This window comes from Cucumis sativus, chromosome 3 (assembly GCF_000004075.3).
Source record: "Cucumis sativus cultivar 9930 chromosome 3, Cucumber_9930_V3, whole genome shotgun sequence".
Taxonomy (NCBI): Eukaryota; Viridiplantae; Streptophyta; class Magnoliopsida; order Cucurbitales; family Cucurbitaceae; genus Cucumis; species Cucumis sativus.
The window spans coordinates 6,173,107-6,283,286 of NC_026657.2; the positions used below are offsets into that span (position 1 = coordinate 6,173,107).

At 31.5% G+C, this 110,180-nt stretch overlaps 6 protein-coding genes across 11 annotated transcripts in view; 1 reads left to right on the forward strand and 5 right to left on the reverse strand.

Moving 5' to 3' along the window:
• The window catches only part of LOC101214528 (receptor-like cytosolic serine/threonine-protein kinase RBK1), a 4,915-nt gene extending 2,682 nt beyond the window's left edge, over window positions 1-2,233 (reverse strand). The window contains exons 1-3 of the mRNA XM_004133701.3: window positions 1,936-2,233; window positions 1,794-1,844; window positions 1,211-1,699 (exon numbers count right to left, since the gene is read on the reverse strand). Coding sequence (XP_004133749.1) covers window positions 1,211-1,699; window positions 1,794-1,844; window positions 1,936-1,948 — 553 coding nt within the window. The 5' untranslated portion in view covers window positions 1,949-2,233. The remainder of the gene's footprint in view (window positions 1-1,210; window positions 1,700-1,793; window positions 1,845-1,935) is intronic.
• Window positions 2,234-19,320: 17,087 nt separating this feature from the next.
• On the reverse strand, window positions 19,321-25,337 carry LOC101218190 (probable 1-deoxy-D-xylulose-5-phosphate synthase 2, chloroplastic). Of its 2 annotated transcripts, none has more exons than XM_031881975.1 (11): window positions 25,073-25,337; window positions 22,753-22,844; window positions 22,413-22,574; window positions 22,152-22,316; window positions 21,923-22,073; window positions 21,530-21,801; window positions 21,058-21,331; window positions 20,663-20,970; window positions 20,233-20,514; window positions 19,843-20,130; window positions 19,321-19,734 (listed from the first exon to the last, which is right to left on the reverse strand). In XM_031881975.1, exons 2-11 carry the CDS (start codon window positions 22,840-22,842, stop codon window positions 19,561-19,563), a joined length of 2,166 nt encoding a protein of 721 aa, XP_031737835.1. In that variant the 5' UTR covers window positions 22,843-22,844; window positions 25,073-25,337; the 3' UTR covers window positions 19,321-19,560. The 2 variants fall into 2 exon arrangements, with proteins under 2 accessions (XP_031737835.1, XP_031737834.1); XM_031881974.1 differs by having other exon boundaries at window positions 22,753-22,875.
• A 25,621-nt stretch (window positions 25,338-50,958) lies between these two features.
• On the reverse strand, window positions 50,959-61,507 carry LOC101214771 (probable glycosyltransferase At5g03795). Its single transcript, XM_004133702.3, has 6 exons — window positions 61,152-61,507; window positions 60,770-61,066; window positions 60,269-60,555; window positions 57,034-57,266; window positions 51,493-51,650; window positions 50,959-51,330 (listed from the first exon to the last, which is right to left on the reverse strand). Exons 1-6 carry the CDS (start codon window positions 61,311-61,313, stop codon window positions 51,229-51,231), a joined length of 1,239 nt encoding a protein of 412 aa, XP_004133750.1. The 5' UTR covers window positions 61,314-61,507; the 3' UTR covers window positions 50,959-51,228.
• A 2,345-nt stretch (window positions 61,508-63,852) lies between these two features.
• On the forward strand, window positions 63,853-69,178 carry LOC101215010 (cytochrome c1-2, heme protein, mitochondrial). 3 transcript variants are annotated; one of them, XM_011652301.2, is made up of 8 exons: window positions 63,853-64,045; window positions 65,115-65,185; window positions 65,462-65,676; window positions 66,973-67,252; window positions 67,454-67,525; window positions 68,263-68,379; window positions 68,522-68,587; window positions 68,678-69,178. In XM_011652301.2, the coding sequence occupies exons 2-8, from the start codon at window positions 65,129-65,131 to the stop codon at window positions 68,792-68,794; spliced, it is 924 nt and encodes a 307-aa protein (XP_011650603.1). In that variant the 5' UTR covers window positions 63,853-64,045; window positions 65,115-65,128; the 3' UTR covers window positions 68,795-69,178. The 3 variants fall into 3 exon arrangements, with proteins under 3 accessions (XP_011650603.1, XP_011650604.1, XP_031738735.1); XM_011652302.2 differs by lacking the exon at window positions 63,853-64,045 and adding an exon at window positions 64,427-64,581; XM_031882875.1 differs by lacking the exon at window positions 63,853-64,045 and adding an exon at window positions 64,594-64,720.
• Window positions 69,179-76,460: 7,282 nt separating this feature from the next.
• LOC101218431 (dof zinc finger protein DOF5.7) lies at window positions 76,461-77,234 on the reverse strand. The gene has a single exon (XM_004134221.3). It carries the CDS (start codon window positions 77,232-77,234, stop codon window positions 76,461-76,463), a length of 774 nt encoding a protein of 257 aa, XP_004134269.1.
• Window positions 77,235-88,154: 10,920 nt separating this feature from the next.
• LOC101215252 (probable rhamnogalacturonate lyase B) lies at window positions 88,155-97,064 on the reverse strand. Of its 3 annotated transcripts, none has more exons than XM_004133704.3 (17): window positions 96,916-97,064; window positions 96,638-96,768; window positions 95,500-95,575; window positions 95,274-95,395; window positions 95,128-95,178; window positions 94,880-94,999; window positions 94,677-94,796; window positions 94,440-94,575; window positions 91,140-91,310; window positions 90,882-91,037; window positions 90,696-90,802; window positions 90,527-90,617; window positions 89,727-89,868; window positions 89,490-89,646; window positions 89,283-89,399; window positions 89,069-89,195; window positions 88,155-88,636 (listed from the first exon to the last, which is right to left on the reverse strand). In XM_004133704.3, the coding sequence occupies exons 2-17, from the start codon at window positions 96,751-96,753 to the stop codon at window positions 88,397-88,399; spliced, it is 2,049 nt and encodes a 682-aa protein (XP_004133752.2). In that variant the 5' UTR covers window positions 96,754-96,768; window positions 96,916-97,064; the 3' UTR covers window positions 88,155-88,396. The 3 variants fall into 3 exon arrangements, with proteins under 3 accessions (XP_004133752.2, XP_031737633.1, XP_031737632.1); XM_031881773.1 differs by having other exon boundaries at window positions 95,500-95,606; XM_031881772.1 differs by lacking the exon at window positions 94,677-94,796.
• Between the last annotated feature and the right edge of the window lie 13,116 nt (window positions 97,065-110,180).

Below are 110,180 nucleotides of genomic sequence, written 5' to 3' on the forward strand. Positions count from 1 at the left end.
CTTTTCAGAAAAATTAGAACAACCCTACAGACAATAAGCCATGACTGGCGGGACGGAAAAATAAAAAGAAAACAATATTGACTCAATTTTGGAGAGCAATATTGAATTATAAAAGCTGATTAAGTAGAGTTTGTTTGTTTTGGAGGAAAAGTTAATTAGAAAAGGAATAAATAATAATAAATAAAAAAAAACGAAAATAAAGGAGCCCATTTAGTCCATAAGATAACCAGCCATTTGTACAGTTTGTAGGTTACAATGGAGACAAAAGGGCTAAACGGAATAACTTTCCAATGAACCAAACACGACGCTGATCTTATTAGAGATTTCTTAGAGTAAGCCAAATGACACGTGTAGATAACTTATTAGTGGAAATAAAGTGGAAAAGATTGAGAAAAAACACTCAGTCTAAGAATTCCTCAAAAATTAAGGATTACTAATCTTATTTAAAATAAAAATTAGGGCAAACACACAATTTTAAAAATAAAGCAAATATTCATCAATTAACTTATAACATTTTTAAAATGTCAATTCTACTTTTCAGTAGCTATCATTGATAGAAATTATCACTAATAATGTTATCAATAGTAACAATTGATAACACATTTTTCAAATTGAAAGTTATCGCTGATAACAATTTAACTATTATTGATAGTTGCAATCAACAATAACTTTTAATTTGAGAAACCGAAAAAAAAATACATGTAATGATGACAAATAGAAAGTTATCATTAATAGTAGCTATCGATGATAACAATTAATAACAACTACATGTGGTAACAACTAATAACTTTAAAGGTGAGAAAATCAAAATGATATGTGCAAAATAGTCATTTTTCAATTTGAAACCTATCATCAACGGTGATAGCAATATTCAGTCAAATTTTAATTTGAGAAATTTGAGGAGAAACATTGAAAAAAAAGATTTATTTATTTATTCATTTTGTTTTTATTTTTGGAATAGAAGTAAGGGTACAAGATGTTGAAATGATAGTAAAATAAAAAAGAAAAAGAAAAGAAAAGTCGTTATCAATTTGAGGAATAAGTCCAAACAAACTTGAAAATATTGTTAAAGAAAAGGTATTAGTGAAAAGATGAAAAAGGTTAAAAGGCTATAAGTATACTATAACTATATTTATTTCCAAATATATATATTAAAACAAAATATAAAATTTGAAAAAGTAAAAGTAGATTGAAATTAGGAAATGGATACCTGGGCTGAAATTGTTGGTTGCAGCGGAGAGCTCGGCGAAGCCATAGTTCCTCCACGAAGGTTTACAAAAGGGAATATCATCGCCGGTTATACCCTCATCGGCGCTCCTAATCCGAGCCAATTTCCTCTTAAAATTCTTCCTAGAAATCTCATAGCTCGCAGCCAGTAATGGAATGGTGGAGAATCTCCAAACCGATTTCTTCTTTATGCACCCAATCATCGCTTTCCATGGAATTCCACCCACCTCTTGGAGAAGAGCCCCCGGTAATAGCGCCTTCTCCGCCACTGTCAGAGTGCCTTCTCCGTCTTCTCCTCCGCCGTCCCCGCTGCTGCTTTCGCTCTGGTCCGAATCCGTCCCCACAATCGGAATCTCAAACACACCCCTCGGCGAGTTTTCATCGCACACAAATTCCTCCTCGCCCTTCACTTTCATTCCTTCTTCTCCTTCCTCTGTTTCTTCCATTTCCTTTTTTCTTTTCCCAATCTCCCCTGGGTTTTCACAAATCCAATCAATTTTTTTTTATTTGGGCAAGTTTTTTTTAAAAAGAAAGAATACAAATGAAAAACAGAGAAGAGAAATTACCAATTTCCATTTCAGGCTGCAGAATTTGATCTGTTTGATCTTCAATCTCAACTGAAATGGGAATATGAAGAAATCAAAAATTATATATAAGAAAAGAAAAAAGAGAGAAGAAGGAGAATGAAAAGAAGAATGCGCATTTTACCTTGAACGGTCATGGAATGGGATTTGGGGAAGAAGAAAGAGGGATGAATGGAAGGTGGTGGTTTTAATTTATGTCTTGTAATATTAAATGAAAAAGAATGGTGTGAAATGGAGAAGGAACCTCCGTTACATGATCTGGGGGATCAGAAAGGGAAGCTCCTCCAGGATAGAAATCAGAGAAAGAAGAGAGAGGAAAATGAAAGAGGGAAGAAGGGTTGGGTATATCTTTAGGAGGTGGTTATTCTTTGAAGAGCAGAGGAAGCCAACGAAAACCAACTTGGAATTGGAATCAAACACAATGCCTCTTATTTATACTCACACTTCCCCTTTCTCTACTTTAATCTCCTTTCCATATCAACCCTCAATTCTAATTTAACATTTCTTTTCTTTTCCTTTTTCTTTCTTTCTTTAATTTAGTTAAACCTCCTTTTTTTTACCTTTTAAACCATCTTTTACTTATCTCTCATTCACATTCATTTAATCCTAATCAATTCTACTTCAAATACTATTTCGTATTTTGCAATATCTATACATTTCAAAAATCTAAATATAACCTAAGAAACCATAATAAGTTAATGAATTATGAAATTAACACGGTTAGTCATGAATGTAGTAACTATTGGGTCAAACTCCTTATGCCATTTGCTAATAACATTTTTAAAAAATAATTACATGGTATTTGAAATTAGAAAAAAAGAATAGTTTTAGTAAAGATATGATTTTTTTTTTGTTGGGTATAGAAATTAGTGATGTGATGTAACAGAAGATATGATTATATAAAAAAAAAGATGAATGGAGTAAAGTAAATGTAGGAATGATGTGTAGAATATATGTAAGAGAAGAGGCAACGAAAAGGAGTATTATAGATTCCCCGGAAGCCGCAAAGGCGGAAAGATAGAAGACTGTATTGAAAGGATGGAATCCTGTTGTGTGTCTCTTCAAGATATCTCATCCCTTAATTCTTCCTCATGGATTATGCCGAAACTATCGCTCCATCTGTAATAATTTATATCTGCGGGGGCAAATTTGGTATTTCACCCAAAAAGACTTGTTTTCCACGTGGATGGCTTCCTTGTCCGTACGGATCCCTAGCAAACGGAATCCATATATTCCTTTTATTTTTATTTATTATCTTTTTAAATTCATACAATTATAATTTGGTAAAAGTATCTTTCAAAAACTATAAAGTATAATTGGGAAAAGTATATAAATGAGGCCTTTCCATTCACTTAAAAAAAAATAATTGAAGAACCTAAATTTTTTAAAATTGTTTAAAAATAATTCAACATTTTAGTTTATTTTTTTAAATAACTTGTTTTCTAAATTAAACATTATTAAATAATGTAATTTAACCACACAATCAACCATTTGAAATTTGTGAAATTTTTAATACTTTAATCAAATTTAATTACTGTGGATACGACCTAAAGTGAAAAAATAAGAATAAAAGAAATGGGTAATACTTTAGTGCATTAAGTATCGTTCATGTTCATGTTCATCTTTGTGTATATTGAAATAGTTCAGAAAAAGAAAAAGAATTTATCGAATAAACAAATTATACATTGAATAATTAGCGAGATGTAAAAAAAATTAGGTGATACTCGAAATGCATTAAATATTATAAATCATAAATATAAATTTGTTTGCTAAAATTAAAATGTGTTTATAAATATGTATAGTTGTTTAAGAAGTAAAACGTTTAAACCTATCTATCAATAGATGGTTGAAATAAATAAATGCAAATTTTTTATATTTAGCTAAATTCGTTTGGTAACTCTTTTGTTTTTTCTTAATTATATTTTAAAAACCAGGTATTCACTTTTTTGTTTATGTAATACGAAACAAAATTGAAAATAATAAGATAGAAGTTTTGAAAAAAAAATACATTTGTTTTTTCTTTTTTAAATATAAGACACAATTAGTTATTAAACTTATTTGGTTTTTTTATATATAATAAACAAAAAATTAAAAACAAAAACAAAAATTTTAAATGGTTACTAAATATAAGCTTAGTTATATATTTGGGTTCCATCATTACATGTGCTTAAATCAGAATATGATAAGGTTTTGCACTTTTTAGATTTCCATGTGCTTCATTAGGTTAAACTTATAAGTTTAGTTCCTAACATTCTTCATGACCGTGTCATTTTGGTTACTCACTTTTGAAAAAAAGGTCTAATATTTATCTACACAAGTTTGTGTTTAAAATCTCCTAAAACTTTAAAAATTGTCTAAATAATTTTTTATAATTTTGAAAAATAGAAACTCATTTCCTCAACTTATTTGATTATATTAATTAAAATTTCAAACTAATAATAGTATGAATTTAAATTTAGCTAAATTTATACTATTTTTCACACTTTGCTCCACCAATATCGTTGGAATTATGACTTTAAGTTAATTAAACTCTTGATCTTTAATAGCTAATCAATTTAAATACATTTCATTAGGATTATTTTTTTTTGCAAATTTTCATGTAATGATTTTCAGATGTGTGCAAACTTTTTGAAAGGTTGATTTTATGAAATTGACTTCGGGTAAATATATGAACGATTTTCAAAGAAATTTCTGATTAAAAGTCTAATTTGATTTGTTCATGAACGTTTAGAGATTTAATTGATATAATTATGAGTTTATTATTAGTTTGTTTTTAAATTTAAATGGATGCCACCTCTCGTACATTTGATACTTTTCCTAAAATTTGATTTGCATTGGATAAGTCTAACATGAACTACAAGAATAGAGTTGGGATTAATAATCATCAGTTGGCATTAATGTATTTTTAGCTTCTAAAGGTTAATTTAAGGCTTAGGTAATTAATTTATAGGGGTTAACCAACTTGTCAATCATGTCCATGACTTTCTGTATCTGATATTTAGGCATTTCAAGGATTGGATGAGGTTACTTTTATGTGGTGGCAATAGACATTTACAAAATTTACATGTAAAATAAGAGAAATTTGAAGTTGAATGAAATATATTTCTTAAGTTTGAGACTTTTTGTTTTTGAATTGAGCAACATCCTATCCTATTAAGACGTGAGTCATTCAATCAAATCTTATTAAAGTTTGGTAGTGGAGTAACTCAATTCAAGAAGAGTTTCCAAATTTAATTTTGTTGTGATTCTAACCCTCTCTCTTAGTTGATATGAGTTTTATGTAACATGGGGTTCGCTTTTTAGATTTAGGGTTTGTTTTCTGCTTCAACGATAACATGGATTTTTGGGTGGAGGATTATATTGACTTATCAATTTAGTGTTAGAGCTAGATTCTATCTTGATGATTTCATCAATATCTAGGACGGAAGATTAATTCAAATCTTTGACTACTTTGATAGAGAGACTATACAAGTAAGCCCACATATAATTAAATTGACTAATTAATTTTAGTTCTTTTTTTTGAAAAGAAATTTGAACCTCTAAAACATTTTCAACTTCATTTGTGATTTAAAATGAAAAATATGAAAATATGGTTTAAGAAACACGAATTAATTGATAGTACATACTTACCTAGCTATGAAAGCTATGCTCAAATTAAAATTTAATTATATTAACCTCTTTGGGTACAAATTATCACTATAATTAATTTGTAATTTGAGAAAGAAATGACTCGTAAAATAAAGAAAATGTCTTTAATGGCAAAATAAGAGAAAAACATTTGTAGAATAAAGAATGTGTCAGAACGATGAAAAACATACATAGGTGAAGTTGAATTTTTTTAATCGCATTAAGTGTTAGAGATCCTTAGGTGGAATGATCAATTTCCAAGTATATAAAACATTCGCTAGGTACAATTCTAAGTTGGTTAATTAGAGTAATGGTTATCTAATTTGGATATCAAGCTAACCTAATCTATTGCTTCTTGCTTAAAACATACGATAGATTGTCACAAATAATAGATTTAAATGAAAGGAAAGTCATAGAATCATCATGTGTACGAAAAATTCAACAATGATTCATTGAACAACCGAATTAAAACCAAACGATATAAAATAGTTTAGACTCAATCTTCACAACTACAATGAAATAGGGAAGAATTCCTAGAGATCCAAGTAATTAGAGACGTTACCTTAGTTTTTCACCCCACATGTCGAATGATGAGGAAAAGTTAAAGGACATAAAACAACATGAAACACTTCATAATATAAAGAGAAACCGAGAAATGGGTGGTTGGAATCGTAGATAAATTGACATAGGTTGTGGAAATAAAATATATAAAAACGCTGTGCTTCTTTTAAAGCAGCCGATGCTACAAAATAAAGGCCAAAAATTAGAGAATCACTCTATGTTAATAATCAAATACATTTTTTTATTTGACAATTAATTGTATGTTAATAACAACAATAACTATTGAGATTTGGTTGTGTTCGTAACCTATCATTGTCCGTTAATAGTCAAATAAATTTAAAATAATTATTTTAATTAAAATTTTGATTGGCGTAAAATTTGGATCAGTAAGGGTATTTTTTTAAAAAAAAATTTATAAGCTTATAGGTATTTATGAAATTTTCAATAGTTTAGAGATATTTTTGAAACAAAACTTTAACGTTTCCATCCACAACTAACCGTAAGAGTTTTTTTTTTTAATCTTTTTGAAGTTTTTGAATATTTGATTTTATTTGGACACGAACTATAAAGTTAAGAACTCATTTCTAGATATTGATAGACTTTTATTACTATCTATCAATGTTATTGATAGACATGAACAAAAATCGTCCATCATTAATATGTTACATTTTTTTTATTATATGTTATAAATATTTTTGTTTATTTTGCTATATTTGAAAAAAAAAAAACTCTATGTTGGACAACATTTCTTTAAGAAACTTTGATTCAATTATATTTAAATTTAATAAGATGCAACTACGTTCCATCAACAAAATTTGTGCGCAGACGCACCAATATACGTTGGGAAAAAGGTACTTATGCAGCAAGAACTTCTTCTGACACGAATAAGACAACGTTTTTGTCAAAGCAAAAAAAAAAAAAAAAAAAAACGTCTGCATAACTTAAGCTAATGTTCTTTTTGAATTTTGGCGGATGTTTTTCTTTTGTCGATAAAAGTAAAAATGGTTGAGTTGTAATATGGAGCAAATAAATGTTTGTATAACTATCATAAAAAATATATAAAAATGAAAAGAAATTGAAACAATATTATAGTTAGGATAATTAAAATTAATTGAGAAGAGAACAATATATATGATATAATAGTAAATTATATAGAAGAAGTTTGGAGTGTGTTGGGTCATGTGTGGGTTTAGCGTTGGGTGAGTGAGTTAGTTATAAACACAAAACGTGGTTAAGTAGGTGAACTAAACCCGTTAGATTGACTTAGTTATAATAATAATCAACAATCCACCAACCCACTTCACTTCCAAAATCTCTCTCTTTCTTTTCATTTCTTCACTTCAATTAACTTTTTCAATCTCTTTCTTTTCTTCTCTCTCCAGTTTTGGTGTCCCATTTTCAAAGTGGGACACCAAAACTTTCTAACATAAAATAAACACATATAATACTACTGTTCTTTTTTCTCTCTAAAGAAATATAATTGTTGTTGTTGTTGTTATTATTTAAATGAAATAAAAAAAAAAAAAAATCATTCGTGATCATCTAACACAATGTGGTTTGGGTAGTTCCACCAGATAGAACCCAATGGGAAGTTGCCATTACATTTTGAGAGCATTAGGGGAGTTGGAAAGAAGAGGGAATTAAGGCCTTTGTTTGGATTTGGATTTATTAAATGTTGGAGAGTTTTCTTATTAATATATATTATCTAGAGATCTTCAACATACGAGAAGTTGATCAACCAAAGCACACTAAAGTGGAAACAGTTTAGTGTGTGATATAAGACTTTCTTTTTTCTTTTAGTTCTCAGTAGTAGTGGATAATTCAAAATTTTAATTAGAAGTTTTAATTGAGAGAATAAATAAATATAATTTATTTCGTACCTAACACATCAATAAATTTAATGGCATCAAAAACTTGTGTACAAAACATTCACAATTGACATCGTATTTACGAAAATTAATTAAAAATGTCTTTCGATAAAAATTTCAAATTTTGATAAATTAAAAATAGCAATATTTGTGTATTGGATGTACAATATAATTTTTTTTAAAAAAATAATAAACGATATTACACTTACAACATCAATTTTTTTAAAAATAGATATAATTTCTTTCGCACGCATCAATTAATTAATTGACACTCAAAGCTTGCATACAAAACGTTCAAAATTGACATCGTATTTCCGAAAACTAATAGAACATGTTTTTTGATTAAAAATTTAAATTTTGATAAATTAAAAATATGATACAAATTTTTATAAATGAAAAGAAAAAAGTAATAAATTTTGTTAGTATATTGAATTTAATGTACAAATTGAAATATAGACAAAATGAAAAAACAATTAATACAATTTGTCTGTGTATTGAATTTATGGAACAAATTTTAAAAATATATTTTATACCAATGAAAAAAATTAATACAATTTGTTTGTGCTTTAGATTTACAGTACAAATAAAAAAAAATACTTTATACAAATGAAAAAAATTAATACACTTTTATTGTGTGCATTGAGTTTACGGTACAAATAAAAAAACATTATATAAAAGGAAAAAAATAATTCAATTGTTTTTGTGTGTATTGGAGATACGGTACAAATTAAATAAAAATATTATTTTACACAAATAAAAGAAAATGTTATTTTTTGGGTTTACGGTACACACAAAAGAATAAGTTTTACAGAAATGAAAAAAAAATTAATACAATTTTTTTGTATTGTGTTTAGGGTGAAAAAAAAGAAGAATTTTATACCAATGAAAAAAAGAATTCCTCCATATTCCTCCCACTTAATCCTTTTTCGAAAGAAGGATTATAATAATCTCTTCTTTTATATTTAAATGAGATTTAAATATAAAAAATATAAATACAAATTTATACTCGAAAGCTCGAAAATGATAAAAGTAGTCAAAGTTGTATAAAGTCAAAATATTAACTTTTTTATTTTGAAAAATGAAACTTTGACCAAAAATATATTCAAATATGATTTGAAGTTTGAGAAAATGAATGTAGATTCTGGAAGTCGAAATTAGTCAAGACGGACAAAATCGTAAAAGGTTAAAATTACAAAATTAGTCAAAACGGACAAAATTACAAAAAGATAAAATCCTTTGACTAGAGTTAGTGTAAAATTCAACATTTTGTTGGATAATCCAAACTCCAGTATTATGAAGACATGAAGCCCACTAATAGTTAGTGGGTTATGTGTTGGTGGCACATGAAGCCCGTTAATAGTTAGTGGGCTATGTGTTGGTGGCGTATGAACTTGCATGCATATGCAATGTTGGATGAAAATTTGGGCTATTTTTTCGTTTGTAATTTTTACTAAAATAAGGGTATACTAGCCCAACCCAATTCCATAAAACTATTTCTAGTTTTTTCATCTCAACTTTCTTCATCCAACGAATCTTACAACCCGATTTTGAGTCTCGAGAACAGTAGGTCAGCCTTAGTGATAGTTCAAGCAACAATCAGAACTTCAAATGTAAGTTTGCTTAAAAAAACCCTAATTTCAAACTTATTTTCGCCTTAGGGTTCTTGTTATTCTTTTGCATTTAGAGTAGATTCTTGATATTTTTTTTTGTCATGCATTTTGAATCTCTATCATTTTTGTTATTTTCTACTGCGGGTCTATAAGTTTTTTTTTTTTCGTTTTTAAAATTGTTATATACAGTATAATATGTTGTCAGTTTGTTATATTTTAGAAAAAACCCGAATATAGTATTGATGCTTGGTATATACGAGAGATATACTCTCATTTAAAATTAAAATAACCTATATATATGGCCACCCCTAAACCACACACAAGGTATAAATTAATAATATAATTCAAGCACACACACATATATTGAATCCCTTAGCCAGATTTTTGCTTCTTTGGACATATTTTAATCCATAAACCTTCTTTTGCTGTGCCAAGAAGAGATAGTGCTACTGATCGAAACAATATCCATAGAAGACAACCCAGCTTCTTCCAACTGATGGTGTGAGGCAATCCTTGTTCAATGTATTTATCTGGAAGTACCATAGCCCTAAAAGTTTTAATAATATGTATGTAATTAAATCATAATAATGAACCCAAATGTTTAAACTAACGACATATATTGTTGCTAAATCAAGATTGATCCAAAAACTTATGCTAGCTAAAAGGTGGTTTGATCACATAGGATAATATCGTGAATTATCTTAATCATGCACATCAAATCATAGAATGTTATAAAAGTTCAATTGATGGAGGAAAGTAAATTGAATATGATACCATCTAAATATATTTAATTATATGGAAGTTCAAAATTGTTGTATATATCTTATAAACAAGAATTAGAAAAGACGAAAAGAATGAAAAAGAAGTGAAAAGGCACACTAAATTAAACAACTGGTTTGTTGAATTAGTAAATATTGGGAAAGGAGAGGTTGGTTGGTTGAAAAAAAAAAGGTTTGGGTTCATGAAAGACCCAGAAACCGCCATTAATATTGTTGATGGAAATTGTTTAGTAAGCAAAAAAACAAATAAAAGACAAGAGGAAAGGTAGGCAGAATAATGTTGGATATGGCGGCCATCATTGGAAATGTAGATTGTTGTTATTGATAATTTAATTTTGGCTTATGTGAACATCAAAGAATGATATATATGATTATTTTGACAAGTTCCAAGTTAGATAGATACATAAACATAATGGAGTGGCGATATTCTACTTCTCCTACATCATGCTTACCAAATTTGTAAAGAAAATAAAAGTAAAAATGGTCTTTTTACTTCCTTATTTGTTATTTTTATATTGACGGACGCATAAAATATGTACCATATCATCGTTAACCTCTTGAAGTATATAAGTTATTCAGAATTTCAAATGAGGGGTTTCTAATGTATATATTAGGTTTCCATGGAGAAGAGAGTCTACTATAATGACCACTTCCCTCTCTCTCTCTCTCTCTCGTTGAAGGCACTTCTCATATGACAACCAATGATCTTCATTTGAACTTCTAACTACAGACTTTAAACTGCATGTACTTCAACAATTGAGATTGAATTTAGGTCGACATTTGAGATTGCATTTTCTGAGCAATTGAGGTATAAATCTCAAACTTTCACACCCTAACTTTTTACTCTTGGAGATATGCTTTTGTACTTTCTTTTTACAGCCCATGACGCTTACTCAACAACTCACATATGCATACTTTTGGCTATATTGAAAAGAAGGAATTTGTCCTTTCTCTTGACAAAAGATACATAAGTTCAAAGATTTCTTATGGCAGAAGTGGGTCCTTACAAGTCCTTCTCAATAGCCATCATTCCAAATTCCCATGAATGGCTCAGGACCACTTTCAAAACGCTAATTGGGACACCAAGAACAAACCACTTTCTCTGGAAAAGGGATATCCATAATATTTTCTGTGGGTACAAAGACCACACAATAAGGAGTATATTGCACAAATATTTTGCGTTGATGACAGAGGAAGAAAATGTTGCATCCTTATTTCATGAGCTACTGATAAAAGTGGATGAGTTTCTTTCTTATACATCATTACTTTCAAAATTGAGATTAAGACAAACAAGTATTACCATTAACGGTAATCTAGTTATAGCCACCTATTTTTATCCTACACATATCCTTTTTAAAATACTAATATTAGTAATAATGATTAACTTTTTATTTATTTATGTATTTTTAAAAGGTAAAAAATGAGTAATAACATAATATCACATCTATTATTTAGTTTTAAATAAAATATTTAAAAAAAAAAACTAATTTCTACTCATTTTAGGAAAAAAATAAATTAATAATTTTTTTTGACTTATTTGTATAAAAAGAGAAAATCAATTTTAAACAAAAATCTATTAATATCTATTTAATTTATTAATTAACTTTTTCCAAAATCTCAAAATATCTCATTTAATTTAATTTATTTATTTTAAGAAAATAAAAATTTATTTTATTAACCTAATATCCAGTTTTGATTTTATTCTTATTCATGGTACACTCCTAGTCTATAATAGATTTGGCTAACAAAAATCTCTCCCTCAACGAAGTATCTCATCAATCAACAAATTAAGGTAGTAACTGGAGGAACTCCCCCTGAATCACGTCCTTCATCTAGACGTATATGAAAGTTCTTCTAAAATTAAACTTCATACTACAAAAGCTTAAACTTCGAATATTGAAATCTCAGTCTAAACGATAACCGATACAAGTATCAACAACAAATCAAATCATCAAGAGAGAACTTACACACTTTGGGTTCTATGAAACTAACTGTTGAATGGCGAAGCTGTTCCTGACAAAAACTATCTTCTTACACAACAACAATGTCTCTTCCAATCTTGCAGAATGAACACCACACGTAATAATGTCCATACACGGGCATAAAAACCCCAATGAAAAATCTTCAATAAATAAGAAAATAATCTTTTTCAAAATGGAACAAAATAAAATCCCAAATAATTTTTTTTCCATCAGAATATAATCTTCACAACCTTTCCTTCCAGGAACGCTTTTTGCCACGACAACCAAGGAGGCAAAATTGAACAAATAAAATATCGACGAGCCCACAAATATTTTAACAAACTCTTCCTTGGGATCAATTTACTTTAATTATTTGTTCAGACATGCAGACCAAAGAGTCAATAAACAACAGAAGCACAATGAAACAAGGAACTCAAAGGATTTCATATAAGGAGTGTGACAAATTCGTAACAACCCAGACAAATCCTCTTCCATCAAATACTCCCCTTTGCATGCTGACAAATAACTAAGAAGCAAGCAGTGAGGAACAAGCAAACAGTGAACGCACAACATGAAGCACAGATGTTAGCTTCTCGTCAACCAGTTATACCAGAGATAACTCCTTGAAGATTCTGAATAGTAACACTTAAAGACCAAAATTCTTTTGGCAGAAGCTGCACAATCCTTTTAGCAAACACATGCGACATAAGTTGTAGATGTCATAGGAACATACTTAGTAGTAGAAGAAACACCAGTAAACTTTCTAGTATGAGTGGATGGAACAACAATAGGTATTGTAAAATCCATGAGTGATATGGACTCAGAAACATGTGCATTTTGAGTAGTATTCTAAGGAATTCTAGAGTCAGGAAACTCATAGTCATGACAGAACTCTGATCAATGACAGTATCAATAGACAAAGTAGCCTTAGAAAAAGTTTTGATATTATCAGGAACAACAGTAGCATTATGAGAGGTAGGCATGCTAGCCAGAGATAGAGGACTCATCATCAGAGTATTTGAATGTACACCACCAAAGAGCTTATTATATAAATCATTAGCAACATAAGTCTTCTATGTTCTAGGCTTCTTGGAAGGCTTAAAATACTATTCTTAGAAATATAAGAGGAGGCATTTGCAACCTTACAACGCAATGGATCATATAGGACCACATTATCATCATTAGAGGATTCTGAGTCAATATTAACAGTTTCTCTAGAGCAGCAATTGAAGCATAATGCAAGTGTGAGCTTGAAGTTGCCTTACTGGATGAAGCAACAAACATGGAAGAAACACCAGTGTGATAATGAGCTTTTCTTGTGAAAACCATAGATGAAACAATAGTGACACAATAACGCAGAAAACTTAGAAGACGAAGCAAACAACACGATGATTGTAGAGACAAAGATTAGTGAAGATGAAGAGATGAACATAAATGCCAATTTAAATTCAAATATATCTCTTGAGCATCGGGCAATGTATAACAAGTCCAATAAGATAAGGTAGTATGAATGACTAGCCCACAACTAAAAATTAGTAATTGCATATTTTCGCTATACAGAATTATAGTGTCTTGGTGAATATCATATCCAGAGTACCTTTGCTTTATCCATAGAAGTTGAGTACGATAACTACTAGTAGCTATATATTCATCCTTGGCCGTAGATAGGGAAATATAATTTTGATTCGTACTAAACCAGACAATGAGACTATTACCCATAAAGAAACACGCATTAGAAGTACCTTTACGATCTTCAGCACACCCAGTCCAAATATTATCATAATATCCTACCAACATAGAGGGAATATCGAAAGAAAAACATAAGCAAAAAACAACAGTACCTGACACATATTTCAGAATGTGTTTAGTGCAATGTAAATTAGATGCCCGAGGATTAGCTTGATAGCAAGCACAAACATAAACAGTAAAAGCAATACTAGGACGACTGGCAGTCACAAACAGAAGACTCCCAATGATGCTTTGATATAAACTCTCATCAAATTTATCACCAGATTTGAAAGAAGAAACATTACACTGAGTATAATGGATAGTTATGTTGCAACAGACTCTGCATTACATAGATTTGAACTTGCTTAAGAGAAGATACAACTATCACACACAAACATACTTGCAGAAGATGCAGTAGGGGGCACACCTTCATCAAATTTTGACAAATTGTACATAAGATTCTTAATATCCTTATCCCAGTGATAACAGTTATCAAACAGATGAGTACCTGTCATAATAGTATGACTTTTTGAATCTTGAACTTCACATTTTGTGCTTTGAAAAACTAACAAAGAAACCTTGACCACACATTTAGCTCACATTGATAAGGTTAGCTGAAAGCTCTTCATTTAGTCTGACATCTCTGAGAATGGGAACACCGGAATGGTTGATATTTTCCTTACCAATCACGTTTCCTTTGACATCATCTCCAAAAGTAACTTGGCTTGTATTGCTTTCTTCCAAAATGGCGAACAACAGTGCATTTCCTTTCATGTGTCTAGAGTAGTCATTGTCAAAGAGCTTATTGATTGGCTCAAAGAAAACAACCTCAAGTTGCCTCCCTCTACATCCTTTGATGGTTACTATGCTATAAAGATGATATGAGAGTTTCTGGCACAACTTCTAGCACTAAGCCGTAGGGGCAATATGATCCTCAATGAAAATATTAATATGGAATTTAAGAGGGTTAGACTCTACCTGCAAAATAACCCAAATAAAAAGTTTAATTTCAAACTATATTCCTGACTTTGTTTCACACTCTGAAACCAAATTGCAACATGCCACAAAAAACTTGATTAAATCTTTGTGGAGCTCAATTATAGCATTAATTGGACTTTTATCAATGCTAAAGGCAACTCAGAAGGTAAAATTCTAATTTACGATGGCTTATGACATTCTATAAAAAATGTTATTGAGGGGAATTTCTTTGATCTTTGTCAATATTTTCTCTACTGGTGAATACAATTGAAAAAGAATTGAACTGCTTAGAGATTAGTGCTCTCTAATATAGATTGTGAGTATTTTTTTCCCCACATTAATAATAATGTAATATATTAAAAGGAAACACTTAAAAGATATCAAAATGCAAAAACAAAGGAACAAACATCTATCATGAGAAAACATGGTAGATTCAAAATAAAAAGTTTAAAAGAGCATTTTCACAATATGATATAGCAATTACATAGAATTTTATAAATATGATAAATTTTTTAATTTTTCATCTTAAATTTATTATTATTTCTAAACTACCGTTCAATAATTTATTTTTCTTCTTCTTTTTAACGCACTACTCATTATTTATTTATTTTCTCACTATTTAAGATCCTAATTATTTGTTTATTTTTATACTAGAAAAATCATATATTCTTTCTGTCTTAATCTTAATTTTAAAATATTAATAGTACAATAATTATAATATGAAATATAATATAGTGGTTATTGATCGGAGTAATTTAACTTCATTTGTGATTTTTTTTTTTTACTTTCTTCGATGTGTATTTTGAGTTGAATCTAATTCCAAATGATTTTGTTTTATATTTTTACATTATTTTTTTTGGTTTTACTTTGTCTCAGTTTTGTATATCAGTGTTGTAATATACTTATATTATATGTATTAGTTGGTTAATATACTTATTACGTGATTTCGTTTTTCAAATTTCATGCAGTTCAAATTTTATGAATTGTCCAAAATAGTAATAATAATGACGAAATTAATATTTAGTTTCAAGTATTTAAAAAATTAATAATTTCAAGATAATGTGCGATTAATTTTAAAAAATATTTTTGAAAAAAAGATTTAAAATGTGCGTATTTTGTTATGAAATTAATTCATAATGTTTAATAGTTTTTTATGGTAATTTAACATACATATAAAACATTATTAGTATAGGACAACACATTTTTGCATATAAACGTTTATAAATAGGTCAAACCAAACATGTAAGTGCTTACATTTTAAACTTATTTTATAAAAATAAAAAATTTACCACTAACCACCGATTCCCGGTGAACCTAATAAAAATTTATAAATCATGTTAATAAAATCCAAAATTAGCATCTCATTAAAGTTTTTATACAAATTGGAAAATTTCCTAAATCACAAAAATCAAACAGCAATTTTACTCTATCCAATGGATAAATCCACAATTATATCACCCAAAGAAATTGATTTATATATATAGTTGTCTTTGGTCATTTTTCTTTCCTTCCAAGCAAAATCAATCAAATTGATTCAGTGCTTTCCATTTTTTCATTTTTTGAAAAATCCTCTTCCTGCAATACATTAGAGAGGAAAGAAGAATTGTATATATTCTTAGACAAAATGTTGAATAATATTTGATTAATATTCTTACAATTCTCTGAAAACTTTTTGATGATTAAAATATAGCAAATATTGCGTTAAATGAAACAATTGTGACATTAAGTTTGCATTTTGTAGTTGGTATCAATCGTGTCATGGGAATCAGATACTTAGATACTTAAGTAGTAAATAGATACCGATTAGTATCATGAAAACAATCATTACAATAGTAATTATATAACAATCAATATCAAATAGCAATTACACGTGTCAAAAAATAGAAGCTAACTAGATGACAATCAAAAGAAAATAATCCAGCAATATAAAAATTACTATGACAAAGATGACATTAAAAATACATCATCTTATTCCGTTACTCTATCTTTCTCTTCATTTCGCCTTACAGACTCTTGTTGTGTAATTAGCTAATTCTTACAATTGTTATTTTTTAATTCTTTCAAATTGCCTAAATGAGTAGTCGATTCTAAAACTAACACCTGAAAGCAATTCCCTATGTTCGACCATGGATCACCTAGGTAAACGTACGGTTTCGCTTGCACTTGGACAAACAGTAGAAAAAATTATACTCAATGAGGGCTTAGGAATCATGCGATGAGGAGGTACATTGTGAGCATTATTTTACATGCTATGATCATGCCCCACGACCCATCGCCTAGATTGGAAACTTGTGATACAGAGAGTTAAGGTGAGCGCATTATGCGCAATGACCCAACTCTATGACGTATTGCTATCGTATTATACTCGAATGAAATGATTAAATCCAACTTACCACCAACCAGTAGGCTATCACTTTTCCCTCTTGCATTAAAACGCATCCCAAGCCTTGGTGAGATGTGTCACAAAAGATGTTACACTTCTCTCCGAGCCTTGAAGTCATATTCCTTCTCGAGCTAGGTAACGTGAGGATAGGTGGAGTAGTAAGTTAGCGTTTTAACTCTTGAAAACTTCTCTCGCACTCATGCAACCATTCAAACATTGTTGCTTTCTTGGTAAGATCTGTCAAAGGAAGAACTAATTTGCAAAATCCTTCCATAAAACGCTTATAATATCCTACCATGCTAAGAAAGCTCCTAACTTCAGAAATTGTTTTGGGATGTGCTTAAGTTTCAATTGCCTCCACCTCTTGCGGGTCCACCTTTAATTCTTATGAAGATATAATGTGTCCAAGGAACACTACTCGGTACAACCAAAACTCACATTTTTTGAACTTTGTGAATAACTCTTCTTCTCGTAAGAGGTTCGAAACAAGATCCTTAAGTGGTTCGCATGACTCTTTGCGTCCGGGGAGTAGGTCAAAGTATCATCGATGAAGACAATGACAAATCGATCTAAGTAGCGATGAAACATTATGTTCATCAAATCAATGAAAGTTGTTGGGGTATTAGTTAATCCAAAAACCATTACCAATTAGAACTCATAATGTCCATTATGCGCGTTCTGATGGTTGTCTTAGGTACATCAAACTCCTTAATCCTTAGTTAGTGATAGCGGAACACAAGTCTATTTTGGAGAATACTAGGGCTCCCTTCAATTGGTCAAAAAGATTATCTATTCGAGGTAAATGGTACTTGTTCTTAATTATCACTTTGTTCAATTGCTGGTAGTCGATGGACAGTCTCATTGACCCATCCTTTTTCTTTACAAACAAGGCATGAGCTCTACAAGGTAACGTACTGGGGCGGATGTAACCTTTTTCTAGCAATTCCTCTAACTGATCTTTTAATTCCTAACAGTTCGTTGGGTGCCATGCGATAAGGAGCTTGAGAGATTGGTGCAGTCCCTGGCACAACTTCAATCGTAAATTCGACTTTCCTTTTTGGTGATAATCCACTTAATTCTTTTGAAAATACATCCAAGTATTCACAAACTAGAGGCACCTGACTCAAATCATATTTTGGTGTTTGAGTATCTACCGCTTGTGCCAGGTAGACGACATGCCCTTTCCTCATTAACTTCCTCAACTTGAGTATCAATATGATCCCTGCTAGTGCAACTTTCTTATCGCCTAGGAATTTGACTTCAAACTTCTCGGTATCCTTCAATACTACTTCCTTATTGGAACAATCCAATATCACATGGGTACTTGGTAAGGAAATCCATCCATAAGATTACATCCAACTTGTTGAGCTAAAATAGAATTAAATCAACCTTCATCTTGACATCCTCAATCTTTATTTCACAACCTCTACACACTAGTTCTACTACAACCACTTATTCTGAAGCTGTGCTAATTAATAGCTCACTCTCTAAGGGTTCTACCTTGTGGTTCAAGAACTTAGCATGCGTTAGAGAAATAAAAGAATGGGTAGCTCTAAAAAATCAAATAACGCAAATCATCAACTAGCCTAAAATCACATGAGGACTACTCTTGGCCTCACTCTAAGTCATGGCACATACCTTTCCTTGCGACTTGGGCCTCCCAAGTCTTTTGAGTCCACTAGGCTTGGCTTCTGCTTTATCTAGGCGATAGGGCTGGTTGATTGATTGTGAGATGTGGGTGACCTTGAATCCCCAAATGTCCTGGTTGGCCACAACTAAAGCAAGTCTTTGGAAACCCAACCCTTTCCTCAAAGTTTGAATTTGGTCTATTTGCTGGCCCTCTTGGAGGCACATTCTCAATTCTTAATTTTGTAAATAACAATAGTTTTTACTACATACCACTAATTCTACTCATTTTTTATTTTTGAATTTTTTTTTGTCCATAAATCTAATTGATAGAATTGTTTTTATAATGTTTCAAGAATAATTGTTAGGAACCTTGCAGCCATGTGTCTTGATAGCAATCATGATGTGCTTTAAAATTCTTTTGATCTGTGTTGGAAATTTACCTAATTAAGGATCCTAGGATTATCATCGATGAGTTCCATACATTGAAATCTACGACAATATTTTCCTATCTCACGCGCTAGTACTAACATCTGGATCCCCATAAAAGCTCTCTCACTTCATATGAACAACATATCCATATGATTTTGTAGACATAAATATATATATATATATATATAGCTTCCTACTAAAAGCTTGACTTCTTAGTTGCAGAAACTTGGAATGAAAGAGCTTCTTTAGATCTGCCCATAAGAGTTAGGACTGTTGCAGCTATGTGTTCAGATGACAGTCCTGCTTCTTCCATCTGGTCTCCAGGCGATCCATGGTCTATGTATCGATCTGGAAGAACCATACTTCTCAACTGCAAATGCAATGAACAAAAAAAATCCCTTACCAGTTAAATTAAGATACTTAAATGGACAAAATAGAATGATACTACTTTTGTTTTTGTTTAAGGAGAATTGTTAACCTTGAGATGGTGTTGATCTAAAATTCCAGTTACGCTAAGGAAATAGGACACATGAGAACCAAAGCCTCCAATGGAGCCTTCCTCCACAGTTATCAGAATTTCATGTTCTTTTGCCAGTTGCCTTATAAGTTGAGTGTCGAGAGGTTTGCAAAATCTTGCATCTGCCACTGTTGGGGTAATGCCTCTTGTTTTCAGCAATTCTGAAGCTTCAACACATTGTTGAACTATTGAACCATACCCCAATATAGCAACTCTAGTGCCTTCCATCACTATTCTCCCTTTGCCAATCTGTTCAACAGAAGTGAAATCAACAATGAGTTATATTTTACTTTGAGACAGTTACTTTGTAACCTTCTTAATGCTTAGAGTGTTGGTTTATTTCATGCGAACCTCAATTGGAGTCCCTTTGAAGTTAGGAGGAACAACAACTCCAATCCCATTGCCCCTTGGAAACCGAAAACAACTCGGTCTATCGTCTATCTCTGCTGCCGTCGCAACCATGTGTATTAGTTCAGCTTCATCAGCTGGAGCCATGACAATCATGTTCGGCAAACAAGCCATGTATGTTATATCAAATGCTCCACAATGTGTCGGGCCATCAGCACCGACCAAACCAGCTCTATCCATTGCAAAGCGGACAGGTAGTTTCTGAAGGTCTACATCATGCACCACCTAGATTACCATTCCATATAATTAGTAATTAGAACAACACAAAATCATCAATGAAAAGTAATCTTTTTCATTACTTGTAAACAACTGTTTGGCTTGACATTCCAAGGGTTTAAAATTGTAGGGTCATAATCTTTCCAAATATACATACCTGATCAAACCCTCTTTGAAGGAAGGATGAGTAAATAGCACAAAATGGCTTGATACCCTCTGTCGCTAAGCCAGCTGCAAACGTAACAGCATGTTGCTCGGCGATCCCGACATCGAAGCAACGTTGTGGGAACTTCTTCTGGAAATAGTTAAGACCAGTTCCACCACCCATGGCAGCATGGATGGCTACAATTTTGTCGTCCAGTTCAGCTTCTTTTATCAGAGATTCAGCAAAGTATTGAGTGTATGAAAGTGTGGGGGATTTTGTCTTGAATTGCTTGCCTGTTTTGGGATCAAACTTGACTACTCCTGGATTATTATAAGATTTGCAAAGAGTTAAGTATTTGAAAGAATCCATGGAAGTAAACAAGATGCTCAATTAGAATAGAGTCTAACCATGCATTTTATCTGCAGCTGCTTCTGCCGGAGGATAGCCCTTCCCTTTTTCTGTAAGGATGTGGATCAATACTGGTCCGGGGGCTGGCATTGATTTCACCTTCTCCAAAATGGTGACCAAATCTCCCACATTGTGTCCATCCACTGGTCCAATATAATACAAGCCTAGCTCCTCGAAAAATGTCGATCCTGAACCACTTATCATGCCTCTCGCGTATTCATCGACTTTGGCTGCAACTCCATGTGTTTGCTTCCCAATTTGTTTGGTGATGGTCTTAAAGGAATGGTATGAAAGTCATTAACATTGATAAACCAAGGTTTTATTTTGAATGAATTTTTAAATTTATAATACCGCTTGCCAAATACTTGAAAAATCATTTCAAATAGACTCTAACTTGTTCGTGTTGACATGAAATATAATATCAACGCAATAATGTGTAAGGCGTATGCAATCAATCCTCTAATATTTTACCTTTGCAGCTTCGCGAAGTTTCCGAAACTGTGTACTTGCTTGAAGTTTGGTTAAGGCACTGCTGAGAGCTCCAACAGGAGTAGCAGGGCCATCAAGAGTAGCAGTCGGCAACGAGACTTGCTTGTTGTCATTTAGAATAACGATCATGTTCGTATCGAGATAACCTGCATTATTCATCGCCTCGTATGCTTGGCCTGCTGTCATAGCTCCATCCCCAATCACAGAAATGACGCTGTTCTTCTTTCCCAAAAGGTCTCTTCCAACTGCCATGCCTACATTGTTTTCATCGTGGATCGGGACAAGGATTCATTAAACAGAAGAATAATGTGTCTCTCATTAAAATTAAACCCTCTGAAATGGAAAGGGAGTAAATGAGGAGAATATAAGACATACCAAGACCGGCTGATATGCTTGTAGAACTGTGTCCTGCACCAAATGCATCATGAATACTTTCATCCCTTTTTGGAAAGCCAGCCAGCCCTGAAGTTTGCCTTAAAGTATGCATTCTAGACCTTCTTCCAGTGAGAATTTTGTGAGGATATGCCTGTAAAAAACACCATCAAAATGAACTCTAATCCTAAAAATAAACCTCATTATTGTAACATTTTTGTTGGATATGCACCTGATGGCCAACATCCCAAATGATTTTATCGTCTGGAGTGTTGAACACATGATGCAGTGCCACGGCTAGCTCGACAACGCCTAAGCTTGCACTTAAATGACCTCCAGTTTTTGATACGGAGAACACAATTTCTGCTCTAAGCTCTGCTGCTAGCTTCTCAAGATCCTGAAAAAAAGATCTCAAATAATCATAATAAGAAGGAACAAAAAATGGCAGAATGCAAGAGAAGTTGACAATGCTCAACAAGAAAGAGAGGTTTACCTGCATTGACAGGTTCTTCATATGAATAGGAAAATTGACAGTGTCCAACAATGGCGTCGCTGGTTTTTCGCCTGAATAGTCAATCTTCAATCCATCTTTTTCTTTATCTGGCAAATTCTTTCCTTCTCCATTCGGGCTATTACTCGAAGCTCTCAAACAAAACTGTATGAAGAACCAACAATGATAAAATACTTGCTCAAAATTAAAGAAAAAAGAATAACACTTTCTAATCTAAGTAACAAAACTCCTTTCAATGAAACCAAACTGGAATAATTCTCAGAATATCCAGGATAAAAACAACAATGCAACAGCAAGGAAAACAAAGGGGATTTTGAACAACCTGTTTGGGGTTTCTAATCTTTAGCCTTGGAGTTTCCAGGAATGGGGAGAAAGTTTGAGTTGGTTTGATGAGAAGCTGAGCCACTGCCATAGCTGATCAAGTTGCAACCAGAAGACAAGGTATCTATAAAATGCATCAAAAACAAAGTAGAAGACAAATATTTATACGTAAAAAAGAAGACTACAAATCAGCTTTGAAATTAACAAAACAATTTATGTCTGGCCCAGAAGCAAAATTGTGTTTAAATTTTTGCATTAGTACTGCCTTAGAGCCGTTATTAACCATGCATCCATGGACTTCAATCATCTTACGCTTTTGCTTCACTTTGAACCTTAAGTCTTCCATTCAAAAATTCAGTTGAACAGAAAAAAACTTGTTTTTTTCATTAGTCAAGAAAGAAATAAATAAAACTTAGCTTGCCTTCTAGGTTGATTTATCTTGCAAGACTATGATATAAAATTATAAAATAAATAGTCTTTTCTGCTCTTTGGATTCATAAATAAATAGTCTTTTCTTTTCCTGTTTGTTCCTAAGTTTAAAACTTTTATAATTTGATACATGATTCCTAACTTTCATTTTGAATGATGATGTCATATTTTTTAATCAACACTATTAATTTAATGTTCATTGGGGGAACTAATTTTTATTAGGTGAATAAGACAATATTTTTCCGACCTCATTTAAAAATATACTTTATTATATTATTAAAATCATATAAAGCTAATTTTAAATTACTTTTTAGTTTTTTGTTTAGAAAAAAGAATAGAGTTACATTAACATTCACAGGAGTACATTTTGGAAACCCTATTACACTATTATTACTCCAACTATACTTTTTAAATTATTGCTCTATATTGTTTAATTATAAAACAAATCAAACTATTTTTATCATGCATTTTTCTTCCCTTCATTTTTTCAATATAATTTACTACTAATAAATTATTTAGGTTTTTTCAATAATATTTTTTCTTTTTTTTTTTTTGTTGAGAATTGAGCTCAAACTATTTTCACAGTTTTTTTTTTTAAAAAATATTAATGATCATGTTTCTTAAAAAAAAGAGAGAAAAAAAGTGAAATTATAATGAAGAGAGAGAATTTTCTAAAAAATGTGAAAATTGTAGTGACAAATAAAAGGTAATAATATAGGTCTAAAATTTGAAATTTGAAAAAAACATAAAAGATGATTCACATGAAAAACCTTAGGCCCGATTTGGCAAAAATCTTATTTTTTATTTTTGAAATTATGGTTATTTTCTTTCGATAAATATTTCATTTATGGTTCTTATCTCTTTTTTAAAGAACACTCTAATTACAAAAAATAGAGTTTTTGAAAACTTCCACCGTTTTTAGTTTTCAAAAACTTGATTTGATTTTTAAAATAGTGGTAAAGAGGTGATTAGAAAATATAAAAAATTTTGGATACAAAAAAGTTTAATTTTCAAGCATGAAAACTGTGAAAAAACAAATCTCAATTTCAAGTTTAAAAAATCCAACCAAATTGAACCAAACCCAATTTGATTCGATTGTTAAATGTTTATTAGCCATGGACAGTCCCCTTCACTGAATCAATGCCAATGAAATTCCATTCAATTTGTCTTTTAACAAATGAAATTGAACCAAACAAACAACATGCAGGATGTGAAAATTCATCAAACTTATCCAACCAAAAAATAAAACAAAGTTTAATTTTCAAGTATGAAAATTGTAAAAAGAGGGCGATCACCAATGCAAAAGCAAATTTCAATTTTGTATTTAAAAAATTCAAGCAGATTGAACCAAACCCGATTTGGTTTGGCAGTTAAATGTCTATTAGCAACAAACTGTCCCTTTCAGTGAATAAATACCAATCAAATTCCATTCCATCTGTCTTTTACCAAATGAAATTGCACCAAACAAACAACATGCACAATGTAAAAATTCATCAAACTTATCCGATCAAAAAATAAAATAAAATAATAACCTAAACAACAAAACAAAAGAGACAACATGCAAATTGAAAATCCACCAAACTTATCCAAACAAAAACTAAAAAAAAAAAAAAGAAACTCAAAACTAATGCATAGAACGCAACGAAAAAATAAAATTAAAACACCGTATGTTTTGTTCCCAACCAACGCAACAATTCCATCAAGTTTCAAATTTAAAACAAAAATATTCTATAAAATCAAGTAAATTTTGGATTGTATAGCAAATGAATGGCAAGAAATGAATTGTTGAATGAAGAAAATTAAACAAAAACGGAGATTTAATTTAGAATTAAGGGTGTTATGAATGAAATTATAAAAATTAAATATAAAGAAACTATGAAGAAGGAACTTACTTAAGCAATAGAATGAAGGATTAAGACAGATTGAAGCGTTTGGGTATATGACTATTGTTGCATGAAACAGAAAAGGAGAGGATGAAGAAGATGAAGATGAAGAAGATGAAGAAGATGAAGATGAAGAAGATGAAGATGATGAAGATGATGAAGATGCATTTAAAATCCAACTCAATTTCTGCCTTAAAAAGGCAAGTTTTCCACCCCTACACACAAAAATTTACCTTTTCTGTTTTTTCTTTTTAATTTCTTTCTCTTTTTTTCAAATGAAAAATTGGAATTGAGAGATATGTTTCGGAATTGTTTTTATCAGTAATATAGGGGGAAAAGAAAAAGAGCATCAATGGATTGGCCTCTCCATGCAGATACCATTTTTGATACATTTTGTCATTTTCTGCCTCACTATTTCTTCTCTCCTCTCTTTCTATTTCTCTTTCAATTTCTCTCATCTCTTTATTTCTCCTAATCAGATATATGCAAACAATAACATAGTAAATAATCAAGCCAAAGTATAACATTTTTTTAACCATAGTTTAAATACTTTTTGTTTATATTAATTATTTCATTTGAGTGTCGTTTTGTTGCCTTTTTTTTTCATGTTTCACAATTTTATTTTACGATAAAAAGAAAATGTGAATTAAACTCTTAGGTTAATGTCACCAACCTATAAAATTGTTAAAACAAAATACAGTGAAAATTTACATGTTGACATATCAATACAAATTTAATACTGTAGGTTCAATGTATTTGCAACTTTAACATCATTCTAAGTTGGATGTCTTTCACTCATATATTTGTTGACTTAAGAAAAGATGACAATGTTCAATAAATTGGTACAAAAAAAAAAAGAGAGACTATCTTGGAAGAATGAAAACTTTTATAAAGATGGCCATTTTAGATAAAATACTTTTTTACTCTATAGACACATTAGTTTTTGAAATTATACTTTATTTCTTCTTCTCTTTATTTGCTTTTCTTGCTTGGTTCATAAATGAAGGTACAACTATGTGAGATCCATAGAGTCTAATTAAAAAGGTTCTATCTCGATTAATCTTCATTTTTAATTAAACATCTAGATATATAATTGGTTTGTTCGTATCTAAAGTAATTCTAAAATTACTTAACCCTAAATAAAATGTACGATATTTCTAGATTTTTTCTTTTAGGTATTTGTTTACATCATTCAACATAATTCTAGATAAACTTAGAGAGAACTAATATTTATACCGAAGCATTTTACTGGACATTTGTGGTTGTTGGCTTTATATTTTTTGTAAGGCAGTTGGCTACTTTGTTGTCTTATGCAAAGTCTTAACATTAAGGTTTAACATCTAAAGATTTTCCCGCGAATATTTTTCTTATTTGAAATTAGGTGGTTTTCTTTTCTATTCGAAATCTTTTTCAGTTTGGGATGACAACTGATCTTTTCCTTTTGGATATTATTTTCTTTAATAGATTTTATTTAAAGCAAACTATGAAACCCTTTTAGGGTTACCAAATTTATTAATTGAAGAAGCCAAATGTAATTTCATGCAAGCTACAGTTGTACTTTCATGAGCATGAGTTTTTCTTCATATGACTTTAAAGTTTTTATTGTATTTTCTTGTTTCTCACCGTGTTTAGTTATGTGTTCTTCTACTGTTGACCACAACATTTTGAAGATTATTCCGGTTTAGGGGAACCTAAACATTTGTCATCAAGAAGGGATTCTTGGTATATTATAAGGAGTCTAGAATTTGCACGAGAAGGGATTCTTTCTATCTTAGGGGGAGCCTAAGATCTTTAAAAAAAGGCAGTGTTGAATCACAATGAAATATATCTTCGTGAAAAAGAGTTTTATATTCACCCACAAGGAGTCGAAGTCAAGACACTAATATTGCCATGCTTAGGTGGAGCTTGAGTCTACTTTGAGAGGGAGTCTCGCATCTAGAGGGGACCTAGTTGTTCATTTAGTTAAGCTTTACGAGAGTTTATGTAGTGGTTATTACAAGTAATTACTACATTGAAATAGGCTTACCATTTGATATTAGTGGATTAAATTTTCTGGACACATTGTCTCCCAAACGTAGATGGTATATCACTAAAATAAGTTACCAAACTCTTGTGTCTCTTCTTTTACTTTTGTGTGTACGTGTCTATGTATTTGCATTTAAGAAGCTTCTAGACTAGTTAGTGTTTTGCTATGCATTTTAACACTCTTCCTCAACACTAACTATTCTAGTTCTTTCGATCATCACAAATTGTGGTTGAAACTCTACATGCTTGGTGTTTGTTGGATGTGATGTGTATTCTCACTTCCCTTCGAACTCATGGTTACCTAAATGCACAATTAATTCTATGTGACAATTCATTGGTCATGATCACTGTATGCGAAGTACTCACTATGTACATCTTCATCGTATAACTATTGAGTCCTCGTTGAGTACAATTTTTCCTATTGCTTGCCCAAGTATAAGTGAAACAGTAGGTTTATGTGGATGATCCAGGGTTGACATATGGAATTGATTCAAGACATTAGTTCTAGGATTTACTTATCAACTAGTCGATGTAAAAGAATTAAAGAATAAATAATATATAGAAAAATATTGGAAATACACCTAGAGAATCTGTAAAGAGGTGGAAATGGATCCAAGATGAATATGTGGACTAACTTGTATGTGAAAAAAAGTGAAGGAATGTCTATACATTCTAACATAATTAATCAACGTGATAGCCTTGATGCGATATAACTTACTCAACCAGCTTATGATTATTTATTAAGTAATGTCAGTGCGAGTTCCCTTGTGATTTACTAGTTCACTTCTTATTAATCATGCATTAAGGCACTGTAACCATGGTAAAACAAATGTGAAAGCTTATGTAAAATCTATTTCTAAGTAATTATGCATTTTTAATATAAACTACGCGTTTTGATGTACTTTTTCCCTATTTTAGCCTCATTATTCTAACAAAAGAGACTATAATAACTTGTATTTCTACAAGTTATCAATACTTAGATAGTGTTAGCCTTCTAGCACTATGTCTCAACATTTATGTCTTCTCAATGCGTCCACTTCTTTTTTCAAAACCTTTCTCCATTGGATATTATGTGACTTCTTTTCTTCGTATGTCGTCGATTTTTCAAATATTGCTAAAATTGCATCCACATACCTAAAATTTGGTGTTCTCTTTCTAGTTTACCTCCATTGTTGCGGTGTTGTTATCATGTATTGCACTATGTCGAGGACTTTGTTTCACTAGTTGTTCTCCTGCGTCTTCGTCATTTTCTTCTTTTCTTTTTTTTTTTTAATATTTCTTCTATTGGATCCTATAGCACTTAACTTTTCTTTGGATTCCTCTTAAAAAAACCTATCATCCTAAGGTGTTTTTCTTTCGTCTGGTTATGATGCCTTTCATGATGATGTTTCATCAACTGTAACGTCTCTTGATGTATAGCATTTTTCACCACTAGAATCAATACAGTATGTCTTTAGGAGCTTTTGCTTACCTACATAAGTGTTTTATGCTAATAGGACATAGATGGAATCCATCCTTCGTCGTTCCATCAACAACTTGCTAGTGACATCAAAATCTTAACACCTTAACACCATCAGGTCTAAACACCACGACGTTGTTTACTGATATCAATTATTAAGATACTGACACCAAATTCTTCAGCATTCTAGACACAAAATATGTTTTCCACCTACTTAATTGATTTAAACTAGAATAAGGAATGATCATAGTTTTGCCAACGTGGGTTGTTGGCAACTTCCAGTTGTTTGCCATTACAATAACTTAGTTTCCTTTGTACTCCCATATATTTTGCAACTTCTTCTTATCTCCTGTCACATGATTAGAGCAACCTGAATGAATAAGCCAATCATTTTCATAGTTTATCTTTTTCGCATGGAGAGCCAACACTCGTTCTCCACTACACTAGATCTTGACTAAGGTTTGGGATATGCTCTTTGAAAGCATGCATTTACATCCAATTCTTCTTTATTAATGCACTCAACCAAGAAGTAATTGCGTTGCTTTCTACCATCTTTTCCTTTCCTACGACATTCTTTGGCATAGTGACCTATCTGTCCACCATTGTAATTTTTACCCTTTTTCTATTGTCATGTTGTCAATCATTTTTACTAGCTAGCTCCCCTACTTGAAGTTTCTTCATCTCTTTTCTATCTTTGCTTTCTTTTGATATTTCGAATGACCTTTTCTTTTGTCATTAAAGAGCGCTTCTTTATTACTTCTCTTTATTCTGACCTCTAACATTTGCTTAGCCAATGCTTCTTTAACTGACAAGCATATTTTCTAAGACAATCAAAGAAGATTGGACTACCCAACCTTAAATAGCAACAACAAAACTTCTACATATTAAAGTTTAAGACCATGGATAATAATTACTCAATTTTATTATGAAATAGCGAAAATAAAATATAACTTAGAGACTTCACGCCATAAAGTTTTTACATTGTATTGGTTGATAGTAATCTCCCTTTGAGAAATTAACAAGTGCATATTCTCTAGAAACTACAATTTCACATCATTTTCCTTTGAGAAATGTGAGGCGAACATGTTTCATGATTTCTTTGGCGTTTTCATAATAGGAAGTGCTTCAACATTTCTTCATCAATTGTGGTTTTAATTGTAAACAATATGACCTTACTTGACTTGATATCCCATTTCTTCACAGCAGTAACATCTTTAGGTGGGTTGCGTTAATTGCTTCCTACAACTTTCCACAAGTCTTGGCCTTAGAGATATGATTTTATGCATTTGAACCGTGTGTTTGTAAATTCTGAGTGTTGAACTTTTTTATTCCTCCAAAAATTTGAAAGTCCCTCATCATCGTGTGGAGGTTGATTATCAATGCACTTTACGAGTAGCTTTTTCTTAGACAATTATAATAAGCTTCACAGCCCCAAACTGTATTCAATCTTTAAAAGCTCTAACACGGCTAGTTAAGTTAACTTGGTTCTGATACCACTTGTTGAGGAAATTGGCACAAAAGAAAGAGAGACAATCTCTTTGAAGAAAGATTAAAAACTCTTACAAATATGAACACTTTTGGAGATAATACTCTTTTACTCTTAAGACACTCACTCACGTTCCACTTAAAATTTCTCTTTAACTCTTTTACTTTCTATCTCTCTTTGAATATTTATTTTCTTACTTGGTTAGCATGGGAAGGTACAACCAATATTTATAAGTATGAGATCCTTGAAACCGAAGCAAAAAGAACCTCTCTAGATTGACCTTAACTCCTAAATGTCTAGGTATTTTTTGTTTGTTCTTGTCTAAAGGATTTCCTTAGTTTAAAGGATTTCCTTAATCTAAAGAATATATGGGGTATTTCTAAATTTTTTTTCTTTTATATATTTGTTTACCTTCTTCAACATAATTCTAGATAAACCTAGAAACAACTAATATTTATACTTAAGTGTTTTATGTAAACGAAACATGTAGACTAGTTATTGTTGCTATATATTTTAATAGATGAGTTATATCTAATTTAACTTCTCAAGTGTTTAAACTTGAAAGACAGTTGGAATGTTAAACAAACATACTCCAAATAGTTCTTTTGAAAAGACGAGTTTATCAAATAAGTTGGTTGGAGGACAAGACTTAAAATCAAATTTTAGAAAAATGATTTTTTAAGTGCTTGATTATTAATCTCTTCCTCATTTTGTTTAATTCATAAAATTACCAAAACACCTTCACTATCTTCTACCTCACTTCCATCATGATTTTTGTTGGTTACCATTCTCCTTTGTCAACCACCATCTGCCACGTACTCACGTGGTTAGTCACAGAAACCAACTTCAACAAGGGTTGGAGGCGACTACTCTGAGACCCAAATCTGGAATAGAACAGTCATTTTGAAGTAAGGTTTTAATTAGAAAGGATTTTGAAGAAGGTGTTTTGAAGTTGTCGTTGAAGCTAGGTGATACAATAAGAAAGGTATGTGTCCAAGCTCTTTAAACATGAGAAGAGTTAGGCGTTTGGTGTTGTAACGCAAGATGAAGTCAAACGAGGAAAGTTGAGCATTTCAAAGAAATTTCTAATCTTGATTTAACAGTTGATTGCGTGTTGAGTATACATTAAGTATGGTCTAAAAAGCTAAGTAAACTAACACGAAGAATAAAGAAGACAAATATTGTATAAGAATAAAGAATCCACAAAATCTACAAATCACGAATATATAGAAAGTATAATTTTGCAGAAGCTGCTGCTTGTCAGTAACAATGTTATCGGACAATTTCTTTGACATGTTGCTCAAAACATATTGCTCTAGCTTTGTCATTAAGAAAATCAGTCAGCCACACTCTAGTAATAATTTCCCCCATTTGGCTATATTCTAAGGCAAAACAAACCAAACCAAACACCAAAGTAACATAAATCATGCAACAAACAAATGTTGTTGACAATGGAAGCAAACCAAACCATACTAGAGTAACCTATAAAATAGTCGACAAACTAGCAACCAAAAACCAATAGACACAATCACATTCACTTTTTCCTAATTGTTTGACTTACAAAAACAACGAAAGTCAACAGTAGTTAAGCCATCGTTAAATCAAATAAACATCCAATCAAAAGCATGAAGCCTCTAATGCAACACCAAAAAAGAAAAATATTAAAACAATCTAATTCTGAGATAGATCAACAATCTCTTTCTTAGCAACAATTATTTTTCTTAACAGTATATTCAACATCAACATAACTAACCCTAGGATATGTGAGATACTAACTTTCTTATGCCACTTAGAACATACATTTTTCATGACGTCGCTGAAAACACAAACAACGTCGTGAAAAGCTACCGCGACGCCGCACATGATGTCGACAGCAACGTCGCTAAAAGTTCGTCGGGGATACTTTCCGCGACGCCGCTTGCCGCCACGCCGCAAAATATTTCCCCCACGCACGGTCCCAATACGTCGCGGACGACTTTTGAGGCACCAACGTCGCGGAAGATTCTTACGACGCAGACGTCGCAGAAGACTTATGCGACGTAGATGTCGTAGTAGGCTTTTACGACACAGACGTTGCGAAAAGTTTTTACGACACTGGCGTCACATAACAATATTATCAACTATCAAATTCTCAAACACACCAAAATTAGAAAACCAAATTTTAGAAGCAACACTAGCATATTCATGTGAAGAAGAAGGTCGTCCTTTAAAACATTCTAAAAAAGGCATTCAATTGACTAAATAAAACAATATATATTTGCAGGTTATTTAAAAGAGTTCATTATATAAACTTTCTATATAACTATAAAGGTGACTATTTTAATTTCTAATATAATTTTTCTATCTAATAAGAAAATTGAAAACATAGCTAGGTTGGTTCTCTATTTTTTTTTTCTTATTTTTTATTTTCGACTTCTTGACATAAACCACAACAATTTTTTTTTTCTTCGTATCTTTTTTTTATGCTGAAATAATGCATGATTAGTCTTATATCTTTTAACTTTTACTTCAAATTATTTGTTATTAGTTAGGATGGAATATTCACTATTTCTAAACTAATGTGAGAAATTATGTTTGTATTTGTATCACTTAATCTTAACTTCTTAAGAAACCATATAACTAAATTTTTTATTTAGTTGAAAACTATCTTCAAATTTTAGAATAAAGATCAAGATGACACATTACAAATTAAATTAAGATAGAACACATACAATAATATTATACTATTCGAATTTATAACCTTTATTTAATATAAATGTACTTTTAATTAGTATTAACTTTTATTTAAATCACATCTTGTCACTATTATTATATTATATGAATTTCAATACCAGCCTATTTGTCTTTTATGCCATCTTCTAGCCAAATGTTCTTCATAGATTCTAATGTGAGCTTGTATAATACAAATACATCTTCATGCCTTTAATTCCTTCCTATGGATGATTTTCAAACATAATTTAATGTTCATATTTTAATTGGAACAAATCCTTTTCATTTAAAATCTTATTGGTGTTCTTTGTTTATTACTTGTCTCTTTTAAAGTTGGCTATAATAGTCAAAGATTTCCTTCTTCACAAAAGAATGTTACAATTTAAATTTGATATATAAGAAAAATGATGAATTTGGTACGATTGAGTTTTATCCTCAATTTAGGGAATCAATTTTTTAGTAACCATTTTTAATATCAATCCACCTTTTATCTTAATGGGACAAATTTTCCTATCTCCACACAAATCACTATCATACCCAATGCTTTATGTTTTTTCTTTTCTTTTTTTCCTTTTCCTTTCTTTTTTCTGTTTTTTTTTTCCATTTTGAAGTTTCTACTTTGAACAATCCTTATCTAGAGACCAAAGGAACTAAAACATTTAAATTCCCAAGAATAAATACAAAGATGGTACACTATTTTAATTTGATTATTGACATTAGTTAGTACACAACAAATATTATATATACACTAAGGCCCAATCATTGGTAATTACTTATCTTGAATGGTTAATTGCAAGAGTACTAAGGCACTGGTCCAGCGTACCAAAACAAAAATTCTTTTAGTAGGCGTTGCTTTTCATTCACACGTCTTCTAAAAAGGAGTTTCGAGATTATTATACATGTTTACTCAAGGTAAACATATTTGGAGCTAGTCTAAATAATTAATACCTTCCTTTAAGCTTTACCTTAACCAACTTGCATCCTTTAGATCTCTTGCTCTCATTCAAATATGGTGATGTTGGTTTATTAATTAATGTATTCCTTCTTTACTCAAGTATCGACGTATAATATAGGGTTCATAATCTAAATTTGACATGCGATATGACCTTAGTAAGTTTTCTATAGATCAATATCTGATGGCCTAGTCATTTTACTTCTCATGAATTGCAAGTGCTTTTTGAAGAAGAAAGTTCAAATATAATCTGAACTCAAGTTCCTTTCTAATATTTTTTTTCTCTCGTATGCTTCGGATGAAGAAAATACGTATGTACCTTGGGAGGTTATCTAACTTAAATTGCTAGTTCACTAAGTGAAGCGGACTTAACTTTAGAATCCCGAATATTCAAACTTCAAACTACCAAAAAGAGAGACATGTCTTCATAATAGGTACATGACATTTGTAATATCTATTAATACTTTCAAACGTTTCTCCCAATCTTATACTTGCATAACTCAAATTAAATAGGTGGGTTAGTATATATATTATAACATGATTTTTTTTTCCTAAACATAAACTCTACATATTATATTTGTAATGACATAATAGAGAATTGGGGTTAGAGTCAATAAATTAAAAGTCAAAAGACCCAAAGACATATATACACAAGGAAAAGATTGAAGCAAATGGTAGTTTAAGACGGTAAATGTCGTGCATGGACTTCTATATCATAGTCATAGTAAAAGTCTTCCACTAAATTTTACCAACCCTAATTAAGTAGAACAAAATAATTAAAGTAGGGGGACCCTCTAGATCAGTCTTCAAAACGCTTGTAAGCATTTGCCCTAAAACAATGGAAGTCATTCTCTTTGAATTATTCAAGATGTCCTAATATATAACAAAACAAAATTGTTTCAAAAGAAAACAAAATACCAGGTTTAATGGGTTAGAATCTTGGTCTCTATCAATCTGTTAAACAGTCAAATTTTAAATTTTGATTTATTTCGATTTGTGAAAAAATTAGTGTAAATTTGACCTTTGATTTGTGAAGCAAAATGAAACCCTTAATTCTTGGTATTTTGTCTTTCAGATGTATTTAAAATTGCAAGAATCCAAATGATATGGATTATACGATCTTAGAGTTTGAATGAGTAAAATTGTATTTTTTGTCTTGTACTATTGGATTAGGGTAAATCAAACCCACTCTTATATATGATATATCAAACCCACTCTTAAAAAGGAAGATATTAATAGGTCGTTCCCTATATTTAGATACCATATTTGATAATATTTGTCGTCTTCCTCTTCAATTTCTGGGTGAACTTCTCGTATGTTTTTTATTTCTCCTTTCAACTCTTTATTTCCTTTTTCTTTTTGTTTGTTTATCATTTTGATATACCATAGACACCATTCAAGAAAACACGTCCAAAAAAAAGTTACTAAATCATTTTATTAACTTCTTAAGAATACATTTATATAAGGAAACTAAACAAATTCTAATAAAACATATAATAACCATTTTATGTAACAAAACACATATTTTCCCTAATAGTAGAGTAGTACACATCAACAACGTCTAAAGGGATACAAAATATCAGCCTTATTAAAGACATTGGACAGTAGGTGATGAGCCCAAATTGGTAGAAGTTTTAAGCAACAATGGAAGACTTTCTTCCAACGAAATGACAATCAAATTCAAATATTAACACTCCTATGTTATGAAATTTTAATTTGAATTTAACTCAAAACTAACTTTATTACATTAACTACCTTTACTGATTTGAATACTTCAAATTCTTTCAACATTTAATCCTTGTTTAACGCGTGAGCTAACAGAGAGACCTAATGAACGTACAGTTATAAGCTCCAATAATACAAGATTAATTCAATTAAATTTTTTAAATGAATTAATCAACGTTAATTAGCTATGAAGCATTACACTAAAAGCTTGTTATTGCTCTCTTACGAACTATAGAATATTTATGTGTCCATCAATTTTAACCATTTTATGTAATTCAATAATATTCACAAGTTATTCATAACTAAAATTTGGATAAGTTATCGTTTTACCTATGTATGCTACTTCATACGCACCTAAAATGTGCACATTTGACCTTTTGATTTAAGATTGTCTTATTAGATTTGACGTTCTAGCTAATGTTTTTATGAAAGTCCTAGAAAATTGAGTGTTTGAAGCATTAATAATCAAACTAAGTCAAAACTGAATGAAAGTAAAGAAAAAGGAGGAAAACATTAATATTAGGGCACAACACAACACTAGATCAGTGCCTATCCAACACATCTTTCCAAGAGACAAGTGTTGCTACGCTTATCGAGGCACAATGTGATGCATCGTTAGAAATTTTCTGTTCAGATTGAAGATATCGCAACGTTAGCTTTCTTAATTTACAATTTTGATATTTTTGAAAAGATCATTGATAACTTGTAAACATACAAGTCATAGACTTCTTTCGTCAAGATAAATAGTGAAAATGATTAAGAAACGCTTCAAAAACACTTAGACATTCTGTAATTTTCTTTCAATGCATCTGCATGTTTATAATCCGTTAATTGCTGGATATTATGACTTCGGGGTGTTCTTTATAGAATTGTGTTAAAACAAGAAAAATGCATATCAACGCTAAAGCAAAGAATTATCAACATACATTACGAAGGAATGCAGTGAAGAGTAGTTGAACAAGTTTGGCTCTTAGTAAGGAACCGAAAAGGCATACAGAGCATGTTGTTGATCACCGCATATTTACAAAGCGTTGAAGCCTCAAACATTACATGACTTTTGAAACATGAAAAAAATCAACGTAGCGTAGAAATAGGCACAAAAAAACACGAAACATAAGTAGTGGCATGATATATCAAAAGCCTATAAATACATCAAAAGAAGGGATACAAAAGGGGGAATAAAAAAGAGAAAAAATGATGTCGAGAATCCTTCATACATCAAAATCTCCACGATCCTCCATTTCCAAAACTTTATCAATCTGAGATTACTTCTGTAAACCAAAAAATTGGAACTTGTAGTCATTTTTGCTATATTTTTTTGCTTACATTTACACATATTGTTCTTATTGCTTTGATGAGATATTGAAGATTGTAATGACCCCTTTCATCAATATAAGCAAACCACTTTTCTATCTATTTATCTCTTTTAGTTGCATGAGTAGCTAATTTTGTTACGAGGCTAAAGGAGTAAATTCAATCCATAGAAATGAGTAAGTCGTAGTTATTTTACTTGACGTGTGTAGTGAAGTTACACCTAATGCGTCGAAAGATTAAGTTAGATAATGATAGTTAACTGCTCGAAAGAGTAAATGGCAAAGAGACTCATTCAAATAAAGATAGACGCCAACTTAGAAATAAGAACAACACTCTATCGCATTATATACAGAGTTACATAGTGAGCATTTCACATGCTATGATTATGATCCATGACGTATTGCCTAGAACTGCTTACGCAACACAAAAAGATAAGGTGATCACAAACCGTGTGGTGAACCTACTTAGAGATATATTGCAACTGCATCGAATGGATGTGAACTCCCTTGACTAAGTCCCAACTCAATCAACGCACCATTGTTCAACTCATCCAACCAAGTTTTTGGCGTCGTTGTTGGGGAATTGAAGTCTAGACATTACAATAGAGTCTTACTTTGATCTTGGGCAAGACATTTGATCTTGGTGAATCACGTGATTAGCCCAAAATCGTGTGAAAATGATTCAAGGTACCAGAGTAATATGTGATTGCTTGAACCAACCCCAAGATCAATGTATCTTTCGGCAGATGACTAAAAAAAATCTCAATGGACGCGGTTGGTCGCTAATGAAAATGAGACTCTCTAAGAAGTCGTCAAATAGAGTGTCCTCGCATCAAGCTAATGAGATTCATGCTTCACTTAGCTAAGCGTAAGGACCAAGAAAGGTCATTTGAATAACACTTATATTTAAGAATATGATGCATGATAATTATAATCCTAAGGTGGGATTTTAAACTATATGACATACATTATGCATATAATTAATTTAATTAAACATCACATGTAATAATAGATGAAATAACAAAGTAGACCGAATTTGGCACCTCTAAAAAATAAACAAAAAATTAAAAAATTGGGAACTCAAATCCACGACCTTCTACATCAATGGTGAATGAAAAGCCACTAAACCAGAAACCCATTCAAGGTACTATAAACACGAGCAAAAGGAATATATTTGTTTTTATTTTTCTTTTTTCTAATTGGATCTTCACAGCAACTCTTGTCATCGAATGACACAAACTTACAAACTCGATTACATAATTAAAATGCCCAAAACAACAGGCCCTTACATCAATTAAATTAATGACAAACTGTAATCTAAGGTGCCAAAATCAAAAACATCTATTTTGCAAACCTCATTCATAATGCAAAAATCCCACCTAACTAATGCGAATTTTAAAATTCTCAATTAAAATTTGAAATGTCTCTAATACCAATTGAAGGGATAAAACCCTTGGGAGCAAAATTTTTACAGAGTTATTTCTCAATTTAATTTGGAAATCCCATAATACCAATACATGCAATGAATAATGTAGACAAGGACAATGGGTCAAAGTCATGGACCTTGAAATGGAGTCCATTCAAATTGGGAGCTTATGGATCTACTTGAACGGGTGAAACATATAGGGTGCAAATTGATCTATAAGAGAAAGAGAGATTCAGCTGGGAAGGTACAAACTTTCAAAGCTAGGCTTGTAGTAAAAGGGTACACCCAAAGGGAAGGGCTTGACTATGAGGAAACTTTTTCTCTTGTTTCTATGTTAAAGTTTATAAGGATTATCTTGTCCATAGCCACATTTTATGATTATAAAATATAACAAATGGATGTCAAGACTGTTTTTTTGAATGACAGTCTTGAAGAAAATATCTTTATGTCTCAACCCAAGGGGTTTATAACCCAAGGTCAGGAGCAAAAAGTTTTCAAGTTGAATCGATCCATTTATGGGTTGAAACAAGCATCCAAATCTTAGAACCTTAAATTTGATATTGCGATTAAATCTTACGATTTTGACTAAAACGTTGATGAACCTTGTGTATACAAGAAAATCAACAAAGATAAAGTAACTTTCTTAGTACTTGGACAATATCTTTCTCATTGGAAATGATGTAGGATACCTAACTGACATTAAAACTTGGCTAGCATCCCAATTTCAAATGAAAGATTTGGGAGATGTACAATATGTACTTGGGATCCAAATCATAAGGGATTGTAAGAACAAAATGATAGCACTGTCTCAGGCAACCTAAATCGACAAAATGTTGATTCGATATTTGATGCAGAACACTAAGAAAGATTTATTACCTTTCAGGCACGGGGTTCACTTCTCGAAGAAACAGTGTCTTAAGACACCTTAAGAAGTTGAGAATATGATATGTATTCCCTATGACTCAAATGTGGGCAGCTTAATGTACGATATGCTCTACATTAGGCCAAACATTTTTATGCAGTAGGAATAGTCAATAGGTATCAGTCCAATCCAGGGTTAGACCAATGGACGATGATTAAAATTATTCTTAAGTATCTTAGGAGAACAAGAGACTACATGTTTGTTTATGGAGCTAAGGATTTGATCCTTACAAGATATATTGACTCTAATTTTCAAACCGATAAGGATTCTAAAAAATTCACATCAAAACCAGTGTTCACCCTAAACGGGGGAGTTGTGGTATGACGTAGCATCAAGTAAGGATGTATTGCAGACTCTACTATGGATGTTGAGTACATCGCTGATTGTGAAGCAGCAAAAGAAGTTGTTTGGCTTAGGAAGTTCTTACATGATTTGGAACTTGTTCCAAACATGAACATGTCCATCACTTTATATTGTGATAACAGCGGGGGCAGTAGCCAATTCTAAAGAACTTTCCAACCACAAACGAGAAAAACACATAGTGAGGAAGTATCATCTAATATAGGAGATTGTTTGACGAGGGGATGTGATCGTCACCAATATCGCTTCAGAGCACAACATTGTTGATCCATTTACAAAGACTCTAATGGCTAAAGTGTTTGAGGGTCGTCTAAAAAGTCTAGGTCTATAAGATAGGTACGTTAGGTAATCTAAGGCAAGTGGGAGATGTGTAATGGATATAAGCATGCCTTAGTTTATTCTATTTGTATATATACATTTTATGTATTATACTCTTACATTTTACTATTTCTAATATTTGAGGATTACTTTATGATGTACATCCCATAGAGACTAGCGTTTTAGTCCAAGTAGGAGTTTGTTGGGTTTTATGCCCTAAAACTCGTAGATAGTAAATATATGGTCTTGGAAGATAGCTATGTGTTTTGGACAACTATATGTCATGATTAAGGCAATCAGCTTAAGGATTTAGTGAAGTTTCAAAACCTTGTCAGCATGCATTTTCAAGTGTAAAAGTAAGCAGGAGGTGTCATAAAAAAGGTTAAGCAAGGATGATGTGTCAACGTAAATTAATGCAATGGATTATAATTAGGTTACTTCATATTCATTTTTCTCACTGTACTCTCATGTGTTTTGAATGAAATTATATTGAAAAGTTTTCATTTTGAGTCTATTTTCTAATATGGAACTGCTCATTTAATTTGGGTAAGAGAGAGCTGCATTTTAGCTATAGGAAGCAAGGAAGGACAAAATACGGGTGTTTCTGAACAAACTGTACTTCTAAAAGACTGTAGAGTTTATTCGTTGGAATCGCTAAAATTTTGATGTAAGGATATTAAGACAATTTTTCAACAACTTTTAAAGAAGAAAATATTTTTATTTGAGTTCTTAATGTTAAGTTATAAGGCTCTAAAGAAGAAGTAGAGTTCTAGTCGAGAATGAGAATTTGGACAGTAAAGGTTAGTGGTCGAGCCTAAGAAATTAGCATGGCATGTCGGGCATCCGTTTTGAATTCATAATGGTTTTTCGAGGCGTTTGGGTTTTTTTTTTTATGATTTGAAAATTAATTGGAGTTGTTTCCCATTATTTCAAGACAAGAAGAAATCAGTCAAGTTTATTGACCAAGGATTTGATATGCGATCAGTTAGTGAAAATAAATTATTTATGAGTAACATAATGATTTCTAAATAAATAATTCCAAATGTGTTTACAAGCCATTATTTAAGTATGCTTTAAAATAACTATGAAGTAGTGATAAGCCTTATTTCTATTCATCAAGCATGTTTATGAAAAGTGTCGAAGCATGATATTTAGAAAAATACTTCAAAGCATGAATTTAGAAACGTTTTTATCAAAACATATATTTATTGATAAAATTTGCAAGCAATGATTTATGAAAAGCATGAGTTTAGTAGAATGATTTAAAAGAGAAAACCTTGGTACTTTATATACCGAGCTTTCGATGGTCAATGTACACAATCGGCGGTATAGAGCTATGTTGACCACTTAGCCGCTACCACCGAGTTCAGGCAATAATAGTATGACCAAAGGTGCTCTCCTATTTGATTGAGGTTTAGCAAGATAGTATGACCGAAGGTGCTATGCTATCTTGTTTAGGTTTTTCCTGAATATAGAGTATACAGAGTTAAATGAGTATTTGAATGTTAAAAAATGTTCAATTTAAAGATATTTTGTAAAGATTATATGTTATGTTTATGAGATGTTTAAAGTATATATGTTTTAAAAGTTTGTTTAATAAAACAATCACACATTTGGATTTTTAGCTCACGATTTCCAAATGTTTTTCCACTTTCCAGGTAGAGATCATGATTCGAGGTCCTGACCGTTGTCTTCAAGCTGTTGTGCGAAGTTGTTGAAGTAATTTAGTTTTAAGGGTCAGTTTTAGTTTAAATCTCATCATGTACATGGTTTTGCATAAAGTTAAGTGTAGTTGTTTAATTTTGATTTTGGCTATAAGTAAAGTTTATAATCAAAGGCATTTAGCATGGACTACCTATTAAAAGTATAAGAAGTTGTTAAAAGTTAATTTCCCTTAAATTTTCACTGCATAAATGTTATTTTGTCGAAGTTGTTTTAGTTGTTAAGAGTTATAGTTATTAGGGTCAGTTGATGTTATTCAGAGAAGTAATGACATCGGTTGGCTTCACGCCGCATCTCTGGTTGAGTGAGCAGGTGCTCGAGGCGAGGTGTAACAAAGTGTGTATCAAATGTATATCACTAACAAGAGCATTTGAAACATTTTACATCTTGTATATATCGATTTAGGATTTGTTTTTGCCATTTTTGCAAACAATAAAGTTGTGCACTATTGACTTAATAATTATAGCTTGTTTTGCCGTTTTTTCAATTACCCCATCTTATATTACTATTGTTACCCAATATAATTTTTCTTGATTTAAACCCATTTCAAAATTTCAAGAAATAGGACACTTTCTTTTTTAAAAAATGTGTTCATCATTGAACAAAATTTGAACTACAATCAAATGGATTAATTTATTCAACCATTAAAAAGGAATGTGTCAATAAATTTGATTTAATATTTGTTTCCAATATGAATAATTTATAAAAGAAAAACAAAGTAAAATTTTTAATTAAGAGCACTTAATTTTATATAACCACTTTTGCTTGAGATATTTATAGAAAAGCAATTGTATAAATTTTTAATAATATGTTTGTTTTGTTATTAATACCAAATTTTCAACGACTTTGTCTTCGTTTATCAATACTATAATTTTATTTTTATTACGAATTTAAAATTTCAAAAACATAAAATTAACTAATTGTATGTTAGATCGTGAAAATAATTTTTCTAAAAATGCACGAACAATAATGTTAACATGACAATCCTTACTTCAAATCTATTTTAGAGCATTCTTGAAAATTTATAAGTAGAAAAAAGTATCTTAAAAAATGAACAATAATAATAAAAATATCATCTAACATTAGTTTGAGCGTTACATTTTTTTTGTAATTAAATGAAAGACTTCTTAAATTCATTTTTTTTGTTTCTATACACTGTGCAAAAATACATACATACATATATATATATATGCATACATACATATATATATATACATACATACACATATATATATATATAAATAAATAAATGATTTAGGGAACTTCCAAAACCTATTTTAAAAGACATTAGTACTAAAAAGATGCAATTTTGGGACTAAAATAAAAGGACAATGTTTTTCAATGTAAAATAATGATTTTAGACAAAAGTACAAATTCAATAATCTGCATAATTGTTTTATTATTTGCAATGATTTTCTATTCATTTACCATTACTGCAACATTTTTTTTATGTAAAAATTGAAAAATTTTAAAACACAAAATTAACTTATAAGTTACACCATGAAAATCAATTCTCTAGAAGTAACAAATAGTAGTTTTAACAATAAAACAAACCTTACTTCAAATCTAAATTTGACTATTTTGGATGGTTCTTGAAAAACCACAACTAGAGAAAGAAAATCTCCATAACCAAACAAAATTCACTAACTATCATTAAACACCATTTCAACAGTTACATTTTTTAAACCAAATAAAAGACTTTAACACATGAAGACAAGTTAAAAAGTGAGTTTTAAGGAGCTTTATCTATAGGAAGAAGACAAACAAAAAAACTAAGTTGACTATAATTTGATACAATGCTACGGTTACACATGCAAACAAAAAAAGCAAGAGAAATACATTTATAATCATGTAATAAAAATCTAAATGAACAAAAAAAAAAAAACGGTCAAAAGAGACAATTGAGAATATTGAGAATGTACAAAGTTTGATTACAAATATTTTTTTCTTAGAGTGAGAAATTAACAAACAAAATTTTGTAGCAAAAATGATGAGTCTAACTATAGCATATTAATATTTGATGACATAGTGTCATAACAATAAGTCATACATCACCATATAGAATGCATCAAATTTGATTGAAAGAGAATTCCACTCAAAATGCTTTTGAACAAATATGTTCAATATTCTAATCCACCATCAAAATTGATAAGAAGATTGCAAACTTATACCTTTAAAATTATCTTTAGGAACATATTAGTACTCAATGTAGTATATAATTAATATAGTAGGTATATATGTTATTGGTCCACCTACATTTGTTTAACATATGTATGGTATAAAGAGTTTAAGCAGTTCACTTAATAAATCTTGCTCAACTTTTCATGTTAAACACCTAGAATTTAAAAAGAAAAAATAATTCTTGTTTTTCTTCTTTATTCCTTGATTTGGTGCAATACAAGCTTTTATTTCATTATTTATCCAATAAATCCAAATGAGGTTGGAAAGATTTAAGTGTGATGGGATGTTAGTTGAGAGTCAAAAACATTGCATGTAAAAGGGAATTATTAAACTTGTGGTGCATGTTTTAAGTCACAAAAATTTAATAATTACATTTATCATATTAATTTTCTTTTCGTTATATATAAGTTGAAAAGGGATGTTAGTTGAGAGTCAAAAACATTGCATGTAAAAGGGAATTATTAAACTTGTGGTGCATGTTTTAAGTCACAAAATATTTTAATTACATTTATCATATTAATTTTCTTTTCGTTATATATAAGTTGAAAATTTTAATCATCCTTACATCCTTTGGCATTTATACGAGTCAAACAACCTTAGAGAACTTAATAGAGTTTATTTAAACTAAAGAAAATATTTTACAAATGTTGGTCTAGCTAAACAAATTCATACATCTTTTATAAATAAGTTAAACAAGCATTTTATGTCCATAATTTCTATTTGAATTAAACGAGAAAGTAACATTCATATTTTAAAGTACTATATTTAATTATAATAAAAAGATTCTTACTCGATATATAAATTCAAGAACTACAAATTAAAATAAACAAATATGAGCAATTAAATTTAACAACAAGATGGAAAATATTTTCTCTTCAAAAGTGGATACACAAGTCTAAGCTCCATTATTTATAAAGGCATGATTTTACAAATAAACCCCTTTAATAGCTATGAATAATACAAAAGGTGTTACTAGAAAATGAGAAAAAAAATTTGGAATAAGCTCTTAAAAGGTATTTTTTTTAACACTTTTTCAAGAATTTTTTTCAAACATTTTTTTGGCTTTAAACAGAGTTAACAAACCTAAACTAGCTATTGGTTGCCATCCATGTCACACCCCGACCCGAAAAGTGCCCTCTGTGTATTGAGTGTGGACATGACTTTGGCAAACCAACGTTTCTAGGTGAAATGTTAGAATGCCTAGGTACTTCTTTGAACTTAACTTAAACCTTAGGCGTGATCATGCTAGTGAAAGCTTTTACTATGCGGTAGGACATCAGGCGATATGAAAAATAGTAATCATTTTATTAATAACTTGTTCCAACAAAAGTATACAACTTACAAATTAAAGGATTACAAAACTTATGCTAACTACTAATACTACATGGCACATCAAGTATATTTAGCAAAGGCCTCCTCTCGTCTCGCTTGTTGGCACTTCTTCCCTTAACCTAAGGAGGAAAAACTTAAATTCTAAGCCAATAGTGTGTGACAAAATTTAGAAATATGTTTTGGAGAATACAATTGCATACAATAAAAGCTTCCTTCTTTTCAGAAACGTCTTCACACCTCACTACATGTTATACATTACAATAGTCATATTAGCCTCTACTTATTCTAACGCCTGAATATTGAACTTCCTCAACACAAGGACTATTGGGATGATTACCATTTCACCATCAGCATCTCTACGAACCCTCATTCAATATCAGTTGAGTAACAACCCAACTCCTTATACTAAGCTGAGGTCATTACTATTAAAATAAATAACAATTTTTGCATTTAAAAGAGATAGAGGAAGACTAAATTCTTAAATAAATCATTTTAAATACTTATTCATAGATTACAATTTAGAAAAATAGAAATAAATGCTAGAAAATATAATCCCTAGTTTGAGCCCTATCTAACTTTTTAAAGAAAAATAATATAAAAATAATTAAGGAGTTTCGATAAATTCCAATAAAAAATACTAACAATCAAAATACCGAAAACATGAAAGGCGAAGCAACATAATTTTCCTGTGGCAAATCATGAACCCTTCTTGACATTTGTCAACTTTCTTCTACCTCTACCTTTTCTTGAAACATTAAACATAGAAAGGGTAAGTAAAAACATATACTCAGTAAGTGACTCACTACTAGTCATGCTAGGTGTCTGTTAACTTCTCGTTAGGGTACCGTGAGGAGGTACCCAAAATTATCGTGCTCTCGAACACACACAATCTAGTGATCCCATAGGAACACATCTGGTCTATCGGTGAATCCAAAGGAACACCTAGGACATCGAGTCATAAGTGATCAAGTCGAACCACTCATAAATATGGTATGACAGACTAATGGTCCAATCGAACTCACATAGTCATAAACCTATGAAAGGTGTTGATCTCGAGAGACACCCATGTAGGTACAACCCTAATAGCCATAATTAATAGAACATCACAATCCATAAAATGTAGCATATCATAAACAACATAAACATGACGTGAATATCAACCATAAAGTCCTTGATCATGTGATTAATTTATCATGCATCATAAACATATCAGTCATCTACCATAACACATTATGCATTTTAGCTACATCAAAGCATAACAAAAGTTACATGCAAGCTTTTAATTTCATTTTCCTTCAAGGTCTAGTGGTAGAATTCTTACCTTGAGATTAACTAAAACAATATTTTTTTTGGTTGATAGCCAACTTTCAATTAGTCTTAAACATAAAAGAAAATCAATTTAATAGCTTAATAAATTTTACTAATGGCTACATCCAAATTTTTTTCAATTAGACTTACCAACAAATAAGGTTGAAACCAATTCAACCTTTGAGATAGTTTAAACAGTTCCAAATTCTGTTCCAATAGTCTCCAAAGAAAACCCAAAAGATTAAAAATTAACAAATTACCTGAACTATAAGGGGTATTAAAGAACACCCTAAAAAAACCCAATAACCTCTGATTAACAACCAATTGACACATTGATGGTGGTTGGAAGCGACGACTGAGCGGACGAAGACTGGGTTCTGCACGATTGAGAATAAGACAGTGTGGAGGTTGTGTCGTGCTTCATTAGATCGAGGACGTGTTTGGTCTTATGTACAACAAATGGAGGACGGAGGAGACGTTAAGGCTTGACTAAAAACTACGAGGTGGGTCAGTCAAGCTTCGAACGAAAAGAGAGACTGAAACAAAGTTTTTGGCACTGGACGACGAAGCAAAACGAAGAACAAATCGAAGAAGGTCGACGACGGCACTAGGGCTTTTACTGAGTGAGGAAGATGAAGGTACACGTATAAATAGGAGTATAGGGTCTGAAGAGAAGGGTGTTACTCTGAGATTTTACTAAGAAAAATTATTAACTGTGGACTTGTTGAGGAAGTCACCTGGCGAGAATAAGGGTTTGGTGATTAGACGTTCGAAAGGAGGAAACTAGTTTGTGAGTGATTTTTCTAATGATGAACAAAGATAGCAAAGCTTTCCTTCTAAAGTCATGAATTGTTATGTTAATGTTTAATCCTAAGCTAACTATGAACTTTTGTTCACATGAAATAGGTGAGGGCAGATCAATGGCGCAAGCCCAATCAGCCTCTCATTTCAAGGGTAAGACTGATGGATAGCTAAGGGCATAGGGTGCAAGACAAAATTCACTCCTACCCGCTCTAGGAATAATAGATAGGTTGTTCCCTTAAGGACTGAATCCAAGTCTTGAACAAGGGGTTCCACCCTCTCATTGGCCCGAGAAGGATTCAGTTTAAAGGTTGGACCTTAAGCCAATTGTTCAATAGTGGATCAATTGGGCTTTAGGAGCAAGATGTAGTCTCGGGGGTAAAATGGTACTTTGACCCAGTCGAGGATACAAACAACCTGTGAATGATTAACTTACTTATCATAGTTATATCACATGGACACAAATATATCTAAAGTGAGAGGAGTGTAACTACGGGACTTCAGTGGAATAACTAGTTAGTTAATGAATGTTGATTAACTCGGTCTAAAAGAGTTTAGCCAATTAATCGTAGATCGTTAGAGCTCATGATCTATAGGTTCATTAGGTTCCCTCGCTAGCTCACAATGAATTAACTTAGAACATTATGATGAAATAATTTGAATTGTTCGAATTAGGTAAAGAGAGAAACTCGAACATATTTGATATAGTTGTCGATTATAAGCTTAAGATAGAGCTTCATGTTTAAATATTAAAAATATGAATATGAATTCTTATTTGAAAGCTTGGAATTGATGGAAATGGCCAAAGTTGTGAAAAGTCAAAATGTTGACTTTTGACTTTGAAAGTCAAACTTTTACCAACTTTATATTCAAATGTGATTTAAATTTTAGAGAAATGAATGTGAATTCATGCTCGGGAGGTCAAAATTATTCAAGAGGGATAAAATGGTAAAAAGTCAAAATGGTGACTTTATACTTGAAAAGTCAAACTTTGAATTTGATTTTAAATGTTAATTACCATATTGCCCTTAGACTAATTTAAATAATAACACTTGTTGAGATTTGGCAATCTTATGACTTGCATGTGATATGCAAGTGGCTTATTGCATGCAGGTCACCTACCCCACTAAGAATGTCAAGTGGTGAGGTAGGGGATCAACTCTTGCATGTAGCTTGCTTGTAAAGTGATTTATTGCAAAGGTGAAAGAACTCTTTGTTTTTGAAAAAGTGTCAGAATTAATTTTGTAACTGTGAATTACAAAAATCAAGAACTTCTTTTACTCTCAACCCAAAAAAAAAAAAAAAAAACCTAAGAATTAGGTTCCTTCAAAAAGATATCATGATCTTTCTCTTTTTTTTCTTCCACCACTCGAGTCCCACAACTTGATTCTAAGTCCGGAGAATAGCGAGTCAACACTAGTGGTAGTCCCGACTTCGAGATCGTGAGGAGATTGCAAAAAGTTTGTGAAAAGATTACAATAAGAGAAAAACTTAAACATCAAATGTGAGTTTTTCTTTTAACCCTATCTTTGTTTATATTAGGGTTGTTATGCATGTTGATTACTAAATTTTGTTTAGTTGCAATTAGAGTAAAGTTTGATCCTTATTCCGCTGTGCATGTCTACCGTTTTCATCATCAAGAACGACAAGGAGCTTTAGAATCTATTTTTCGAGTATGCTAGTGGGAGCTGGAGTAGTCAACTACCAAATTTTGAGGTTCAATGTTACTCGAGGTTTTGGATTTTAGGTTGAAGAAGAGAATAATTAGAAAAAGGAAAAATGATAATTTACAAGAAATAGTTGGGAAAATTGACCAAAGTAGCAAAAATTAGTTAAGATTTAATGGAAGATTTGGGAAGGTTTGATTTTACAAAAAAAAAAAGATAAAAAAATTAAATAAGATTTGAGAAGGTTTGAAAAATGGTAGAATCTTATTCTACTTGTCTACCGAAATACACTGAGAAAACTCAAAACAATCTATAAGTTGAAAATTTTTAATATTTTAGAAAAATCTCCTTCGAGATTGAACGAGAAAAACAGTTTTAAAAATCTTAAAATTTATCATACCATTTAATTTGGTTTCTTTTAGTTTCACTCTCCATAAAACAAAGGGAGAACGAGAGAGGAAGAAGAAGAAGTAGGTGAAGTGAGGAGAGAAATAATAGTAGAACTTTCTAATAGTTGTTATTAGCTAATTTTTACATGGCATTTCAGAATTTAAAATAATAAAAATTATAGAGAAATTTTCATGAATATAATAAAACATCAAAATATTTACCGTTTGTATAACAATATCAAAAAGTCCATGAAGTCGGTCAGTTTTTAAAATACTCCAAATTTGTCTTTACTTTCCATTTTTTTATTTTGCGATTTTTCTTTTCCTTTCCATCGTCTTTCTTCTTCTGCAACATTTTTTTTCTTTTTTTCAAATTGTTATTTGATTATTCAAGATCATGTACCAAATATAAAAGAACTTTGGTACAAGATAGTTGAGATTTTGGTACACGTTTAGACATTTAGATTGGGCTACAACAAAATCTAACAAATATAAAAGATCGAAAAAAAATCATTGGGATGTTGGCACATGATCATGTAGATTTGAGTAATCAAATCTAAATGATCCTGTAACAAAATTTAAACAATCGTGTAGCGAAGACTTTTGAAAAAAAATCATTTATATTTGAGTTCCAAATCTAAAGAGAGCATGTAGCAAAGAATAACCAAATCTAAACGATCGTGTAGCCAAACTAAATAATTATGTGCCAAAGAATCCTTAAAGAAAAATCATTTAAATTTGAGTAAACTTTTGTAGCCAAATTTAAACCGATTAGATTTAGACCCAACTTTTGTAGCCAAATTTAAACCGATTAGATTTAGATTCAAATCTAAACGATCATATAATATGTAACAAAAAATCTTGAAAAAAAATCGTTTAAAGTTAGGTAAACGATCGTGTCGCCAAATTTAAATGATCTTGGTACAAGATCCCAAGATCGTGTGCCAAATAATATTACGCATACGAGTCTCCAATTAATTGCTTGTTGACAGAGACATTTTCGATATTTTTCTTTGTGGATACATGGACTTTTTCCGTATTCAAAATTGTTGCAAATATTTACCACTTTGTTATATTTTTTAAAAACCCCAAAAATACATGTACTTCTATAAATAATGGTAAGAAACTTTCTAAACCTATTTTAAAAGACACTTGCAGATCAAACATATTTCTGTTTTCCTTTAGTTGTGTGTTTTTCTTATGAAATGCTGAATGTTATTTCTTTTCATGGATGTTTGAATTATTGGTGTCCTAAGTAGAAAGAAAGAATGGTTGATTGGCTGGTTAATTCTTGTGAGACTAAAAAATTGCAATTGGAGGACTAAAATAAAAGGATAATGTTTTTCAATTTAAAATAATAATTTTAGGGAAAAATAAATGGTACAAATTCAATAATCTATATATTTACTTTGTTATTTGCAACAATTTTCTATTCATTTACCATTGCTACAACTTTATTTTTTCACGTAAAAACTGAAAAAAAATAATTAAAACACAAAACTAACTTATTACATTGGGAAAATCAATTTTGTAACAGTAACAAATAGTAGTTTTAATAACAAGACAAACATTACTTCAAATCTAAATTTGACTATTTTGGATGGTACTCGAAAATCAACAACTAGGGAAAGAAAATATCCATAACCAAACAAAATTCACTAAATATCATTAAATACTATTTCAACAAATATCATTAAACACCATTTCAACAGTTACATTTTTTTTCAAATCAAATAAAAGGCATAACACATACAAGTTAAAAAGTGAGTTTTGGGGAGCTTTATCTATAGGGAGAAGACAAACAAAAACACTAAGTTGACTATAATTTGATACAACGCTACAGTTACACATGCAAACAAAAAAAAATCAAGAGAATACATTCATAAGCATGTAATAAAAGTCTAAATGAACAAAAAAAAATGTCAAATGTAAAAAGAATAAGAGAAAAATATCGTCAAATGAGATAATTGAGAATGTACAAAGTTTGATTACAAGTATTTTTTTTTTCTTACAATGAGAAATCAACGAACAAAATTTTGTAGCAGAAATCATGAGTCTAACTATAGCATATTAATATTTAATGACATGGTGTCGTAACCATAAATCATACATCACCATATGGAATGCATCATATTTGATTGGGGGAGAATTCCACTGAAAATGCTTTTGAACCTGATAAATGTGCAATATACACCAAACATGTTAAGTTTGTTAGTGATTAACTTTCTACCTGAATTTTAGAGTGTTGAAAGTGTTTTTTCTTTAATTTCAAAAAAAAGATCTACTTTGTTAAGTATTAACAAATGAATAGTGTAGGAAGAAGAAATATCGTACCTGCATTAAGTTTTTGTGGAGTTTTATGAACTCAATATCAGATATGTCCTTGAGTATTTGTTTCAATTGGTACACATCACGTTCCTTAACTATTACCGAAAATTTTCTCCAATCAAGAATGTCATTGAATGGAAGGTCATAATAATCTGACAATATCACTGCAAGAAATCCATACAAATAACTCAAAATAAACCCAAACAAAGAGATTTTCACAGAATATAAAAAAGAAAAAATTTCATACATGAAAAAAAGGAAGATGTTTGATGATCTAATTCATTTTCAAAATTGATGAAGAGGATTGCAAACTTAGAACTTTAATATTATCCTTAGGAACATGTTAATACTCAATATAATATATAGTTAATAGTAGCTTGCATGTTATTGGTATATGTACGATTTACCGAGGTTTGAGGAGTTCACTGAATAAACTTTGCTCTTCTTTTTATGTTAAGCACAATCAAAATAAAAATTATTTTTCCTCATTTTCCTCCTTTCTTCACTGATTTGATACAATACAAGCTGTTTCCTTCTTTTTCCAATAAACGCAAATGGGGTTTGAAAGAATTAGGTATATCGCTGGCTTAAGGGAAAAAGATATTGTATGTACAAGGGAAGTACTCAGCCTCTTGTGTTTTAAGATGACAAGGAAATTCAAAAAGATAGTTACAGAGGGCATAAGAGTGCTTATTTTCACACCAAAAGAAAGTTGAAAGAACCATATCCATAAAACAATCAAAAAAAAAGGAAACATCCGTAAAAATATGACCATTGCTTTCACTCAAAGATGCCAAAGAAAAGCGAACTGACGAAAGCCAACTATAAAATCTTCTCAAAATCACGACAAGTAAATACCCACAAAAGTAGATGCCAGAAGATCATAAACGTGGTTAGAAAAAGGCACAGACGATCCAGAAGCTTCAAAAACAATAATCCAAAAAGTGGATGCAAGTATGATACATGAAGTGGTGACTAGGAAGCTTTGACAATAGCATATTCACACATAATGCACCAAGAAGGGGACAACCTATATCAACGTACTAATGGCTCCAAGACTAAGCTCCATGTACTATTTGCTCAAAGACTAAGCTCCTAGCTCCCCAAGAAAGATTTTAATTTTCTTGAGATAGTGATTCTCCCAATCACCAAATAAAGATCTTTTAAAAGACGGTTCACAATCCCAAACAAATCCTCCTTGATTAATTTAACAAAATAGTGCAAAGAAGAATCAAGAGGTCAAGTCCAACAATCAAAAAAACTTTGAATACCAAATGGAGCCAAAAGATGAAAAGACAAGCTCATTTATTAGTTTCCACATCGTTAAGGTTGCATCAAAGGCACAAGTCCCATGCATTGGTTGTCTCAACGTACACAACAGCCTCAATAGCATCACAAAAAGAAAGGCAAGATGATAATGCGTAGGAAACAATCATAATTGGACCACAGCTAAGCCATGAACCAGTCCAAAAAGAAGTAGAAGTCTCATCACCAAGGGAACGTTGCACACGGCTGGCAACCAAATAACTAGTTTAACAGATAAATCTCCAAGGGATTCAATAAACCAAATCAAATAGTTCTTGGCTAACCTCTCCCAATTTTTTTTTTAGAATACCAACCTCTCCCAATCATAGACTCGTAATACTTAGCATCAATGAGCCTCCTTCATAAAATCTACCATTTAGTAAGAATTCTCCCAACCCATTTAGCCAATCAAGCAAATTATGATGCTGAAAAATGACCAATTCCAAAGCCACTTTGATTTTGGAAGTCGTGTAGCCTCCCACTTGACATTATACATACCACCATCGCCATGAGAACCTTACTAGGAAAAATTATGAATCAGCTTATCCAAAGTCCTTGCAACCTTAGTACACAAAACAAAGATAATAAATTGGCGAACTAGCAAGAGACGCCTAGACAAGTGTATGGCAACCACCCTTCGGAATGAAACCATACTTCCAATTATGGAGCTTGTGCTGAATTCTCTCAATAACAGGTTGCCAAATGGTTATTTTTGAGTTACCACTCAAAAAAGTAAATTATGCCCCTATTTGCAACCAAAAAAGACAACATCCACTCCATCTCAGTGTCAGCAATATGAATCCCAAGCAACTCGCTCTTGTAAAGAATAATTTCTAAACCATTGACCCTATCAAATAATTTCTAAACCATTGGCCGGCCCTATCAAATATACGAACAGTGGATGGTTCAAACAAAAAGAGTAAGCATGATAGGATGGGCGGCAATATAACCTAAACAAGCATGGTGAGCCAAGAAACGATTAAGGCAATCAACAACCAAAATAAACAAGAAAGGCGAGAAAGGATCACCTTGTGGAATGTCCCAGAAAGGGACGATATTCCCTTGCGATTTGCCATTGATAATGATAGAATAATTAGCACTAGAGATAGAAACTTTGATCCAAGATCGCCATAGAAAACCAAAACCCATAGCCTAAAGAATAACATCCAGAAACTCTCAATCAACAGTATCAAAAGTCTTCTCAAGATCCAATTTGAGAACCCCGCCTTTATGGGGGAGGGTCCAATTAGCCCATTAGCAATTGAATAGGCATCTAAAATTTGTCTATTGGCAACAAAAGCTGGTTGATTTTCAGAATTGACAGAAGGCAGAACAAACTTTAACAAATTAGATGAAACTTGAGTAATGATCTTATAACTTATAGGCACAAGAAATTAGACTGATAGGGTGAAAATCATCCACCAATTCAGAGTCAATTTTCTTGGAAACTAAATAAATGTATGCCTTTAGGGAAGCATTAATAATACTAGATAAAAGAAATCATGGATCATAGCCAAAATGACAAATCAGGATTAAGAGTGGGCCAGAAGAAAAGAATTTATTCTTAAAACCATCAAGGCCAAAGACTTGTTTGACCCCATAGAAGAAATTGCAATAAAAGCCTCTATTAAGTAGAAGGAACTTTAAACCTATTTGCATGTTCACCACCGTTCGAACTCAAGTCAAGATTAGTTGGGAGAAAATGCTAATTCACATCATTTGTAACCTTCAAACAGAAATCAATAAATTCAATTTCAATATCACTAGCTAAGAGAAGGCTAGTACGATCTCTAACTAAAGCATTTCAGCAATTAAGCTCTTTAACGTTTTTTTGCAACTAAAATTGGATGAAAAAAATGTGTGAACAAGACACCTATCCCTAAGAGATAAAAACTGTTATGGGCCAAAACTAGACCAAGTTTAACAGCCATTGTACAAAGGAATGTCAAGCAACTGATATTTTCAATCCACTGATTAAATGCATGCATACTTTGTGGTAGAGAGATCATGAGATTTCTCCAGAACCAACGAGTCACATTAAAATCACCCCAATAACCCATTAATCACCACCCAAACCAACCAAACCATCAAGCTCATGCAAAAAATCTATTGACCTCATTTCCAGGACCATAAAAAGCCAAAAGTCAAAAAGAATAACCCCATCTGTCAAAATATATAAATATATATATATGGGTAGAAATAGTCAAAAGCGGTTATTCTTGGATTGAAAAGTCAAGTTCACACCACCCCGTATGATTCTGATTCAATAGAATCAAGTGTGCAATCACTGTGAGAAGGACTACATATGGATCTAACCAATCGATGATCAACAGTAGTTTATATCGTTTTCTGAAGAAGAACGATACCCAGATTTATTTTTGAATCGACTACTTGACTAGCACATTTTTGTATAAATTCAAGCCACATATATTCCATGTAATAATAACCTTCATTGATCATGTTCCACACCCTCCAAGATTGGCGAAGGCGGTTAATTTGTCATAGTGAATTGATGAATGAAGGTTTTGCAATTCTCTTTTCATCGTATTTTTCATGGATTTTTTTTGGAACTGGTTCAATCAGAATAGTGGCAGGGAACAAGATGCAGGCAGTGGTTCCATAGCATTTCTCACCTTTCACTTAGTCCCCCAACATCAACTCAAAGCTTGTGTAGGATAATATCATAATAGCAAAAACACTCCATTGAGTTGAAGGTGAGAAAGGTGAAAATTGTCCACCCCATTACTCTGATAGAGACTCCTCCTGTAGCACTCGAAAAGTGCTATTCTAGGACTCTTATTTGGCTAATTTCATGCTTTAATTGTATGCTTTGATGTCGTTCTTTGTTGTCTTTGTAAGAAACAAGTTGTTGGACAGAATTTGACGGCTTTGGTGTAATGATGGAGCAAACTGAGCCCTATTAGGGAAAATTTAGATCAGGCATGAAGAGGGTGAAGTTTAGCCTAAAAAAGACGATTGAGGGAGCTTAGCAACGCTGCAGGGCACTATTGGGAGCGTCCCAACAACACTGTTGATACTGACCATTGAATTCCCATTTTAATTTTAATAAGAGAGGGGGTGTTCTAAACCAAGAGGACGAAGAACACTTCTAGTTTACCAGATAACTGAGCCTTGGGACATTGTTGGAGTATCTAGAGCTCAAGAGTGAAATTCAAAGCTGAGAGTACGATCCTGCCTCAGGGATGTGGTCAGATAGCTCAAAAAGCCATTTCTTCTTTTCTAACTCTCTTTAATTTCTCTGGATGTTTGTATTTATTTTGATCTTTCATATTCTTGACCATGAGTGGTTGATTTTCGTTATTCTAGGGTGTCAGTGTAGTTTAGGGATTGTTGATCGATTGAGTTGTATTCCTTAGACTTGATTCTTAATGTTGTTGATCATTTGGTCCCTGATTGATTCACTCATGTTTGATTCCTTGCTCAAGAGAGATGTCATTAGGCTCTAAATTGCTAGACTACTATACAAGTATGCACGAGAATTAGGTGAGCAATAGAAGCTAACGAAGAAGAGTCCAAGTGCCACATAGGTTAGTTAATTGGAAAGAAATTAGGATTAATAACTTGATGTAAGAAAATGTGACATCAAGAGAAGATACTTGAAAATGAGACTTCTATAACTACGAAGTTGGTGTTAAATTGGTTGAGGGCAATCAAGTTCATTAAACAAAGTCATACCCTAGAACTCTCGTGTGACCGAATTTCCCGGTTATTTACATTACTTTCTTTAATGTTATTCTCAAACACTTCAAACTCAAAAGGATGCTAGTCCATCTCCGACTATTTCTATATTATAGCATGCCTTATGTGCTTGCGATCAACATCATGGTTTAGACATATCAACTCCCAATACCTCCCCCACAATAGAAGACTGAAGGGAAAATTGAATCAAGATCATGAAACAAATAGTTTAAAAAAGAAGCAGAAAGTCAAATTGTAAACATAAAACGAATGACCCAGCCACTCTCCTACAGCACTCAGCAGCCTTTGAACTTTTATCAGCCTTCCATTTTGTTCCTTTTGCATTCAATTGGAAATTTAGATTACTATCCCTTACATTTTAATAAACTGGATTTGGAAAAATTAAAGGAAAATCACCTTCCTCCTCTACCATTCGCAAGAAAATGAAAAGATCAAATTAGATTACCTAAATATTCCATTGAAAAAATAAAAGTAGAAAATAAATTTTCTATAGCTAAATAACCAAAAGAAGTGAGTTCTCACCCGGAACACATCCATAATGGATTGAGTCAGCTATTCGAGCACTGTTGACTTGCGAACCTCCTGGGCATATGCAGAATTTTGTCTTGTAAAATCTTTTCTGGTACAATAAATGTCCAGTGGCCCTGCTTATCCTGTTGTTTGAAATATCTAGTTCTGTATCATTCTCCCACACGCGTGCTAGTATGACTCTAATTTTAGAGTTCCGATGCCCTGCCCAGAAACCTAGGGTTGTCCTATAAATAATATTAACATCTCCGTCAGCAGCTAATATATATTTTTTATGTGACAGAAATTTTATTAGAGAAAAAGATTATACAACTGTGAGATAAGATAAGTAAATCATCTGAGTAGAATATATATTAATTTGATTGAATACAAGAAATCTTCATTCAAAACTTTTTTTTGAAAAGGGAACTTTGAAAATGATGTGGTAAATATGGTCAACAATTTAAAAGTCTTCTCAGGGCTTGTAGTGAGGGAGAAAAAAAGCAGTCTCGTTGAGGCAATCAGTAGTATATCAACAACACACTAAAGTAGGTATAACATTCAAGAAAATCAGGTTGGAAGTCTTCCTCTTGTGTTAAAACGCCTTTCCCCATCAAGTATTTGATAGTTCTCAAATTATATATTACTAATTCGGCAAAGCCAAGGGAGTTTTGAGAGGTCCCCCCTCTCCACAATGCTCACGGAACTACACAAGAAAGATTAAGAGCTGATAAAATCAAACCCACCCCTCATCCCTTTAAAAGGCTAATTTTAACTAACAAAATTCCCATGGCCCCACATCCCCCCCCCCCCCCCCCCCCCCCCCCCACACCCACACACCCCCCCCCCCCCCCCACACACACTCACATAACAGAATTTGCTACATTCTCTTTCTCGACCTTTTTTGGCCCAGTACCCGGGCTTCCTTCTTGGGGAATACACTTAATTAGCCAGAACCTATCAGTATTCTAGTCTACCTACCCATTGATGCAAAGATTTCTTATGAGGTTGACTATCATGAGGCCTGCTCTCTCAAATGTTGATGGCAAATCTTTATTGTTAAGAAAAACCTTAATAAACAGAAGAAAATATACAAAATGGAGAAGACAAAAGTTTCCTTCAGCACAAATTATAAAGAAATTTTACATGTGAATAACAAAAAAAATAATAATAGTATTAATAATAAAGGACAAGTTTTGTCCACTAAACCTCTAAAATCTAAAACAAACCCAAGAGATTTGAAATCCATAAACTCTCAAATATAATAAAAGTTTCTCAAATTTCTATCTAATAATAAGCTTCAAAGTAATGCACAGTAAGCATTCAACTGAAAACTCCTCTCTGAACCATGAAGCAAGGACAGCAACTGTGGAACATGGGAAGTACCAGCTTACACCAAACAATTAAAGAAGCTCAAGACAATCCTTATTCAGAAGAGCACACCATTTGAGCCTGATGCTCCTGAACTTTTCCAAAGTCTTTAACTTAACCAGCACTAATTAGGACAAATCACTGATATGAGGTTCTTCCTTTGAATGAAATCCCAAATATTAATCCAAGGAACATAGAACAAACCACACATATTTAAGAAAAACAATTAAAATAAAATTGGTAAAGGGATCGACAAGGAAATATACCCAACCCTTCCACCATCTACTATTAGTCTATCTACAGGGGAAACTCTGAAAATTTATCCTGTTCTTTAACAAATAGACCTATAACATGAAATGCCTACTGATCTCTAGACCTCATCCAAGCTGCTTTTAGTCCACATGTCACTTAAGACCTTGACTATCCATTATGTTAATGAATAAATAAAGTTTACAAGTTTTCTTACAATGTGCTCTAAGCCACACATGACACATCCCCTTGACAACCTCTTGTTTACCACGTCGTCTCCATCTTAAACAAAATACCTCCTAAAAGGCCCTTCTTTGCCTCACCCCAGAGTCCAAGGACTCCTAAAACTCCAACTCTCCAAGTTTACCAATCAAGGAGGTAGCCTAATCTAGCCCCATAAGTTCTCACATCCACCTTATGATATAAAGCATCCCCGCACACCCTTCTCTACAAATTATCCCAGCCATTTAGAAGGACAAAAGCTTTTGCTACAGAAGTTCCCAATACTAAGTCCCCCCATCTCTAGAGTCAATATGACCTTCCAGTTAACAAGATGACCCCACATCCCCATTTGAGTCTTTATTCCGCCAAAATAAAACAGTCCAGAACTTCTCAGTAAACTCAACAAGCTTCCCAAGAATAGGCATAATGAAAAAATAAATAATAAAAATAAAAAATCAAATCAAACAAAGTAAAACGAAAGAGTACAAGGGAAAGGACGGATTGTCTGAGAGTTAGCCTGCCACTTTCTATTAAAGTGCTTTCGTCCATTTCTGAACCTTGAACAGCACTTTACCGCCAATAAGTTCCAAAATCTGCTTCCCTTAAATTACTACCTAGTAGTTAATCTAAATAACTCTGTCTTTGAGGACTTATAACTTGACAGATTACACAAATGGTTCAACATCCAGGTCTATTGTTTGCAAAAATGTTTACAAGAAGAATCAGGGGTAACTGAACTTGCTTAATCCAGAATTAAGCAAAGGACATCTCTCCTCTACTGAAGTTAATACTTTATACTCATGATAACTGTTCTAACTTATCATTTAAGTTCACCTAACATCACCCTAACAATAAGATGAAATGTGAATTAATATCTCAAAATTAGAAGAAATTACGCTTGGCTACTGTGTGGGAACCTGAAATATTTAACTTATTATATCGAAATTGTTTCATTTAGAGGGAAAGACATTCTTATGAACAGCCAAATTTAAATTTAGAATAGGAATTAGAATGTAGGGTTTCTTTTCACATCCTTTTGTATGATTGGAACACTAAGTAGCCAAGCAAAAGCAGTGGTACACATGGGTAGAGAAAATTTTGTGATTAAATGTTGCAAGTGATTCGTTTTTATGGATAAATTGTTGGGTTCTATCTCTTTATAGCAAATTTAAACAAAGAAATGTCATAATTTTTTCTTCCATCCTACTTCTGATTCTGAAAAGCAGTATAAACCAAAAATATAGACGAGATTCATACATGGAGGAGAAAGATCAAAGTTCAAAGAAAGAGAATAACTAAAACCAGATTTAGGTTGTAATTGCCAACAAGAAATCACGTTGTCTGTCACTATTCACTTCTTAAGGTGAAACAAATGGAAAGTATAACTCAAAAATATCAATTCCTTTACCTATTTTCTGTATCATTTCCTCCAGCTGGAAGAGCAAATGGCTGCAGCACTTGGGGAAGAGCAACATCCTTGTGAGGAATGAATCCGACATCATAGCTAGGAGAGCACACAACTCGAATTGCATTCTTTATAAGAAAAGGCAAGCCTTCGGAAGCTCTCACACCAACATCATGACAAGTGACAAAAAAGTGATCCGCGCCCAAGGTTCTGTTCCAGTAAGGATACTTGGATATCAAGCCTTCGACATAATTTTGGACAATTACCGTCATATTCTCGTAGGATGTACCCTTCATTGGATCCATAAACATAATGATTTATAAGAAAAAGAAGAAATTAAGCAACTCGCATTCCCCCAAAACCAATGCTTCTAGCCACACACACAAGTAACGAGCAAGAAGCTACAAATCCACACCCACCACTAGTTATCTAATTGCTAGTTGTTCAAAAGAAAAAAAAAATAACAAAAAAGAAAACCCAAAAAGGATCGGATAAGAACCATACCTTGCCTCGCATCTTATGACATGATATCGGAATGAAAAAGAGGTGTGCCTGATCCGGATCTTCAGTGCGGAAGCGACTCTCTCTAATATTCTGGAAAAAGTAACCCTCACTTGCATACTTGCCAGTGAGCTTCCTGGGAGTCTGGTAAAAAGTATTCGGATCGCCATCTGGGTATATATAAACCTTGAATTTGCTCTCCATATCCGCATAATTCAAGCGAAAAACTTGTGGAGAGTGGTAGACATCCGAAATCTCCGCATCCGCAGCATCATTAAGGGCTCCCAATTTGACGGGCAGCTTTGGAATGAGAAACCGAAATCCATGAGCATAAAACAGAGGGAAAAGAAGAAATGAAGAATGTGGAAAGAAGAAAATGGCGTACCTGAGAGGAAGAGGAGGGAGGGGATGAGTGAAGGGAAGTGAAGGAGAGATAAGTGAAGGAGAGGAGGGTGAGAACGGCGAGTGTAAGGAGAGAGGCGCGGAGAGAACAAAGAGGAGATGAAGAGGAGGAGGCCAGTTGAAATGGATGCTTGAGAGCTGACATTACCGGAGAAAGAGAGAACGCAGTGGAAGAGTGGGGGCGTGGAGGAAACCGGCGACGAGAATGTGAGGTCGACGGCACTGTAGAAGGTGGAGAAAGCGAATCAGGTTCCAGCTTCGGTATCGGTTTCGGTATGGGAGATTGAAGAAGGCATTCGGATTTCTTTTTTTATGCATAGTGTCATAATCAAGCATCAACATGTGATCGGTTTGGAGTTCGATTTTAACTTTATTTTACACCATGGTGATAAATTTTGAGTAACATATCAATGTTTTCTTCCATATTTCTATATTTTCTTTAGTCTATTGAAATTTATATTTGAAGAGAGAAAATTGTAACCAAACATAAATGATAACCAATATAATAGTACTAATGTAAGGAAATATAACACTTTTTAAAAAATATAACACACACTTTGAATATTTAGATTGTATAGAACAATTTAAAAAAAAAAAAAACTTGGAGACCCACAATATCAAATATCAAAATATATCGGTCAACACAATTAATCGACCACACGCGCACGAGTAATCTTCTTCTAAATGATCATGCACTACTGTCTAAATGATGGGGTTCAGATCATGATACACAACTAGTTTATTTAAAATGATGGAAAAAAAATTTCAAATTTAAACAATTGGATAATAAACTCTGAACGATGGCGAGAAAGCTTCGAACATAAATTGTCGTTGGATTCGTATACACGATCGTTTATTCATGTAGTGAAATAATATACTTTAAATGATCATGTTGACCATGGTAAACCATCGTATTGATTATGGTAACTGGTCATGTTGGTTATGGTAAGCGATCGTGTAGTCTAATGTAAATGATTGTGGAAAACTTCAAACCTAACCATCGTGTAATACAATATACACGATCGTTTAGATTTTGGTACACAATTGTTTAGAAATACAATGGTACGTAGTCGAATATGATGAAGATGAAATAGAAAATTTAAACGATTGCATCTTATACTCCAAACGCCGAAAAAAGAAAATTTGCAAGAGGAGATAGAATATATTGCAAACAAGATGAATAAATCACAAAGAATAAGAAGAAATAACAAAGTACACAACTCGTCCTGCAATATTAAGTTTTTCTTACTTTATTCTACATGTTGTAAATATTTATGGATTTTGTTACATTTACGTAAACTAACCTAAATATAAGAAATATTTTTAAAACTAAAAAAATAAGTAAAACTACTTAGACGGAATAACGAATTTATATCATTCTTTCTCTTTATTTTCTCCCTTTAGTACCACTCCATTTGTTATCCTTCTTCCATTTTCCCCTTTCTTTCTCCTCACTCCATTCTTCCTTCATTGGATTTATTTGATAAATTCTCCACCGTCCTTAACCCTTTGGTTCTTCCGTTCCACCTTTCAACACTCATGGATTTTCAATCCTTTCTCCTACGAAACCCATTATCTCACCAAAAATCTTCATACTTTCCTACCCTCCGATAATTCTCACTCACTCTCCTCCTTCCTTAACCTTATCTCTCCTGATTTCATCGATCTTACTCTTGTTGAAACATATGTTCTAAAACTCGTAGTTTGAAGTTTAAAATTATATTATATTCAATAAAATGATTATTGAGGACTTATTAGTGAAAACAGAATATTATACTCTTGAATCCAATAAATTCAGGTCCCAAGGCTATCTAGAGTAAACTTGAATTTTATGTAGAGAAATAAACATGAATCAAGATCGAGTATAAAGCCTAAACAATCTATAGTATATGAATAAAGTTGGATGTCTTATTCTGGTCAAGACACTATGGTTGCGGCCTGCTTTGTAATTAATACAACCGATGTGATCATAAATCATTCATGTGGAGACATGAAAGTGGGGTCATCGAGTTTACATAAAGATTTGAACCATGAAATAATCATTTTTACGTTATAAAATTGTTGACTATATAAGATTGACTATTTTGATTATTGATGACTCAAATAACTTAATCTTCATCCTAAGCTAACTATGAACTTCTATTTACACGAAATTGATTATGGATGACCTAGGTAACTTAATCTTCATCCTAAGCTAACTATAAACTTCTGTTCACACAAAATTATCCCTTGTTTGGCTAGACTTAATCACTAAGAGGTTGCTGTATTTAAATGTGAAGCTCTATAAGTTTTATAGATAAACACTTCTAGATATATCTTGTTTGGCTAGACTTAATCATTTGAATCCCGATAGAAAACCAAGTGTGACGTTTAATGAATATGAGAGGAGCATGCCTTAATCATAAACTAGTTAATCAAGCTAAATCGCATTAAGGTGGTCATATAACTTATTCACTTGGTAGCATTAGACATTCTTTCATTAATATAAGTTAGTTCATGTTTAAACCATATATTTTTTTTTGTTTGCTAACATCCCTTATTTTAATCAAATTTATATTTATGTAAATGGCAAAGGAAAGAAAAGAAAAAGATGGGAATTTGGTGAACCAATCATCTATAGCCACGAAACACAAACATGGCCCACTGCCACTGGCCCACTCTCTCCGATTTTTTTGTAGCCCTATTTCCCTGTAAGAAAAAAAAAAACAAAAAAGAAAAAGAAAAAAAACTAGGGCTTTCGTTTCTCCTTCACAAATCTCTCCGTTTCTCACCCGATCTGCTTTCTCGCTCTCCCACTCGGAGATTTTCTGCGTTTCTCTGCCCCTCTCCACTTCCTCCAGTGACGCTTCTCTCTTCGCTCCCTTCGATTTGCATTGGGTATGTTCCTCTTTCACTCCATTTCTTCCCCTCTAACAAGTTTCTGCATCTTTGACATTTCATCATGCCACTGCACTTTACGTTCTTCTCTTTGGTCCCATATTCTTTTCTCATTTTTATGTTACTCTGCCAGTATAAGTTTCTCTTCCCATTTGTCTTATAGTTTGAACATGGCGATGGCCGCCAATGAAAGCCTTTTCACTGAATAATTTTGATTTCCCTGTTGAAATTCGGTCTGAATTTGGTTGAACGAATCCCGAATCCCGAATCCCTGATTGAATGTTACCGTCTCGCTCTCTACAAGTTTCCATCAATTTTAACTGAACCGATCGGGTCGGCATGTTTATTATAATATCGACCCGAACCCCAATTGGGCCAAGCAAATGCTTGTCGCCATGGGAGCCCATCCAATATTGTTGGGCCAAGCAGGAGTCTCTCACTTTAACCCATTGATATCTCCCTTTTTATTTTTCTTCGCCTCACCTGCGATTTGCTAAGGACCTCTACTTCTCCATCGGATCTCTGAGCTTCGACAGGTTATTTGACCCTTCTCAGCATACTCCTGTTTGCTTTGCGCTGATAATCCCATTGGATCACGTTATTTGTCTTTCTCTGATCTTTTATCTGATTTCTCAAAGGATCTAAGCATTCTATTGCGCTTTGTTCACTTTTCGGGTTAGGTTTTTAGCATCTTATGACATGTTTCAGATTTAGTTGTAGCCTTCATTTCTGTGATTATGTACACTTTTTTTATAGGATAATGTTTTGCAATTCCTCCGTCTAAATATTCCATGACATGGTGTTTTTATTAGTTTCGAATGTTGATACGTATAACATGGGGTTCTAAGCGTTACTAATCTGTCAACATATTTAAAAAAGGTTTGTTTCTGCGTCCACTGAAATTGATAGTTCCATTGTACTCTTACAAACATTTTGGTGGCAGTTCTGTGATTAGCAGAAAGATTTTATTTTAAAGTGGATGTGTGTTCGCTTTTTCCCTTTGTCTTTCTTAAAGAAGTTAGCAGTTATTTGACTAATTGATCTTCATTTTTTTGTACATAATTTGTAGAACTCGTAACTGAAATGGCTGGGGGAGGAATGATCCGGCAGTTGCTGAGGAAATTTTCATCTCAATCTTCAGTAAGACTAATTTTTTTTGTCTTAAACAATAATGATTAGCTTTTAATCAAGTTTCTATTTTTCCTCCACTAAATATATGTTAAATAATTTATAAAAGTAGTGATTATAATCCTTGACTTTGAGAACAGTCTTGATCTCACCAGAATTTACATTGTGTAGGAGTGAATTATGCCCGTACTTTTGAGACAACCATTTCCATATACTTTATGAGTGACATCATTTTCATGTTTAGATTAGCTGAGAATTAGTTGTAATTGCTATACCTTACTTGTGCAGACCCCTCCATTGACCTCATCATTGATTTCAAAGAACCAGGAAGCTGGCTTTGCTGGGATGAACTCTTTTAGAAGGCTGGCTCTCCTTGGAGCAGGCGTTTCAGGATTTTTCAGTTTTGCAACTTTGGCATCTGCTGACGAGGCAGAACATGGTTTGGAGTGTCCAAACTACCCTTGGCCTCACCAGGGCATTTTGAGTTCATACGATCATGCTTCGTAAGATATGATGAGTTTTCACTTTTTTCTTGCTTTATGGAACTGTTTGAATCTTCAACCCATATTCACTTCACCATCAGTCTCACAACTGTGTCCATTTTGTTGTGTTTTAAGCCTGCTATTTAAAGTTCTTCAAATTTTATTAATGCTTAATGATTTTCCTTTTTATTTAGTTCATTTAAATGTATTCTATTACAAGGGCTGCAATTTATTATTTCAGTCCCCTGTTTTGACATGAACCTGCTGCTCATCATGGTAGTCAATAGTCATGGATGATTCATCTCTAGAAATAGATATATAGCTCATGCCTGAATGAATTGATGACCCTCTTATGTCTTTAGTTTCGAAGAAATGGTTGCCAGTCCTCAGTCATTGAACTATTTAGAAACTTTACATTAATGGACAACTGGACCTTAGACTGTATATTGATCATCATCACGATCATGTTATCCTCATTCTTATTGATGTTGCTGTTATCATCATCATTATCTCCTTATTCTTCCAATTTGAATTTATCAAGGAGTTGCAATTAGTCAATGATGTGAAAAGATTGAAAAAGAAAAAACTGGAAGAACTGTAAAGGTAGCTCATAATTAAGCAAAGATTCCAAGAATAAAAAATGAGGAGTATTTACCAAATCTTATTCTTCAGAAACCCCTTACAAAATGCTATTCTTGGAAAAAGAAATTCCAAGGAATTGCCTCAAAACATGAGCGATTACAATCATTCTTCTATTTGGTGAATATCTATAAAAAACTGTTATTGTCAAAAGGGATGGGAAATGAACTCCAAAGTCCGTAACTCTATTGGATCTCAGATTTCAAAAATTGAGACCAGAAATATAGAAAAGTATTTCATCTGGTATTTCAATGTTGAACCCAGACTATTGTTAAGAAGGTGGATACAAGGAGTTATCTCTTGAAAGGATTATAAAATAGTGCAATCGTTTGGTTCATATCAAGTAGAAGTTCTAAATTACAAAAGAAATTGTAAGAAAAACTTATTAAGTTAATGAGATCCTATAGTTCTTCCTTATCCCTACACAAGTTGGCAAAAATTATACGATTACTTTCCAATTAAACCTATCAAGGTGAAACTTTTGAACCTATCAACAACACTAGTCAGAACAACATTCTCCCACAAGGGCTAAACTATTCCCTGGAAACTCCAGTTCAAACTGGAATTCCTCAAAATTCTCTGCCAATATTTCAATGAGAAGGTGCATCAAACAGAAAAAACCATTCACATTTTTTCCATCAATTTATTGATGCTTTTAGGTTGATTTTGCTTGTGCAGGATTCGTCGTGGTCATCAGGTTTATCAGCAAGTTTGTGCATCTTGTCATTCCATGTCTTTAATATCATATCGTGACTTGGTTGGTGTCGCATATACCGAAGAGGAGACAAAAGCAATGGCTGCTGAAATTGAGGTAGTTGATGGACCCAACGATGAGGGTGAGATGTTCACTCGTCCAGGTAAACTTAGTGACCGGTTTCCTCAACCATATGCAAATGAACAAGCTGCTAGATTTGCCAATGGTGGAGCATACCCTCCTGATCTGAGCCTTATCACAAAAGTAATTCTTCTTTATTATTCTTATATTCTCAGAAAGTAAGATTATATATAATATATTCAATCATGGGCATTCCAAATTTTTTTCATGTCATGGGGATTGTTTTTTACCCCTTGCAGATACAAAAATAAATGATTTATGTGTTACGTATATTAGGTTGTTGAGTACTCTGTTCTAAAGCTATTTACCTCTTTTCCCTCTCAGGCTCGTCATAATGGTCAGAATTATGTATTTGCCCTTCTTACTGGTTATCGTGATCCACCTGCTGGTGTTTCGGTAAGATTTAAGCCACTGTACTTTTACTGAATTCAAAATGATGTTCTTCTGTATATCTTGCTACGTAGGTTTTCAGACAACTACAATTGTAAATTGTTGGACTTGTGTGAGTAGAAGATATATCTTGATTATCCTTATTCTGCAATTATTTCACGTGGACTTAGTTTAGTTGTAGATGTTTTCTAATCAATTGTGATCTAATGTGTGGGCACAGTTGACACTGAACAGATACCTACATATTGCTTTTCCATTTCCTCATATTTGTAGAAAATTGTGGCTTCAGAAGTTGCAATCTCAAATGCTTATTTAATTGCAGAAAATTGTAACTCTCCTCAGTCAAATAGCTGGAACTTAGGTAGCCCATTTTTGAAGTTGTGCATCTACATCGTTATCGAATCATTGGATCATGTGGTTTTGTTTTGTTTTGTTTGTTTCTCTTGGAGTCTGATAGAGTATCTTCTGGCTAAATCTGATCTATTTTTTTGGCCTTTGGTTTTTTTTTTATTTTTTTATGAGTATTCTAATCTTCATCATTAAATATGAAAAAAGCCTTTTTATTCCTGCGATCTGTGTAAAACATTAGTTCTTAGTGTTGCTGATTGATATAGGAATAGAGCTGCCATCTTTCAAAATTTAGGATTGGATACCAATCAAATATTTCCAACCAGTAAGCAAACATGGATTATTTTCCAGCTTTTGGTAACTAATTATGAAGAACGCTGTGAATGGTTTTGTAGATCCGAGAGGGTCTGCACTATAATCCTTATTTCCCTGGGGGAGCAATTGCGATGCCTAAGATGCTTAATGATGGAGCTGTTGAGTATGAAGATGGTACCCCTGCCACAGAAGCACAGGTTAGTCTACAAAATATATAAAATATATAAGTTATATATATCGATATAAAAACACATATTCTAAATGCCCATTTCTGCCTGGGCTAATTGAGCATTCTTCCGTACACTAACTAATAAGTTCCATGTCCTTGTGGTAATACAGATGGGTAAAGATATTGTATCGTTCTTGTCATGGGCCGCGGAACCAGAAATGGAAGAAAGAAAATTGGTAAAACTTGCATACTAAATCAGGCGTTGGCTTGTGTTACACATGTCTGAGTTTTCCCATTTCTGATGTTTTTTTTCCCTTGAATGTCAGATGGGATTCAAATGGATCTTTGTGCTTTCTCTGGCCCTACTGCAGGCCGCATATTACCGACGATTGAAGTGGTCAGTTTTGAAGTCCCGCAAGCTGGTTCTTGATGTAGTCAATTAGCTAGCTGCGTTGGAGTTGCTTCTATTATTTTGCTTCTGGGAAGAAATGAATTGGCAATAATTATGTGTTAGAATGTAATATGTTGTTTCTTGCGAAGCAATTTCCCTTTTTGAATCATAGTTGATTTGCAGTGAAATGACCTGCAAGTGTCTGAGTTCCTCCTTTTTTTTTTTTTTGATGGAAATAAACTCTGCATACGCCGAAATGCATTATTTTTGTGGTAAATTGTCACAGCTGAACCGACTTTCATGTTGGATATATTTGTTTGAAGCTTCGAGTTTGTAAGATTTGTAGGATAAAACAATGAATTTGAAGCGAGGCAGCCCCCTCAGATGTTGTCTTCCTATTTGGAGTTTAAAGAATTAACCAATTGATATTCTACGAGATGGAGCTATGCAGAATTAATTTGATATTTGGATTGTGTCGAAGTTTTGCGCCCAACAAGTTAAAGACGATATTAATGTTTTCCTTTATAAATTTCTTTTTCCAAATTATCCAATGGGAAAATGATTTAAAATAATGCTAAGATATTTATATTGTAAATTATTACCATTTATTTGTGATGGAGATAAAACTACAATTTGTGTCTACCATTATATAAATAGCAATCTATTGCAATCCCTAATAAGCATTTGGTTATATTTCTTAAAAATGTTTTCATTTTGTTATTTTTGAAAATAATCATAAGACTATTTTTATCTATTTTTTTCCTCAACGTTATCTTGAAACACTTGGGGCTTGTTTTACCCTTAGACGTCAGGGAAGTAGAGTTTGACTATTTTAGGCTACTCCACGTTTTTTCAAATCCTTTCTTTTCCTCTCATTTGGTGGTCAACTCTTCGCCCTTATTCTTTGTCACTATTTCTCACTCCTTCGAAAACCTTTCTTCACTCCTCTTCGTCATTGTTCCTCACTCTTGAGTTCCTCTTACTTCGTCTTTCCCATCTCTCTTTCTGTAAGGCCCACGATCTAAATAAAAAGGGTTATTTTTGCACAATAAGGTATTTTGGAGTAGACATTTTAAAGTTTGCGTTAAAACTAGGCTACGCGATGAGAAAGCACACGTTCAAGTTTTATAAATGCGAGAAAGTTGACATTTTGGTGTTGTAACGTGAGAAGAGTATGCGTTGAGAGTTAAGAAAAGTACAAGAACTTAGAATAATTTTGCCAACCTTTAACTTGGTTTTAGGCTATTATGTCGGTTGTATATCATCTATAAATACCCCAAATGGGTTCATTTGTAAGAAGAACCTCCAAGTCCTCGAATTCTCTAATAAAGGCTCTCTTTGACATTTTGTCAAGCACCTTGTCTACATTATCTCCATCACTCTCTTGCCTAACCCTTTGAGTTTTCTAGGTGCCTTTGCTGCACTAAATATCTTCCGCTGCCAAATCTCTTGTGTTTTTACTCATAGTGTTTGGTGCACTAACTTTGCTAAAGGCTTACTTGGCTACGAGGACGATATAGTCAAGCCAAGTGTCGCACGGTTGGTTAGCTTCAGACTCTAACCACCTGACAATATAGTCTTGTTGTATGGGATTACCATGTCATTTGCATTTAGGTAAGACAGTCTATCCTACTTTAACAATTGTTTGAGTCATAATCACCTATTGAATTGCATTAGCAAGAACTCTTTACGAAATGTTTATTAGAGTCATGGTTTTGTATTACTTTGAATTCTACTTTCCTCTTGATTTTTTTATTTGAGTTCTAAATCCATACGAGTTGTTAATCATGGTGAAAGTTTCAAGTTCAAATTGTTAACATTTTGATCTATCTAGATCATGTTGATCTAGAAGGTTGGAGTTAGTTTCAAATATTTGTTTATTTTGTTACAAATTTGAATTGAGTTTTATTTGTTTGCAATTAAGCCTTTAAGGATTAGAGTTATAAATAAGAGGCGCTAGCTACTAAAAAGTTCTATTTAAAAATATTTTAGTTTGCCAATTTAAATTACATACATATTTATCAATGTATTTGTTTTCATGTATATATCTTGAAATTATTAACAAGTGCAATCATAACTATTATGAATTTAATTATTTGTACCCTCCAGCGTTGTTTAAAAGTGTTTGAACTAAGTTTTAAGGCTCTTGTCAAGATAAATGCATTTTCCTTGTAAATATATATAATTACTATTCTTGACGCTGACTTTGATGTATTGGGTTGAATTCTAAAATGAATGTTGTTTTTTTTAATAGGTCTTGTACAATATTATATAGAAATGAAGAAAGAACTTAACAAATAATATACATGTGTTTTCTTTTTGTTGGAATAATACCAAACTTTTCTCGTAACACTTATTATATTTAGTTTCTTTGAAAAACTTACCATAGAGGATTAGTTACTTGTTTAATTTGATATATAATTTCTTTGTATAAACGATATATATAAAAGTCTATATTTATATGTTTGTATATGCATCTCACGTCAAAATTAGAGGAAGCAAATTTTTTTCTAACACTTCACCAAAAAAAAAAAGAAGACAACAAGAAAAAAAAAAGTATATGGATATAGGCTAGTAAGTCACGGTTTTGTAACTAAAACAAGTACCACTCAATCAACATTGTAGGTACTGATCATAGTTTTTGGTGTGCATTATGACATCAATTTTTTTTTTGGAAAGATCCATGACTATGACAACTCATTGAAAGGTAAGCACACATATTGTATCTATATTATTGACAATGTTTGTGTAGTGTAAATTGTATGGTAACCATTTATTTTCGTATCACGTTTTGCAAGAATCTATTATTGGAGTAATGAAGGCATGATTATGTTCAACTCTACTAAGCTCTTTATAGGATTTAAAATTTGGATTGCGATATACCTACCATACTTCACTACAGGTAGATTCTTGTAAAACTTTTAACAAAAAATAGTTATTAGTTAATCTTTTTGTACAAATATTATAAAGTGTATGATAACGTGTGTATATATATATATATATATATCAAAGTGTTGACTATTTATTTCCATGTGGGTGTGTTGTATTAGAAGTACTTTGTAATTGAACTCATCGGTGTAATGACAGGGCTGCAAGGTAAAGATATTCTTGTAAAAAAAAAGTGGTAATAGAGGAGTATATGACATTTGATTTTCTTACAAAAAACTGTTAAGGTAAAGATATTCTTATAGTCATGCTAGGTGTATTATTGACATTCAATGATTGTAATGGTATGCCTGTTCTTGACCTTCAACAGGAGTCATGATTGACATGTTCTTGACAGAAAAAATGTCAAATTATAGAAATTCGTGACATTTTATAATAGTCGTCAATATGCAAAGAATGATAAGTAATTACTCGTGTGAACTAATGACAGTTAGCTATTGTCCTAAAATATAAAACAATGACATTCATTATTTGTCAATAATGCTGACTATGTAACATTTTTGTCGTGAAAATACTTATTGTGACAGTTTTTTCAATTTGTTGTAAATAGTCATGTTTTTACCGACGATACAATGACCGTAAAGTACTGTCAAGAATCTTAAATATTACAGATTTTAACTATGGTGGTAGACTATTTTTCTTGTAGTATACATCGAGAATTGTTGAACATAATGATAGAAATAATAATATATAAAGAAAAAAACGTTAAAAGAGGAGTGTGAAACCCTAGATGGCAGTTTTTTGAGTAAAATAATCAACTCTTCACGTTATAAAGCAAAGCTGTTTCAATTTTCAAACCTGAGAATGAAAACCGAGTCTTTGCAAAGAAATTGATTTTAACGCTCACTCATTTCCACATAACGACACCATTCATTCATTACTCATTTAACGGAAACACATTTTATGATTTATTTGGGTGGCTGCTTCTTCAAAAGAATTTTTTTTTGAAGTTTTACCTCCACACCCTTTACTCTCCATTTTCAACCACAAATTATCTTAAAAGGTTGTTTTTTTAAATGTAATAAATTATTCTATTTTATTTGAAATGAGAAATGTTTTAAAATTTTGGGTTTGGATAATTTAATTGAAAAGAAAAATATAGAATTATAGAATATAGAAAAGGTTAGAATTAGTTTAAAATACCAAATTGATATGACCTCATATGGAGGAATAATAATTTATTTAGTACACATTTTCCTTTCCTTGGAGGGAGAGGATGCAATGTTCTTTTTCTAATTCTAATAAATTTGATTAGATAGAACTAATTAATAAGACTTTAAATTATGATTTATTAATTGAAATTTCATCATACAACAAAGGTTAAATAAGTAACTAAGCTATGAAAGCTATGGAGTCCTCCAAATCCAACGGTTAGTTATTTGAAAAAGAAATTAAAAGAAAACAAGCCACAACGTTTAATTGGAAATTCATTGTTATTATTTGTAATATTTGAAACATAAAAAAAAAGAGAAAAGGCATCGTTAAGAATTAGGGTTGGAAATTATGAAAAAATGATTAGTGAGAGAGAGAGAGAGAGAGAGAGAGAAGAAGTGTGAGGAGAAGCTGCTAAGTATAATGAATGTGTACTGAACAAGACAAAGAAATGAAAAGAATAAACTTATATATTTTGGCTTAAAAAGAAAATGAAGAAAGTTATATTTATTGAATAATTTATGGGTTTTTCTTGAAGTTTCAGCCAATGATATTATGGAGAGCATATGATAGGGTCATGAGGTGCTTGCTATTGCATGAACCTCTAAAAATGACAGTTTGCATTTTCTAACCAAATAAATAAAAGAGAGGGTTTGGCTGTCCCTCACTCCTTTCACGTTTACTCACACTCACCCCTCTTCATACGTTTCTTTTCTCTCTCTCTATCACTTGTGCAATCCATGCACAACCTTTTTTTTCTTTTTTTCTTCTTTTCTTTTTACAAATCCAATGAAGCAGGCACCAAATTTCAATCATTCTTTCTCTTTCTCTCTCTCTTTTTTAATTTAAATATAATTCACACAAATGTATAAATTATGAAAAAATCTCTAAATTTATTCTTTATTTAAAAAAAAAATTACTCTCATTTCAATAATACCTTCAAACATTAGTTTCGGATGGAATTTGGTAGTACTATTCAACTTTCAAAGTTGCCATAATAAACATCCTTGGCTTAAACTACTCTTACAAAATGTCAAAATTATCCCTCCTTTTAATATATAAACTATATTACTACCCATTTCAAACGTTATTTTGAATTTTTAAAAGTTTTTTCATTTCACCATTAATTATATTGATGGAATGTAAGCCTATTAATTCAACTTTTGAAAATTTTGAGATATTTTTAAATGAGATAATACACCTAGTTGGCTCATATAGCAATTGCAATTAGATATATGTTTTTATAGTATATTTTTTAAAGTTTAGAGAGAAATTATTATAAATGATAAATCTACTAAAATATTGACCAAATATAGCAACATTTTAGATTTTATCAATTATATAGATATTGATAGCCCAACAAATTTTTATCACATTTGTTACTAAAATAAAATATGAAATTTTGTTATATTTTATAATTTTTTTTTGTTTATTTTTATATATTTGAAAATGTCCAAATTTTTTAAGTTCAAAAATATTTTTTAAGTATTAAAAATGGCCATCAACAACAATAATAATTTACTTCTATTATTAGTTTATGTGATATAGTTTAAAACAAAACTTTATAAGTAAAAGTGAACTTTAACTCAAACATAATTGACACTCTTACCTTTAGAAGTAAGAGGTTGAGGTTGGATTTTCATCTCAGTTAAAAACTAAAAGTCATGAAATCAAAAGTATATAATAACAAAATTATTATTTTGATTTCTATATGTTTTAATTAATTTCAATATGAATTAAAAATATTATATGCCTATGAAAGATTAAAAAAGTGTAAGCCCCAAAACCCCATTTCAGGCTTTTCACCAAATGGTAAAAGCAAGCAAATGAGTGACAGATAAAGCAATGATTCAATGGAAGGCAAAAGGAAACAAAAAAGAAAAGGGAAAGCATCTTGGTCTCTCATAGATAAGCAGAAAGAGGCAGTAGTAGTACACAAGAAGAGATGCTGAGTTAACAACTAGCTCTTAAAACCCACTGGCTCTCTCTCCAACAACATCAACACCCCTCAAAAATATTATTATTTTTCTCTAAAATTGACGCTTCATTCTTCATTGAATACAATCCCCAAATGCACAAAGTACAGTGTGTGAAATTATGAAAGAGGGATTCAGAGAAAAAACAAAGGCTATTTAGTGAAGAGGATTATTATAGGCTGCAAAAATCATAGTGTGTGATATGTTTCATATTTTAGAGAGATATATGTTGACATAATTAATAATGCTCAGTGATGCTCAGATTAAGTTTCTTCTGATAAAGATATTGAGATCTAAACACTCTGACACACTCAGTTTGTACACATAAAAAGTACTATACCGATCTTTAACTCATTCTCTCTGCATAAAACAAATCAAAGATATGCATATTAGTCCTAGTTTTTATTTTTATAATAAACTGTCCAAAACTTTTTTCACTCTCATCACATCTCAATCAAACAAACAAATAGTTAATATATCCATACATACATATATATATATATATTTTAATTCCTTGATACTTGGTTAAATCTTCGTGAACTTAATAGAAATCTAGAGTCTTGATCTAGTTCAGCTGCCACGAATACGAAGTTAGTATATGTTTGAGTTTGAAAGTTTGGATTTGAAAAAAGAAAGGAACGATGCAAGTTTTCGATAAATGTTCAAACATTGGTAGTATACAATTGCCTTATTATTTAACATTGAGTTATGTTTTGTTATTAGTGGACCAAACATATGTAAGATACTTTTTCTAATACTACTTTTACTTGTAAGTTTATTTTATTTTGTTATCTAGTTTGAACTAATGGTATAAAAGACTTACGAAAATTTGAGGGTGAAAAGCAATTTCTTGTGTTTGTTTTTGTAAAGAATATATATCATTGAACAATATGAGAAATCAAACTAATATTATTTTTTTAAAAGAAAACTTAGCAATAAAGTTGTTATCCTACTAAACAAACATTCTTATTAGTTAAGAAGAAAGAATGAAATTGGTGTAAGAAATGCAAATAAAGAATTACATAAGTTATAAAGAGAAAAATCATTGATATATGAATGAAAACAATTATTTTCACTAATTTAAGAATGTTTTGATTTGAATCAAGAGCAAAGTTATGAGAGTTTAACGTCGAAAGTAAGTGTTAATATATATAGTTTTGTTAGACATATTTGGACATACAGTAGTACCAAACAACAATGGTAGAAGTTTGAATCCTTAGATCTTTTGTTTTGATATCATGTTAGTCATTACAAAATTAAAAAGAAAAAGTTTAGTAATAATCTATATTTGAACATCCACAGATTTCAAGCTTTGTATATGAATTACTTTATTAAGTGAGATAAAACAAATATAGAAAAACGGGTTTGAAAGTATACATAAAACATGGTGTTATATAGATAACAACTAAATACAAGATGGGATTTAAAATCAGCATAAAAAAGAAAAACAAATAACCTTATGGAAAATGCTATCTCACACTTTCAGTTCCATTTTTCTTATAATATTGTCTTATAATGAAACATAGAATGAAAACTAAAGAAACAAGTAAATTTGGATTAAAAAAAAATATATGAGAAAGCTACATAATATGCAAATTTATTATTCCCCTACGCATGATAGAAATGTTGTGGTCTGATCTACCTTCAGGGGAAGGCAGTGAAATGATGCAAATCCTCCCAACCCTCAACTCCAATATTATGATCATCGTTACTATTATTATTATTCCACCCACCATGCCCATCATTAATTGATCTCGAAGCTCCGTTGTTTGGAGCACTTAGTTGAGTTGGAAACAACCATTGATCAGTAGTAGTCGCAGTCGTTATAGTAGTCGTAGTAGCCGGTGAATCTTGATGATGTAGATTGTGAAACAAAATAGGTTGAAAAAAGTTGTGATTTTGAACCTTGTTTTGTGGTGGTGGTTGTTCATGATCTCCAAGAATCATAGCCAAACGTTGTTGTTGTAATTTCCAATGAAGGTCTTGGTTTAAAGAGCTCAAAGATTCAATTGAAGATGCAAGAGACAAACAAGAACCTCCTCCTCCCCCAGTGCCACCAAAATCAACAGAGGGCGGCGGTACTGGAAGTGGTGGGATTATTCCGGTGAAGAATTTAGCGGAGGAAGATGAAGAAGAAGAAGATTTTAGCTTCTTGGTTTTCCGACAACCGCCGCCGATAGGGACATTTCTTAAGGCTCCACCTTTAGTCCAATATCTCCGGCAAGTCTTGCAAAAATGGCGAGGCTGTGTGAGACTATAGTTATTGTAATAGCAAAATTTGGTGTTGGTGGAATCACATCTTGGACACTTTACACCTCCTAATAGTTCTTGATCTTCACAATTATCTCCATTTTTGTTTTCTTTTCTTCTTCCACTTGATGATTTTTGCCTTATTTCTTCTTCCAATGAGTTCTTCATTATTGTTATTTGCTGCAAGAACAATATAATACACTGTCAATAATAATATGAGGAGATGATAGAATAGAGAGAGAGAGAGAGATCTCTTGAAATGAAAAGTTGTTTCTTTTCTTTTCTCCTCTTTTTTCTTGGGTTGTTTTGATATATATGAGATCAGTTTCCCTTTTTTAGAGGCAAATATAATATACTAAATTCAATGTCTTCATGGCAGTGAGATGGCATCATGATGGATGTTGATGGGTGCTTGTGATTTTCATCAAATATACAGTTTTTACACATATATTTACAAATATAAACACATATATACACAAAAAAATTTTGTATATCATTGCCAATTTCTTATTTATTTATAGAAAATATTTCCTAAAAGAAAAGGAAGGAGAGTGGTATGTCGAGAATATAAAAAAGGTTCATACTATTAATGAAAATTTGAATGGTTATAGGAATTAAACTGATTTGGGATTTTTGGTTTTTATATTTGAATTGTGCCCATTGAGTTTTTTTAGAGTTTTTAGAAGTTATGAAAGTTAAAAAAATATTTATGGTTTCTTAACCACTGAAATTCCATAGTTATATTTTATAAACCTATATAAAGGCACGTTTAGTTTAATCAAAGATTATTTTCTCCACAATTTTGTCATCCACACCCTTCTCTTCTAACAAAGTGACATCAAAGCCGTGCAACAAGTTTGAGAGGAAAAATATGGCCAAGGGTGGGATGAATTCTCTTTAACTATGGATGCTTACCAAACTTAACTATTATATAGTTGGAGCATCAAGATAAAAGTGTTACTAGGAGCACACGATTAATTTGTGGGAGATCGTGGAGAACAGTTTCCAAGAGGTGGAAGCTGGAGCGATCAACGCAAAGAGATAGTTGTCAAAGATACATTTTAGACCATTTTGCAATTCCGATAAACATCAAAGGCAGTGGGACGAGCTTAAATCAACTCATAGAGGAGCTGATTGTGTTATAAAGGTACGATTACAAAATTTACGTGGTGAGAGTTTGAATCATTGTAAATGAAGGAGATGGAGATGATAGCATAGTACTACACCAAAGTAATGGTTGTTGCCAACCAAATTGAGACGAAACGACAAAGAAATCAAGGACATTCGTGTCATCGAAAAGACTCTACGAAGCCGAAGTACCAAGTTTGAGATCATTGCTACGACAATTGAGTAGACAAAAAATGTGAGACCTCTGAGTCTAAAAAAGAAAGGGAATCTCGAGCCAACCTAGAGTAATTTAGGACTAGAAGGAAAGCAAAAAGCAAAACTCTAGTGCATCTTGGGGCTATGGAAGATCAAGATCAAAGGACAAGAAAAGGCAAAGAGCAAATCTCGGTCCATCTCGGGGCACTACTCGGTCGGGACTAGAAGCAAAAAGGAAATTATTAAGGAATCTCGTGCAGTCAAGTGGAATTCCAGGAGAGATAGAAGATCGAAGGTTCATTCCGAGGGCAGTCTTGGTGCTTGTTGAACAGAGATTTGAAGAAAAGAGTGAATTGTAGAGAGATCTCGAGCAATCTTGAACACGAGTCCGACCACGATTGAAGGTAAAAGGGGAAAGTGGAAAGATCTAAGGGCAAACTTGGGGTTGTACTGTCGACCGATACTAGAACCTAAAAAGATTTAATTAGTGATCTCAAGTTGATCTCGGACCATTTCTGGCTAGGATCACTAAGAATTATCTGTTCGGTGGAGTTGGAATCCAGGTGTTTAGACATGCAAAGGCTTATAGTTTAAAAGAAGCAAGAGCTAGCAAGTTTATTAAGAGTTTAAAGATGATTAATTCAACTGAAGATTAGTATAAGTATAAGTTTTAAATAGAAGAAAAGGGGGTTATTATGCAATTTTGTTAAGAAAATACTTTAGGATTGTGCTAGCTAGAAACGTTCGCGTGAGGACAAAGACTTTTGGGTTAAAGACGTTCAGAGGAAGAAGGTATACTTAGTACCGTGAATGATTTCTAAAATTAAGATTGATTTTAAGATTCGTTTTGATGTTTTGATGTTATGATGATCTATGATTTATGTGTTTCATGTTTACATTTATGTCTTTGAAAAGCATGTTTATGTTTCAAAGAATTTAGTTTATGTTTCAAAGAATTTTTTATGTGATTTTATTGAATGCATTGATTGAGAATAAATCATTAGTCAAATTCTTATATTGAGCTAGTTAATTATATATGCAGATAATGAGTTAAAGGCAACTATGGGGTGAAAGGACCACATGTGCGGTGAGAAGCTAGCTAATACGTTGAAAGGAGCGTATTCAGTTTAGCGGTCTGAGCAACGAGAAATGAACCAATTGAATCTCAGAAGATGCTGATGATTGTGAAAGGACATTACAATAATCTTGGGATGGTTCATGTTCTTGGTGATGGAGAGTAGATGACTAATGCATATTATGTTTTATGTGATTTACTGTTTACGAAAATGGTTATGTGAATGTTTTATTCCACAAAAAGTTTTAAGAAATTATCACTCTGACTAAGTCATTGACTTACCGTCTAAGTTTTCCCTTTCCCAGTGTTCAACGTTGAGGCCAAGTTTGGATCAAAGAAGGTAAGCAATATAGATCGTAAAGGTTGAGAGGGCGTTTAGCATTCTTCGTTAAGATCTTGTACTAAGAATGTTTGTTTCTTGTACTGTTCTTAAATATAAGTTTATATAGAAATGGTTGGTGTTATTATAGCTGCTATTGTGTTTCTGCTGCTTAAGTTGATTTTTAAATTGCTTAGTTGTTAATGATAAAAGGTTCTAATCACGTTGCATACCGCACAATAAGATTAAGGGCACCATGTTCTCGACCATTGCGGTATCTTCCATGTCCACAACTATTCTCCTCCGTTGAGTTTGAGTTGGAGAAGAGGTGAAGCCAACATCAACATTTCTCAAAATTCAAATGAATCCACGAGAAGAAGAGGATGTCAAAATGGTTGAAGACGTACGTGGTGGAAGAACTTAGAGAAATAAATATCAGGTAAAACTAATGAAGGTGGTCAATTTACATCAAATGATTTCAAATAATTTTGTGATGAGAAAGGCATCCAACGCTCATTATATTAACAGTGCCAAAGACACCACAACAAAATGATCATGATGTGACAAAGAGGAAAAATCGAACAATCTTGAAAATGGCAATAAACATGTTAAAAACAAAAAAGATGTCAAGGGAATTTTGGACGGAAGATGTAACTTGTGCGGCCTATTTAACAAATCGAGCACCAATTAATAGTGTGCATGATAAGACACCTTCAAGAAGCATGGAGTGGAAGAAAGTCCGAAATTAATCATTTTAAGGTGTTTGGAAGTATTGCTTATGCTCGCGTGTCAAAGGAAAAAAGGACCACCATGACGATCAAATCGAGAAACTCATCTTCATTGGCTATGGCACAAGTTCGAAAGGTTATCACCCCTCTACAATAATCCTTTGAATTGAAAGATAATTATTAGTCAAGATGTTATTTTTTTATGAAGAATCTTCTTAGGATTGGAATATACAGAAGGACTATGACTTTATTCCATACGTTGAAGAAGAAATTGAACTAACCAGAAATAAAATGGATGAAATAACTTTCCCATTCTAGTATTATCATCTCAGTTAACTGATCAAGTGATAGCTCAAGGTTCTACATTGCCTAATGAAATGGAGGCACTTTTCCGCAATTCAGAAATCTAACATCGTAATTATCCCTCTTTTCCAGTAGAAGGTAATAAATGTATTATATAACACTATTCATCTCAATTTTATTCATCCTATGTTGTATGTATGAACTTATGCTTTTTAAGAGAGTTTTCTCTCCCTATTTTTTTCAATCAATGAAAATTCAAAACTATTTATGTAGGTTAAAAATTACCTTTTAAATGACTTTTAAAGAATAAAAAAATTGTTGTAAATGATAAAACTATTAAAACTATTTATAAAGTACAACCAAATTTTAGATTATATTCATGATGGACAATTTTGATAGAAGTCTCCAAGTGTCTAATAAAATAAATTTTTTTACCATATTTATAAATATTTTGGTTTATTTATTTTTATTTAAAAGTTTACCTCATGAGTTTGTCAATTTTAAAATGGGTTTAATATATAGGTTCTTAAATTTCTAATTTTGCATATGTCCTAGCTAATTAATATATAAATGGGCAAAACTTTTTTTTTTAATTTGTTATGATCCTTCATTTGCCTAATAAGATCTTATTTAAAGTTCGAATGGATAGATACAAAATTGAAATTTTATAGTTTGATTATAAATAATATTTAAAGTTATATTTGATATAAATAATTATTCTTAAAACTCTTCTCTATATATACCATGAATCTATTAGATTATATAATTGTAAATTCAAAATTTTGTTAAACTCAACACAAAACTAAAACTTAGAGACTAATCTATTAGAATTTAAACTTTTAAAAATTATAATTTAACTTTTTTTCAAACAATACATGTCATATTTGCAATTTAATCTCGAATTTATAATTGATTTGAGGCATTGATAAAAAGTATATAATGGATCTAGTAGTGAGTATAGCTCCCCATTTGCAAAGAGGTTTTGTTTTATCACAGTCACAGAGCCATATCTGTGTCTGTGTTATGTATACAGACAGTGTAATGAAAACACCGTACATATAATAATACAAATAATTGAAAAGCATTAATAGTAGCAGTCTCAAGAGAACAGAGTTCCCATGCATGGCAATGTTGCATAATATTATGTAACCCTAAACCCTACAATCCTATATGTATTGATTGCCGTCTGCTCTCCATATATATATATCCTAAACCACAAGTTTGAACCTGATATATATTATATGTATGCCGAGTTAGAGGGAGCAGCAACATGAAACCTCATCAGACACCCTGCAAAAATCACCTTACCTTTGTCTCTTCATTCTTATGTATTGTCCCTTTTTCTACCAAAAACCGTGATTTTGATATCTTAGACGCTTTCTTTTTAACATTCAAATATTGTATGGACAAATAGATTAGTATGTGAAAGCATGTAAGTTGGTTCAAATATTCATAAATATTCAAAGATAACACATATGATTGGGTGGGAACCTACAAATTAAAGTATACAATTATTGTAATGTTAGATGTGAGGTAGGGTGTAGTTGCTAACAAATTTTGTATTGTTTCGTGGTCATATTAATTAGAGGTCACATTTTGACAAACCTTTGCCTATTATATATTAGATATAATGATGAGATGAGGAGGTTTGTTAGGCTTTTGTGCATGTTTAATCAAGTATGAGTGTTGTGTTGCTAGCCATTTTAATCATGATTATTGCTTTCTTTTTTCTTTTTTTTTTGGCGTGTTTTAATTAAAGAGCTAAACAAACACCATATATAACAAACTAATTAATAATTAACAAGTTGTGTTGTGTGTTTGAATTAAGGGTTATTTTTATTATTTTGAATTTGGTTTGTAATTATTAGAGTTGTAAGAAATTTGTATGGGAAGGATTATGATAATGATATTGAGAAGAAGAAGAGAAAGTACGTTTTGCTCAAAAACTGGAAAGATACCTTTCATGCCAGTTTTGAATAACTCTATAAACTTTTTACCTTTAACGGTTGCTGCCTCTTTTGTCTTCTACCCCTTTGGATCTTATACAATGATGCCTTTCGACTTGGACAACCCCATTTTCTCTCTCTCTCTCACATTTTTCTTATTCACTATTATGCATTCTTCTCTTCTAGTTCAATCTCTCAGTTACTTTGTGTTGAGTATTTAGAGGAATAGTAGCCAAATATCATAATAATAATAATAATAATAATAAAATTATAGAATTCAAACACTGTAAAAACAGTCTGACTTTGATTTACTAAAGTGTCCAAGTAGATTAAGTTTTAATATGCTAACTTTACTTAAATTTTCTTCTGTCTTCTCTGCTTTGAGAGTGAGAATAAATGAGAGAATTCTTGTGTGGATGTAACCATTTATCACACAATGTTTTTGTAGTAGGTGATTTCTTTTCTCCAGTTTCGAATTTTTCTTCCTTTATTCTTGCCTTTCCCAGTCTTGATTTTATTTTAGCTTGTCTCATACTTTTCTGCTTATGAATTCAATTGTACTACTGATGTTTTCTTTTCCAACAACTTAACACCATCATATAGTACTCGTATTTCTACATTTATATGGATTGACATCCACATGATATGATATGATGAATGAGTGAATATTTTCGTTATACTACAAAAGAAATCTTTCAAACAAAAAATTAAGCTGCAAAATGTTACTAGTTTGTCAATAATATCATCAATCTAACCAATAAATTTTACTTTTCAAAAAATAATGTAAACCATGTAAGCAATTAACTTGTTTAAGAAACCGACATTTTCAAATATAGTAAAATAAACTAAAATATTTATCATACTAAAATTTTAAATTCCATCAATATAAACTTCTATCAATGAAACATATAAGTGTCTATCAAGTGTATTATTGATAGAATCTAAAATTTTACTATATTATTTTGTCATTTTTTTACAATAGGCTTTTTTAGAAGGGAAATTGTATCTAATGACAAAAACATTTTAAAAAAATAGCTCACGACATCTATTTTTTGTATATTGAATATGACAAAATTAGTGATATTAGACAGTTATAAAACGGTAATCATAGAGTTATCAAAAGGTTATTAGACGATAATAATAGGAGTATCAGAGACTCATCACTTTTAAATTTGCTACTTTTGCAAATTTAGAAAATGTCGTGGCATGGACTCTATTATCAAAAATATATTTCGCTAGTTATGCACAAGGCCCTTTTCAAAAATAGAAAAATTGAAAACTATTTACACTCCGTAACAAAACTACTAAAACATAAAATTTCATTACACTTTATTTTTCTACGAAGTGTAAATATTTGGTCAAATATTCTATTTTTGACAATTTTCCTAACATTTTTTTCTTATATTTGATTTTATAAAATTTTAAAATGTGTTCTATGGCAAAATATATTTTATTAAGATTTTGATAAAATATAGACTTTGACATTTTGAACGATATCTATATTTTAAATCTTGTTTAACACACATCATACATACATACACACGTATCTATATGGAAATGATAATGTAAATTTTTTTTAGAAATAATAATTAAAGTGTATAGCAACATTTAAAAAAGTTACAAATATAGTAAAGTTTATTAATAATAAACTTCTATCGTTTATAAATTCTTATGGTCTAGCAGTGATATAACAATATTTATAATATTTTAATACTTTGAATCTAATTGTTATATATATTTGTTATATTTATCGTCAATGTAGAAAAGATTTTACTATATTTACATTTAAAGAAAATGTTGCTGTATATGTTGATGCTTTGAACCTAATTGTTATATTTGTTGTTGTGTTCGCACACATGACATACATACACATATATAATAAACAAAATTGAGTGAGTTCTAAGCTCTTTCAACTACAATAAAGCCGTAGGACGACCAGATGACTTTAAGATGGAATTCTTATATAAAATCTACATTTCTCTCGCAACTAAAAGGAGAAGAGTTTGTGAAAGCCACTAATTACATGCCCATTAACCTTATCACATCAATATATACAAAAATCGATCTAGCACTATTTTAGTTTTATATTTTAAAAATAGCACCGTTTTGGAAAACTCGTGATTTTGTTGGTGTTCCCTATTCCCACAGTCAAAAAAGAATGAAGAAGATAATGAAGAAGATAGGGGAAGCTGAAACGGTTGAGAGAAAGTAGGGAAAAAAAGAAATCCTTGTGGTTTGACAAGGCTCTAATACCAACTTAAAAGTAAAACCACATTATAGAGAAAGATGTATTGGCAAGAGAAAATCATAGGTTTGTATATATATTTGCATGATTTTTGGAGAGTGTATTATTACAATTATATATAGAAAGGTTGGGATAAAAAACTCTTACCCTACACTCACCCCCAGATCATAATATACCATAAAATAACCCTTATAATTTAGACTTTATACATTAAAGAAATAAAGAACAAAAAGAGCTAACATGGGCATGTTAATGGGTTGCCTTAACAATCTAAACGCTTTAGTTGAGTATTTGCCCATTTATCATTTAACACACTTAAAATATAGGGGAATTGGAAGATATGGAAAACTTGTGGTTAATTAGTTTTACAACAAATCACATGCTTAATATTTTCACTATACTCTTCACCTTCCTATAGTTTAATATGTAACTTTATGCATACTTTGTATTTTATTTCTATAAACTGTATCTGAGATTATCACAAATGTGAACATTAGTTAATTTACATTAATTAATTTTCAAAAAAACATGAGAAAAATCTTGAGAGAAATGTGCAAATTTGAAATTTAAAATTGATATTATATTAGGTTTTGATTTGATTTAATATAATAAACATTTAGTTTAATATAGGAAAAGTTTTATTAGTTTTAATTTGTTTTGATAATCTTCAAATATTTTATTTATTAACAAAATAAACTATTTACATTTGATTAATCCAAAATATTTTGTTAACCTACCTAAAATATTTTTTTTTCGAAAATATATTGAAAGTATAAATTTGGTTTTTTCCACTATACGAAAAGAAGTGGGATCTTTTAAAGAATATAAAAATGCGACAAAATATTTACAAGGTATAAAACAATTTTGAAAACAAACAGGTCCGCAATGAGAAATTCCAAAAATGCTCCGATTAATTAGCATCCAACGCGTAAAGTATGTGGAAAACGATCGTTTAGATTTGGCTTTCCTACACGATCGTTTAGATTTGGAAAGATATTTAAACGATCAAATCTAAATCTAAACGTTTTTTTAATAATTTTTTGGTACACGATCATTTACATTTATTGTTTAAATTTGGGTTGCTAAATCTGAACGACTTTTTTTTTCAAGATTTTTTTATACTTGTTTATATTTGGAAAATGGTCATTTATATTTAAAAAATGATCATTTATATTTGGAAAATGATCATTTATATTTGAAAAACAATCGTTTAGCTTTGATACACAATCGTTTAAATTTGGAACCTAATCGTTTAGATTTGGCTACAAGCTACAATCTACAAGCTCTCACTCATGCTACAAACTCTCACTTTACATATTGAACAGAGAAGGAAAGAATGAGCTTTACAATCGGTAGTAAGGCTAATCCTTGCGACCGACTCTCTAGAAACAATCGGTCAATACAGACGCTTGGCCTTATAACCCATACAGACCTTACACATTTTCTTGATGAAGTTAGAGCTTCTTTTATAGACAGCTTTTGACGAAAAATCTATCATTTTGACCATTTGAGTGTCGAAAGCTATCTCTTTTGTCAAGTCACATCACTCAAACTACCACTTTTGTTTTCTAGCAAACATCTTCCCGCGTAATGATTTGGTCTTCTCGCCTTATCTCTTTGTGAGTTTCTTTGTGATTTGCCAGCTTGTTCTTTTGTTAACAATCTTGCGTTTAGACACTAAAAATTGGATAAAAGCAGGCATGAAATTCATGTAAAACCCATTTCTAAATAATTATGTATTTATAACATGAGTTTTATCATGTGTTTTGGTCTCATTACTCTACCTAAAAGAGCATAATAACTTATATTTTACAAGTTATGAACGAATGAATTGGAGTATTGTAGAGGTAAACAACACTATATTGTCTTCAATTGTTAAGCATCAAGCCAAAAGATCTCAAAAGCAAAGGATCCTTAAATGGTTGAATTGTAAGCATGTAACCATATCATGTGGACATCAAAGATATCATTGCTATTATGTTTCATGTGAGTACAACATTTGTATTGTTTTAGTAGTTTTTTAACGTACCACTGTCTTAGTTGTTTTTAAAGTATGTTAATTAGGTATCAACAATAAATAATCATTAATTATAGATATATACTTTGCATGTTTCTAATCCTTTTAATCTCATACTTGGATTGTATCCAATCATTGATTGCTAATAATATATTCAATATGTTATACAAGATATGAAAATTAAAATGGGAATTAGAAGCACTAGTGAACTATTTAAGCATACTACATTCATATTTGATTTCTATTTGTCAGATGATTACATATGATTGATATTTGATTAGTAAAGTGTAACGTAAAGTATGACAACTTTGTTCAATATATTATCAATAAAAAATATAATCACATCAATTCTTACAAATTTTCTCTTTTAAAAAAACTTCATTTTGACCTAAGATGAGATGACAATATCGAGTAGCATTCACTCTCATGAGTATTAAAGAGTAAACAAATAAAAATTGATATCATTAACCATCAAACAATCATCATATTATAAATAAATATATCTAACAATTACATGACAATCAATATCAAATAACAACGAAACATGTCAAAGAATAGAAGCTAATCAGATGGCAATTAAAAGACAATCAAACAATATACATATTACCATGAAAAAACGAGTAATCAAATAAGAATTAGAATGTTAACTCAGAAAAATAGAAAGTAATCAGATTGACAATCATATAGAAATCAAACTTCTTGTCCAAGTCTGTGAATCAATGAAGTTATTTTTCGACTTTTTAGTTTCAATTTTACTTTTAATTCCACTTTTAAGTTGGATTGGACAACCAATTTTGCTATTTTTACAAAAAGAATTAAACCTTTGAACCATGGAAATAGTTTCTTCCAATATTTTTCAAATATGTCATTGTCCCTCTTGCTATCCAAAGAATTTGATGATACTCTCGTTCAGCCACATGAATATGATCTAAATGCTAAATCAAATTATTTGATATTATTAAAACATACGTCAAATGTTAAAGGTCTGTTTTAATCGAATTAAGAAAAAAATATTTTTAAAGAAAATCATTTTTGTTTAAACTCTTTTTTCTAAAAATTGTTTAAAAGATACTTAATAAATGAATTTTAAACACCCTAGTTTTTTTTCAAAAATATTTAATACTGACAGGTATGACAAAAAAAAAAGGAATTTTGATTAAGAGCTTTTGTATGGAGCAGAATACAATTTTAGCATCGAGATGTTGCTAAACGAAATGGTATATCTAGATAATGGTAAAGGGCCGTTCCTGTACTTCTATTTACTAAATTTCTGTGGTTTTTCTGATAATTAATTTCCTTTGATCTTATATGTAATTAGTAAGATCAGAAAAAATTAACATAGTAAAAAATTGTAAAAGACTATTCAGGATTGGATCATGTTAGAGATGGAGCTTCCAGTCGAATGTAGTCGTACATGAGACCTTCAAAAGGGCTTTCACTTCTTGCCTGAGTGAGATAGATGGAGTTGTTTCCTTGCAGAAATTGATCGCCAGGGAAAGGTATGGAGTATAACCAGTAAAGTCCATGAATGCCATGCCTTGCAATTGCGTTGTCCTTTCCAATCCTCCCTGTCGAAAAACCAGGCTGCTCTGATTCTCGATTGTTCAATCGAACCTTCAAATTGACAAAGTAACAGAGTATTAGTTGAAATGAATCTTCTCCCTGAGACTGCAGACGTGAAACTATGTTAAAGAACTAAACCTAGGCTTGTTTTGTTGGTTGGAGTTAAAAGTTTTTACAGCCTTAAATTAGTATTCAAAGCTTTTTTTTTTTTTTTTTTGTTCAAACATTATAGTTTAAGATCTCTCGACTTTGAATTAACGCTAACTTTTGTATTATATTTCGCGTACGCAAGATGATATTGTTTTAATCCTTAATTTTCTATAAAATGTTATGCTTGATTCACCATGTACAAACGACTTAAAAAACTTATCATCACAAGCATCTGTAAGTTTTCAATAATAAAAATCAATAATGTGAAAGGATGTTTTTATGTCAGTAGGAAAAGGTTTTTCATTAAAAAAAAATCAGCACACAAGCTTATACCTGTAATTCGCACTCAGCAGCAGATGCTAATGCAATTTGCAGTGTGTAATTTGTTGTTTGGTTCACAGGTTGCAATAAAAATCTGATCTCCCAAGTGGTCGCTTCGTATGTTTGATTCCCCATGTTCCTGAATAGAAAACCCTAGTCAGATGTAAAGAAAGGGCGAAAACATGAAAGCAAAAACAAAATCGTCGGCCAGCCTGACAAAACCTACCTGTTAACATGAGCATAGAACCAGTCCACTTTATAATCATCGACACCAACGGTAAACACAAGATCATTATTTGGATAAATAGCTGCATAACGTTCCCACAAGCCATACTGTCTGAACCTGTTAATCAAAGCCAAATTTTCAACATCATTAAATAAATCTAATGTTCATTGAGAGAAACAAAATAGCTTGAAAAACATTAAAACGAACTTGTCAGCATGGTTGTTGTATAGCTTATTCATGAGAGTTGGATAAGGGTCAGGCACATAAAACTCCGCTGCAGTGCGATCAGGAAAGCCAATCTCCCAGATGGTAGGGCCTTGTCTCGGTGGATCAAACACCATCTCATCCAAATTGATTTCAGACCCTACGAATGAAGAGTGGTTGGTTTGGTTCAGTTTGATTTCATTTTTTATGAAATGTGGTCAGGGGTAAGTTATTTATTACCAAACTCGATTGTAATATTTGCCTCGTATTTGTAGTCTCCAATGAAGCCAGGGACAAAAGCGTACAGATTGTAAACCCCAACCCGGATGTTATTGATTAAGAAGTTGCCGTGATTGTCAGCTTGAGTCCAGAACTGATAGCCCTGAAAGAATTGAAGTGTAAGAAATACAGCACATCTTCGTTTGAGAACTCTTTGTGAAGAGTTCGGAAGTATAAATAAGGTCAGAACATAGTTTAAGTTTCCATTCCATTTGATTCCTTCTAGTTTGAAATTCTATCATTTCTGAGCAAACCGTCTGGAAGATACTCACCTTTTTTTTAGATGAGGCTGTGAGTATTAAATAATTGTGTTCAGAAAACATCTACGAATGTAGTTAAGCTAAAAAAATGACGTACTATTTCATGGAGTCCATATTGTTTTCAAAGTTAATTATTTATGACCATTCCAAGATGGGCATTCATAGTCTTCATCTTGAGGGGTATTAGATATTGTTGTTATGTTTACTGATTGTGTAACTGATTGTCATTACCTCTACTATGGTTAGCTTAGTACCCTGGTTGGTCAAAAGGTAGTTTGTATTCACATACACTTCTCATTTTCACATCAATATTACTGAGTGAAGTTATTTACAAGAGGTTGAAATAACGTTCTTTAGCTAATAATAATAAGCCACATCCGGAAGTTAATCATCCCCCAATAGAGAGACCAAAGGATAGTTTTGGAGAAATTACTTCAAATAATATAATAAACTATCAAAATTGTAGCACAGAATTCAAGAGAAAATTCAAATGAAGATTACCTTGGTTTCCGCCTGCCAAGATCCCACAGGACCAGGCAATGCCAATCCAACGAAAGCATTACTCGCCCGCATAAGTCGGCTACTGATGTACCTGGTGGAAACCATATGCATATGCATTTTAATTAAAAATGTTTTGAATTAAAGCACACAGAGAAAGACAGAGAAATACCGATCACGAACGAATAACTGGCCTGCGACGCTCCCTCTTTGGGCAGAAGAAGGGAAGTCTTCTGATTGAGGAAAAGTATAGGGCCACTCGTTGATTTCTATTGCCAACTGTGAAAAAATGATGCACGTTATTTGAAGTTACTCCAAATCCATAATAAAAAAGAGATAGGGGGAGAAAATTAGGGACCTGTTGTTTGGCATCTTCCCAGAGGGATAGAGAATCCTCTTCAGGGGAAACAGAGTTGAGATAAACAAAGACAGGGCCGAAGACCTTCTTCCAGGGCTCTCCAGCTGCAAATCTCATACCAATGTCCTTTCCAGCGTAGTGGGTGCTAACGAACATCTGTGGTGCATAATTCGGAGTGAAGGCATTTTCACAAACAGTTGGTGGGTGTGTTTTGGTTTGGTTGGAGATGGTTATGGTTTAGACGGGGAGACGACTTACGGAGAGAGTGATGGGGCCGGCATGGGAGGTAAGATCCTGCTTGACCGGACCGGCAACCCGGAACTCGTCGCTGGGAGTGATCATCCAGAATCCCACTGGCGGATCACTGGAGATCCAGCCGTGAACTTGATTGTCCTTGTCCTCTGTTGAGTATTGGTACTTGTCATCCACCTGCACTCACAATGCATCACATCACTCAACTTCCACTTTTCATATTTTGAATCAATCAATGCGTTCAATTCAATCCAACAGTTGAAAGCGTCTAAATTGTGTTTATTTAAAATGGATACATATATTAAACTTTTGTAGAAGAAGAGTTACCAAAATTTATAAATTTGTATTATAATTGAAAATCAAGTAAAGTCTTATTAATTTGAGTTTAAGCAAGCAAACCTACCTCTAAATCATTACTTGGTTTCCTAAATTTTAAAATGTTTCAAGAAGTTAAACTTTGTTTAAAAAAGAACATCCTTACATTACATATGTGCTTTTTTTTTCTAACCCACCTATACATTTTCATTCTTCTTTTTCCGAGAAAAATTCACTTATTTTATGTGTTCACATTTCTTTCAAGTAAGCATAGACTATTTTTAGTCCATTCATGCCAAAAGCCTTTAGAAGAAAAATAAAACATAAAACTTAATGTATAAGAAGCTATAATATAAATGAAAACTATTTAGACTATAATTCAATTTACTCATAATTTAGTATTATTTTTCGGAGCATAACTATAATTTCAACCAAAATTTACATGAACAGAAGAAAATGAAAATGAAAAGTATTTGCCTTCTATAACAAAAAAAAATATATAAATACTTTGTACTTAGTTAAAATTTTAGTTATCAATTTTGAGTTTGGATTAAAATAATTTATAAAATAATGAACGTAACAATTTAGAGCAACAATTTGAGTGATGAGTGATTTTTATGTATTTTCAAATTTGTTATAATTTTGATCCTTAAACTGACAACATTTAGTCTTTATATTTTGAAATTTTTATACAATTTAATCTTTAATATATTTTCAAATTTGTTATAATTTTGTGTCATTTTTTTTTTTTTTGCAAAACACTCAGTCTTTATTGGTTATAAACAAATTTAATGGTTAGAAATCCTAAAATAAATCATTACCAACTAAAGTTTAGGTATTATAATATAACTAACATGAAGTTTAGACACAAAAAAACTCATTTTTTAATAGGTTGGCTAAAGTTTTTTTTTTTTTTTTTTTTGAGAAAAAATCAACTTATACCTTAAAAAATATGGTTTTTTAGGAATAGAAAAAAAATGTCAAACTATTTATCGAAATAGAAAAGAACAGTAATAAACACATACAAACTTCTATCAACATGTATCAATGATAGACTTGTATCAGTTTTTATTAGTGTGAGTATCAATAATAGTCTTCTAGTTTCTCTAATTGCTAGCTACTGAATAATAGATTTTTATCCGTCTTTATCAATAATAAACTTATATCAGTTTCTAACACTAATAGACTTCTATCAACATCCATACATAATAGATTTGTATCAATTTCTACTACTGTTACAGACCATGAGGAATCTAGAAAAGTTTACTACAACATGTAAATAATTTGGCTCATTTTTTTATATTCGTAAAGCTCTTGAAAAATTTAGAAGTTTTAGTTGATACACTGTCCAAAGGCTTAGGAGCATACATGGAACTTGTCTAAAATAGTGCATATAAAGTTTGATCATATGCAATCATTTTTTTTCTCAATTCATCAAGAGTAGATCTAAATTTGGTTAAAATTTTTATTTTTTCTGACTTATTAATTGTTTTGGATGTTCACTGTGCATCTACCCACATTATCCACCGATATTTTTTTAACTTTTTTTATGTAATCTTCACAAATCTTATGCTAAATCTTATCTCTCCAAAATTCAATTATCTTTAATTGCTAAATATTATAACATAATGTTTCAAATTATTAGCAAATTTTGTTTTACGAATTTCTAAATTTTCAAATGGTTTTCCAACTATCAAAATTGATTTTCCAAAAACTCAACATTTTTAAATTTTGGAAAATATCAAATTTCAGATAAAATTTGGAAAATAGATAAAATCTTGGCGTTAATCTCGCGGGAGATTTTACTGAGAAAGCCCAAATTACAAGAATCTCAATGTTATATGCACATACTTTTTTTCAAATTATATGCACTCTTTCAAATTATATTTTATACCAACTCTTACCTCCTACTTAATTTTCTCTTCAAATATTCCTCAAATCTTATATAAAATCTGGCAAATGTTATTTACAATTTATATTTACACATATTTCTAAAATTTTATCTCAAATTTCTTCAAATTGTGTAATATATAGTGGTGTAATTTTTAAAATTTGAAAAGATTTGAAAAAAAATTATGTAACATTTGAATCTTTTTAACCCTAATTTCAGTGAGTAATATAGGATGGGGTAACGAGAGTATCCTCAACAATGCATAAGTTAAAAAAATAAATTTTTTAACAAAATCTGATTTCACTAAGATTTGTTGAAAAAAGTATTTGAACGACATTTAATTTCGTAGGTGAAACCTTCTATGAATTCTTTCCCTATCTATTTTTTATATTGCATTCTTCTCTTTTCCCTTTAAAGACTCTCCCCCGAGCTCCTTTCTCTTGTTTTTCTTCCATTTCGTTTTCTGTCCATTCCAAAAGTTTTCATCTTACCATTTCGAAATACACACCAACTTCATAAGGAAGGGAGTATATATATACCTATTTTCATCTTCTATTTAGGATGATTTTATTTCGACTAATTATTAGTAAAGTTTGTACATTAGATGATTAAATGTTTTAAGTTTTGAGTTTGTCTAAGCCTCAACCTTCATGTATGATATTGAAAATTCTTATGGTTATCGTTCAGATGATTTTGGTTCGATAGTCATTGTAGAACTCAAGAGAAGTTTGATATTGATATTGTATTTAGAAGGGAAGCCTAAACATATTGTATTGAATGTGACCTCGGAAAACTAAAGAGAAAATATACGTGAGTCATTAAAAAAAATGAATATATTATATAAGTATTTTAGTTGAGTTATCAATCATTGTATGAATATATTATATAAGTATTTTAGTTGAGTTATCAATCATTGTGTTTCTATATTTTATATTTGCTTCTATGATTACCCACTCTGGTCAATTGTCATACATATTGTTTGTGACATAGTGTTAAATATCGTTATGTATTAGACGATGCTCGTGATGTTTTTTCATTAATAACTACAAGTTTTGAAGAAAAAAAACATAAATAGAAGGAAGGTTAAATGGTAAATATACCTCTCCTCTAAGTTCTTCATTGGAAGGATTAGTCAAAAGAACAGCCTCGGGAAAAGCCAATGGCTCACCATTTTCACGGTCTCTCATTGTGGGCATCACTCTTTGCCTATCGTCCGAGACAGCCATATAATCAAACCTATTAACAAATTTTCAACTCAGAAACAGTTTTATACACTAGAAAAGCAAGAAAAAAAAAGAAGAAAAAAAGGGGTGGTCGTAAAATTTAATTTGTTATACATTTGGCTTTGAAGCTTAAAAACAATTCTAACTTGATCCATTTCAATCTGGGGCCACCCAATGGGTCTCTCGAATATCGCATAACAATAAAACCCAGAACTTCCTCTCAGCAATACGTACCTGAACAAACTACAATAGTTAATTAAACCAACCCACGTCACTTTGCTTTCTATTGAATTGTTAATAGTTGTGTAATTCCTCACCTTTTGTCCACATTTACAGGCGCCGTCTCATTCCCTTTTCCAATACTCCATGTTTTGTTAAACGATATTTCTAGTTGCTCCTCGTTCCCTATTATCACTTCATAACTCTCTCCTTTTAATCTAACCAACAAATTCAAAATAATAATACATTTTTACCCATGGTTTAAAACTGAGTGAAAACTATAACAAAAAATAAAAAAACTTTTTTAACTTCACCAAATTAAACTTTTAACCGTTGGTTTGTATACCTGTCCGTGGCAATGGGTTCGTCTGGGTTGTTCCACACGGCGTCCCAGTAGCTATAAACAAAATATTTAGCACAGTTGTTTAGTGGAAATATTAATATATGAATTTAACAATTCTAAGATTTGTATTATTATAAATTGATAATTACCCTCTGTTTTGCTCTTCGTTGTTGGTTTCGAGAATGTTGGGGATTCCATTGTAGCTCAATCCAACCACGTCGCCATCGGGAGTTGAAAGAGTAACTTGGACGATGCCATTGTCCATTATAACCTAAAATAACAATATCATATTTATAGTTGTTTAATCCAAAAATAATGGTTTAGAGGGGAACTATAGAGAAGTCCAAATTAAATGTGTATTAATTAATTACTTACATATCCACCTTTTCTTTGCAGTGTGACATTGAATAGTCTCGAAGAATTGTTGATGTCTATGTTGCTTAGGTATCTCCTATACAAGGAGGAATCCAGTGAACGTCACACTATTGGAAAATAAAACCACGCCAAATAAAAGGGTAGCCCTCCTTGTGTTTGTAATATTTGTTTAATTGATTTTTTCAAATACTAAAACATAATATTATGAGATCATTATATATTTTTAATTTGAGTTCTTTAACATGTACATAAATATATAAATATAAGGTTTCGTCCGAAAATAGTGAGTCATTTCCACAAGACAACAGTGTGTGTTAATTTGGTTTTACTTTACCGTGGATAGTGGGGTTGAGGAACAACACGTGTAATTTGGCTTTGCCAGGTGGCAATCAAATTCCATTAGATAGCCAAAAAAGAAGATAAACCAAAAGAAACTTCGTCCCGTGAAAAGTCATCATTTTTCTTTAAAGAAAATTATTCAACAACAATCTTAAAATACTATTAAAAAGCTTTGGGAGAAAAAGAAAAAAAAAAAACCTTAATGAAAAAATTCTATTCATTTTATCTAAATATAATTGATTAAATTGCTATTTATGTATTTAGTTGATTTTTTCTAAATAATTAAACCATCCATTCACTCAAAACATAAATATTTCGTAAATTTTATTATTTTTAACAATTTCTTTTGTAATTAGACATGAAAATAGACAAGATGTATCATTTGTCCAAAAATTAGGTATTTTTCTCTCATATAGAAATAAAATCTTCACAGTTAGATCAAACAATTTCTCGTCCACGAGGAACAGTAAAACTCTCTCCCTGGGCAGTTGTTGAGTATTTATTGGTTGAAACGTTAAAAATGACCAAAAAAGAAAAATAAAAAAGAAGAAAACATTTGAACTACACGATTCAGCCACAAGAAGTTTGTCCCGTGACAATGTGGGTACAAAGCCAAAAGAAGAATATAATAATAAGTTAAACTAAACAAATATTGAATCACATCATCCTCAACCTCTTGTTCACCTCTGCATGCATTTATCTTGCTAAGAACCAGACTCCACCAATTCAAACTTTATAATTTATTTTATATATTTCATCATTTTGTTTAAGAATGTAGATGAAGAACTTAATTAATTACCTGACCGGTGATGTCCGAATCCGGTAGCCATTGTGACCGAGACAGAAGAAGAATGAGACGACGACCACAACCATAGCTATGAAGCAAACGGTCAAATTGACCGATGACTTCTTCATTTTAAGAAATTAAACCTGAAATGAAATAAAATGGGGGAAGAAAAAAGAAATGGAGACAGCTTTAATTTAAAGTAATTATATATATTAAACAAGAATTTTGCATTGTTCCATAGGAGACTTAAGAAGAAGATGATGAAATTGAGAGAGTAGTAATTAAATTACCTCTGTTATGGAAAGCAGTTAGCTACAGTAAAAGCGTTTTTAATTCTCTCTTTAATATAATGGACTGACTTAAAAACCAAAAGAAGTAAACTTCTTTTCTTTATGATTCTTTCTTTCTTTTGGTTTCTTCACAATTTTGTTGAGGTTGTCACGTGAATTTGTGTATATATATAGCTGAGGTCTGAGCTGACATAGACATTATTGATTTCCATTTCTTGTAAATGGGAAGATGAGAAGAAATTGTGTATTTTCTTTCCTATGTTTTGAAATTTTTATTATTTTACCAAAGTTTTATTGGAACTTCAACGCATTAATTCGTTAATGGGGTTTCGGTATTAAACCAAAGTTTTGAATCTTTCTTTGACCCTTTTTTTTTTTCAGTTTGGTTCGATTGGTCAAATTTTGGGTTTGGCTTTTGGAATAATTTAGCATTAATTAAAATGTACATTTGTGCCTAACTCTTGAAATGAAAATTTTGTTAGATTATATTATTATTGTAAGTTAATTTTGGAATTAGGTTTTAATTAAGCCAAAAGGGCCTAAACATGCAAATTTTTGCATTTCAAAATTCAATAGAGTTGGGTAACCGTTTCACAAACGCAAGCTTTTCTTTTTTATTCTTTTTAAAAAGGGAAATTTTACCTTTTTTTCTGTATTCCTGGCTTTTTTTATACGTTCATTTCCTTTCTCATCAAGATAATCGTCATTTGTTTTGATTGTGTTAAAACACTCTTTTCTTACTCTCTTCTGCTCTTTACACATTTCAAATATATAATTTTAGTTTAACCACTTTTAATCATTTTAAATTTAATTTTTAAATTTAATCTTTATTAAAAGATAGTATTCTCACAATTTCTCCCCAATCACAAATTTTAAAAAATATTTATAAAATATAATAACTTTTTAGATTTTATCGATCCCTCCTATTAATAAAGAGTAATATAAATTTATTAATATCTATCCTAGAATAAAAGATTTTACTATATTTTTCTTTCGTAAATAATTTAGTTTATTTTACTATTTTTAAAAATCTTTCTATTCTTTTTTTTTTCAAAACTTAATCATAAACTCGAACTATATAGATTAAATAAATAAAATATTTATTCTTCACGAATAAAACCACTAACTGATAAACATAAACTACAAAATCGTGGTACATATTTTTGTTCACTTTATCATTTTTTTACTATTCTTCTAAATTTTAAATTGAATATTTAGTGACAGTACGTAGATGAAATTCATCACTTTCTAAATTTTAAGGTCTAAAATGATATATTGATCTTATTTTTGCTTACATCTATTTGGTGTATGAATTTTTTTAATTGAATTTAGTGTTGAACTTCCAATTTTTTTTAAAAAAATTTACAAACATCCTAGATATAAAATAAAAGGATTTAGAATTTTGAAGTTGACTCAATTTTGACATTTAATTGTTCAGTTTTAGTTTCTATATTTTCAATAAAACTTAAATTTGATCCCTCAATATTAATATCTATCAAAATATAATAATTTTCATGAAAGTAAATAAACTATTACAATAGAAAATTACATAAGATGACAAAAAAATTAGAAACAAAAGCAGTTCATAGTACATTTTTTTTTCATAATGCAAATATGACAGGTAGTTAGATATATCAAACGACTATCAAATGACTATTAGATGATTCTCAATTTTTAAATTTGGTACTTTTGTAATTTAAAAAATATAGTAACGTGAATTTTATTATCATAAATTCTTTTACTATTGTTGCAAAGGTCACTTATATAATTATGTTTTCAAAATTTAAATAAAAAACTAGTTTATATGGTTAGTTTTACAGTACAGTTAAGAATCATAAATTAGTTATAATTACCTTTATAGTCGTATGAATGTTTGACAATAATAATAAATATGATTGATTTATAATTTTAAATTGACAGTGATTAAAATTAATTCACTTAGATTTATGATTAAAATTATTTTGGGTTGGTTGATGAATAAAATTTCACAACAATTACAAGTATTTTTACCATGGATGGGTAAATATGGTGTAAAATATAAATTGTTCGTTGTTGGTTGCACTTTTGGAGGGGAATTTGTTTGGGTTTATGGAAGTTTCTTTTGAATTTGAAAAAGCAGGTACCCACTATCTCGATTTCCCCACCATCGGCGGCATGTCACGCAACAAAAGGCTCAATAGTTGGACAATGGGTGTGGCGATGCTGTTGGTGGCAGCTCCAAGGGTGGCGCCCGTGACGCACTTCTTTCTACAAACAAACAACGCTGCCCAAAGTAATGCGCTCTGGGGAAAAACAAACATACACCGCCGCTCCTCTTTATTGCCCAAACCATTCACAATCATAAAATATGTTGCATTTCTAACACCATATTCCTACTTTTTCTAGTTTTTATTTTTAAGATTTAATCACAATTTTACTATGGGAGGGAGTTGTTACAGAATGAAAAATCATACCACTAAACTAATTAAATTAAATTTAACTCACAATATCATAAGTAAATTAATTTAGATCTTCCTTGAGATTACTTTTGAAAATCCTCTCTACATTAGATGGATAGACTTTTTCACGAAATCTCTCTTGTTTTTTTGGTATATGGGCTACTGTCGAAAATTCTTTCAATTATAGACCAAATATTGTAACTCTTTAAGACCAATCTTTAGTCAATTTCGAAAAAGATTGATTCATACTACAAGAAAATAAGTTTTTTCCGACGCACAAAACAGTCGACAGAAAACCCAAAAACGTGTCAATAGTCATCAATAGTTTAGTTGGTAGAAAAGCATCGGGAGATAATCTCATGACGCCAAAAGTAAACCATAAGTAGTTATTGACAATTGTCGACAATGTAAATACAACGTCAACGGTTAGTTTCCGTCGACACCTGAAATACATGGTCGACAAATATGCTATCTCCATCAACAATTATCCACACAAAAATCACAACATTTCCATTTTTGGATATGTGACGAACTCATCAAGAGATCACTTATTTTTATTGAGAGTTTTATTGGCTTATTTATTTACTTATATATATATATATATTATCTTTGTAACCTAATATTGCTATACAACAAGGAACAATATTGATATAATTTTTTTTGGTAACAAATATTAGGTAGGACAAAACATAACATTTCCATAACAGCAATATACCATAAAAGCTTAACATTTTCAAATAAATAAATAAAATTGATATTGGACTTCATAATTATTATTCTATACAAGTATTATTCGTAATTATTATTCCATACAACTATTATTCCAAAAAAGCATATCATTTTCAAAAAAAGAAAAAAAGATATTGGACTTCATAAGTATTATTCCATAAAAAGCATAACATTTCAAAAAATACATAATTCACTCTAATCGCTGGTTGTGAAACAAAAATTTTAAAGTTCAAATTTTAAAAACATTATGTAATTAAGCAAAACAAACTTGATAAAAAATCAATTCTATCATAACTAAATGAAACACCTTAGACAAAAACAAGCATCATACATTCATTACATTTTACATATCCAATGCTCGAAACAAAATCAGAAAATAATAACAACAATTAAACTTTAACCTTCAAATATACTCTACCTTAACTTCAAACATACTCTACATTAACTTCAAACTTTAAACTACCCGAACCCAAAATTAAATCAACTATTATAATATCATTAAAAATTAATCAATATATACAAATAAAACAACTTAACAAATTTTACGTGTCAAAAAGCTTGAAACAAATTAAGTCAATTTATATGTCTAGAGAAAGGATTTCTCTCATTGAATGAGTTCTCTACCATTTCCTTCGTCAAACTATTCGAGCAAAAAATTATAGGCTCGAACTGAAAATTATTTCATCACTTTTACCATCTTTACTTTCAATAATCTCTTCCAAGTGGTGCAAAAATGAATTAATCAACTTTTCCATCTCAAAGACTTCAATGAACATCTCAAGTCCTCATAAAATGTCACAAAACCATGAGTCATAATTTCCTTCAACTTCTCAAAACCCCCTTTTTAATTTCTTCCCAACCTTTCTTCACAAATCCTCTCTTGAATTCTCTTTAAGGTTATTCATTGCTTCACCATTCAAAGCTAATAAACCAACCATTTTTTTACATAGGAATTAAACATCTTCAAATGGCTATCCCCATGAAATGGATGCTTAAACAAGAAATTTGGTTCAACCTCAGCCTCATCAATCAATTTCTTCACCTCAATAACTTGAATTCCTAAGCCGTGCAAATCCTTCTCGGTTATTGTGCTTTATTCAAAACAAAACAAATCATTAATGCATTTTTGTAGCATTTGTAAACTCAAAATGAGTTGAATTTTCACCAATTTAGAAGCTCTTTTGGGTTGAAAAAGGATCAACAACAATTGATATCAAAATCCCAATAAAAGTTCCAATCATTTTTTCAAAAGCAAATTCTTTTGGTGAATCATAATTTGTTTTTCCTAAAACTATTAAAGCTCTAACAATGACTAATATTCCACCAGCCGAACCATATATTGTACTATGTTGTAAAATAAAGCTTGTGAAAATAAACCAAGGAAGAAGAAAGAAGCCTTTCAATTAAAAACTTTCTAAAATGAACAAAACTAAAAATTCCAAAAACAGATGCCAACATTGTTCCATGAAATGATTAGAGAAAAAAGAACAAACACAACTTACAACGTTATTTAAGGATAGGGGTTGTTGTTAAAGGGAGAAAACGGGTCGGAGTTATAGTAGGGAGAGAAACTTGCAGCGTGGGATCAGAAAAAGGGGAGAGGAAGAAGGTGACCTGCAAATGGAGAGGGAGAAAATCAATCGAACAAGCTAGAGAGACGAAGAAATTGACGACGAAAATAGAAGAGAAGTCGCAGTGCGAAATGAAAATGTCATGCCCCACTTTGCTAGCCACTTCATGCAATCATAAAGAGGCATGCTGCCTAGACACCCAACACGTACCTCTCCATATCTAATAGGCAGAACTTCTCAAACCAATCTTCAAAGCAAAGTTCCAACCTTGAACTTGAGAGATCTTTACAACTCAACGTAGCGGAAAACACTTTAAAAACTTAGCTTAATCGCCTAGCCACTTCATGCGATCAGAAGCAGGCATGCCGCCTAAACACTCAACACGTACCTCTCCATACCTAGTAAGCAGAACTTCTCAAACCAATCTCCAACACAAAGTTCCAACCTTGAACTTGGAAGATCTTTACAACTCAACGTAGCGGAAAACATTTAAAAAACTTATCTTATAATCGCCTAGTTTTCAACACTTGAACTTATTAGCTCTACTAAGTGATAAGCACAATAGGGATACACAAACACAACACAACAAAGAAAAATAGAAAACATAACTTGTGCTTTTATTACTTGATTCAATACCTTACAATTATATTTCTTTTTCTTGCAAGGTAAAAAAATAAAATCTAAGCTCTAAGCTCCTCACATTCCTTCATCCAATGGGATGCTACTCTTCGCGTTAAGGTTTTAGCAGTATAAGAATCTCTCCTTGATTTCCTAGCAACCCATGCATCTCAAAGACAAGACTCATCCCACACACAAAACTGGGATGTTGTCCTCTGTAAACATAATAACTTCAAACCATCCAAAGACGAATAACCTGATCAACTTTTTCGTGTCACAACCCATCTTACCTTTCCTTACTTGGCTTCAACGCTTGATCACCTAAGGAAGGTAAACTTAAACATGTAAGTCAAATACTTAGAGAGTGAAGATTTTAGAAAACCTTTTTGGGAATACAAGTCCAAGCACAAACTCTTTTTCATTTCTCAAACGCGCTTCCAACACCTCATTTTATATGTCACATAAATCTCACATTAACTTCTATTATTCTTTTCCATCAAGAACATGAATCCTTCCGCTCTCCAAGTCTACCACGATTCACTCTCGCTAGTGTCTTGTGATTGAGCTACTGTGATGTTCAATTCATCCATAACATCTACGAAGTTTTCTGATTCATTTCTTGTTGCACCGACAATCCACTTGACGCCATTCACATTATGTGCACACTACATAATCATTGCTCACTTAATAGGAATAAAGTTAATGATTTGCATACATTCCTCACAATCAACACATAGAAAGTAGTAGTTTTCTCTTTTCCAACAACAACTATAATAACATAGAGAGATAAAGGATGCATTATCCATAATTCAGATTCAGAAAGAATTTATTAAGAAAATATTTACAAAACAACCCATTTACAAATCATTCATGCATGAGTGTTTAGTTTAAGAAGGTTACTCATGCAAAAGTCTAATCCTGTTCTTTTCAGAACGCCTCTCCTTGCCTAGTACTTCCTCAGCTGCAACTCACGTCTTGCACTCTCTCGACAAAACCTCTAAATAACAATAGTTCTCTTAGAGCCTTTACCTCTATTTATATTAATCCTTTGGACCAGTTACTTTTTTTACCTTCTAGTTTCAAATTACAATTTTACAGGGGTCAACTTACTTCCGTGTCGCACCATGCAACCAAATCCAAGCTCGACACGTAAGCCAACGATCAACTCAAGATTAGACATTCCCTCGAAACGCAAACCATATCTTCTCTAAAAGCTAAACTCTTCCTTGCCTTCTCATTCTCAGAAAACTGAACTATTTTCTCGCCTTCTCTTTCTTGCTAAAGACCACAACTGCCCACTTCTTTTCTGACTTCTCTTTGCTTAACTTCACTAGATCGCCTAACTCTTCTTGCGATAGAACTCCTTCACCACAACAACTTTCCCTCTATTGCCTTCTCTCAAATGCAACTTCCTTCATTCCCTTTGAATTTTATCTTTAGAATGGTCAATCTTTTCATTTTAGAAGGATCATCTCACTCTTCGACACCTCTATTTTTCAATAGGATTCATTTTTTTTCTTTCTATTTTCAGATCTGGACCTCACAAATACTTTCTCCTTTTTGGAATTTTATTCTCAAAATTCTACTCCGCAATCTCCTTTCCTTTACTTGCCACGGGACCTCCTCATACAACTTTGGTTCCTTCTAGACATTCATCTTGGTAATGTCCAACTCTCTCATACTTAAGTATATGACCTTTTGTCTACAGGCCCTCACCTACACTCTTGATATCTTGGCATCTGATCACCGAACCAATGCGATCTTTGGCTAACGCAAGACTTAGTCTGCTTCTCTGCTTCTTTATTTCTTCTCTACCTTTCTTTTCTTTTTCTCTGCCCACCCTCAGACTACTTTTCTCCTTTCAACATTTTCTCTTCATCTCCCTCGACCAAACACTTCTCAACACGCATGGCTGCCTTAACCAACTTAGAAAATTTTGACCAACTTGCACTTACCGTTACTAGAGCTCGAATTATTGTCCTTATGCCTTCTTCAAAATGCTAACATTTATCTTCTTCATCCAATATAAAGACTATCACATACCTTGCCAGTGTTGGAATTTATGTCCTAAAACTTATAGATTGTAAATATAATTCATTGACCGTTATTAATAAAGTGTTATTATTATAATTTCAATAAATGTTATTGATTATATTATTAGTTTTGTCTTAATAGCCCAGATCCAATAAACTAACATCCTAAGTTGGTTGATGAGTCTTGAAAAATATGTAGATACATACTAGGGATCAATGTTCGAGATTAGCTTAAAGGGTTTATAGTATAGAGATAAGACTAGGTACCTTATCCTAGTAACACTATGGATAAGACTCACTTTGTATTTGATACAAACACAATGATCCAATGCGTTCGTGTACGTAACATGCGAGTTAGGGTATCCTATGCAATGAGTTTGCATAAAACTGGACCATGAACTAGTAACTACTAGATGAAACTCATATATTTACTAGTTAGGTTTCTATTTCATTAGGATGACCTAGGTAACTTAGTTTTAATTCCGAGTGTATTATGAACTCTTGTTCGCGAGAGATTATCTTTTAATTTGTATAGGTGAGAGTAGTCAGATTATCGACTCAATATGCTTATCATTTTGGGGACAAGATCGAGTGGGGAGCTGGGAACATAATTATACAAAATAAAATTCACCCATTCCCTACTTTAGGATAAGTAGATTATTGTTCCCTTAAATGGTATCTCCAGGACTTGAACAAAGAGTCATACCCTCTCTATGACAGAGATGAGTTTCTGTTTATTGGTTGGACCATAAACAAGTTGTTCATTAGAGAAACACTGGTATTTAAGGACTAATGGTAACCTAGGGGTAAACTCGTAATTTGACCATAAACAAGTAATTTGACCTAGCTGGTGTAAGATATTATCTGTTTATATCCGTGGACACAGAAATATATCTACAGTGAAAAGAGTTCAGCTGTGGATCTTTAATGAAGTGTACACACAGTCAACAAATATTGATTAATGTGGTTCATGAGTTTAGCCAATTAATCTCATATCATTGTAATTTCTGATCTGTAGATCTATTAGGCCCCATTCCTAGCTCATAAGGGATAATGAGATAATGAGATTCACTCGGACGCTATTTTTTGTTGTTGAAAGTATTCTAAAAATTAACGTTAAAGGTTAAGAATACAGATATACATTAGAGAAAAGAAAATAAGGCTGTAAGGGAGAGAACTTTTGTGGTGACAAAAATAGAGAGCAATCAAGAGAAGTTGATAACAAATAAGTGGAAAGAATCCCGTAGAAAGAAACAGGGAGGCAAGCATAAAGGCATTTACAAAAAGTTACAACATGATGCACAATGATTTTCCTAAAGAAAAATAACACCCAATAACACAACTACACCCACATACTAAGTTAACAAAATGTGAACAAATGGTATCTTCGTAATTGTAATATACTCGATTCTTTTTACGATTTCAACACCCTCTAATAAACATTTATTAATTGAATTCCAACTTCAATTACCAAACAACTTTGTTAAACAAAACACCAAACTGGTAACAATTTTATTATTTTGATGATAATTTATTTCAATTCTTAGCAAGTGCAAACGAAGTTGTGATTATGATATCCAAATATTTTGCTTCCTTTTACTGTCAATACTATTAGAAGAAATTAACATGACACATTCCACAACGCCCACATTGTGAAACAAATGCTTCTCCTCTAATAGGTTGGAAAACTCACAGGATATTTTAATGAGAGAGATTAAAAAGAAAAGAGAAAGAGAAAGAGAGAGAAACTAAATAGGCTGATATGATTGTGTTAAAAAGAAATCAAATTAATATGGGGCTTATTGCATGTTTGCTTCACGCAAGCACCTAAATGGGTAGTTAAATTAAAGGCTTTGCAATACTTTCATACTTCTTTTCCCTTTTTCTTCCTTCTTTCTTTCTTTTCTCTTTTAAAATCAAGTCCCTTCTTCTCTTCTTTCCTCTCATTAAATTAAAATCCACCCCATAAAATCACATTCCTTTCATTTCCATAATTTCCCACCAAATTAATCCTAAAAAGTTTTCCATCTCCCTTCAAAATCACATCTATTATAGAAATATATCTTTTGTTGTCAGCTATTAATTAATTAGTGTTAACCCTAATACTAAGAGCGACGGAAAGCTGGGAATTGTCAGTGTCGACAATGACAGATTGAAGAGCCATGGGGCCAACATAAACTGTATTCCCAATTGCATATTTACCCTTTTTTTTTTTCAACTTTGAGTAACGCTACAACCCATTTCTTCATGCTTAGGGTTGGCAACCGGGCAAGGTCACTCTCCATCCCAGCCATACCTCATCCTACCTGCCCTCCTACCACATATTCCAGAGTCTGGTTGGGATCCAGAATTCCCGTTTATATATTTTATTTTTTACATAGTTGTAAATATAATTAAATTCAAAATAATTAAGAATATAACACTATTTTAATTTTTTTTGCAAATATAGTAAAATTAGTCAAAATCTATCATTGATAAAATGTTATCATTAATAGACCATGTTGCAAAATATTGATCTATCAACAATACAGATTTATCACACATAGATTTTGCTATATTTGTAAATATTTTTAAATGTTGCTGTATATTTTATTATTATTCCTAAAATTGCCATTAGTTATAATTACTTATAGGCTTTTTTTAATGAAAAATTAGACATGTGTAGCGGTATGCATATCGATTTAATCTAATTGCTCTAAATTAACACAAAACCCTAAATTGATGCAAATTAGGGTTTTAAGAGTAAACTAACATTTGAAGCTTCGATTGATGCTTGAATGTTTGTATGAACTCAAATAAGACCACCACTAGTGCTTACCTACTAAACTTCAAACTCAAAATTGAGTTATGGGACGACCCGTTGGATGAAGGAACCGAAAGAGAAAAAGATATATAGATAGAATTAGGTCGGTTATGACATGCACCACACAACACTTTTAATTATTTTACAAAACAATTTTAGCAGCCCAACTTACACACATATATAATTTTTAATTTAACTAAACAATTTAAGCACCCAACTTTTCTTCTTTAAAAACTCCAACCCATTCAAAAATGTAAGAACACATATTTATAATGATTTTACATGCAAGCTCGTGTGTGATCAATAACACATAACCCAACAATTACTTAGCTTAATGACTTGAAAGATTGCTTGGAATGATCTAAATTATCCATGATATTTTACAAATGTCCTAATTTTTTAATTGTTATCTAAACTAAAAAATTTTAGGACAATTTTAATCTTCATTTAATTATTTAGAAATAATTATATCCGTAAATCTTAAATAACTTTTAATATTTTTAAAAATTTTAAAGAATTTTTTCCTTAATAATCAATCACCTAATTTATTATATAAATGATAACTTCCTTAATTATTATATCATATATATTTATATTTATTAATGTAATATTTATTAATTGTTTATGATCTAAATATAGTATAAGTTATATATCTTTATATGGTAATTATATGATAGTAATTATTTTCAATTTAAGTCATCAACCAAATTATTTTTTCATTCCATCATCCACATGTTGCTCTTTCTTTTTCTGATTCCTATAGAAAAATAAACTTATTCTTATTTTTGTGTTCTGTTTCATATGTACTCCTGCATACATTGGATAATACGTTTACAATTTTTTCTTTTAGTTTTGTAATTTTTAACACTTAATTTATATACTATTGCATACACATACTATGTAACAGTTCAATACTTTTCTTAATCATTACATACATATATTATTCCAGAATACATATATGTTATGTGCTTTGTTACGTATATATATACTACCTCATATATTTGATCATTTCATCATTATATATACAGGAAGACATACTTGGTTCACTATATTTTCCATCATGTTTCATATAATTTTCTTTAATCGTTTAGTATTTTCTTTGATTTCTTACATATATATACTACTGCACAATACATTTATGTTATGTTATTTGTTACATATATACTACTGAATATATTCAATAATACAAAATTGAAGTTGTCGTCCTCCCACCGAACGTAAAATGTTCAGTTGGTCGATCAAAGAAGATTATAATTTCTTCTAAAATGGAGTTCAAAGAGACGCGTTACATGTGGTCATTGTGGATGTGCTGACTATAACCGAAAAAGATGCAAGTTTTTCTTATTGAACTAGTTTTTCCTTATTATTAGACTTTATGTTGTTTTAGACTTTTATTTGAAATATTTATATTCTAGTTTTTATTTCAATTATTTTATTTTCATATTTTATCATAAATTTTCATCTACTATACTAATAAAAGCTTCTCAATTTATTATATTCAATATACTGCCCTTAATACATAGTCACTATTGTTTTAAATATAACATATCATTTAAAATAAAATACATAAACCAATTTAACAAAATGATATATAACATGACATTTTATTCATAAAATATACAATATATTGTTTCATATATACTATTCATAAACTAATTTAACATATTCTCCCCATTTAACCACTTTTTCATATAATTTCCTGAATCTTCAATTTTTTCATCAAGTCTTTACATTGCAAACATGTACAATTTTTCTTAACACTACATATACTAGAGAACAACTAATATTTTAATAGTATATATTACATATATTCATCATAATACAACATTTTAAATAAAATACATAAACAAATTGATATTAGAACCTTTAGTAGTTATGTTAATAATAGAAACTCATACCAAACAGTAAATACAAATAATAAGAAGCCTTTAGTAGTTATGTTAATAATAGAAACTCATACCAAACAGTAAATACAAATAATAAGAAGCAGAATAAACATAACTTCTCTTTTTATTAACTTTGTGTAAACTGTCAAGTTAATAAAAAGAGAAGTTGTGTTTATTCTACTTCTTATTATTTGTATTTACCGTTTAGTAGTGAGTTTCTTTGTTGTGACAAAAAGTGCTAGCCGATGGAGCAAGTCTAATGGTTACAGATTAAATCGCCCGGGAAGTAGCATTTGGAGTTTGGGCATGACATTCCTTAAGTCCAACGAATTCTCTAATCAACAATTGGATTAAGATCTAACCTATCAATTGAATCCCTCTTGGACCAATGAGAGGGTGAGACCTATTGTTCAAGACTTTGATTCAGTTAAGAGAACAACATATCTAGTAACCCTATAATGGATAAGAGTGAATTCCATCTTGTGTCACGTCCCATTCCAAAGTCACTCCCTGCGACTAAGTGGAGGCATGCCACCTAGATCCTCAACGCAACCACACTATATGATAAATGTTGAATGCTTAGTAAGTGGAATAGCTTCTCTACCAAACTTAAACGCAAAGCTTAAACTGCAGTTGAAAAACAAACTTCTATTATTAAATAAGCACTCTTCACAAATTACAAACAGATCTTAAGGTTTGGTCACAACAAGACTTAAACACAAACTTTAGACTTTCTTTGCCTGATACAACTTCTCCAACTCAACACTTAGCTTGTTCGCCTTAAACAAAAATTTTACTAAATGGTTTTCAAGATGGGAATCGTGCTTCTATCCTACAAATTCTGCCCAAGCATGCTTTTCTGTCTGATTCAAGGTATTTTCATGGAAAAACTCAGCAAGTACATGTACTTTAGTGGACAATTTACTTATTGTTGATACAACATATTTAGGTACTCTTTGAAGGGACAAATAATAATCTTGGTAATATATTGTCTGAATTAAAGAGATGTCAGAAGAGGTGGAGAATTTTCTTTTCTGGAGCACAAAACTTCATTAATCTTTTTACTTAACGAGTTTTTTCTCTTTTTTGGAATTTGACTCTTCACTGTCCATCCTTTGCAGTGTCTTCGTCAAGTTGGAAAGTTTGGCAAAATCCAATTGCTTGACTTACTTTGTGAGGCACTCGAT

Bases quoted from the DNA above. Each gene is read 5' to 3' on its own strand.
- LOC101215010 (XM_011652301.2), top strand. From the start codon at position 65,129: ATGGCTGGGGGAGGAATGATCCGGCAGTTGCTGAGGAAATTTTCATCT. The intron at 67,253-67,453 runs GTAATTCTTCTT...TTTCCCTCTCAG, and splicing joins ATCTGAGCCTTATCACAAAA to GCTCGTCATAATGGTCAGAA. The intron at 67,526-68,262 runs GTAAGATTTAAG...ATGGTTTTGTAG, and splicing joins ATCCACCTGCTGGTGTTTCG to ATCCGAGAGGGTCTGCACTA.
- LOC101218190 (XM_031881975.1), bottom strand. From the start codon at position 22,842: ATGGCAGTGGCTCAGCTTCTCATCAAACCAACTCAAACTTTCTCCCCA. The intron at 22,575-22,752 runs GTTGTTCAAAAT...TTCTTCATACAG, and splicing joins AGATTAGAAACCCCAAACAG to TTTTGTTTGAGAGCTTCGAG. The intron at 19,735-19,842 runs GTTAACAATTCT...TTGCATTTGCAG, and splicing joins TAGATCAACACCATCTCAAG to TTGAGAAGTATGGTTCTTCC.
- LOC101215252 (XM_004133704.3), bottom strand. From the start codon at position 96,753: ATGAAGAAGTCATCGGTCAATTTGACCGTTTGCTTCATAGCTATGGTT. The intron at 95,576-96,637 runs GTAATTAATTAA...CTCCTTGTATAG, and splicing joins ATTCGGACATCACCGGTCAG to GAGATACCTAAGCAACATAG. The intron at 90,618-90,695 runs GTATTTCTCTGT...GGTTTCCACCAG, and splicing joins CAGTTATTCGTTCGTGATCG to GTACATCAGTAGCCGACTTA.
- LOC101214771 (XM_004133702.3), bottom strand. From the start codon at position 61,313: ATGTCAGCTCTCAAGCATCCATTTCAACTGGCCTCCTCCTCTTCATCT. The intron at 61,067-61,151 runs GTACGCCATTTT...CTCATTCCAAAG, and splicing joins CTCCCTCCTCTTCCTCTCAG to CTGCCCGTCAAATTGGGAGC. The intron at 51,331-51,492 runs GTACGATATTTC...CACATTTATCAG, and splicing joins TCCACAAAAACTTAATGCAG to GTTCAAAAGCATTTTCAGTG.
- LOC101218431 (XM_004134221.3), bottom strand. From the start codon at position 77,234: ATGAAGAACTCATTGGAAGAAGAAATAAGGCAAAAATCATCAAGTGGA.